At 43.0% G+C, this 144,179-nt stretch overlaps 6 protein-coding genes across 8 annotated transcripts; 5 read left to right on the forward strand and 1 right to left on the reverse strand.

Annotated features, from left to right (window-relative positions):
- Positions 1 to 6,479: 6,479 nt before the first annotated feature.
- On the reverse strand, positions 6,480 to 27,206 carry ppp1r14c (protein phosphatase 1, regulatory (inhibitor) subunit 14C). The gene is made up of 4 exons (XM_068577625.1): positions 26,857 to 27,206; positions 11,346 to 11,429; positions 10,313 to 10,345; positions 6,480 to 9,057 (listed from the first exon to the last, which is right to left on the reverse strand). The coding sequence occupies exons 1-4, from the start codon at positions 27,091 to 27,093 to the stop codon at positions 8,983 to 8,985; spliced, it is 429 nt and encodes a 142-aa protein (XP_068433726.1). The 5' UTR covers positions 27,094 to 27,206; the 3' UTR covers positions 6,480 to 8,982.
- Positions 27,207 to 28,653: 1,447 nt separating this feature from the next.
- iyd (iodotyrosine deiodinase) lies at positions 28,654 to 30,871 on the forward strand. Its single transcript, XM_068577624.1, has 5 exons — positions 28,654 to 28,906; positions 29,659 to 29,856; positions 29,936 to 30,095; positions 30,372 to 30,528; positions 30,689 to 30,871. The coding sequence occupies exons 1-5, from the start codon at positions 28,705 to 28,707 to the stop codon at positions 30,869 to 30,871; spliced, it is 900 nt and encodes a 299-aa protein (XP_068433725.1). The 5' UTR covers positions 28,654 to 28,704.
- A 1,032-nt stretch (positions 30,872 to 31,903) lies between these two features.
- sec63 (SEC63 homolog, protein translocation regulator) lies at positions 31,904 to 45,797 on the forward strand. Of its 2 annotated transcripts, none has more exons than XM_068577199.1 (20): positions 31,904 to 32,176; positions 33,104 to 33,203; positions 34,124 to 34,238; positions 34,484 to 34,596; positions 34,962 to 35,023; positions 35,681 to 35,739; positions 35,876 to 35,926; positions 36,022 to 36,130; positions 36,464 to 36,558; positions 36,715 to 36,847; positions 37,572 to 37,664; positions 37,892 to 38,037; positions 38,147 to 38,294; positions 39,080 to 39,162; positions 39,359 to 39,427; positions 39,566 to 39,742; positions 39,829 to 40,011; positions 40,188 to 40,388; positions 41,725 to 41,829; positions 43,396 to 45,797. In XM_068577199.1, the coding sequence occupies exons 1-20, from the start codon at positions 32,053 to 32,055 to the stop codon at positions 43,531 to 43,533; spliced, it is 2,304 nt and encodes a 767-aa protein (XP_068433300.1). In that variant the 5' UTR covers positions 31,904 to 32,052; the 3' UTR covers positions 43,534 to 45,797. The 2 variants fall into 2 exon arrangements, with proteins under 2 accessions (XP_068433300.1, XP_068433301.1); XM_068577200.1 differs by having other exon boundaries at positions 39,569 to 39,742.
- An 864-nt stretch (positions 45,798 to 46,661) lies between these two features.
- scml4 (Scm polycomb group protein like 4) lies at positions 46,662 to 59,662 on the forward strand. Of its 2 annotated transcripts, none has more exons than XM_068577102.1 (7): positions 46,662 to 46,743; positions 49,743 to 50,040; positions 53,953 to 54,155; positions 55,100 to 55,229; positions 57,179 to 57,391; positions 58,248 to 58,393; positions 58,681 to 59,662. In XM_068577102.1, the coding sequence occupies exons 2-7, from the start codon at positions 49,785 to 49,787 to the stop codon at positions 58,801 to 58,803; spliced, it is 1,071 nt and encodes a 356-aa protein (XP_068433203.1). In that variant the 5' UTR covers positions 46,662 to 46,743; positions 49,743 to 49,784; the 3' UTR covers positions 58,804 to 59,662. The 2 variants fall into 2 exon arrangements, with proteins under 2 accessions (XP_068433203.1, XP_068433204.1); XM_068577103.1 differs by lacking the exon at positions 46,662 to 46,743 and adding an exon at positions 47,874 to 47,934.
- A 1,225-nt stretch (positions 59,663 to 60,887) lies between these two features.
- On the forward strand, positions 60,888 to 61,711 carry LOC137785783 (mitoregulin). The gene is made up of 2 exons (XM_068577281.1): positions 60,888 to 61,141; positions 61,453 to 61,711. The coding sequence occupies exon 1, from the start codon at positions 60,968 to 60,970 to the stop codon at positions 61,136 to 61,138; it is 171 nt and encodes a 56-aa protein (XP_068433382.1). The 5' UTR covers positions 60,888 to 60,967; the 3' UTR covers positions 61,139 to 61,141; positions 61,453 to 61,711.
- A 75,548-nt stretch (positions 61,712 to 137,259) lies between these two features.
- lratd1 (LRAT domain containing 1) lies at positions 137,260 to 139,138 on the forward strand. Its single transcript, XM_068577282.1, has 2 exons — positions 137,260 to 137,415; positions 137,872 to 139,138. Exon 2 carries the CDS (start codon positions 137,909 to 137,911, stop codon positions 138,695 to 138,697), a length of 789 nt encoding a protein of 262 aa, XP_068433383.1. The 5' UTR covers positions 137,260 to 137,415; positions 137,872 to 137,908; the 3' UTR covers positions 138,698 to 139,138.
- Positions 139,139 to 144,179: the final 5,041 nt, after the last annotated feature.

The following is a 144,179-nucleotide window of genomic DNA, read 5'->3' on the forward strand; positions in this document are numbered from 1 at the left end:
TTGGAGCTACATGGTCATCAACATCACGCGACTTCTTAAACAATTTTATAGCAATAGTTTCAAGGTTTGAACTGGAAAACTGTTCAATGTATTGCTATTGTGATTCATGACCAGCAGAGGGAGCCCTCTTCCTAAATGAATAATGTTTGACTCATCAAAACGACACACATTCCCATTATAGGGATTCAATGGCGTTCTCATTAGGTTTCATTGATGCATAATTATTAAGATGTTTTAAGCACATGATTCAGCTAATCGCAGCGGTATTAAAATTGATATTACCTCACGCCCGAAATATGTATTCATGAATAGCTGCTTTGATTAATTTTTTTCCCGTTATGTCACATTACCACAGATTACCATCAATTCACCAAACATCAAAATCTGGCATCAATGAATAACACAGTTCATAGAAATGTACAAAAGGCCGTTTCACCTCACAGTCACCCTTTAACAAAGAAGCATTTCTATTAGACAAACCGAGATGTGAGAATAAAATCAACCAGACCACTGTTTCAACTAACCCAGTGATATTTGAGCAAGGATTCTCTGTTCCCTGCAGGATGTATGCTAATCTCCGCTCAGATCGCTGCTATTTGCCAGACCCCCCCGCCCCCCTCTCCTTGGACCCCCAATAAAATGGCTACTGATTGGTGCAGGGGCTACTGAAACCATGGCAACCAGCTGTTTGGCAATTCCTCTGATGGTGGAGGGAGGAGATTTCGGCCGAAAATAGGTGCTCGCAGACTCACTTCTTGGTTTTCGAGAGGGTCGTAAAAGGAAAGGGTGGAAACATGTTGATTGCAAACAGGGAACTTCAGCTTTTCAGCTCAGTCATATTTATTTATTAACTTGGGTTGAACCAGAGCTCTTTATTTGCCTACTGAGAGAAAACCCTCGAGACAAAACTACCCCCTTCTCCTCTTCAGTGTCAAGAGGGTTATTACGGAGTTCAGTGTGTGTGTGAGGTGGTTAAGCCTGAAGTGGCGTTCAAGGTCACGTGTGCATGATGACAGTCCCCCCCCCCCCCCCAAACTGTAATTGGTTCCCGAGGGACTGGGATCTTAAGATTCTCCCCACCCGGGTATCGATCCCCTCAATGAAAGGAACACACACACACACACACACACACACACAGAGTCTCCGCAGGGCATCGAGTATTTACTTGCTGATCCGAAGCGAGAGATTTTTTTTGTGTTTGCTTGACTTAAATGTGCACAAGATTCGAAGGGAATGGATGGTGGACGTTTCCACGTTGGGATGCTGATCCTGTGGAAACTTTTTCCACTGAAGGCCACAAACAGAAAAATATCCAACAGTCTGCCCCACTCACTAGATCACAAAATGAATCAAATGAAGTAAATTATGCTTGTATACATGCATAAATACCTAGAATGTGGAATTAAAAACAAAGGTCTGATTGAAAGAAAGTCTAACAGGTCCTTGGATTAATGCAAACTCCCCACACACTGAGATAATTCTTTACTAGTTGTACATCGCCCCATCGGTTATACTGACCAACTTCAACCCGGCATTTGTGTGCAAGGCGGATACCTTTACCCATTAGACCTGTCAGACCTCACACCGTGGCCTGGATTAGAGCAAACTCCCCGCACACAAAGTGTACAATACTCAATTGAGTTGCAGACTTCTCACTTGAATTCTCTCCTCGCATACCCAATTGCACTTGAGCAGTCCACCCTAAGTTACACCAATTTCGAACCTCAAATGTAACAGCTGATATGCAGTGTGTGTGTGTGTGTGTCTGTCTGTCAATCATCCATCTGGCTGCGACAATCTATCCATCTAGGATTAATGCGCCGGGCTCCTCGTGGAAGATCGACTAAGGCTGGCAGTGGGTTGCCGAGGAATAAGCAGATTGAGGAACCGATTTTTTTTTTTTTTTTTTTGAGGACAAGCGGCCCTCTCTGCTCCTCCACGATTTTATTTGGATTAATTTGTGTGTGCTTATGTGTTTGCGTGTGCGCCTGAAGGGAGCCACAGCGTGGGCCAGCAAACATCACAGCAGAGATCAGATGCACTTCTCGTTTTTAAGCAGGTTAACAAGCAGGATCGACAATCCAGGGACAAACCGCATCTTCTTATATTTCGAGGATTGCGGCGTTAATTAAAGCCCCTTTTTTTTAAATCCTTTCTGCAGCATTAACATGATTAAATAAGTACTAGAAAAATGTACTTTAAGGTTGTATTCAAGTCAAGCTGCTTCATCAGGACTGAGTTGTGTTTTGATTGGTGCGCCCACTTTAACACACAGAGCTTGAATGGGACATCATTCTTGTAAAATCAAGCTTCTGCATTGTATATCTTGCAAAGTATGTGTATTTAAAATGGTAATTATGAGGTGCTAAACAAGCGATGATGAGGTACACAATGCATAGGCTGCAAACATGAATTTCCAACCATCTTGCCGTGTTGACGGTGGTAACACACCGCCTACAACATTTAAATAAACAGATGTAGCGGTGATAACACATGAGCAACAGATATTGGATTATGGAAACATTATCATGACTCCCATGGTCTTTTTCTTCTCTTTTTTTTTTCATCCATTAGATTTTTTTTTTATTCATCAAATGATCTCATCTCATCATGGTGAATTCACACGTTCTCTGGCAATTGATAATGAATCACATCGCTGTGCGGGTTTAATTGTCGTCGAGTAACCCGCGTCGCTGCTGCCGTTTCACAACAAAGACAAAAGCGGATTAACTATTAATTGTTATTGCCGTTACAGTATACTTTTTCCCCTCCTGTGTTTTTATCTTATCACTTGTCCTCAAAAAACTCCACCTTCTTCTTCGTCTCTCTGTCATCACGTCTGCCGCCGCCCGGTCTCTTTATCCTCGTTTTACCTTTTGAGGCAAGCAGACAGTCGGGACCACATCTCCATAGCAACGCACAACTTTTTGTCATTGTTTCGACGATTAAGACCGTCTAGTAAAACCTCACTTTTCATTTTCGGGATCACGTGTATAAAACAAAAGGAAAGCGGCGAATGACAGGATTCAGGATGCTTTAACTTGTCTTTTTTTTTATCTTCTTCTCTTTTTCTTGATGAAATAATTGTTTACATACTGGATCAAATAAGACCATTTAATGCGCTGAGCATGTAGTCTGTGTTTTGTTAGTATAATATCCTCTTCAATTATCTCTTGTCTCTACATAATTCACGAGAAACAGATGGCATAATGGAGGATGATCTGAACTCCCCCCCCCTGCAGAGAGAAGGATCCCCCAACAGGACTCCCCCATGTTGTCTAAATAGACTTGCCCTGCCTTAAGCACACACACACACACACACGTGCATACGCACACGCACACACACACACACTCAGCTGCAAAGCGCATGCTGTGTCTATAGGTATGAGGCCATTAACATCGGCCCGATCTATAATCCCACTGCACATGCACAAAAAGGTCCAATCACATGAAGGAAAACAAACCTCAAAAACAAGCAGTTCATACACACACAGGGCAGCAGACATATGGATGTGAACCAAGTAAATAGTGCTATTAATTCTAAATCCCTGCCATTAATCCCTCTTGTGGTCGTAGTGTTATTGTCGGCAGCAGCGGTGCTTATAGCAGCAGTGTTTTATTGACTTCCAGGGGCATTTATTGTGTCGGGTGTGGTTCGGGTGCTACTTATCTATAAAGATTTACATTCACAACATCTAGACTATGTATGCACACAAGCTGAAAAGGGTCTCCCACCTGTTCTGGGAAAACTAAGGATGTTTATGTTTGTAAAAAATATAGTACATTCGTATTGGCATCAAATAATGTACTTTTTACTCGTTTCACTGGTTTACAACTAGTTTTGCAGTACTTATGAATTGATGCATCGGTATTAGCAGTGAATAATGTACATTCATACTAGTACTTTCATTCCCTTTCGTTCAAGCCATCATATTGGTGATGACTAACTGAGGTAAATGTAAAAGCTTTGAAATTCTGACTAAAACTGCTTCAGACAGCTGCACAAAAGCAATTCCCACTCATTCAGTCAAATGTGCTCTGTGTGTTCACCTCCAGCTGCATGTAGCAGCATTAGTAGTAGTCCAAGTGGTAGTGGTAGAAATTGGTCAACATTGGCAACAATTTCTGTGTGATCATGTGCAGAACTACCGCTTTTTATGCTTGAAGAGCAAGAGTTGTAACGTTCATGTCTGGGCTACTGGAAAATTGAATGAGCTCAGCGTAGTGAAATTAAAGAGATTTCCCACAAGATGCACAGCAGGTTTTGCCACACACACACACACACACACACACACACACACACACACACACACACACACACACACACACACGTATGCAAGCTGTGTAAGTGGAACACGTGCATGTGTGTTATATAGTATTTATAGAGTTGAGAAAGGAGGTTGTTCCCAGGGATTTGGTTGTACTTAAAATTGAAGTAGAATCAAATATTAAGGAGATGTCAGATTCACAATCCTGTTGGAAATTACTCAATTTGCTGGAACCTCGTTTGGCCCACTTTGCTATGCACTTTGTTTCTAGTAGTGGTCCCTTTGTCCTAGATCGCTTGCAGGTTACAATCGGGATGGAGAGGAGAAGGTTCTGGTGGAGCAGGCCTTGTAAATGGAAGAGTTTTCACCCTCTTCTCTTTCTCTCTGTCTGGGTAGTAAGTGCTGCTGTGTGGCTGAATTGCCTGTCATGTGAATGAATGAGCAGGCCTACAACGCCGTGACAAGTCGGCCCCGGCGTTTGTCTGATGGGTTCCACGGCGATGGAGACGAGACGGGATCCATCTTCCAGCAGAAGGGAACTGGAGGGGGTGGAGACTCTGCTGCTGTCAAGCCCATATCTCTCATCTCTCCCTTTACTGGCTTGGTCATATTCAGTGCATGTCTGTCTTTTTTTTTTTTTTTTCCTATTCTCAATCTGCCCCCTCCTCTCTCTTTCTGTCTCTCTGAAGTATTGGCATGATGGATCATTGAATCCACAAAGGGAGGGGAGAAGAAGAGAGTAAGGGGGGGTGGAGAGGAATATATAGGATCAAGAGAGAGAGAATGACAAAAATAAGGAGGGGGATGGGAATTTACAGTGGGGTTTGCCTGGCTATTTCACATTGGATGTGAGGTTTTTTTTCTATTGTATTCCTTGAAAATGTGCTGTGGCTTCCCCAGTGTAAACAGATAAGTGCTCATTTAAATTGCGCTTCCTCACTCTTGCCAATCACATATCATGTATTCATTCAATTTCCTTTCGGCTGACAAGCAACTGTCTCCATTCGCATCAGTTGTAATAATCTGAGACAGCGTGGACGGCAGCGGCTCGAGGACTGTGCCGGCGTGAGATCTGCTGGTGTGCAGCCAGCTGACTGAACTGGGCACACTGGCTGTCGAGTAGGAAGGCAGTGGTTAGGGAGCCGGGGGGGGGGGGATGCTCCCGTCCTTAACTATTCTCCTCGCATTCACCTTGCAGTCCCAATTATTCAAGGCAGCGTGCACGAGCGCTCCCTGCCAGCCAGCCCCAGCTGTGAAAAGTGGGTCATGGAATTTAAAGGCACACCGCAGCCTCGTTGCGCCGCACCGCCGGCGCGCTGGCCGCGCTCCCCTGTTCCTCCCGACACGCAAGTACGTGTGCGCAATTCTGTCTCCGGCATTGAAATCCACGAGGCTGTTCGGGGGAAATGTGTGTCAGTGAATCAGAAGACATCCACGTCCCCTGCGGGAATAAAAGCCGTGGCGCGTTCACCAAGTATGTCTCTCTCTCTCGCTCTTTCTGTCTGTCTCTTCTCTAAACTGGCCTATATTGCCCCACGTGACCATATGAGATTCATTTGTCCCCATTTGGTTATCATCCCTTTTTTCTTTTTCTTTCTTTCTCAGCACCCTCTTGAATTTCAGCATCAATGGGCACTTTCTACCTAGCAACAGTGTACAGTAAGCTGGTCCATATGGGGCTAGACATGCTGCAGAGAAAGGCTACTCATGCGCTCATTGAGCAATCATGTCATACGCCGATGGGCTCTTTACAGAATCAGACAGGGTTGTCCTACTAAACTACTGCCACATTGTGTGGCACTCAGAAGGAACACATTTGGCAACCATGAAGCTGGAATATGCCCCTCGTGCAGAAACGGAGACACACGAAAGCCCGTATGCCAAGGACCACACACTCGCACACAGCAGCTAGTTAGCTTAGGTTAGCACGGAGACTGGAAACAGAAACTTGTCATTTATTTGTTTTTGTACAAATGAAACAAACAAACTGTATTGTGGGGTAATTTATGAGATTTTGTTACCTTTTTAATTGGAGCCTGGCTGGCAGTTTCCAGTCATTATGCTACGCCAAAGTGCTACTGGCTGAAACTTGGCTGTACATTTATCGGACAGGCACGAGAGTGGTTTCAAACCATTGCGTTGAATAAAGCACACAGACGCACGTTCTTTACCCATTGAAGCAGATAAAATCACACAGGGAAGGCGTCTGTTTAAACAGTACAGAGTCCTTCTGCATTTTTATTATCAGCAAAAACAAACCACACACCACATTACATTTTAAAAACAAGAACGCTTATTGTGGATGTACAGAAAAACAAAAACTGCAGCTGCAAAACTGAATATTTTTAGTCTTAATAATAATAATAATAATAATAATAATAAAGGTATAAAAAGGAAAGTGTTTCATTTTGTGAAATAAAAAGCTTTGGGCCAACAAAATGTTCCCCTCAACATGCAACTTTAAAAATACATGCAAACATAAAGCTCTCTAGTATGGAAACTTTCAAAATACTCTCCACTTGAGATCCCATAAATTATGAATTATCAGCCTATTACCCCTGAACAGTTTCTTGACAGAGAAAATCCGGCGGAGTACCTCGACATGAACCCTGGATGCATCTCTTTTGTCTACAACGGCGCCCTCTTTAACTTTTCCTTCCAATTCACTGATCCAGGAAACGCATGATCTTTTTTTTTTCAACCATCGCTGGCTGAGTGTGCCCGGTCCAGACTGCGGGAAAGGAAATGCAAAGAGGACGCCACCTAAGACCGTATGCAGCCCATCAATAAATACAGACGCGCTTCTTCAGACACATTTCTCTGGCATCAATTTAACAGTGAAAATGTGTTTTCATACAACAAAAAACCTGGGAAGAACATCAAAAACAGCACCATTTAAAAAATTTCCTGGATTCTCTCCAACGTGACCGTCACGTCGTTTCAACCAAAAAGAGTTCTACAAAGTCAGACATGGTAGCTAAGTCAAAAAAGTATTTTTTGCTCGATTATAAGTTCATAATATCTATACTCTCTATCAGTGTTTTTTTTTTTTCCTCTCTCTCTGTTGTTAGCATGCAAGACGGGTGCTTTGCAAGTGTTATGTTAAAATGAGACACCGCCCTGCTTTTTGTCTTCGGCAGCTGACGGTGTCTCAGGTGGCAGATTTAAGTCTGCTCCATTCCGGTCGGTACACGATTGACTGCTTGGAAGTGAAACTGGGCGCAACCCCATAGCAGAGTCATGATTGTACCAGAGCGTACAGGTTTTTGAGTGTGTTGGTGCACATAGACAACAATAATTAAATAAATCCCCCTACTTAAACCCGGGCTTATGCAACTACAACACATCATCTGCAACCTGGAAAAGTTTCAAACATCTTAAAATTCTCCGCCCGTTTTCGAAGTTGTTTTTTGCTAATTTGACAAACAACCTCTGTGTGAATGCCGTGTCGCACTAATGCTGCCATGACGTATGACATTTAAGATGTAATACTCCCAGTTGTGGCGCACCTTCCCTTGCAGAACCTGACCGGTTTTAAGTGTCACGGTTTCAAGTTGTCCTCAGGTTCTGACTCAACCAGGTCTGGTTGAGCCTTTAAGGTTGTCAGTAGTTAAGGTTCAGTGCTGAGAGAAAAAAAAAAGGAACTGATCCTGAACGTCCCTTTTTGAAGGCCAGCAGAGTTAAGTGGACCAGAGTGTGTGAAGCAAACACAATGTATGGGCCTTGTGCTTAAACCTAAACAACCAACTGATATGTATTCTGATGAGGGAGAACAACGGACAACACCGCATCACATTATAAGTGAAAGGCTGCCAATCATACAGGTTTTGTAGTCTCGCACAGAGAACTGCAACACCCATCATGCCTTGCTGTGGTGAAAAGTATACTAGAACAGTGGGGTAAAAAGCTCAAATATTCACACTATTTTAGCCTCGCGTGCTAAAATGGCCCCACTCTTTCCAGAGTTTACGCGTCACAAAAAGGGCAAAGTGGATGTAATAACGCCTTGTGCTTCAAATAAAACTACAGAGCTCCCTTACATTTGCAAGCACTGACGGAGTGAGGATAAGCAGGGTGACTTTAAAGTAGGACAAAAAACTGTTGAAGACCACATTTCAATCACGTGAACAATAAATGGCAACATACAGTACATTTTTTTTAAAAGAAGGTAACGGCAAAACACCTCCAGTAAAAAAAAAAAAAAAGACAAACTCATGAAGCACTGTGTTTACATAGTGCTACAGCTAATTTCACACTTACTGCAGTACAAACATTTTTATTACCACCTTCCCTTTTTTGTTGGTGTTTTTCGTCATTATGGCTGTTTGGATTACAGCATCAGCTTGTAACATGGCTCTGAAATGTGGAATTAGGTGGTATGCATGTTGACGCACAGTTGCAGTTCGGGCACGTTTACAGGGCATCACATTTTATTGTGGCTGTTTGCTGTTTAACCATGTTGGCTCTGTTTAGCGCCTGTACTTTTTCAACAGTCAAATATAATAATACACCTTGTTACTCTACGTGATTGGGAAATGAATGACTAGTGCTATATGCGTGGAGTTTATGGTGCCTGTTTGCAGGTTTGCGACATGGTTACTAATGCTGTTTACATAAGTTACTCTGTGTGATGACAGTCCATGTTGAATGGGTTAAGTAGGTGGAGCTGAGATGACGGAGTTTATGGCTGATTTGATGGTCGACATCACAGCCATTATAGGCCCTTCTTAGTTGGCGCACTGAGTTTTCTCATTCCCCTTATCCTGCCCAGCAGCTCACGGACAAAGATCTGCAAAGAAGAGACAAAACAAATAGGTAGGAAGAGAGTTGCACACAGACGACACACATGCAAACACGCAGTCACAATGTTTATTTCTTTCAAGATGCAAGCTTGGGTTTGAGCTAGAGATCGCATTAAGGTCAACGATGTAAGTGTGGTGGTGAATCTGTTGGACTATCATATCCCTCATTATATCAGGGGTGACTCTGCTTATGACCCAGTTACTGATGCCTCCCCTTGCTCTCTCTCTTTCTCTCTGTCTCTCTCTTCTCCTCCCTCCACGACACTCCTGTCTGTCTTTCTGCCTCGAGCTGTCTTTTCATATGTTCCTCCGCATCCCTCTGTTCCCTTGTCTTTGTAATAGCTTCTATCCCTCACTTCATCTGCCGTTATTTTCTCAGTGTACCTTATTTTTCCAACAGGGCTCTCGTTCTTCCTTTCATCGTCCCTCCATCACTCCGTGCCTTTGTCACATTTCTCTCCATTACTTCTGTCTTTCACTGTTATTCCCCAACTGATGCATTCTCTGTGGTGTTGTTTTCAAAATGGCATCTGTGCTGCTCCGTTCTCAAGGGATTAGAGTGTGTGTGTGTGTTGTGTGTGTGTGTGTGTGACACGTATAATCAGCTGTCAACCTGGTTGAACACTCGTGTAGCTTTGGAAACCAATGACCTTGGAGTGGTTGTCACAGTCTGACCACACACACACACACACACACACACACACACACACACACACACACATGCAAATGACAGATAAGGAGATCGCCGTGTGTAGAGGTAATGTGATTGGTCTGCGGTACCTGTAGTCACCCAAATACTTAAATATATTATATATTCTACAAATACTTAAAACCACCTCACTCGAACCCAAACACTTAACATCTCTACACACACACACATTCACGTACTCCCACTAAACACAATGAAACCTAACTAATAAATACAAATGTTGTGTATATAATAATTAGCTAACAGTGTCAAACAGCGCCTTTTGTGTGTTAGCGTGTGACTTTTAGTCCTTTTAAACCCCTTCATGGTATATTTAGGTCAGGATGACATTGGCAACAGAAGATGAATGTGTGTAAGTGTCACAAGGCATCAATGAACCACACGCGCTCACGCGGCACACAATGCTTCAACATGCAGCGCTCGATACGCTGCAGGTCGACATGTGAGCGTCAATAACGTCTCTACGCACAGAAGCTGCTGGGTCGATGACGCTCAGTGTGTTATTGTCTGACAGACACGCTCAACATACTCACCTCTGTTGGTTTGTAGCAGTCTATTAATGATTCCTGTGAAATAAAAAAAAAGAAGAAGAAATTGAAGTCAGATTGGATGATTTCAAACTTTATCGTCACGGCTCCTGTATTTTGCATGGATTCACTCAGATAAACTGGAATAAGGTTTGTACAATTCCAAACGCTCTGTCATTTGTCAGTGAGCATGTTCGGCTTCGGTGTCAGCCTGCTATCATCAGTCGAGAGTGTCTTTGAATGCACCACCAATAACAGTCGTAACAAGAGAAATGCAGCATATAGTAGAAGAGGACGGCGATGTTTCTCAATCAATAGTCATTAATTCAACACTCAAAGCAGAACCTGGACCCTATTTTCTCATGTTTTTGTATTGAAGTGACTAATGGGGGCAACACTTTTGTTTCAATTGGTTATAGAGAAAAAAACATTGCAGATGACAACCGCTAAACAGGCGGTAATGTCATCACTGGAGAAACTCCTCACCGTCAATTAAAGTCCCTCGGAGGGCTTGTTTTTGATTGACAGCTTGTTATTATAATTGCCTGACAACATTATGCAAAGGACCGGAAAGAGAAATAAATCATTTGCATATTCCTTTTTCGCTTTGTTTAGGTGTCATATGAGTCGTTGCAGGAAGACAATGCTGGTTACACAGGACACACACGTTTTTTTTTGTTGTGTTGGAGAACAGAAAGCGTAGTGTAATCTATGTCATGTCAATGTATATTTAGCTGAATATGACTACGAGGGTGCGACGCCAGATTTCGGAAAAGAGACGCAACACACAGATCATCAGATCAAGTGGAAGGTAAAGGAAAAACACTGTGTTTGTGTTTAGTGGTCGTACATTGCTAGCGGCTGCAGCGTAATCCTTCACTGCTGGAGCAATTTCAAAAGTTGTCCTCATTTTTCACTCTGACACAAGTATAGGGACCCGGCAGAATGATGCCAAAGTGTTCTTTTTAAGGTGCATTCAGTTGATGTGCAGGTAGAACAAACGCAGACACACACACACACACAGTCTCGGCGGGTGTACCTGTAGTTTGCTGGCTCTGTCATCGTCACTGCTGACCTCCAGCAGGTCATCGATGTCTATCTCTACCTCGGGCATCTCTTCCTCCTGAAACACAAAAGCACTGTGGGTGAGTGAGCTGCGGAAACAGATCTGTTCGAGGCGACAAAAACCAACAAGAGAGAGGAGGCGAACGGGAAAATATAAATGGGGAAACTAACGAATCTTTGTGTCGGAATGATATTCATAAAACGCTGATGCAATGACTTGTCATGGTTTTACATCCAGACAAAAAAAACAAAAACAACCCCAATTACACCGACTCTCATTTCTAGTTCCTTCGTTTCACTTCTGCATTCAAAACGCTGTTTCTCCACTTCGGCACTCCAGGCTCTAGAACCGCGCCAACACATATTTGCCTACTCGCAGCAGACGTCATCTGGAAACGTCTTTGTGCGGCGTGCGCCGCGCTGCCGGGGCCGGGCCGTTTAGCGGCTCGGTGGTTAGAGGCTGTATTCTGCGCACCAACCACTTCAAAAGGTCCCGCTGTTCTTCGGGTTCATTTTATTTAACCGCCAGGCTTGTGCTAAAGAGGCACACAGGGAGGATCAAACCTTTCCTCCCAGCGCTTGATGCATCTTTAAGACTCTCCCTTCTGGGAATTGAAGCCAAAGAAACCATCTGCAAGTACAGCTTCTTTGTCCAAGTGGCCTTTACCAACTGCAACATCCTGCATGGTTGCGGCAAAATGGACTCTGCAATTTCTCCCCAGTACCACAATACCGCCGCAATTTCATGGCGTAGAACGCCATTTGAGTCATGTCGCAGACCTGCAATTATGGTTATGTACCTTTTTATTACCCACAACCAGAATCTTTACCAAACCTTAACCAAGTGCTTTAGTGGGCGAAACATAACTGTACCTAATAGTTTGTCATAACCAATATCACGAACAAGAACAAGCAGTAAGTTAAATGTTGCTCCTGAACACATTTAGGTCTCTTTTTTTAGGATTGTCCAGGATATTTAGCATCTCCTCCCAGTGCAATGTTCTCCAGACTAACTGTCATCATCTTCCATCGGTGCAGTCAGTTTTCATCTTCATGCTCCATTTGGTATGATTTTGTTGAATCATAATGGCTCTCACATATTGAAAACCTCGCATAAAACCATGGTCACCTTTTTCCAACCAACACATTCCCCAAAAAAAAGTAAATATCTGCCCTATGATAAGCCGAACGCATATTAATGTTGTGTTGCTGTTGGTGGGTGTGAACGTTTCTCACCTCCTGATAAGATGAAAAATGTATTCAATGCTTCTCCAAAATGGTTAGCCATAAGCGACACAAAACAAACACATGCTATTTTAGATTGAACATCCTTGTTGGGCAGCAAGCAAGAATGTGATACCGCCTTTAGTGCATGGTGGATGATCCCTGGTTCCCTCTGCACAGGACGCACGGTTTTAAATCGTGTGTGCATCTGAGAGTGTGTGTGTGTGTGTGTGTCTGTCTATGTGCTCTCAGAGGACTCCTTTATGCTTTCGCCTGGAGCGAGCGCTGGTATTCAGACACGGGAACAGAGAGGACGGAAGGACGATTTGATTACGCTCTCAGCATTAAAGCTCAGCCGCTGTGATTTCACTTTTTGCGTTGGTGGGATGATGTGCACAGAGAATAGAATAGAATCATCTCACAATTATGCCTTCTGAAATTACAGTACCCAACGCAAAACAAGTGGTAAGTGTTGTACATGATGTGCTCTATGTTTGACAGCATGACTACAAATGAATTAACTGTAACAACTGGAGTAGTGAAACTTAACTATAAGGATGACTATGAAACAACTAGGTATATGCTTCACGTACGCAACAAACATATATGCCTAATGTAAAAAAAAAAAAATCCACTTGGCATCAGTGAACTTAAACCTTATTTGCACATATCTCATTTGCATTTGTTTACTCTCTCACACACAAACATGCACACAAATACTCATACGTCCACTCGCACAGAAGGCTACCCCACCTTCATCCTCGCTTAAGAGGCATTTACACAACCCGCATTTTAAGCGTCTCTCTCGCTCTCTCTGCAGACGAGCGTCCCCTTTGACCTCCCGCTCTGACATCACTCTGCGTTCTTAGCGAGCGGTTCTCGCTCTGAACCCCCCCACCCCCTCGCTAAGGAAACAGAAAAGTAAGGCGGAGAAATGAGGGAATGTGGCAGAACATATTAAAACCTGTCATCTTCTAGTACAGCAGAGAGTGGATCCAGAGGACTGAGGTTATATGCAAATGTGAAAACATCAGGGGAGTTATTTCAAACGGAGAAGAGAGATTAAATGGATGGATTATGTTGCTATTTAAAAGTATCAAAATCAGGTTTGGTCTTTTTTTTTCTTCTTTCCTCTCTCTACTGTCCTACCAAGCCCATACCTCATGGCCACTTAATTATTCAACATCATATGAAATTATCATGGCATAGAATTTTGCAATTTGGAAGAAAGACCTCTTTTCTGCATTTGAAGACTCCTTCTTCATGCATTTTAGTGATTGAGTCTGTTATGCCACATAAATATGAAATAAAGAATGGATTACAGATAAACTAGAACGGTAGCTTTGCTGAGAAGCAGTCAATTGAAGTGTCTAAAATTCACATAATGTAACGTGTTTAAGATAACGGTACCTTTAAATCACCTAAGGATACGTTCACTACACTAGCTCAAACAAGAAAGCTAAAGAAAGAGCAAGCATGTTGTTTGTAGATACTGTCTTTGAGTTGTACGCTTTAGTGCAGCTTCTACATTGTTTTCGGTTTCATGTACAAAGCCCTCAACGCTTTCCCCTCAACGTCCATGCTTAGTTCCTGCTCTCTTGTACGCCAGTAGAGAACCATTTGGTGCGGCTCATTAGAACAACTGAAAAAGGAGTCAAGCAAAAGCCTTCTCGACATAGGCAGACAGAGATGAGCGAGTTTCATTCCCTCAGGACAGATGAAACTCCTCAGAGATCCAAACTAGAATTTCAAGAACGAATCATAACGGACGGCTCCTTCGAAGAGTCAGCTTGTTCACACCTGACGGCAGCTACACCTGCCACTTCGGATACGTGAGCAGGGCACTGAGATCACGGCCTCGGTCAGGAAGGCCATAAACAAGAAAGAAAAAAAACAGTTATATAGGCTGCAGAGAAAATTACTCGCCTAATAATAAAATGAATAAGTGAATCTATCATATAGCATGGTGGTTATAACTCGTGTGTGTGTGTGTGTGTGTGTGTGTGTGTGTGTGTGTGTGTGTGTGTGTGTGTGTGTGTGTGTGTGTGTGTGTGTGTGTGTGTGTGTGTGTGTGTGTGTGTGTGTGATTGAGGAAAAGAGAGAGTGTGAAAGAGAGAATTCCACTTGTCAGCAGGCAGTCTTTCACCCTCTGTCACTGTGATTGGTGATGACCAGGGCAATGGCCTGTGAGTGAGTGTGTGTGTGTGTGTGTGTGTGTGAGTGTGTGTGTGTGTGAGGCATGACTGCAGGCAATCACCAACGACGCGCTGCCATCAATCAGAGAAACTCTCACACCACAGGGCTTCTGTCAATGTGGAGTCAACGTGGTGCTTGTGAGCTTGTGGGAAAGCACCGCAGTGTGTTAAGTACGCTGCACGCAATGACACGAATGGAAACGCTCGCACGCTTAACATGCAGACAAACACGGAAGTTGTCGCTGTCCTGCTGGTGATTGAGAGTCTTGACATAGTCGAGGTCACACCCACTGCCCCCCGGGGAAAATGGTTTTCCATCTTGCCAGCAGTGGAAGGGTGACTAAGTGACAGCGCACAATGCCTGGAGACATGAAGGGACAGGCAACACACACATACGCACACTCACAGGAATAGTTCAACGTCGCGCCAAAACAATATCTGATGTTGCGCTGATTTTGTATGACAGTAGACAGAGGCACAAACCTCATCATAAATATATATATATATGTATTTCATGGGAGGTATACAGCTTGGTATTCCTACACCGGGTGCAGAGATGAAGAGACAACCTCAGTATCATCATCACGACAAACAAAACGATTATACTTTAAAAAAAAATAGGAGGATCACAGAGAAATGCAAACAAAATGCAAGAAAAATAGTTAGTTTGGCCATAATATATAAAAAAAATGTTATTTCTCTGACTAGTTTTTGCTTGATGTTAGTAGAAAAGTGTGATCTCTGTATGAAAAGCCAAAAGAGGGCACTGTCAACACTGTGTATAGTTTACAATGCGATAGTGTGAAATTGGGCACGGGATTAAGAATTTGTGCGTTTTGCATATCGAAGAAAGACACAGTGATGAAAACAGGAAAAGAAGCCGTGTGTGCATCTTGTGTGTCGACGATGGTGCGTGTGTGTGTGTGTGTGTGTGTGCGCGCAAGAGAGATAACAAGGAGCAAAGTGTTAGTTCTAATGAACGCAACTTTGAGTCGATTTTGTCTTCGAGCCAGCGAGCAAAAGAGAGCGAGACAGGCCCGCCAGTGTGTTTGTTTTTGTGTTTGCGCTGAGAAAGTGTGTGTGCTTGTGTGTCAGACTCTTTCCTTACTTATGAACATGAGAGGAGGTCATGAACAGATAGACGGTTATGTAACTTCTTTGACCTCAAGGATCAAGGGACAAGAGGTCAAGCTCATGCCATGATTTTCTTTGTATCACCGTGGCTTGGAGGCGTTGACTGTTGTCTCATTGAATGTTGTGTCACAGACTGCTCTGAGTGGCTGCTGCATACTTTTCCTTCTTGCAAGAATCAACGGTCGAAAGACAACTTTGATTCAGAGACTCTGTCCAACAGAGAAAATCTTCCATCATTGCCCGCAAAGAGGTGAATCGAAATGAATGCGAGCGGCCCGACCCCGTGACTCACCGCTAACTATTCAGACTCTCTTCAAACACTCTCATTGAACAAAGAGTCAAACTCCCTCTGACAGGGAATCATTTCACTGTGCCAAGTGATTCATGATCGTTTCTATTCATAGCCGTCTTACGTGAACTACACCTTGCGGCTGCATTGGACGGCGGAAAATACTTCCTGAATAGGTCATTGCTAAAGATAATAATAATTATGTGAGTGAGGGGCAATATAATTGTTTGTGTGCATGCACAGCGGTTTCACAATCTAGCAATACTGATTAGATAATGGCCGGGTGGCCAGCTGCTAACTTGCGATGGAAATACTTCACAGTAACTTTAGTTTTTACCGCAGAAATGAAGTCAGTTTGGTAGCCGAGTTGGCCACTTAAGGAATTCCCCAAAGAAGAAGCACACAACACAACAAGCTAACTGACAAGCAACATTATTTTTTCACTTCTAATTGTAGTTGATGAAGCTGTGTTTGGGATGTAATCAATGCAAAAACCATTATGACCAATTATAACCAACCACCTTCATGGCATATACTGGGGCTGAGCAATGTAGAGCAATCAAACAATCAAATATCACAATATTCATATTGGGATTGTCGGGTTGACCACTTGTGTTTTCACCAAATATTAACACAATGACATTTTTTCTAAACAGGATAATCATCGAGACAAACTTCAGACAAAACCAGGAAAATAAATGTATGCAACATTACGATAATATAATATCTCAAATCAAAGACAGTATTTAGTCTCATGTCAAAATATCAATAATATATTTGTATTCCACAGTATGATTATCTTGCTAGTGATGGTGGTCGGTCTGCTGTACGTCTCCCTGCAGGAATGGCATGTTTTGCTTTTTGAAAGTGTGAAGTTTGCATCATAAGGAGAGAGATTATACCGTCTATTATTTTCGCACTTTAGCGCCCAACGCGGCCCCGGCAGTTGCAGAGTGGGGTGCTACTGTAGCGAGAAGGACAATCATGGCAGCTACAGATGCTGAAAATGGAGGCTTAGCAGTCTATCGGTTGTTATTTTCTCTCAGGGCATTTTCAGTGTGTGTGTCTGTTTGTGTATGTGTGTGTGTCAGTGTGAGAGAGAATCAGACACAGACAGTGTGGTTATGTTCCACTGGTGCAAAGAGCACAGGAACGTTCAGTCTCGGCCTCTCTCAGGAATACACTCAGAATGTGTCTGACATAACTTGGATAATATTAAGAACACACACACACACACACACACACACACGCACACAAATCAAGGTCAATAAAATAATGACGCCCACGGCATCTTTAATCACCGCTCTGTATGCAAGAAAAAAGATTTCACTAGCCTTGAAATATAATAATATGATATTGTTAGAGACTGTGCAGAGATGAGATTAGGCCTGTGAGAGAGGGATACGAGTCCTCAAAAGGGAAGTGAAAAGAAATAGAGACATAGAAGAGTGATAACAATACCTAAGAAGAGGAATCAGGATGCTGCTGGATGGGGAGTGTGCAGATAAGTTGGTCACTGTGATGAAGAGGCAACAACACAGTAAAAATCTCACAGCTCAGCTTTTTCTCCCCCCCCTCTCGACGCCGCCTTCCTGTGTCACATCAAAGAGATGAGTTCATCTGAGGAGCCGGCGTGAGGTAATGGAGGGAGAGAAACTACTGCGTGTCGGAGAATGGAGGGCGATGGATGGGACAAGTGGAAAAAACAGCAACTTAGAGGTCTAGAAAATTGAGGACAAAGCCCCCCCATGTTGAACAAAGTAAAGGAACCCCAAGACTGTATTATAGTGTATACTATAAAGTATAGTGTGAGACGCCTACTTGGAACAGTAACGACAGAATGTGCATTGGTTGAAAGAAGTGTTTCGGCTGTGCAGCCTTTCCTCTCTTCCTCCCTCCCTCGTCTTCCAGCACCCCCCCCCCCCCCCCCTTACAGCGCGGATGATGTGACTTCACTGGATAAAGTTAGCTGCTGCAGCAAAAAAGCTCTTTCCCACGCTGATTCAGCTGTACTCTAGAGGACATTGTATATCAGAGAGGGGAACCGGTGAAAAAAGAAGAGAGCTGGGAGGGAGGAATTAATCCTCAAAGGAGAATCCCAGTGGAAAATAACAATGCTTCTGCATGCTGAATTTGGGAAGCCAATCGTGGTGTAAACGTCTTAATCCCTCATTGACTGCTCATTGTGGTTGCTTCTCCACAAAAGGGTTGGAGTCCTGATGTAATTTTCCTTCAGACCTTCCATCAACTCATAGGTGTTGGTGGCCTGCCATGTCTTCGTTTTGCACACCGTTCACTTTCTAGGGAGAGAGCCACTAACTCAGATGTATAGAGCCAGGACAGCAAGGGGTCAAAGGTCGTCCCACTAGATTACTATATAGATATCTACATAGGTGTCTGCCCCCACACACACATACACATTTCCAACTTCCTGCCGTGGTTTGCCAGCCATTTGCACCACAACTATATCCGTCACAGTAGGAACGTTGTCCCATATTTAAATAATGCCGAACACGGTGAATATCAAGCACTTTATTGCTGGAAAGACAACGTCATCCGCAAGCAGCAGAGATGCCACTAAACTGAGGACTCTCCCAAAAACCGCACGAGCAGCTTTAAATGCATAAACAGGAGATTTGAGGCCTCCACATCGACACCCACATCCACCCTTTTAACAGTTCTTTGTGCGGCAGCTGCTGACGCACGCATGCTCTGCTGCACAGGGTCGAAATCCCTTAAATTCCCTCACCATCCTTGAGTCAAAGTCCTGCTTTAAAAGCCCAGACAGAGTATTGTTGTGGATTCATGAAACTGCCAGCGTCCCGCCATGTGACTCTATGTGACCGTTTTGGGATTTGTGATTCACTTTACTGTGTTTACTCCTCGCCGAGGCCAAGGCCAATGACAGTCGGGACCAATTTGGACCTTTGCTCTCGGTGCCAAGCGAAGCTGCCAGCCAAACTGGACTTTAAGCTTCAATAGCACCGGGGTCATACCCTGTCCGCCAGTCAAATTTAATGGATTTATTCAAATTCAGAGGCATTTAGGAAACCTTCTGTTGTGAGGACGTAGAGTGGAATCAAGGATATAGACGTGATGAACCGACTTGAACTGGCTGTACTTACTTTGCACACATTTCAGATTTCTTCCTTCCTGATTGGAACCATTACCACTGCTGCCGAATCTGCGCAGTCATTCAGCACATGCAAAGGTAAGACATCCAAGTAAAACGCGCGGCAGCATGAACACACCCCGTTGGCTTTGCCAGTCAAAACAATAATCTTCCTCCGCTCCGTCTTTCCCTCGGTCTCCCTCTCGCCGACACGTGTGAATGACGCCAGTGTTTTTCTATCTTTTCGCCGTGCCAACCACAGAGAGTGAGTCAGTGTTTGTGCACAGCCAGTCTATAAATTGTGTCGGCCTGCCGACAATGAAACCAGTGATTTAACTGGATCGTCTTGCGATGGGAGGGGATGCCTTGGAAAGACAAGAAAGTCCGTGTGTGAGTGTGAACATTCAACATCTCTTACCTTTCGCGGTCTCAGCGGCTTTCCGTCTTTGCAACTCTGGCCGCACAATTTGCATCCGGCATGTCACCCGACTACGATCGCCAATTACACTCGCCACTTAAAGACCATTTTTTTGTATTGCCGCCTGACTGTGTCTTGGGACTCTGGCTATATTTGCGAGACGTATCATTCAAGTTAATAACCTGCAGACGTTTTGCTCCTTCCACATCATTTTACTTTTCACCCAATCCATCTTGATTTTCTCTTCTATGCAGCCGGCAGACGGATATGTGTCCCTGGGGCTTGTAGAAACATCTCAACCCACTATCACGGCATTGTAGTGTCACAGCTTAGCCGGTAAACACAGCATACAGGGTTAATAGAGTGGGAACCCATGAAGGACAAGGAGGAAATGGAACAAGAAAGGCGTAGGCTGACGGCAAGAATAAACTTGCTCATTTCAACGTTTTATCATAATGTGCGGCGCTCGATTCTGTGGGGAGGTTATCGCACTCTCGAAGTAGCAATTAAACCTTTTCCTACACTTAGAAGGCAAATGTGATTAATGGCGTCAACTACAGACATAAAATGGCTAATCCACACGCATGTGAGAGCCACCGGGATGACGGCAGAACAAAACACTCAAGGGAGAACCGCTGAGAGGAGGAGGAGGAGGAGGAAAAGGAGGAGGAGGAGGATGGAAAACAGGTGGGTGTCCCGGTGGGTCGGAAGTTGAAACCAGAGAGGAGGATAACGGCGGAAGCATGAAGCATGGGATGAAGCGTGTTTAGAGATAAAAAAAAGGGGAACAAACGCATCGTAACCTTTGTAATAGATAGTTGACAGCGTTCTGCTGTTTACAACAGCTGGTGGCTCTCGGCCCGCTAAAAGGTCGTCTTTGTCAACGCCTCTGATTTGTCTAGCAGCAGATGCATCGAGGTGCAGGTGCTACGTGAAATGTGTCAACAACGTGCTCCTCGGACACGGACGCTAAGCGAGCTGCTATTTTTGGGCTGTGTAGTTTAAATGTCTGCCCCCCCCCCCCCCCACCGCCCCCCTTACACACAGACAACCCAGATAACAAACTCAACAATGACCTTACGCGCCAGATCCGTAAACACATCAGGGTCATCCATTAAAACAAACATCCAATTGACTAAATCTCCCAGTGGGTGGATCCGTTGTAATTAAATGAATGAATATTTCTTCCCCTTTTTTTCTGTTTAATTACCACACTTTCTCATTGCCCCCCCCCCCCCCCCCTCCCTCCCACCGCTCCCTTTTCCTTCTGTATAGTTTTGACCCTCAGCTGATTAACTGTAACAAGGAGCCACCATTTAAAAGAAAAATAATGAGGTAATCAAGCTTAGCCTCGTGAGATTAAATCACATCCATCAAGTATCAGAGGTGATGGATGCACATTTTAATGGGCTAATGAAGGGGAAAGACACCCCATAAACCATCATAACAGTAGCCTGGATCATAAAGCAGCGTTTGTCTCCACCTATATGTGTACAATACAGTAGCTTTAACGGTAACGCAATGCCTTTGTATGTCAATATGTGTGCGTCTATCCCTGGGCGTGCTATTCCTGAACGTATCGAACGCTGCTAATGACTTGGCTTGAATTGCACTGTTTACGCCTCCTCCGCTGCCCCAATGAGGTTCACTTGATACACGGCCGTCCCCCCCTTCCCAGCAAGACTAACGTGAAAGGCGAGTAAAGTGTAATGTTATTGACGAGGTCACAGGAAAACCCGAGGGAGGGGGAGGAGGAAGAGGAGTTGGATAACGATGCAAGCAGATAGGGATGAAGATGTTTCGGGGGGGGAGGAAGCGGGTTCAACCTAGTGTTGATGTCAGCAACCAAACGCACATTCCTTTGTCCACAGATGCGCACAGACGCCTTAAGACAGCCCTCCTACACAACTCCCGCCTCGTCTCGAGGTGATGATCCAGAGAGAAAGGGAGCAGCAGACAGAAGACGGAGAAGATGCTTCATCTCTGAGTTCGTCTTGCTCCATTTGGTCCGAATATGCATTGACCTGTGTGTGTGTGTGTGTGTGTTACAATTGGATACAAGGGCTCGTGCTCATCCATTCATGGAAAAGCACCCTTGACCGATCTGCCAAAGAGCAGCAGAAAGCCCCCCCCCACCTCTTTCCGTCGATAGACTCCCATAACTCCCATAGACACAAACCCACGTGCACACACACACACACACACACACACACACACGCACAGAGCCAGAGGGGCAGAGCGCTGCATGTCGGCAGCGCCCGTGCTCGCACACATGAATACACTCCATTGAGTGGGGGCGCTATTGATGCAGAGCCGTGAAGAAGTAGGGCATTTCAGAGGCCCTCATTCTGCAGCATGCACCCCAACAGCACATGAAACTGCAGCGTCAGATGTACCGCTCTGTTATCCTCTCTTTCTCTTACACACACACACACACACACACGAACACACACACACACACACACGAACACACAGAATGAAGTCTTTTTCTCAAGCGCCTCCATTGATTGTGTGGAGCTTCTCTCACATCACTGTGGTGACAAATCTGTCTTTCAATCAACAAGACTTCAGATATGAACTCAACATCAGTGCTGAAACAAATTCATTATCATTTCAAATAGAAATGCCAGACAATCTTGAGTTTCAGGCTCTCCAATATGAGGGTTTGCTGCTTTTCCTTCTGATCATTTTGGACTGCTGGTTGGACAACATGACCCTCCCCGTCCTTAGGCTTCAAAAGATATATGTGTTGCTTATTTTTTTTTTATACATTCTAAGTACCAAAGATAATCTGTCTAAATGGAGATATATATCGATCCACTGCTCTTCTACATCAATGGTGGACAGGAGCCAAACAGCTATTTATTTCAACAAAAGTTAAATCACCAGTGAAGAAGTACGGACTGTAAAGGAGTTGGAGGGAGAAAACACTGCAGCAGCATGTTTAAAATGTACTGCAAGTGTGAGCGATGGCTTTGTCAGACCACAGCAGAACAGAACATGAGAAGGGGAGAGCGAGAGGCTGTTTTCCAAGGGCTTCGCTGCATTTAAGAGCTGCACTGGGAGCACTGGAAGCACTGGTCTGAGGCGCTTCTCTATCTCGCTCCTCTCTGTCTTTTGAACGGCAAAATGAACAGAGGCAACATATCCCAGAAGAGCAGAGGTGATCCATCTCTGACAGAACTCACCTTCTGTTATCCTCTCGCCCAGGGAGGAGGAGGAGGAGGAGGAAGAAGAGGAGGAGGAGGAGGAGGAGGGGGGGCTCATCGCAAATTAGAACCACAGTCGGAATGAATTATTTCAATAAAAGACACAGGAAGAGGAAGTAATTGAATTGTTAAGTAAATGTCACCCTCAGCAATATTTCAAGGTTGATGAAATAGTGTGACATTTTGTGAAGCTGCCTTTTTTTGTCGAGATTTCCATCTGAAGCTTGATACCACCGGCACGCCTGACGTGAGGAGGCTGTATAGGTCAAGCAGAGGTGAGCTTAGCTGAGCATAACCACTGGAAACCAGGGGTTGGCTCTGGCTCTGCACTTCGGGTCATTGTATGAGTTAAACACAACATAATCTGAGTATTAGAGATGCCGATAGGCCTAAATGTAATATTTGGTAAAGCAAGTCTATCCGCTGATGTAACCTGCTAAATATATCTGCAATTACCTCTTGGGGCTTGTAGGGTCTATTTATAGGGACCTACTTTATTTCACGTGGGATTATTGTTATCTAAAATATGTTTTGCGAGGCCTTGCTGGATTTATAATGGAGATTTGTATTTATTGAATAAGTCTGACGATAAGCTTTTGTTACTAAACAGTGTTTCCTAGCTATAATGATGTTCGTGATTGCCATAGATAGAGTTTGGTATTTATACCTTCCTTTTGCGAGGAATGAAGTGGGTGGTTGGTTGCAGCCAGTCCGTATTTAAAACGGCTTCTCAAAAAATTTGAGAATAATTACTTGTTCTTATGCGCATACAAATGTACTTTTGCAAGATAGACAGTGTGCGGGATTTTGTTACAAGGCAGCTAATATAGAGCAGCTGTCCCTTTGCCAGTATTTATGCTAAGCTAAGCTAAGTTTCTGTGGAGGGAATACAATTTTTAGTTACTTTGAGCTGATGAAGATGTCTTAAATCAGTCGGCTTTTCTTGGACTTGCCAGTATTCTGTGAGAGTTTAGGTCTTTACTTGTCTTGGGTTTTTCATTACCACACACGCACACGCACACACACACACGCACACACGTGATGCTCTCTCTCCTACCTATCAGGTTTTCTTATGAAACTGATACAGAGGCTGACCTTCACGCCAAACCAGCAGTCTCCCCATCTCTCTATCACACACACACACACACACACACACACACACCTACACACACACAGTCAACACACAAAAAAATACACACCCACATCTAATTTAAATCTGGGCATGGAGGTGTGAGCAGGCGTGAAGGGAGTGTGACTTCCTGTTTACTGACACGTGACCAAAACATCATGAGTATAGAGCCGAAGCCCAGCTGCTCAAACACCGCCGTCATGGATCTATTCATGGGCGAACAGATGAAAGCAAGCCTCAACAATGCACCACGGAGACAACGTGTCAAAATAATGATGCACTGGTTTCATTCCCTTCTGTCCTCTGAAACGCTGCCAGCTTCCATGTCTCTCTACCAGCAGTCAGCACTGTGCTTATTGCAGCAGCCAGCATGATATCAGACCGGCAATAATGCGCGAGAGCCAGGGGATTATCAGGTGATATTATCCCATTTGCTGTGTGAAAGACAGAATTTGAGGAGGTGTCATGCTGCTGGGAATATCTATACGGAAATCTAGATTGAAGTCTGGGCAAAAGAGACATGTGCAGGCAAGAGGGGAGTCTTCTTCAACAGTAACGCTACAATAGTGAAATAAAACGACTGATTTCCATCCAGAAATCCCAGTGCAGCAGTCTAACAAAACACGGATTATTTGTGGCAGTGTTTTTGACTATTTGAGATTCATGCATTTGCATTAAACATTCCCAGCCACTGGGAGAGGAAGGCAAATGCTGCTCAAAATGAGATGCACGCTGCACGCTGCCATCCAGCAATCATCGAACAACATCAAATAGTCGATGCAAGCGAGAGAAGCATCGCACGACTTGTAGATCAAGCGCACCTGCTGACGGGAGACTGAGACGGGAGGCCAAGAGCTCGTCCGGCTTTGAAATGTAAACCAGTGCACACTCTGACGGGCGATGCAGCTCTTTGCAACTTAAGTGAGAACCCCCAGCGGGGCAATGAAGAGAGGATGGAGCCTGCAAACAAGATTACAGCCGTGAAAAAAACAACAACCCAGCAGCTCCGGGTTATGGATAGCTGCAAAAAGAAGAAAAGACATCTTTGGTGATGTTTCAGAAGATGGAAGGAGTTTGGAGCTGCAGGGAACCGTAATGGCTCAGCAGACACGCCGACAGCCTATTTGCCTTCTGTATGGGGAGATTATTTGCATTGCAATACTCCGTCAGCAGGCAACTGAGACAGACAATCAGGCTTTGAAGTGATAGTCGGTGTCCTGCTGTGCGTTGTGCAGGTGTTTCCCGCCTGCGCATGCGCACGCGCTGCAATCAATCTTGGTAATAGTCGGGGATGCGTCGCATAAATGAACAACCGCATGCACCTTCTGCTTGGTAATTTAAATGTGTGGTGTCATCTGGCGCTTTCATGTGTGCAGGCACGTGCATGTGGATGCACGCTCACACCGCCTGGTTTCTTCTCTGATTGGCTGAGTCTGAGAGGCGACAGACTCGCTGTATGCCTGCGGTGTGTGTGTGTGTGTGTCCGTGTGTGTGCGTGTGCGTGCGTGTGCGTGCGTGTGTGTGCACACGCTCTTGTGCAGACCCTCTGTTGCGAGGAAGGGGGTCAGAGCCAGAAGAGGTGATTGGCTGGTGAGGAGAGTCACAGCATCAGCACATCCTTAACCCACTGCCCTTCTTTCCTCTCCTCCTCCTTCTCTCTCTCTCTCTCTCTCTCTCTCTCTCTCTCTCTCTCTCTCTCCCCCCACCCACCCTCCCCCACTGTGGGTCGAGCACTCTTGCACTTACACATCACCTATAGAATCCCTCGCACCCCCCCCCCCCCCCCCCCCCTCCCGCCTCCCCCCATCCTCCTCTCCACCCACAGCCCTCTCCAAAATCTCCCCCTCCCCTTTTTCTAAAATGTTAAAGAGAGCGCAGAATAATGGGGCTGTCAATATCGTCTGGCGACAGATCATCCCTGGAAAGGTGAAATGGGTTGAAAAGGTCAGAAATGTGCCTCAGAATAACGACAGGACTTAATTCCAGGCGTCGCTTCACACCAACGGTGGACCTGAAACACTGCCTCGCAACATGCCTCTTGCTCTCGAGGACTAAACCCGAATTAGAAGTCAATACCAGCGCCAGAGAATACAATGACTGCAGAGTGCAGTTTCTCAATCTACACATCGGACATCATTTTTGTAACATGAACACAATCCAAAAAAACATAAAAGGAGACGTGGTGCGTAAAAAGCGCAACCGTGCGGTTTCTCTCTCTCGCTCTCCGTTTCTCGATTCAGTTCAACCAGCAATCACTGTCGGTCTCCCCCTCAACGACAGAGACGATAAACGCATTGTGTCAACATCGGGGTGTAAAGAGCAACGTTTTTTAAAACCAGACAGCTCTTGTGTCGCTTTAACGCCCCTGCTATTCTCGGCAGGTATCAGTGTTGCAGAGGACAAAGAGCCATCAATAAACCCAAAGACAGCCTGTTTAATGGAGGGTGATAGGGTTCGCTGTAAAATATGTGGGGGTGGAGGGGTCATTTTTTTTTTCCCAACGCCTTTGCAAAGACAGTGCCTGGAGGGAAGCATCGAAAATCCCAGATGAGCATGCATAACTGCTCCATGATGATGTGATGTATATGCAGCACGCGTAAAGTCGGCCAAGTCATTGCAGTAAGTGAGTTCAAATGTGATATCCTGTTGTGTTTCCAAGCCATACATTCATCACCTTGACAAGTGTCCCCGTGTGCCATTCTGTGCGTCTCCCGCATCTGATGTGGAGCGCCGGCTCGCCTCGTGTGGTTTAATAAAGATGTACGAGCCACTCACCTCGCAGTCGTACAACTCGCTGAGCTGCTCGATGATCCACTCCTCCAGCACCAGTCTTTTCCGCAGCTCCTTCCTGTCGTACTTGACGGTCACTTTGCCCTGCTTCCTCTGGACCGGGTCGTCGCCGGTGGAGATGGGGCCGGACCCCACGCAGCCAACTCCGGGCGCACCTTGGAAGAAGACGCGGCTGCCGGCGGTTGGCAGCGGGGCGCTGGTCTCAGTGCTGGCGGCCGACATTGCGGGGTGTTTTCTTGGGGCTGATAAGAAATGTGTGTGAGTGAGTTGGAGGGGGAGGGGGGGAAACCGCTGTGTCGAGAGGAGAGACTGAGAGGTGCACAGCAGACAGGAGAATGGTGGGGAGCTTTTAAACAGCTGCTATTTAAAGCGCAGCGCCGGAGATAGCTGAGAAGGCGGAGCGTAAACGCTGCAAGAAATGAGCATCTGAGGCGCTTGTCTGGTGTTAAAAATAAGATTTTAGGAAGGTAAACCTCTTTTCTGTTGTTGAAAAAAAGTGTATGGGACCTTATGGGATTTTCACACAGCCGGCAAAATGAGCTTGAATGTAATGTAAATGAATGTCAGCCAGATCGGTTGTACAAGCATGATGAGAGTCAATGACATTGTGACCGGCCAAGAAGTCAACTTCACCTAGACTAGGTTGACTGGCTCAAATCCGAGGTATATAATAATTCAGGTTTATGGAGTCTGCTCTGGAGGAAATGGTGATTTTTGCCTTGCCTCTCCAGACGTATTTGCCACAACATAAATGGCAGGATTCGAGTTTCATCAAGGGACAAGCAGACAAGATATGACCACCCCTCGAATGCTAATTCGTTTTTTTTTTTAAAGTATAAAAATATGTTTCAAAGTGTGACAAAATCATTACGGTGGGGATTTTTTTTTTGGAGTGCCCTGGCCAAATTCCCTCAATGCTCGTGCAACGACCCGCGCGCGCTGGAGAGCGAGCAGATGCCCGCCAGAGCATCAGCAGAGGGTCTTTCCCCATTCCTGCCAAGCTCTTCTGCCCACTTGTGTTATCATTCATTGATTGAATTACTTCTTTTGTGTATTTATTGTATGTGTCTTTAAATTTAAATGTTGACCTGAAACTGGATCACCGGCATGTTTTCATATGAGACCATTCGGTGCCCAAAGATTTCCGCCTGCAGGGAGAGTTATTTGCGACACCTGCTGGATTTATCACACACATACTGTGTGGAAATCATCAACATATTCTGATCACATGGACACACAGTATTTATCAGACATAAAGACTTTTCTAAAGAGGTTATTTCCTTTCAAGCTAACAATTGAAACATCGACATCATTTGGCTCGATGTGGATTCCTTCTCTATAGACATAAGAGTCGGGTTATCATGAGGGTAAAGATTAGTCAGATATATAGTTTTATTACACGTTAAGAGTCTTTAGTGATTGGTTTTATTACAGTTTTATTATGAACGACATAACCTTTTGGATGTTCGATCTATTTAATGTATGCATATACTTCATGTGTGTTTTATATTTCACTATTTTCGTTTTCGGGGAGGATCTAAACTTTCTGCAGTATATCATCCTACCCATTTAATACAAATTTTTAAAAAATGGCACATGACCCCTTATCACAAACTGGTAACTTTATTCTTATTGGCCATACAGTCACCAGCATATGGACTTTAGACGCTGTCGTAGGTTTTCTTTAGAGAGCAGTAGCCGCCACAGTTGAACAGAGTTTCAAGTTTTACGGAGGCGGGTCCAGCTTTGGCTCAGCATAAAAACCTTTCACACAATATTAAAAAAAAAGGACACATTAATAAGGGGATCCAAACATCAGGTCTGCGCTCCGGCATGGCTCTCCTGTCGGTCCTCACGCCTGTCCTGGCGGTGGTCCTGTGCCTCGTGATCGGCTTCATGCTCGTGAGGTCACGGGACGCAGAGGCCACTTCCACGACCTCCTGTGGGAAAACTGAAGGGCCACCAAAAGCGGACTTTAGACCGTGGGTGGACCAGGAGCTCCAGGACGATACAGAAGACAAAGGAAAAGAGGACGGTAAGCTGGGACACACTTTTATTTCACAGGTAAACAAAGTGTATTTAGGCCACACCCATCTCGCGACGCGGTTTGGAACAAAGTGAAAACCCTTTGTCAACAAGTGGGCTTCATGTATGCTGATCAAGAAATGGCCTGCAGAGCATATAAGATAATGAGAGAGTGACATTTCCATTTGAAATCGTGCCATTTATAAACGACTGCACAAAATGAATATTTCTAAAACAAAATGTTGACTTTTTATGGTTGATAAACTTTGCATATTGTACCTTAAACTTTATTTCTTTCGGAAATTCGCCAGCTAAGTAATTAAAATGAGCTCCCTTACCAGCTGTAACGTGAAAGAGATACTTATGCATCAATACTTACACTCCAAGAATATAATTACACTATTCTAAAGTGGGTCATTCTGCATAATTACTGTTTTACATTTGGCATTTTTTTATTATTTTTGCTAATAGCTCATTCACGAAAGTAACAATTTTAATAGAGAATTTGTCTTTACAAAAGCAACATGTTTGAATATTCACTAGTGGACATTATCAACATTATATGCTCACATGATACATAGTACAATACATGTTTATGATTCATAATATGAATCATAAACGGTTTCTGATGAATTATCAATGAAGCTTTAACTTGAACTCTCCGAGAGTATTGATTCGATCAATGCTCTTATAAACATAACAAGGAATTTATTGAACAAAACTGCTCAATGGTCCTGCTTTTGTTCCTGTCATTATTTTTAGAGGATGCTGATTGGGTGGACAACAATGAGGAGGAAGACCTTCAGCACGTGCCCTTCTCAGCACCAGGTTACCCGGAGGAGACGATGCTGAAGAGATCCAAGGATTTTTACACTCTTATGAACCAGCGGAGGACTGTCCGGTTCATCAGTCCAGATCCGGTCCCACGAGAAGTCATCAATAACGTCATCCTCACTGCAGGCACGTGCAAATCTAAAATGGGCCGCTTTTAATTCGCTACGAACCAAAGTTTTAAAAGAAAAAACCTTCTGTTTGACAGGCACGGCCCCCAGTGGAGCCCACACTGAGCCCTGGACGTTTGTTGTGGTGTCGGAGCCAGAGACCAAGCACCAGATCAGACAGATTGTGGAAGAAGAGGAAGAGGTCAACTACCGTCAGAGGATGGGGGACAAGTGGGTCACTGATTTGGCCAAACTCAGGTGAGGACTTACTCCACTGACACATTTATAATAATATATTCATACGAGAACTCTAATCGTATACTGATAGAATTCAATCCCCATCCGCTTGTCATAAATCCTAGCCTGACTTACACATTGATTATCAGTCATCATGAACCAATAGAACTACATTTTCAAATTTTATTCTTATTCTCATTTGTTATACGGCTTAGGACCATGATGACATGGTGTGGAGTAATCACAAAATGACACACGTCGCCCCCTTTTTTTTCCACAACTTTCTCCATCACGCAGGACAAACTGGATCAAGGAGTACTTGGACGTTGCGCCGTATCTAATCCTCGTCTTCAAACAGATCCATGGGATTCGACCAGACGGCAAGAAAATAACACATTACTACAACGAAATCAGTGTCTCCATTTCGTGCGGCCTCCTGCTGGCTGCATTACAGGTACGGAATGACATCACCCTTTGCAATATAAATCAGCCAATTCACGTTTTTTTTGTCATAAATACCATCCAAACAAGTATATGTAACTATATGCATCTTCTCGAAGATGCATGCAATCACAGATAAATTAACATCTGTTCTCTCTCCATATTCTAATCAGAACGTGGGTCTTGTCACCGTCACATCGACGCCCCTGAACTGCGGCCCCAAACTGCGGCTCCTCCTCAAACGGCCAGCCAATGAGAAGCTGTTGATGTTACTTCCTGTTGGTTACCCTGCTGGTAACGCCACAGTGCCCGATTTGAAACGCAAGCCTCTGGATGATATTATGATGCACATATAAAAGAATCAGTATGTGTGGAAAATAGGTTTTTGCTTTGCCTGCAGCTAACAAAATCAGCAAAATATATACCCAATGTGATTAGAAATGTTTTAATTGTTTTGATTTTTAAATACAACAATCATATTTTACTGAAAATGTTGACTCATTATCTTAATCATTCAACCATTATGGTTAAAGAAACAGGTTTATAACTTTGTACATCAATATATAGGATGAGATGTCACTGCATAATATGGCCGCAGTACAAATGTTAATAATTCAAACACACACAAGGTCAACTGCGCTCTTAACAAACTGAGATCTAAATGCTTTCCACTGCTGCCAAAAATAAAGTACAATCTGCCTTCAGTTGTCTGTTCTGGGCTTTCTTGTGTAATTATATGTATATTTATAACTAAGCTGAAATGTAATGTCCTTGTGCATTACATGAAGAGTTTGAATTAGGTTTTTGTCCCATAGTAATGACCATAGTACTTTGAAAAACATTTAAAGAGCTATTTATATATATGTTTGTACTTGTATGTTTGTACCTGTAAAGCCGCATCAATTATTATGACTGAGAAATAATAAATATGCTCATAACGTTATTTGTATTATATGGGTGCCACTACATGTTTTCAGAGGGGGAACAGCTTTATCTTTGACATCTTTATTCTTTCAGCAGATATTCAATATTATTATTCTGCTAAACCAAGACCCAGAACCAAACAACCAAACGCTAAATTAACATTGCAATGGTGCCACCCTCAATTAAAAAAATAAAGGATTTTTGTGGGACCTCTCAGCTAAAATGCCATGTCCTTACACCCAAACATGATTGAACAAGATGTCCACAAGTAAGACATTTTCAGAACCCGCCCTTGTTATTCTCAATTAAGTCATCAAGTAGGTTTTATTAAACGACTACTTTAAATAGAGCTCAAAAAGCCATTGCACGGCTATTCAGACGTTATACCGTTAGGGGTCAGTAGCGCGACGAGAAAAAAAACGTTGAATAGCCCAGCGTAGACGTCGAAGAAGAAGGGCAACATTGCGCATGCGTACACCACGTACACCGATGATCGGAGCTGTCTTGGCTGGATGCTAGCTGGCTAGCTAACGGTCTGTCAAGTCGCACACATTGGGATAGAAGGGGGAAGCGCAGCGGTGGAGAAGAAGGGCGACTCGAGCGCCGCGACGAAATGGCCGGGCAACAGTTCCAGTACGACGACAGCGGCAATACCTTTTTCTATTTCCTCACGTCCTTCGTCGGACTCATTGTGGTCCCGGCTACATATTACCTCTGGCCCCGGGATCAGAATGCTGGTAAGGCCCGATGTCTGGCTCGGCGCTAACTCCGCGAGCTAACTCAAGAGCAGAGCTGGTGTAACGTGAAGTTTTATCCTGTAACGTTTAAAGAATCACTCGTTGTCACTCCTGTTAATCTTGGGAGTTTCCTGCGTGACGCGGGAGGCTGTGCGACTTAAGCCGACGTGACTTTAACTTCTATACGTGAGCTAGCAGACGTTACAAAGATGATGCCCACGTCTCTCTTACTGTTCAGAGTTCGACTAGAACTACAAGTGTTAAACCACAGTTAAACCACCAACTGTAACGTTTCACTTGACGTCACATAAACGTAATGTTCGCCTTCTTCGCCGGGTTAAAACATGAGTTTAAGTGCTCGCGAGTTAAGCCAGAGCTTAAAACGCCAAAACCCAGCGTCACTCTCTCCAGCATTCTCGGGCTTGTGGCTTTATTGACCTTACCCTGATGCGGTCTTATCGCAGCAGCGTTACAGCTATCTGTTTGTCAACAATCGAGCCTATCTAACGCGGGTTATGTAACAAATGCAAGCAAACTTTCCTCCGCTGCTCTGCTGGGAATAGTTGAATGACAAGTCGCCATGAATTTGAGTTTGAAGATGTTGTTGACAGTTCAGGGCCATTTGATTATGAGAGGACATATTGCATTATAAATCAGTTAACACCCCAGCGTTAACTGGTAATAAATTAATACAGATTCATGAATTCATATTTCTGAACGCATTTCAAGCAGAATGAAGAACACGCACGCCTCTCCTTGCTTGGCTAACATATTCACGATAATGATATATTCTCAGGGAAAATGTCACCCGCCCCCGATTTATTGATTCTTAACTTCAAACACCTGTACAATGTGACCGGTATGATGGTGCCAGTGTGTCAGTAATCTCTCTCTTTCTCTCTCTCTCCATCCCCATCCTCTTTTCAGAACAACTGCGTCTGAAGAGCCTGAGGAGGGTACATGGCAGGTGTCTGTGGTACCGGCTCAGGCTGACAAAGTCACAACAGAGCATCATCCCAACACTAAAGTGAGTCCCAATACTTGGGTTTGAAGTTTTCTTTGTGAAAATACAAATGATTTGTTGGCCAGAGACAACTTGGGTGGGTTATTCTTTTGAGTCATTCACCATTGGTAGATATTTATGGCACTGCTATCTGTCATATGAGTCATTTAAATGTTTGACATATAAATGAGTAAACCTGTCACAGTGTAAAGTAACGTGTGCTGTCAATGTAAACACTGCGGTGCACTGTTTAACATTTCTCTATGATCACAAACCTGCTTTCTCTGTTTGTTTATTTGTTTCGTGTGTGTGCGTTAATGGAAAGATGGGTTTTCAAGTGAGGTTCAGCGTCTGACTCGTTTTCTGTGACCGAAGCTGTTTGAAGCGTCCAGCCTGTGTATCAGTATGTGAGGGGTGATCTTAGTATCTGTCCCCCCCTCCCCTTTCACAACTGTCGTTTAATAATAATAATAATAATAATAATAATAATAATAATAACTACTAATAATGGTTATTATAGGAATCCATCATGTATTTTTTTTCTTCTGTTCGAGCCATAGAGATGATTCAGGCCAGTGAGCGGTTGTCATGGCAACAGATGCTGCAGAGTAGGCCATAGGTTTTGCGATTGTCATGGAAACAAGTTCAACTTCAATGCATAAGCAAACAACAACAACAATGTCGGGAACATGTCTTTCTCTTCTGCTTGTACACAGTGGAAACTGTAATCTGGTAAATGACCTAATGGTTGTGGCTTTACATCCCAAAAGCTAGATGAGATTGCAGATTGCTTTTGCGTCCCGTCTAAACTCCAAACAGTTCTTAGAATTGCGAACCACGGCGTGGCAGTGTCTCTGCAAAAAAATGAGACAGGTCTGATGTTTTCTCTGGGGAGCACAGACGTGTGTGACATACTTTTCCTGTTTGTGTGTTGCCGTTTTCAGGAAAGCAGCCTTGTTGTCCGGCTGGGCTGTCTTCCTGCTGCTCGCCTACAAGGTGTCCAAGCTGGACAGAGAGTACCAGGAGTATAATCCATATGAAGTCCTCAACTTGGACACGGTAAACAAACACACACACACACACATACAGAACATAAAGTCTGCGTTATACTACAAAGCCTCTAAAGTCCCCAAAGACGCGTTTTATCTTGTGTGCAGAAGATATTACACTCATAACTTCTGAAGATGAAACACAAGATAAAAATATCATCTTCCATCTCTTTTGAAATTCCGCTGTGTTTTTTTTTCTGTTGCTCACACTATATGTGGTCTGGAAATGAATTGTAAGTATAATTCTGTCCACAGGGTGCATCGCTGTCAGAAATCAAGAAGAAATACCATGTGCTGTCACTCAAGTACCATCCTGACAAAGGTGGCGATCCGTCCACGTTCATGAGAATTGCCAAAGCTTATGCTGCGTAAGTTTCCTTCAGGCCTCGACTTTGTAAGCCGGACAGCAAGCCCACACCTGCATTTTGTTTTTATTCAATCCGGCAGTCAAATTGGGATTAAGATGTCTTCTCCAAGGGAGAAAATACACATTCACAAGAGTACAATCGGCAAAATACAAACTAAACAGTACACTAGTACACAATAAACAGGTATTATAAACAATTACAAGAGTCATAGTTATATACTGTAGGTACGAGATTTCAATTAGAGAAGAGATGTGAGGTCATTTGAAAGAGTTTAATAAATTCATATTTGCATCATATCATTACTAATCATTTGTATGTCCAAAATAAATGTTGAGATAATTTTGACTTTCAAATTGTTTTCACAGTCTGACCAATGAACAATCGCGACTAAACTGGATAACATACGGCAACCCGGATGGTCCAGGAGGTGAGTGAAGCTCCTTTAAATCCCACACACACTTGCACTGGTGTGTGTTGCCACACCTTCTGTGCTCGATTCCAGCGAGTCAGCATCCTGTGGTCATGAATGTGTTAAACAATGGACGATGAGCTGAAACACGGCAACCCATTTATTTCAGTGAGAGCTGAGCCCACAGTAAAAATGTTTCCCACTTCTAATATGGCTTATGCATTCTCACTCTGCTGCAATTATTGAATGAAATATTCATATTGCGCAGTTTTTTCTTACTTAAATGAAGAATGTTTTGATATAATTCCCGGTAGTTCAATACATTGATAGTCTATATGTGTGAATTAAGTACTTGACAGATGGAAATACATGAGTATTGTATAATTTAGTGAAGAACTTGAGTGCAAAATTAACACGACAGTTTCAAGTGAAATTATAGAGAAAAACAAATAGATATTTCCATATACACACAGTTTGTTCATCACATTGAGTGGTACCGCATTCTTAGAATGATATTCTCTCAAAATATTTCACAACAGAGTTTCTATGAAACTTGAAGAAGCATCTGCTCATTATGATCCATTTAGAAGACACAACTGTGTGTTACAATATCTCTGCTTTCCTGCAGGAGGAGATTTTGCCATTTTTGCCTCTTATGTTTGTCTCTATTTCTAGCAACGAGCTTTGGTATTGCCTTGCCGGCCTGGATTGTTGACCAGAAGAACTCCATGCTGGTATATGTTTATTGATTATGTCAATGTAATTTTAACTGATGAACCAAACTTGATTAGCTTGAAATGTTCTGTATTATACGAGGAGAGAGTCGATGTCATCAATAACCTAAAGAGTGGATTATATGTTCTTCTGCAGGTGCTGTTGGTATACGGACTCGCCTTTATGGTCATCCTTCCTGTCGTTGTGGTAAGTCATGTGATAATAGAGTGTATAAAAAAAGTTGCCCTCTCTTCTTCTTTAGTTTCTTTATTGCTCACCTTTCTTTGTACTCCATATCGTAGGGCACATGGTGGTACCGCTCCATCCGATACAGCGGAGACCAGATTCTCATCAACACCACGCAGCTCTTCATGCATTTCATGTACAAGACGCCCAACATGAACATGAAGCGTGAGTCTTTCACAAGTTACACTTTCTTTTTAAGAACTGTTTTGAATTATGAGAATACGCACACGTTATCACTGTTTTTACATCTGCTCATAATATAACATTTTATTATTAAATAACTGTTTGGGCAGATTCAAAACCTTCATGCCAAATATGAGTAAATTTGACCGGTAAAAAAAAAATAATCTAAAATACACGAGACTGACTGGCTGGTCAATAGTCATTGGCGGTCAGCTGACTGCAAGCACATTTTGGGTTATGAGTCAATGTCCTGTCATCTCCTCTCTTTCTTTTTTTTTTTTTTTAACTCTAATTTTCACTAATTCTTCCTTCCAGGGTTGGCGATGGTGTTGACAGCAGCGTTTGAGTTTGACCCTCGCAGCAATAAAGACGCCACCATACGACCAACAGACAACATCGAAGTGCCACAGGTAATACAAAACATCAGTGCTGATGTATACGTGATGTCTGTGAACAACTTCATCGGGCCTGCAAAGATTTGCATCTGAGTGAGCAATTTAATGGGAAACACCATAAGATGAGCAGAGTCTGTGTGCCAGAAACAACCTCTCCTGTCTGTCTTGCAGTTGATCCGTGAGTTGGGGAATATCAACGTGAAGAAGAAGGAGCCTCCATTCTGCTATCCTTACAGTTTGAAGGCCAGGGTCTTGGTGCTTGCACACCTGGCACGCATGGACGTATCGGAGGAGCTGGAGGAAGGTAATTGAAATTCATAACGTTGGTTGGGTAGAAATATCAAGAAAAATATGTTTTACTATGCGATGAAGTATTGAAATTATTGTTCTAAAAGCGAATCTTAAGAGGGCCATGTCCGTCAAAACACTGCTGTGTCTCACATGGGCACAACACAATGAATTATCACAATCTGATTATTCAAAAAAATAATCAACAGATGAATCTATTCTTAAAATAATCGTTAGTTGCAGCCCTAGTGAGTTCCCAAGCAGCACCAAGTGGTTCAGGAACTGGTTATTGGACCAAAAATGGGCAATAAAAACAATTGCACAAGCTGTTTGGAGTTGGGAAGTCCCATGATTTCCTCATGAATACACAACCCTACAACCCTGGTTGTATGTTTACACTCCTACACCGAGGTAATGTTACACGCTCAAAAAGTTTGGAGGAGTTTTAGTGTTTTTTCCAGCTGTTTGTGAACCGTAAAGAACACGGTTCGAGCAAGCTGAGACGTTTTTTAGAGCTGCAGAAGTTAATATAGGTACTACGCAAGATGTAAACACATCTGAGACTGTTGCATGTTATCCGGACAATGGAAAGATTTCAATACATTTTTGAATTTGGGGACGATAAGCATTATCTGCATAATAACGCTATCTTAAAAAAATAAAATAATAATTTTATATATATATATATTCCCAAAACTTATAATGATACAATGAATGAAATATGTATGTTTCGGTTCCAGATCAGAGGTTTGTGGTGCGGAAGAGTCCAGCTCTCCTGCAGGAGATGATCAACGTGGGCTGTCAGCTTACTATGATGGCCAACAGCAGAGGAGGTACACACACACACACACACACACACACACACACACACACACACACACACACACACACACACACACACACACACACACACACACACACACACACACGTACACACGTACACACACGTACACACGTAAATCCAAATTTAATTGGAGCAGAAGTTATCACTTTGAATAATATTCTCACAACTCTCAACCCACATAACAACTTCTTTGATGAATTTGCCCATTGCCTCCAGGTTTCCATGCTCCTCGACTGGTAACCATAGAGAACTGCATGAAGCTGACTCAAATGATCGTGCAGGGTCTGCAGGAGTCAAAGTCACCACTGTTGCAGCTGCCCCACTTTGAGGAGGAGCACCTCCGCTACTGCATCTCGAAGAAGGTAACTACAGAGTGACAGCACCTGCAGAGAGAGAAAGAGAGAGCGAAAAGATGAAGAACAGTTTCGGCCGTGCAACGGATCAATGTATAATTTGCCGTCTCTTCTCTAGTATAAAGTTCGGAGCCTCCAGGACTTGGTGAGCCTCAAGGACTCCGACAGACGCAGCATGCTGCGTTTCTTGGGGGAAGAGAAGTACGACGAGGTCTTGGCTGTGCTGGGCAGCTTCCCTCACATCACCATGGACACCAAACTGCAGGGTGAGTCCTAACATTCCCACGTCCAAACAGTCTTTGTTTGTCCATCAGCCAACACGTGTGCGGCCGTAACCACCGTAGTCATTTACACCAGCGGTTCCCGACCTTTTTTTGCGCCACAATCCGGTTTCGTCCAGCCTTCACGACGTGGCCGATCAATATGACGTAATGAAATGATACAACCGGCATGAAAACAATTATAAAGTGCATACAAATACAACTCAGCACTACACCGAACTAGTGGGAGCCCTGAGCTTGTTCCTCTGCTACGACACCCGACTGCGTGTTCTCTATATTGTGTCTACTGACTCTACTCTGTGACTTAAAACCTGCTTCACACAGACAGGATGTTGGAAATGAAAGCAGGGCTTTCAGCAGAGTTGAAACGTGTTTTTAAGTTTTGTTTTTGGGGTAAAGTATCACATTACCCATGACTCAGACCCACAGACGGATGTATCCGGTTATTTTTTCAAAATAAAACATCTTTCTGACTTTTCTTTTTCCTTAAATTTCTTTCATGTATTCTTTCTGTGGTTGGGGACCGCTGTTTTTACACGATGACTGAAGACGTCACTTTAGTATTATAGAAAGATATTTAACATTAGGAGTAACGGCTCAAAGAATTGGTGAAATGGTTTTGGGCCGCACGCAAAATGTATGTGTAATCCAGTTTCTCTGGAAATGAGTCAGACAAACTCTTACATGCCGTTTGAAATAGTGTGATGTGGTCCAGCTGACCGTGACCAAAGGTTTTGGTGGTTGAAAGATGTTTTTATTTTTCTTTGCAGTCCTCGATGATGAAGACAGCAATAACATCACAGCAGGGTCCATTGTTACAGTAACTGTGACCTTAACCAGAAAACGGATGGCGGTAAGGACTTGTTTGCATTTGGTTAAACGCTGACATTATCTTATCAACCAGTTACTAGAAACCAACATCTGTGACTAATGGATTTTTTTTTGTCGCTTTTGGAGATGCATTTCCGAGGACGGCCACCAGAGTGCACTGTTGGCTGCATGCATTGTTGAACAGCATGAATGAACTTTCCTGTGAACTCTGTGTGCAGGAGGTGTTTGAAAAAGAACAGGACTCATCACCGTGTTTAACAGAGGAGGCTGCCACGACAGAGGAAGCAGTAAGGATAATACACACACACACACACACACACAGTGCACGTCATCTCTGACCCATTTAGACAACACCTTCCCTCTGTTTGCTGTCAGCTTGAAGAAATTGTGAAGTGTGTACCTAACCTAATTTTCTATGTGTCGAGCAGGGAGACTCGAGTAAAACCAAAACAAAAGTATGGCAGAACAAGAATAAAGCTGCGAAAAAGACAACCAAGTCAAAGAAGAAAAAATTAACCAAGAAGAAGGCCACTCCTGCTGCTCCTGCTCTCGCACCGGCACCTGCTAAAACCAAGCAGGCCAACGGCAACGTGGCGGGCACTGTACGTGTCCAATCGCCGCTGAATAATCTGTATTCATTTCCATATGATTTTTTTTTCATCATATAATCCTGCTGTTGATGTCACAGGAAGTCGTAGCAGCACCAGCTGCAGTAGCAGCAGTAGTGAAGGAGGAAGAGGAGGAGGTTTCAGACAAGGGCAGCGAGTCGGACGAGGGCGAGGCCAACAAGGACTCTCCCAGCGAGAGAGACGAAGACAGCGACAAACAGAGCGACACGGAGGTGGACGAGATCGCCGGCGACGATGAAGAGGTCAGAGAAGTTTAAAGGCGGAAGCGCAAAAATGCAGCGCTCGGTCCACTTATTCCCCCGACCACAAAGATGACCCTAACATCTTAGTTCAAGCCAATAAATGTAAAGGAAATCAAACGCTGTTCGTCCATGTACCGAAATCTAATCCTCCACTCTTTTCGCACCCGCCCCGTCAGGAGTGGGAGGCGTTGCAGCAAAGCATCCAGCGGCGAGAGCGGGCTCTGCTGGAGACCAAGTCGAAGGTGACGCACCCCGTCTACAGCATCTACTTCCCCGAGGAGAAGCACGAGTGGTGGTGGCTGTACATCGCCGACCGCCGAGATCAGACCCTCGTCTCCATGCCCTACCACGTCTGCACGTTAAAAGACACGGAAGAGGTGGGTTTACCTTTTTGAGTTTACATAACGAGTATATAAAATGGCACATCATATTTTCTCAGTGACCTTTTCCTTGTTGTATTCTGTGGACGATCATATTAAACGGATAAAAAGCACAAAAGCCTCACACTTGAGAAGCTAGAACCAGCCATCAATTGGCAGTTGTTCTTGATAAATCACTAAAACCATTAATTGATTATTGAAATATACCACTATATCATTATGGTTATGTATCTATCATACTAAAATGCATCAAGGCTGTATTGTGGCTTATGCTTTAATCCGTCTGGAGTAGACAGGTCTTAATAAGTTAGTGTGTGTGTGTTCATGTTTTTTTGTTTCCAGTGCACCACACGTCCTGTTGCTAGGCAACCCTTTGCACTTTTGTCGTTATTTTCCTCGGAGGAGGGTCTGCAGACATGTGTGCGTGTTTGTTTTGCCCCCTCTGATCCCGGCGTTCTCCTGCCAAACAATGATCACTGACAGCGAGGCCAAAGCCTAATGGGGCCCGTGTAAGTCTGCACCACCAGGAATGTAGTGGCTCGAGGGGACACGCCCACACTCAGCGGCTCCCTGTCTAGCCATCAATTAGTCTGTCACTTCAACAGTTCCTGCTGTTGTTTGTGGTGTGTGGCTGCTTTGACGCTGGCTGTTGTGACGGGCATGTTTTCGTTGGTGGCAAGGGCAGGAGATCGTCCAAAAAAAAAAAAAAAATCCCAGGGCAGAAAACTGACGCTGTATTCACGGCTCATTTGCTGCTCACCCGCTGAATAATAATAAGCCTCATTGTGCTGATAATGAGATGTTTGCCATATGTAATTGCACGGCATAGCAATCACAGCCTGAGGGACTGCTGGTCTGATATTTACAGTTGGACCCCATCATCATGTCATATCCATTTTATTCATTCAGCCGAATATCACAAATTACTCGTTTGCCTCGAGGTTGTTTTAATTGCGTTCAGCGTAGGACATTCTCCCTGAGACGGTTCATTTGTGCTCGCCCACCGCACCTCCACAAGTGTGCGTCATCACCATTAATTGTCTTTCTAATAGGTTTACCATCTTCCGTGCTGTTTAAGTGTTTCGTCCGTTTCAGGTTTGCTTCCAGCAGAGTAAACCATAGTCGCCCTGTTTCTTTATGTGGTGGCTGTTTTAGTCCCGACATCAACAGTAACCATCGAACCACAATGTAGCATCGCCGCACACTTTACTGTAACACTATACTTAGTGCTTTGAGCAACCATACCCCTCCAGTCACACAGTGGTGTGACTGCACTTAGAGAGAGTTCCTGTGATTAGATCTGACAGCTGTTTGTGTGTGTGTTGTTCCCCAGGTGGAGCTGAAGTTTCCGGCCCCCTCCAAGACGGGCAACTACCAATATTCTATCATCCTGCGCTCTGATTCCTACCTGGGACTGGACCAGATTAGGCCACTCAAGGTGACAAGAAAGCTGTTTCTGTGTGTGTGTGCGTGTGTGTGTGTGTGCGTGTGCGTGTGTGGCGCTTGTCTGCTGAGACAATAGACCCCCACACACTCAGTGGCCACAGCCAAAATGTACCAGCAGCTTGCTGAACAATGGTGTTAATTGCTTCCAAGGTGTTGGGAATAAGGGGATTTGTTACAAGCCAAACAGAGCATGAATTGTACTGTTAATTATTCATTAATTCCAACACCAAATAGACATTTAAAAAGAGCATCCTTGTGGCGTGAGCAGTCCAGAAATTGACGAGTTTCAGTGACTGTGAGGAATGTATCTTAACCCATAAGAACCTGGACCCATTTCTCCTTCAAGGAAAATTAAGGGGGACATGATACAGACTAAATAGACCACATAGAACACATTTCTGACATTGTTTTAATGCTACATATGTCACATTGGGCGTTAATGCTAAAAAAAACAAATATTAGTTATTGATAAATATAAAGTGATGTATTTGATTAATATGATTTGGATTGAACAATATAAAATATGTTAGCTAATTATGATAGAATCAGCCAAATTCACTGAACAAATCATAATTTTTAGGTTAAATTCCCAGTGTGACATCACAATGATTTTTGTCTGTGCGTTATAATTCTTAAACATGTAAATCTTACCTTTTTTAAAAATGAAAAAAACAAGCTTTTATAATGTAGACCTGTCACAACCTGGAGCAGACATCTTGGAAAGGTTGTTATGGTAACACAAAAATCAAATAACCTGTCACATGACCCACCAAAATGCTCAGTCGGTGTCACTTAGGGACTTCAAGGATAAAGCTGTATATGGAACTTTCCAGAACATTTAAATGACGCCTGACACCTGTTTGACCCTGGGGCTTAATGTGTTAAAAGGATTTATCTTTTAATGCAATGTGTCAGGTTGGCCGCTGTTAACTCAGCAATGTGTGTTTTATTCATTAAGTGACTCTCCACGGTCTCTGCTGCGGATCCAGTTTGCGGTTAAAAATTTGATTTGACTGTCAATATAATAACGGGTAAACATTACCGCGCAAGATGTTTTTCATGGTGCATTCATACGCACATGCATGGCAGCAAAAGAGAGGATTCAAGAGGAATGTAGCGCTTTTTAGACAATTTGAGTGCCTCTGATTTGCACGTTATACATTTTATACTAAGCGTGTCATGCAGTGCGTGACTTGACTCGGTCTCGTCACACAGTTCTGAAAATCCTTCATTTCTTGGTTACACCGAAGATCATGCATAGAAGCATTTACAAGCTGCACGGTGTGCTTCCTGTCACTAGAGTTTGATTTTCCCAGGTAGCGCTGACAATTTAGGTCCAATGAATGAGTTCCGTCTGTATGATTGTATGACGTCATGTTTACACCTTTTGGTTTGTTTGTAAAAAGTCAGCATGAACGTGAACCTGACCAGAACTAAAAAAAGGGCAGCAATGTATCAATGATCATGTACGATTTTGCTTTCTGTAGCGCGTACCGACTCGAGAGTTGGGTGTGCCGCTGTAAATGCGCTAAACCTGTGAATCTCGTTGCCGTTCTAGCTGGAGGTCCACGAGGCCAAGGCCATGCTGGACAACCACCCACAGTGGGACATCCCCGACACGGAGGAGGAGGACGAGGAGCAGGAGGACAGCGACGGCATTGAGGAGAGTGAGGACGACGAAGAGGACAACGACTGATAGCGAATTCACACACAACACTCAGCCCCGCCCCCTACCCCGATGGACTGGCCATCCACCCACTCCTGACCCCGCAACAGCACCCATACACACGCGCGCACACACACACACACACACACACACACAGAATCCCCGGGGGACAGGTTATACACACAGAGCCCTCCTTCTTCTCTTCCATTTTATCTTTACATGGACTGTGACCCCGCCCCTCCACGTTCCCCCCCCCCCTTTTTCTACAGAGACTTGTTCATTACCTTTCCGTTGCTGGCGGAAGAGAATTCTGTGAATACTTACCCAGGCCCGTGTGTGTGTGTGGAGTGTGCACGAGAGCGTGTGAGCGGATGGTGTGCGTTTGTGTCCTTGTATGTGTTTGTAAAGGTATGAAAGATTGACACACTGTGGACTGGAGGACCTATTATCTGGGCTCTTTTCTTCTTTTATTGAGGGGGTGGGTATGGGGTGGGGAGATGGGAAATGTACAACAGCTAATTCCGTTTGCAAAATTAACAGAAACCCATGACTTCCGTATGGACTCGTCATGACATCGCTCTCGCTCCTAATTTTTTTAAAATCACTCGACACCGATGTTTTCCACACCAATGATACTTTCTGTTGTACAATTAAAAACTGCAGAAGTGTGAGCGTTGGCCCTATTTGTCGGGGATCACATCAACCACTTGGACGTTTTGCTCCTCTTGGTGCACGGGAGCACAGTTGAGTCTCTTCAGGGTTTTTTATTATTTTATTTTCTTTCCCGCTGTCAAACCAGCAAGTCACTTGTATGTACTTGTTTGTACTCACTGTATGTTTCAGGGGATGTCTGCAGATAGACGCTGATCGCCACTCAGTTCCATTAATTATGCTTGTTCTGCCCCTGTGAGGCGCGTCGGACTGTTGGGTAAACGCAGAGGACTCCTGAAATGATTTGGCCTCGTGTATAATGGGGGAAATGGCATAACTCGCAGTGTTACGATTTTTTTTAAATTATCGAGTACTCTTCTTGTCCATATACTACATACAAGTTGTGAGTTTCAGTCTTTTTAAGGGGGCTCAGATACTGATATATACATAAATATATCTAAGTGACAGTTCAGAGAAGCGACTTCCTTTCTCTTCAACCTTTTTCTTTTTTCCTTTTACAATTGTAGCACATTCCAGTGTATACTCATTGTCCGAAAAGGCCTTATGAATACAACTGAAATACCACAACACACAAATCCTTCGGTGCTATGCACCACTGGTTCTTGGGAGAGCAGAGAAAGCTTTTTTTTTCTTTTTTTCTGTGTGTTTTGTACCAGTATTTTTCATTTATTTTGATTCAGAGTTAGTCTCTTTATAGTAATCTACCGCTCCGTCTTGGAATGCATATCGCAGATCGTTCCAGGACAAAACGGTTCATAAGTACAGTTTCGTGGGAAAGTCGGTCTTTGAAAGGGGATTGGCAATCGCACGTGACATGTGATTGGCCCCGTGTCAAAGGGTTTTGCAGCGCACAGCACTCTTGATCTGAAAAGTGTCTCTAATAAAAACCAACCTGTTGAAAGTAACTTTCGGGTAAGACTAAGCATATCCTGTAGAACAAGCTTCATTTTGTAAGTATAACTGCCATTTCAGATGGAAAGGTTTTCCTCCCACCACATCAAGGATTTTTTTTTTCATTTTCTGTCTTGAGATTTCTGTTTTGATTTCTGGCTATCCAAAAGAATCCAATTTTATTCAAACTGTGTTTATTTTGTTATAACAAATGTAACACATTGTCTGGTTTTGTTCCAATCTATATTTTTTTAATTTCTTTTTTTTTTAATCGGCTAGATTCCAGTACAAGAAAAGAAAATCCGAGCTTCCTTGTGCAGCTCTGGGGTTTTTATTCAGTTTAGGGGTATGAATTCTTGTGGGCACGCTCTCCCAACACCACATAGGTTACTCACAAAGACATGTGCTCACTACACCCTCCATCGTTCAAAGCAGGTAGTTATGTACTCTGAGTATTTATCGCTCTGCAATAGAATGTAGCATCAGTGATTTTCGCTGTGTGGATGAAATAAACAACAAAAAAAAGCTGCAGTGAGGTTAAATACGACACCATCTCTCCCATGGCAGACCTTTGTCCGGGCGACTGGCCAGCAGGCCTCCTCCGGTTGGACGAACTACCCAATGACTTATCGATCTGCCACTTTTGTTTACAAAGGAACTGTCATTGTAAATGGAAAAAATATATATTATTTGTATTTAAAATCATTTCAAATAAAAAAACTTTTAAATGAGATGGTGTCATCATTGTCCCCTATAGCGCTCATCCAGAGAGCATGCCTGTCATGTTTTCTTTTTTTGGTAATTTAAATAAGGGCGTGTAAGTGGTTGCTGCATTATTATCCTGTGCCCCTGTCTTAGAGGAATGCTGTTAAACTCTAGTCTGACCATATTTATTATTATGGATTGTGCTCAGGTGGTGCATATATAATACAGTGTGCTGGTGTCAGTATTAAGGCCACGCAGACTCGTTTCCTCTTCATGTGAACAGGTGCGGGAATTCTCTCTCGGTACGTTTTTGCAAATTTGAGGTCAGTTTCTCGAGATAACGTCACCATTTGACTAATATCCTCCCAAGATATATCAATACCGTTTAAGCAAGAGGCTGAATCAAACGCAAAAAAAAATAAATGAAAGGAAATTATAATAGTTAGCATATGTGTAAAATACAAAAAAAATAAATCCCAATTTATTTCAACAACAAAAAAAAAAGACTTCTACACAAACACTCAAAGTGTTCCTGGGTTATCCCAAAAAAGGGGCTGAACCTCTCCAGTTTGAACGCTCCTGTAGTATTTACCGCCTCTGCTGCCTGTCTGAACCGGGGCAGGTGCACGAGGAGCAGCCTGAAAGCGCGCGCGCGGGGGGGGGGGAACCACTCGGTTTGCACGTCTCTCCCCTCTCAACTCGCGCCCGTTGCGGACGTGAAATCAAAATCCTCCTGTCGGCGTCGGGAAGGTCAAGCCGCGGCTCCAGACTCCAGACCGGTCCGCGGTGCTCACGGTGCCCGCCGCGCCGCCGCAGGGGCGGGACCCCGCGCCGAGAGCCCCCGTCCTCTTCCCCCCCCCCTCACCTCCTTCCCCCTCCTCGCGGTGTTCCCCGTCGCTTCCGCTGCTCCACGCGCCGTCTGCTGTGGAGGAATATGGATTCCCGCCGTTGAATCGACCCGTCGAGAGATAGGTAAAGAACCACGGACTCGTCTCCCCCCCCCCCCCCCCCCGCCAAAAAAGAAAAAAAAAAAAAAAAACTAACTTGAAGGCATCTCTTACCCTGACGTCACTGTACGGTTATTGCTCATGCAACATGATCGCAGACTATTAATCTGAGACTATATTGGAGAAGTCTAACCTACAACAAGGTCACATTAAACTCACCTGCAGTCCCTGAAGTCTGCGATGGTCTAATTATAGAGATGCCATATGCTGCCTGCTAATGACATGATGCTACTTCACACACACTTGTTCCTGGAGGACCTAACAGCATTTTCTATTAGAAATGGTAAAATACTAACCTCATTTCATATGCACTTCAGTGCCTCAGTATATTGTTAGGGATCCTTTTTTTTGGCCACATGTATTACTTTCTCATTGACACACCCATGGAGTTAATTGCAGTGCTGCATTCCTTTGATAAATCATCTGTACCTTGAAGCAGGTTAAGCACACAGGGGTCTGTTCACATTGTGTAGACACAATTCGCTTGAGGCCACAATGTAAAACATGCAGGGGTGGAGGTGTGCGTGACTTTGCAAAGGGTAAAGTTGCAACAGCTCTTTTGTCTTCTCAGTGGGAACATCTGGTTCTATGTGTTTTTAGGGGGTTGAAGCCAGGTCAGTGTATCTAAAATTGAAAGTTTAATACATGGTTGGACATTTGCAGAAGGATTGCGTTTGCATATTTAAAAAAACGCAGTACAGTGTAAGTGGGATTTTTTTTTATTTTTGTGATCCATTGTTTTCACATTTCTTAAGATGAAAATACGATGTTGAGGCAGCGGAGCCAAAAAAGCCCTGAGATTAAAAGTTATATCTCAGAGGAAGTTTGTAATCCATTTTCTTTTTCAGCTCTACCACATCCACTGTGCTGTGTTTTTGGTTCCAGATTGTGCTCCACATAAATCTAACTAAATCTTCTGACTTAATTGCTTATTTCCAATGCACTTCTGGAGACTGTTATGAAAACATAACTGCAGAGAATAGCCAACAGATGTTGCTGTTGTGGCACAGTTTGTTTTGAGCCTCGATCCTCTTTTCAAGGCGGTGTTTGAGAGCGCTTTTTAATAAAGAAAAGACGGCCAGCATTCAATTGCAGAGGGGAATATTCAGCGGGGGCCACGTTATTGCTGCTTTCACACTGACTGCATGAATCTAAGGTAAAAGGCTTCAACACCTAACACACACACACACACACGCACACACACACGCATATAGCGTTGTGCAGCAGAAGGTCGGCGTTCACAATGAGGCAGCAGATATTCTGCTTTTTGACCCTCAGATTGCCCGAAGACCACAGCAGTGGTTCTGGTGGGCAGGAGGGGGCATTTCGTCTGACGGCAATTTTGTTCAGTGCAACCGTTTAAAATATGAATAAAATCCAGAAATTCTTAACTTAACAATGAATGAGGACTGTACACTATGATCATATCAGGACTTAATTAGCAAAAGAGTCACATGCAAGATTTTTGATTCCAGATTTGAGAACGCTGATGACTTGTTGATTCCACATTCTGATTCAAATCAGCTTCTCATCAGCTAGTAGACAAATAAACATATACCTGGAAATTATTACTATTAAAAGGTACAACTCAAAGAGTCATAGGCGTTTACTCTGTTTCCCTCTCACAGACGCATTCCCCCAGTGTGTGTGTGTGTGTGTGTGTGTGTGTGTGTGTGTGTTCAGTGTTGCACTCTGTTTCGTCAAACCTAACTATTATCAGTTCGGTTGTTTCACTATGCTACAGATAACAGCTCTGTGTGTGTGTGTGTGTGTGTGTGTGTGTGTCTGTGCGTGCGCGTGCGTGTGAAGAACCATCATCTTTCATCTTTTTTAGTATGACTGTTTGATGTTTCTGATTTATTTTTGGTAAATGTGAAATATCGGGGTTGAGGGCAGAGGTTTTTCATCTCCAAGCAGATTGAAGCTGACAGTTTAGTCCTAAACAATGTTTTATCTGTTCTCTTGTTTTCCCACTGCACGTTGTTGTCTCATATTTCTCCTTTGATTTTGATTAATTTAAACTTACAATGGAGGAAGTGTGTTCTGGTGTAGGGGCTTTGTTTTAAAAAGGCACTGTTAAAACATGTTGTCCTTTTTCCCCACCAGTTCTTCTCGTGTTATTCAACTCATCTTATATATATACTGTGCTCTTTATATCCCTGTTTTTTTGTGCTGAGATAGATTGCTTTAGAAGTCATGTTGTCTGATGGTGCAAACCCAAAATCTAACCTCTAAGTCGGCAAGAAAAGGCTATAAAGTTGCACACATTAAATGCGCTTCGCCTGATAGTGGTAAATAAAGCCCTGTGGGTATCTCTCCAACTTTAATTACTGCAGGAATACCAGCCCCCCAAAGAAAAATAAGATCTGCTTGCAGAACAGGCCACCGGGTGATAATGTGAACCTCCCCTTCAGCTCTCAAACGTCTCCCAGCGCTCCTCTTCCTGCTCTTTTCCTGCCTTTGTTCCATCTAATACAGAGGAGACTGAAAACCTACTTAGTTAACGTTAATCAGTAAATCCAGCGCCCTGGAGGCCAAATTGCATCCACTTTACAGCACAATAGACACATTGTCCCCAATACTTTTGTCATTATCAAAGTCATATTCTCCCATTAGCCAGTTCATTTCTTTGACCTCTGGACTCACACAGCGGTATAATTACACCTCTCCGCCTCCCCACAATTTATTTTACTCTCCTTTAATGCTCTCGTCTCTCTCCCTTCCCATCTCCATCTTCCCTCCCGGCTGCCGACTGTTCACTGTCCCATTGTTGTGGATTGAAAGAAGTGCAGAGGGAAAGTGGATCTGAAATGAATTCATTGAGAAATGAAATATTGAAGCACGTTTTTATGAGGGAAGGGTGACTCGTGGAATTCCGATTGATTCACGATTAATTGGGAATACACAGCCGGCAACATTTGATGCATATTGTTGTTTTTTGATTGTTGTCTTGTCTTTCCCCAGTGGGATGTAGCTCACCTTGCGCTGGCGGCGGGCGGCGAGGGCATGAGACTGCGCGGCGGGCGAGATTTCAACCCTGACTCCTCCTACCTGGAACTGGCCCCTCCTCCTCCTCATCCTGCTGGCTGGCTGCCCGGCGTCCTCAGCAAGGGCGTGCGCCTTCGCCTGCGCCTGGACGGGCGTGATGACCGTGGGCGGGGCTGCTGGCAGCTGGTGGACTTGGAGGCGGAGTCAGAGGCGGAGTCAGAGCCATCGGCGCGGACGCTGAGGACTCGGGCTCGCGACGGCGCCTGCGCTCTGAGTAAGAGTCGCTTTTCTTAAAGTCAATAAAGAGGTGGATAGGCCGGACTGCTGGTCGTGGTGTAAGACGTATAAAATATTTAAAATACTACGTTGAATATATCGTAGCGAGACGTATGTAAGAGTTATTAGTCAAATACAATCATTATGGTAGCCGAATGTCATATTTTTTTTATTTTATGGCTGGGTCGTTATACTGATGCAAGTGTGTTGAATGTAATTAGAGTTTTATGTAAAACAATGCCTCATATTTGTACCCTGGTTTTTGTATGTTTTATATGAACGACAAATCGGTAACTGCAGCTGTCTGGAAAGTGAAGAGTACAGAAATACTTTCTGTTAATGGAGGTATTCAATTGTGGAAAGTGGAAAAACCTCAAAAATGTTAATTAATGGGACATAGAGCCACTCCAGAAATCAAACGTGTGCAGTCTATTTGGAATATTCCTGCATGCGATTTATCAAATCCTCTCATTTCCCCCCTCTGGACCCAGAGCTGATGAAAAGTGCAATACTCTCCACCTTCCCTTTCTTTTGCAGAGTGTTATGTTATGAAGGAGCTCAGTGGAGATAAGGAGGGGCATCGTGTGTGTGTGTGTGTGTGTGTGTGTGTGTGGGTGGGTGGGTGTGTGTGTGTGTGTGTGCGCGCACACTCATGTGTGTTTGGGCACCTTATTTAATACACACATTGTTGTTTATGCGTTTATTTATTCCCACTTTATCACATGACTTTGGTGCAGGATCCGATTTCACTGTCTGTTACCATGGCGACGCCCTGCCTGAGCTGTAAATAAATTCAAGGGGTTTGTTACATTGATTACACACACACACACACCACACACACACACTAATGTATTCTAGACAACCAGCCGAGGGTTGGCTAGTTTGTAGTTAAAATGCAATTATTCTATGCATGCATTTTGGTGTGTGTGTGTGTGTGTGTGTGTGTGTGCGTGTGTGTGTGTGTGTGTGTGTGGGAGACAGTGTTCAGACTGTTTGTTTGCATGTGTGTAGGTGTGCAGGTTAGTGATGCATTAGCATAATTCACTTCATTGCAGTTTTCCCTTCTGCATAAGTGAAAGCAGATACAAATCTCCATCCCCTGAAGCTGCTGATTACGTTATGCTAATCATTGCTGATCATTGCTGCATTACCGCGGCCATAACAGTGGGCTCCGGCAGCTTTCAAATGCCTCCCTCTGACAGTCTGCGTACCCAAAATGGAGACAATATCCCTCCGTCGGAAAATTAAATTGGGCGTAGGGGTTCACCGATCTCCTAATTGCTTAATTAGCCGTAAACAAATGAGGCTGCGGTCCCGAACGCATTGTGTTGGGCTGCAGCGGTGCAAGTCCTGCACACACACACACACACAAAAGATGATGCTCATATTACTCAGCCAGTGTTAATGGGCTTCCCCTCCTCATAAGCAATTCTTTTAAAGTAAAAGATGATTATCTGTTCTCTCTCAGTCTGTCTGTAATGTGATGCGCTGTAATGAGACAGGACTGATTGAGGAGGGACATCAGGATTAATCTTCCTGCGTAATTACTTATATGATTTATGGGTCCCTTCCCACACACACGCACACACACGCACACACACGCACACACACACACACACACACAGGGGCCTCCTACCACCATTGTTCCAGCCTCATTGTCCTGGCCTTGCTGTTTATTTCATCCCCTTTTTTTTTTTTATTATCATGTCTGTTCTTCAGGTAATGAAATGCTGCAATTTGTCCATCCCGTCACATTCCTTAATTTCCACATTAACGCAGCGTGCAATCGGGCCCCTCTACTGGAGACCCCCGACACGTCTTTTCACACGCCAGCAGCGTGGACCCCGCTCGGGCGTTCGATTCTCCCCGTAAAAGGTTAACCTGATTTTCATTGAGCATTACAACCCACCAGCATTGCTTCTTTGACCGCAACTAATCGATATGTTGTGTTGAAGTGTGAGGGGGGACAGAGTTGTACTCAAAGACTTGTAGACTGTAAGAGGGAATAAGCCCTCTGGAGCCTGCTTTTTCTTTTAATACCTGCACCTCGGTGGGTAAATCCTGCTCAACCTTGCCTCTGGCTGGTCGTTTTTCTTTCCATGTGTAGATTGTTTATTATAGATAAAAACAAAAACGCCATACAGGCGCTGACACAAAGGCAGAGGAAGTCTATAAATAAAAAAAGGAAGGCTGTGAGCTTTGAGAGCAATATGATCTTTTTTTTATCACAAACAAAAGCAGCAGAGGAATCCTGAAGGGCTTCTGCTGCAGCCGTTTGATGTTTACCGAGCAATTCTTCTCTTCACCTGGAAGTCAGACATCACAAAAGTTTGAGGGATGAAAAGATTGAATTCATTAGGATTTTTTTTTTTTTTTTTTTTAATTTGGACACAACGATATTGCTTCCTGTGCAGACATTTTTGATTTCTTCAGAAATAATTTCAGGACAGATTACAGTTTGTAACACGAGCGCTCGTAGCACAAAACACCGCACAGCGTGACTCCCTTGTCGCCCGCTCTGAGCTTTTTTTTTTTTGAAGATAGAAAAGAAAAACCCTGAGCTGTGGCAACTGTAATTACATTACAGACACACACACTCACACACACACACACACACACACACACACACACACACACACACACACACATGGTTTTGAGCTCAGCACGTCTGCCGGCTGCCGCGGGATGTTAGAGGCGTGTTGCTATGACGACTGAAAGGGGACACAGAGGAAGGGGGTTTGCGTAGAAGGGAAAGAGACGGAGGGGGTTGTTTCGGGGGAAGGTTGTTGGGGATTGAGAGAGAGAGAGAGAGAGAGAGAGAGAGAGAGAGAGAGAGAGAGAGAGAGAGTTGCCGGTGTCTTGACAGTGTGGAGCAGTAACAGTGGAGGCAGGCTGTCGGAGAGCCATCAGGGGATTATTCAGAGACCTGCTGCTGGAGCGGAGCGTCGCGCAGACAGTGATTACCAGACGGCTGAGTGCATGGTAGGAAAAAAAACCCTCAGAATGATCGTTTTTGTGCTCATTTCTTTTGAAGATGTGTCTGGTTTGGTCCGAGCGGCATCACGCGTGTTCACACGCTGTCTCTGTTCCCGTGTTTCCCTCGATTTGCAGTGACACATTCTTTGTCACACCAGGAAAAGGGGATTTTTTTTAACATTTTTATTCTCCAACAGTTGCCACTCTCACTGCACGGATGAGTATTATTGTGAAAGCGCTCAAAAATAAGATAATTGGTGTGGCAGCTAATTTGTAGAACCCCAACCTCTGTAAAAAAAAAAAAGAAAAGAGAAAAAGCTCAATCAGCACGAAGCAACTTAGCTTCAGATGCAAAGGCCGTTTCAGGGAAGCGGCCGTGTTGCATGAATAAAATGAAATGATGGGGAAAAGGGATGTATTGTAAAAGTCAGAGTCATGTGGTACTGAGACAAACACTTAAACACTGCTGTGTGTGTGTGTGTGTGTGTGTGTGTGTGAGTGTGTGTGAGTGAGTGTGCACTTTGATTGATTGTTTGATCATGTGGGTGTTGGAGGTTTATGTGCTTTGCTTTTACTTCCTCAGTGTGTGTGTGTGCATGTGTGTGTGTGTGTGTGCATGCGCGTGTGTGTCTTTGTCTCTGTGCACTAATGATATTTATTGCAATTGTTGCAGTTGGAGAGGGGGAGGGGTGTGATGGAGTACAAAGCTCTATGTGGCTTTGTTTCCACTATTTCTTATAGTTCCTCTGTGTGTGTGTGTGTGTGTGTGTGTGTGTGTGTGTGTGTGTGTGAGTCTGCGCGCGTGTGCGTGTTTCACACGTACATCGAAGTTTCCGCTCCAGTTTGGAGCTGAGGCAGTGGTGCTCGCAGTTTTAAGCCGCCACTTCCTGTTTCTCTGAAAAATCACATTGAATAATCTTTCCGTCGCTCTCAGGTCTGATGAGTACCTCGTCTGCCGGCTCAGAGATGCAGACTCCCGCTCTCGGCCCCCAGTTCACAGCGGGGCCCCAGGGTAAGGTACCCGGCCGGAAGAGAGGACGGCCTCCCATCCGCAAACTGGAGTTCCAGAGTCACTACGTTGAGCCGCTGTCGCCTCTCAAGGTCCCGAAGAAGAGAGGCAGGAAGCCTGGCTTTAAGGTCAGTCAGTCATTTTCATTGAGTGAGAGGTAAACACACACCGTGGGGTATTTGAAAGCGATGTATTCTTTTAAAATAGCGAGCAGTCCCCTTCTTCTGTGCTTTTCTTTAACTGGTGCTTTGCTGTTTTGTTTTTTTTGTCATGACGCCAACGAAGAGATGAGTGGAAGGCCGTGCAAACTGTCACACACGTGCTCGGAGAACAGGAGAAAAACAAATGAGGGAACCGCTCATCAAAACATTGCTCCATAGTGCCACTAGTGGTCAAAAACTCAACTAAGTACCCTTTTAAATATTGCTGCCATTGGCCTGTATCACGTTTAGTATTAGTATAGCTTTTAGCAGCGTTATTATTAATGGTAGCTTAGCAGTATTTCTCTACATTTGTTTTTTTCTTCACATTATTGGAGATAGACCATGCAAAGGGAAAGGGTTCTAAGCCCCAAATTGATAGATTAAGATATATTAATTAATACAATATTTGGAGTTGGAATTGGCATCAGCATCAACATCATTATTATAGTAATGACGTTGCTATTATTAATGATGTAGTGCTGATTCTCTTGTGGTAGTACTAGGAATAATGGAATAGGTTTTAGTTGTACCCGTGCTTTCTTCATCTTGTGTCACCAATGGGTGAACATTTACACCCTTCTAAAACTTAAGTGGATCAATAAATAGAAAATTAATGACCAAATTATTATATTCATATGAAGTTTTGTGGCACCTTTCAAATTATTTTCAGCCTCAGCTACATGTGCTACCGACTGTGCTGCTACTTAATGGCTAAACGTTGCTTCTTCTTTTTTTGCCTAAATAGCAGTCAGGATGTCTGTGACTCCAACAATGCTGGTTTCTGATGTGTAATGAGAATTAAATAAGGAGACCTCATTGATATGTTTGCATATGTGTATGTGTGTGTTTGTTTGTGTATGTGTGTGTAGCTGAAGCCCAGGATGGTGATGTCCCCACTAGCTAACTCTCCCCCCAGCAGCACACCAGGACCCGAGATGGGCTCAATCCCACATGATGCTGCTATTGTGCCCCACTCCGCCACCCCACAGGTCATAACAGGTAACGCCACACACACACACACACACACACACACACACACACACACACACACACACACACACACACACACACACACACACATCTTAACCTTTACACACCTTTCCATCCAGTAACGGGCTCATCAACGATGATGGGTCTGTACAGAGTGAAATACAAATCAGGGTATTCAATGTTCAGAATTAGAGAATCAAGGTTGTTGTTTTTTTTTTTCATTTACAAGGTCTAATGATTTCTTTAAAAAGCCTTGAGAGCTGGAGCCATTCAGTATGAGGGAGCGGATCCTACAATTTTTTACACTTATTATACACTCACAGCTTCACTTTGGGGTGTGACTTTGTGGTTTGAAATGCTCCCTCCCATCCTCCTGTTTCTTATCTTTTCTATCCGTTGGCTACCGAGTGACTTAAATTCAGTTGTGAAACACACATTTGTCAGTGTGGTGCCGTTCTTCTTTGTTCTCTAAAATACTAAAATACACAGATGACTTGTTCTCTGTGTGGAGATATGCTTTTAGATGTAAAACATTACACTCTTGTGCTTGTCTGCATGTTCAATCAAAAACAGCCCGAGTGTCTGTGGGTTTACAGAGTGTGTTTACATGCCTTTAAAATGAGTAAGACACACACACACAAAAAACACAAACATGTTGTTTCTCATTCCTTTTCAATCTTCTTGTCTAGCTTTCCCTTTTTTTTTCTTAGGCTCTGGAGAAAATATTTTTTTAAGTCTTCCACAAAAGAAAAATATATTTCATTCAGCCATTCTTTCTGTCTCTCTTTCATTTTGTTCCCCCTCACACACCCTTTTTCTCTCCTCTGTCTGTCCTGCTCTGAATAAGCACATATTTAACGATTGCCTTTAGTGTATTTGAGGTGGGAATGGGAATCTCATGTGTCAAGGACCAGCGGTTTGCTCTTTGTTCTTGCAAATCGTGAAAAGTGTTTGATGTCAGACTGTAGACATTCAAAAGGGAAGCGCACACACACACACACACACACATAGATATACACACACTTTACAAACCAGTGTGCTCCCTGTGGTGCCACCCAGACAGATATGTAAATCATTTATCTAGTGAAATGGAGAAGTCTTTCAAAAATAGTCCCTTTACTGTGGTGTATTGTATGTTTTAGCATATCATCTCAGAAGCGCTTCCTTTCAAATATAGATACTTTTCCCACATTATATGATATTTTTCGGTTAATGTATGAAAAAAATCATGCTTTTGTCATCTTTTATATCAATTGACATTTATTTAAGAATATTTTGAGGTTGTAAAGATGTAAGAAACCTGATGTACAAGGACAAAGATAGTGTTTATATGAAATAAATTGACAATTGAATACATCTGTATCTCCAGTATTAAGATATTAAGCTTGTACTGCCGAATATGAGGGCAGTTCTGCAATGTGTGTGTGTGATTCTGTGTGTGTGTGTGTGCCAAAATATATGCCTCCAAACTCACATGCGCAGATCTTATCACATAATTGATTTTTCAGAATACAATAAAATGCGTTTGACCTTTTTGTGTGAGCACAAAGTAGAGGCAATTCAGAATCATCTCAGAGGACTATTTCCATCTTCTAAATCTGTCACCAGGTGAATCTATAACCGCTCAGTCCCGACAAAACCAGCAGGCATCTACATTATTGACGAGCTGAAAAGCGTTTGGCTCAAAAAGGGACCACATTCAGAGGAGTTACCGACTACCTTTCAGCAGTTTCACATCCGTACAGGCTGAATGACGCTTTCCCACTATGTTCCTTTTACTTAGCATTTAAAGGACAGGAAAAATGTAACCGTTAAATATTTTAAATAAGGCTGCAGATGGTATATTGATCTGGTAGAAAAAGTATAATCCTTGACGTGATATAAAACGCAAAAAACGACACTTCCCCAAAAAATGGGCTTGGCTTTAACGATGCCACTTCCTGTCGTTCCTCTTCCAGCCGAGACGTCAATGCCCGATGACTTCCTATGTGACCCGCCAGTGGACTCAAAGCGCTACGCCGTAGACCCCAGCGACTCTGCCTTCAACCTCATGACGTCACAATACCCGCCAAAGCACTCCTATGGTTACCGGGGCAGCAGCTGCTCGACCCCGATGGGCTTGTGCAGACAAGCATCGAGCCCAGGAAGCTTCCAGGATGTGAACAGGAACGGTGAGGCTTTGTTTTGCCAGTTTTATACATCTTTTAAAACTGCTTTGTACTAAGTTCTTTACCGGTCCTGGAACCTCATTGTCAAAATGCACAGGTGTTATCACTTAATTGCCTAATTGGTCCTCCTTTTAATATAATGTGCTTGATTGGCATAGCTCATGAAAGCCCCCCCCTCCCTTTTCTGTTTAAACTTAAGTTGGAGCCAATCAGCCAGGTTAATTAAAAACACCTGCGAGGGTGTGCGTAACCTTTAATCCCAAACCTCTGAATATACCTGCACTCTTGACCTCTTTCTTGACCGTGAGCAAAGTTGAATTTTGAAGCAACTTGATCACTATGGGAGGGAACTCTACCCAAAACATTAGCATATACCAGCCTAGTCTTATACATTGTATATACAATACTAAGTTATTTTATGAAATATTTTATGGCCTACTACATTTTGATCTTTGCTCTTTTGGGACATACAATAGTGTGGCATTTTTATGGTTTACTATACTAAAGCTTTTTAAATGACTTTTTCATGGCATACTATGATATGACATGTAATGGACTACAGGGACAAGTGGGCTGGTAGGGGCATTGTGTTGCCTTGAGACAAAGACGGACGAGCTGCTCTCTGTTTATTGTCCCCATGTTAAGCTAAACTAACCATCAATTGATCTCCTCGTCCAACTCATCAAGAAAGCGAACAAATGCATTTTCCAAAATGTCTCTCAGTGATACCAATTGAATGCTGCAGAATTAAAGTTTTGTCGTGTAACATTGGAATGTCAGTGTATTTTTTATTTGCTTAATTGGATCCCCACTGCATTTAAGCCTCTTCACACCACCTGTTTCCCTGTGCTACCTATAGCTTACAGTCCAATGCCAGACTCTGGAGATTGCAAGCGTCCTGCTGGTAAGAACCCGTCCAGCTGGAATGTTGAGGAGGTTGTTTGGTTCATCAAAGACGCTGATCCCCAAGCCCTGGGACCCCACGCTGATTCATTCAGGAAGCACGTGAGTCCAGGCTACTAGATATTGTCGCTATCGGCTAACGCTAAATGCATTGTGATAGAACTTGATATCCCAGTATGCGCCGAGGTGTTAGGCAGAAAACCTCTAAAGATAGGGGACACCTTTTTTATAAATCTGTTATGAGACAACGGTATCCCTATTATCCATCACCCTGTGGACATGAATATTGATCAGCAGACGTGGAAGCTAAAAGCTTTCGTTATCGTGGCTACAAGGCTATGAAACAAACATGAGTGCGACAACGGTTCTGTGATTTTTTTTTGTTTCAGGAAATAGACGGAGACGCTCTGCTCTTGCTGAAAAGTGAGATGATGATGAAGTACCTGGGACTGAAGCTGGGACCTGCACTTAAACTCTGTTACCACATCGACAGGCTCAAGCAGAACCGGTAGTGATTTGCTGCAGACGAGCCAAACCCCGGATCACCTTTCACCAAAACTGTATCACCGCTGATGCTCTGAAACGTTTTCAGCCATCAGCACTACATCATGAATGCCTTTGGATCCTGTTTTTGTTGACAAATTGGACATGTTGACTGTACATATTAAGACTATTTGCAGCTGAAACCGTTATGTCATTTTCAGCATTGTTTACTGGGTACCTAAATGGCTTTAGATTGTAAATAGTTTAACTCCACAAAGATGTGCAGCTACTGTATATTGGAACGTGACTTGTCACTCTTCACTCTTAATCATGGACACTGTAACAAGACCTTCAGAGACGGGGAGTTTAACAAACATGTTTGGCGCTTTACCTACATATCATATTTCAACTTAAAGAACCACACCATGCTGCTGCCATTTTGAAATAGTTTTCTTAGTTTTCTTGTAAATTGATGATAATGTTGACCCTCTTAAACTAGTATTGAAACCATTTGACTTCTGTTGAAATACTAAAAAAATGAAAAACTGCATTAAAGTCAAGGGATGTATGAAACAAGTGTAACAAATGAGTTTGCTAACATCCCTTTTTGCTCACAACTTGTCTTTTTGTGCCACAAACCACAGCACAACAGAGGTGCATATAATCATGCAGTGCTGTTAGTGACAGGAAGTAAAGGAAATGGCGATATACATGTTTTTATTCTTTAGCATGTTCTCGTGATTTGTACATCCTGTCACACTCGTGCTTTGAGAAAAAAGCAACTTGTAGCAAACGCAGACAGTACAACTTGGTGCTCACTGAAATCGATACTGCCACTACAAACAAAACACTCAACGATTTAATCCCTCGTTACGCATATATATATATATATATATATATATATATATATATATATATATATATATATATATATATATATATATATATATATATATATATATATATAAATGCAGCCGAGTCATGTTAAGTGCTGTCAAATTATGATGCAGTGCTTAATCTCTAAACTGTAAACTTGAGCATTAATATTAACATTTTCGGCAGCCACCAAATACTGTTTTGTCATATTGAGTTATACAAACAACTTGTATACAAATTAATGATCAGTCACATGCAGTATAGGACAAACTTGTACAACCTTTGGTTTAATATGTTTTTTTTTAATAACTGTACAGTCGCCTACTTATTACTCACTTCAATCATCTGTGTTCTATGTGTTTTGCTTAAATTATTTAATATCTGTCTGCAACACTTATGTGAATGTGTATTTCATAAATTTCTTGAGCCCGAGGGAGCTTTAAGCATTAAACTTTCACGTCTTATTTTCCAATCTGACAACTTGATTAAAGTTATTTGCAGGAAATGAGGCTACTGTGTTGCACTAGGAGCCGTTTCCCCAAACAAAAAAATTCCAAATGTTTTCCTTTTTTTTTTTTAAAGCAAAGTCTAATGACTTTCCTTTTCGCTTCAATATATTGTTTTTAAAAGAACCCTTTTCCAGAAAAAAATAAACTTTGTTGTTCAATGAAAATAAGTGTAACTCATTATTGTTGTTCTTTGTATTATTAGTGTGTGTGTATATATATATATATATATATATATATATATATATATATATATATATATATATATGTATATATATATATATATGTATATATATATATATGTATATATATATATGTATATATATATATATATATGTATATATATATATGTATATATATATGTATATATATATATATGTATATATATATGTATATGTATATATATATGTATATGTATATGTATATATATATGTATATATGTATATGTATATGTATATATATATGTATATATATATATATATATATATATATATATGTATATATATATATGTATATGTATATATGTATATATATATATATATATATATATATATATATATATATATATGTTTTATTAATCCATTCAGTGAAAAATATATATAAATCAACTGTATTTAACCTGATTTTTAACTGTATACAGTACTGGACAAATACGCGAGAGGACTTCCGGACTTTTATTTTGAAGAGTGCGAGATTACCGTGGTTGTTCTATCGCGTGAGTTGCGCCGAGTCACTTCCTGTACGAGCGTAGCACGATTTTCATGCCGCTCCGTCTTACACAAATGTGTGCGTTCGCCAGCCAGAGGTGAACATGGCTGAAATCTCGGAGAGGACACTACAAGTCGCCGTCGTGGTCTCCTTCGCGGCCGGCTTCGCTGCGGGCTGGCAGGCCAACAGGATGAGGAGACGCTTCCTGGACTGGAGGAAGAAGCGGCTTCAAGATAAACTGTCGGAAACTCAGAAGAAGCTGGATTTGTCTTGAATGGTACAGTGGTAACACGTCTTGCTGCGTCGTAGTAATGTGTCATTTTGTCGTGTGATCACTTGACCCGTCTGCTTCCAAATTGGGAGCTCAACACATTCTGGAAAATTGTCCCCAGAACATTTCAACTTAGTTGCTGTTTCTTTCCTCCATGTGGAGGCCCGATTAGGCAAGACAATATAACTCATAAGGGTTTACAAACTTTGTGATGCCGATGCTTCAGCGCTTTAATATCATACATCTATATAATATGTACCTTGCGTTATTTCCGCAGAGGGCTGTCATTTATCATTGTTTTATTCTGTGTTTGCCAGGTTTGGGGCTGTCTGGTCTATTTGAATGCTGGAGCTGCTGGATGTGCTGCACCTCTCTTCCCTGTGGAGAAGTGACCTCAACAGGATCTACTTCCGCACCACCTGCTTGTCCCAACACTTTTAAAATCAAGACTGGACTTGATCTATTCTGTGGTCTATCGGTGGGAAGACGTGGATCTTCAGCTTCTGTGGTTTCCCCGTTCCAGCGTGTCACATCTCAATCAAATAAATTATTGTGTTTTTTTTCTCGTTTCTCTAACTATGTTGCTTTTGTTCAACTTTTAAAGCAGATATTTCACGTTTTAGTTCTCCAATTTTCTCGGGGTGAATTATTGGATTTTTCCCTCAAACACATCGCCACATAATCATTGACACACATTAGATTGGACACGTGCAGTTTAATACATTCCAGCTTAAGTCATGTTAATTCCTAAATGCCTTGACACTCAAAATTGCAGTTTTGCACCACAACCGTTTGTCCTGAGTTGTGGCTCCATCTGCTGAATGAAAGTGTGAATCACGGCTCGGACGTGTCAGCAGTTAGAGCTTTATTAAGATTGAATCAACAGGGTTTGCATCATTTATCAGATTTAATTAAACACAAAATAAACTTAAACTAATTATTAATGCTGACTAATAAAATACAATATTATGACTTATGATTTTTTTTTGGCTATGCTATGACATTTTCAGCTTTAATGGGATACTACACTATCAACGACACATCACTTTTTTCTTGCTGTACATACTGTTTCTATCACATTTATCACACCATCGCATTTACTTTTTCATTACAATTGAAAAGCATTATATATTAATATTTTTGTTTCGCTTCAATATTGCCCACTTTTACCCCACAATTTCTATGATGTTCTATACTATGATTGTTGTCTTATACAGAATACTTTTGCACATGATAGTTTGACATTTGCACATTTTTCTTTAGCATACTATACTGAGACGTTTTAATGACTTTAGCGGTCATATGCTGTGAGTTTTATAATTTTTTCTGGAATACTCCATTATAATAGATTTTCGAATGTCATCCAATTTTATGGATTTCTCGTGACTTTTTGTCTCATACTGTGAGTTTCTTTCTTTTCTAGAATAATTTTTATAAGAATTATTAATAATTATAAATATACTCTACAATTACTATTATGACATTCATGGCATATTATCTAAAGACCTTTTAATGACAGTCGTTTTGACACACGCTACTGTGAATTTATTAATGGCATGTTGTGACGTTCATGTCACAGCCCACAACTGTGTGCAGAACCAAACATGATTGACAACCTGTCAATCAAAACACGGCACAGACACACACTTCGTGGAGCGGAGGGGTCGCCCAACATACTATGATTTTTTGTAATGACTTTTTCATGGCATACTATACAGTACCATGATTTCTTTTGATTACTGTACATTTGACATACTATACTATGACCGTGGTGTGCTCAAGGGAGACAATTTTAAAAAAATCCTGTACAAATGACGCATTATAACCCAAGTATAGATTTATACATTAACAAAACAATTTCCCCCCAAATCCTTTTTTCAAATTTGATTTGCTTGGCTTTTTTTTGAGCTTTTAACTTCATCAAACTGCTGACGAAGACGTGCGATACAGTTGCTGATTATTTTGTTAAACGGCTGTTTCCAATGTCGAGGATGAGCTTCCGCTTTCAAAATGATGATTCTGTAATTGTGTAAGGTATTGCATGTAGTTACACTGTGGATGTTTAGTCACATTCATATTAATGACTTGAGCTTTACAAGTACAGAGCTTGTCGATGGGTGGTGCTAGTGCACTTTGATACTTTAAGCACACAAAACAAGTATTTGCCTCCAGCATTCTAGTCACTGGCTGTGAAATTAAATCCTGTGAGCAGATCTGTCTTTTTTTTTTTTTTTTTCATCGTCACCAGTCTAGCCGGCCTTTTACCACCTTTCAACAGGCTTTCGACAAGGCCTTAAGAAGTCCCTTTTCCTGATGCACTCCATCAGTGGCCCGTCGAGAAAGACGGTATGAGGCTACTGGAGAGGGATTATGTGAAGTTAAGATGACAGAGAAATACAAAAGAAATCTTTACTGCGCTCCATCTCTCCCAAGGAAATGTAATTTGCATGTCTTATAGAGGAGAGAAACCAGCCAGATGGTGGTGTAGCTGTCAGTGCTCATAATCTACAGAAACAAATCGATTAATTTGTGGACACTTTAGGAGATGATCCCTACTTTGAGTGGTTACAACAACAGGAAGAAATTATTGGTAACCTTTTGGCATTTTTGGGCATTATTAGCGTGTAAAAACTAGCATAATTGCACATCTCACCCTGTGAATAAAGGATTTATTTAAAGGAAAGCAGAGTTGCCGAAGAGGGAACCAAGCAAGATGGTTTGATGAGTTTTATCTAGTTGGTCGAGTTGGAACGCAGTGCGTCTTACAATGAGTTAGAAAGACAATCCAATTAGTCGTGGTGTGATGAAAGAGAGCAACATGAATTCAGAAGATGTGCGGTTGCATTTTTCTGTTCAGGTGTAAGAATATTTCCTCTTTTTGTTTTGTTCAAGATTTCTTTTGTTTATTTATGAGACTAAAAGAACTAGGAGAGCTTGTGTGACATCGCAAACTCACCACGCTCAATGGATTACGTCCATGAAAACAAGGGAGAAAATAATGTCATGATGTTTCTTCAGCATCAACCTTTATCTAATAAAGCTATAAAATACACCTATTTTCAGTCGGGCCTTTACATGCACAATACATAATTCTTTCCCTTCTCTAATATTACTGTCACAACAAAATTAAGCCCAGTAACCTCTCGCAGGAGTCACTTAATTGGAACGTTATTATTTCAGTGCAACAGTGCACGTTGTACAGCAATATGCGTTTGTTTTGTTCTCTGCTAACAAGCACGCTCACACACACACACACACACTTTACACTCTAATCACCCTCGATTCCTCATCTCGCCTTCTCCTCTCGCATCTCTTAGTCACAGCAACGGGAGATGTGAGCGGAGGAGGCAAGGAAGTGACGCGAGGAAAGAGGAGTCGAGGCAACGGGCTTTTTACAAAAAGGAAACGTTGCCTCAGGGCCGTCATTTTGAAAGCGACGTCAATGAAATAGCTTCGAGACGTCGTCCGGCCATTGTGATACCACTGCATCTTAGCGTCTGTCAGATGAGCATCACAGTGTTCATGGCAACTTCCATATTTATCGTGAATTCAACGGCCTTCATATACGGTCACTGTTTGCCCTTGTAAACATGTCATGGGTGCAGCAGAGGAATTGGCTTTACACAGTTAAAAACAAGTGATATTGAAGCAATATGTCATTAATGAATGCAGTTTGAGCCGACACGCAAAACGATGAAGGGCAGAACGTTTGATTATCTTGAATAATTACAACCTATGAACACAAAACATTCACATTAGTGGAATCCTGCCATTGATTCAGGCGACTCCAGATGTGCCATTGCCTCTGTCGTATGTCACGGGTGCTGACAAGACGTCCACATAGGAAACACTGGAGTGTCCTTGCTTATAAGCTCCTCCTTGAGATGCATCGTAGGAAGTGGAACGTCCTTCAAGACGTTTCACACACACACACACACACACACACAAGGATGAGTATTCAGCTTTTCTGTTATTAATTATCTCTCATTAGAAAACATTTAATCTATTGAACACACCATGTATATATGATATGGACCTTCTCTGTGTAAACTTCATCTTTTGACAATAAACTGAAAATAGAAAAACTTACCTGATGACATAATACAAGTTACAGTCCGGCTAAAAGCATCTTTTAAAAGGCTAATACAGAGCGCTAATCAGCAATGTACACTTTAGAACAGATATTAAAAAGCACAGTGTACATAAATTGATCAAATACTCAATTGATTGTCTCTACAGTCTATAATCTCGTCACATAATACATGGATTATAGTTTGAAAAAAATGCCTGAGAACATTGTTTTCTGTCTCAATGACTTTCTTTTTTAAAATTCACTTTAAATGGCACAGCCAAGTTTATATGAAAAAACAACAACAACAAAAAGATTGAAGACAGACAGCTTAGCGGGAATTAAAAAGTGTGGGAGTGTGTTGACAAATGGAGGAGAAAATGAGTGTCATGAGAGGCGAAGTGTGTAGCCATTTGTGTGTTGGATGGCATTCCAGAGAGGGGGGTTATTGTCCCTCAATGTCGAATGCTGGGGCTAAATTGTGATGAATAGCTTGCTGGAGTGTGGTGTGTGTGTGTGTGTGTGTGTTTGTGCCTGTTTATTTTGTAGCGAGCTGTGTGCGATCGTGTGCAAAAGCACGGCGCGTGTAGCCGAGAAGTATTTTCAAAGAGAGACGTCGACGAGAGGAGATAATGTGTTCGAGAGGCGAAGGAGGAGACAGCAACAGGGAAGGAGTGACGGAGAGTTCACATTGACGGCTGTGATTGATCCGATTTCCCCTAATTGGCACGTAGACCTCAGAGCCTATATGTCCTTTGCCTGCATTGAGTGAGCTCACTGAGTGTCATGTTTAATAAGCTTCCTGATTGGCTTTCTGGTTGTTTGATTGTGCCCTCTGGCGAGAGCGTCGGCAAAACAGGGAGAGGAGGAGGAGGCGAGAAGAGAAGCGAGTACACAGGAGACGAGGAGACTACATTTTACAGAGTGTAGAAGACAGGGAGGGAGCTGATAATTCATTAATATGCCAGATACACGTTACACGACTGAGAGTCCACGGCAGGCCCGCCGATCAGGCCAGACCGGCTCGCCTCTACGGAGGGAAAACTAATTCACGCCACCGTGGAGAGAGTCTGGCTTTGTCATTTTAGAAACAAGTTTAAAGCTCACAAACGATAATGACGGACCGGACGCCGACGGCAAAGCAGCAAAAAAGGAGTTGAGACATTTTTATGTGTTTATAGATGACGAGGACCATGTCTGAGATAAATACTGAGACTGTGAATTGGCATTATGTGCAGTGAGGATTCCCATTGGACCATAAAACACCAGCATTAACAGTTCGTAACACCGTCACTAACGTTGGGTATATTTTACCCGATCAAAAATACTGCATCAAAATGTGCTCTTTTTTTTCTCAAGTGCTCTTTTATTTTTCTCAAACTTTCTTTTGTATCCCCCTCCGTCAACAATCAATGATAATAATACTTCCGCATTAACATCAATTTTTTTAGCTTCATTCCAAATTTGATTTGAGTCTCTTTTCGACTGTCGACACTTTATGCAGAGGTGTGATTAATATGATCCATAAATTGTTTGGTTCAGCTGGTTTCCCGCCTACCGGATGATTCACAGCAGACTTTGCTAAAACGAGTAGGTTTTTTTGCTCTCCTGTAAACCTGCTGTTTTGATAGTGTGTTCCGCGGCGTAATGGGTTGAGTGCGGCGCTGCTAGCACTGCAGGTTGAAAGCTTAATTTCCCACTGGGAACTAAATGGATGCGCCCAAGATGCTCTGGATAAAAAGCACCAAGTGAATGACAGATGTGGCATTAAGCTATATTCGGTATTGGCACAGGCTGCCTGACCCGCTTATATCCTCTCATCTCTCTGTTTTTTACTTTTGAGTACACATGAACAATCTGGACGGACTCGAGGGAGTGTTTGTTGTCGATGCTCTTCAGTTATGGGGTAAAAACACTTTGAGGGCCAGATGCTTCCACTCTTCCTTAAACCTCATCGCCACCTGTAAAAAGAATCACCCACATTGCTCTGAAGCCAAACCAATACGTTATGTTCAACATAAAGTGTGTTGTATTGTTGAAAAATGCCTTAAAAACAGCGATCCATCAGTAATACCGTCTTAACAAATTGGCCTAATGTCCAAGATGTTGAACATGCAAACCTTAAACTGAATTTCAGACCACTCGTTCTTAAAGGGACAGTGTGTGGGGGACACTATAATAACAACTGGACATGTACCACCCCCGTATTATAATTTGTTTATCATTTTGTATTGATTATTAATGGTTTTGTTTGTTCACCTGGCGTGTGTTTGTTTGTCTGCAAGGCAGGTTTAAATCTGAGAGGTTAGTGTTTGGTTATGAGGATTAAAGTTCAGGCAGGCACTCGTCAGCTCAGGGGTCCCTTGGGAAGAAAGAGAGGGAAAAGTTACGCTGGCGGCATTCAGTAGTGGACGAGTACAGCCTGCAGCACGCACTGTGTGGCTGATAAGAGTATCTTTCTAACTTTCAATGCTGTCAGTAAAGTAATTCTGAAGACCCATTTACACCTGGATGTCCTGGGTCCAAGTGTGCAGAAAGTGTGTGAGATTTAGTGACATCTAGTGGTGAGGTTACAGATTGCAAGCAACAGAGTGACACTCCGTTCATCCCTCTCTTTCCAAGCGTACATGAGGTGTCAGAGAAACATTGAAGAGGACCCTCTCTCTCTCTCTCTCTCTCTCTCTCTCTCTCTCTCTCTCTCTCTCTCTCTATATATATATATATATATATATATATATATATATATATATATATATATATATATATTAAAGACAATGAATTAGTTTTAGCATTATACACTGTAAATATAGATTTGCATACTATGTTCCATGTCTGCCAATTCACCACACTACTTAGGTGTTTTGAATCACAGCTATTGTACAGTGACTAGTGATACAGGAACAGTAACATGATACAACTGGTTAGGAAAAACAAATGTTGAATACATCTAAAGTGTGAGCAAAAAAACCCCCACCTATTTTTAGGCCATTTCCTCAAAAATTGCATATCTCATATCTCTGCAACCATTAGGGCTACTTGAATACTTTCTGTGTTATGATAAAAGGCTACACATGTGAGATTTTGTTCAGAAGTGTAACTATAAGTCTATAAGTTACTGGTTGAGAGTAAATGAAGATAACACGCAGCAAAAATGAAAAGGTTTCCGGTCCACCTCGAAAAAAAGGCTTTGACATTTCTTTGAAATGATGCAGCTGTAACTCTAATCCAAATCATAACACAATATGTGAACAATCTCTCTGCAAAGGTTGACTTTGGTAAAGTGACACAGAACAAAGTTAGAGAGTTCAGTACAGAGAAAATTCAGACGAATCTTCCAAAATTTGCATTGGGGCACATTTGCGCACACCTGTGACATTTTAATTTTCTCATGTACCAAACCTTATAATACAGCAGTTTTGGGGCTTTTTTTTTTTATTCATAAAACAAGCTATGATTTACAGTTGTATATATCGCTCAGTCTCCCCTCCCTTAGGGGAGGATTAGTTTTTAAAATGTTAGCGCTGCAACATGTTCTTATTACACCCATCTATGACATCCCACAGACGGTAATAATACCCTTGATTCATACCTGATCTTGCCATACTGTCCGGAGCACACACAGTACTGTTGAAAATGTAATGGTTATCATTATGTTAAGAACATTGTGAAGGATGAACAACAAAAATATAATGATATCCACTTTTTTTTTTTCTTTTACTGAGTGTTAGGTGAGAAGATTGATACCCTTCTCGTATCTATATAGGCTTAACAGGAAGCTACCGCCTACAGCTGGCTAGCTTAGTATAGCTCAACGACTGGAAACAGGGAAACAGCTCTCCTGGATCCGTCCAAACGTAACACCTTCCACCTGATAAACCCAGCTAAAGGCCACACATGAACATTGCACATGGAGTGTGTTTGATGCGCGCAGGACGTCAGGCTGCGGTTTCAACTGCCGGGTATGTGTTAGAAAATAACTGGACTGAGCGCAGTGATTTCCTGCAGTCTTGTCATCACTGTGAGGCTTTTTGTGGTCCTTGTGGTTGTAACTCTCAACCCGGAGCAGCGTTAGAAGCAATTAAGTACATTGTGTTACTGTTTTCTTTACATACGATTCTTTCTGTTACGCCCTGGTAAATACTTTTTTAAAATCACACTGATTGTACGTTTGCTAAATTCCAAGGCTTATTCTTCCGCGCCGCATGAAATAGTTCTGATAAACCGCGAGACTGGAACAAAAGCAAAAGGAGATGAATCAGCAGCTGCAGCAGAGGAACAGTTGTTGGCGTGTCGGCGGCCACAGGAGGGCCGAGCTCCAGAGAGCTCCACGTCCAGAGAGGCGGCACTGATCTCATCTTGTAAATATTTGTGTCAGGAGGGGTAAGGGGGGTATGCCTGCAACTGAGGTAAACAGTACAACAAACGTACAGTGAATGATGAAACAATGCGATACATGTGAGGACATTCACCTCATGGATGGGTGTGGTTATGATGAGCATGATTGTACCTCAGAATAATCATTTTTAAAAAAAGGTTGCATTTACGTTCGTTACGGATTTACTGAACCACCTGTGAAGGTAGATTTGTGTCTTTTTTACCCGAGCAAATTTTTGGTTTGTAAGTAAATTATATCCAAATCTTTGCTCTCAATTCAAAAAATTGCCTTAAAAAAAAAACGCTCTCAAAAAAAGAAATATGCTCTCAACTAAAAAAAATCCTCTAAAAACTAAAATTGGCTCTCGAAAAAAGAAATTTGCTCTCAACAACAACAAAAAATTTCGCTCTCAAAAAAAAAAAAAAAAATTTTTTTTTAGAGCAATTTTTTGAGAGCACATTTTTATTTTATTTTTGGTTGAGAGAACTTTTTTTTGGGAACTTTTTTTTTTTTTTTAGAGCAGAGATTTGGAGATAATTTACATACTATGGTAAATAACACACAAATCTACCTTCATAACCACCCAACAAGCCCGTGAACTGATTAAAAAGAAAAACATTCCCAAACTAAAAAGTGCATGATAAATATTGGAAATAGCGAGTCCTCCATGTGACTGCCGCCTCCATTGAGCAACTTTTAACTTCAGTGAGGCGCTCGAGGACTTTCTGCTGATTTTTGACAGCCGAGCCTCCTTCAGCTCAAAGTGTTTGAGACGTTTGAGGAGCACAGTGGGACAGAGTGGAAAATAATTATGGCGCTGTGGACTGGTTGGAGTGGGACGGAGAGGACGAGTGGACTGGCTGCACGGTATGATTATGCTTTGAGAATGAACAAGTGGAGAAGTTGAATCCGCATTGGATGGAGAACAAACACCTTGAAGTTTCTCTCTGGATAAGTAAAATGTACATTTTTGTAAAAATGTCTTTCATATGTGTGCGTTTGCAAGATTTAGCTTTTAATTCTCGTGAGGCTACGATTGTATATTTCTAGGTTTATGATCAACTACTTTGACTCGAGTTCAATATTCTAATACTCTTTTCGTCCCTCGAACCAGTACATACCGTCAAATCAAATCACAAGTGTTTAGTTTGTCTTTAAAATATGAGCATAATAGTTACTTTATAACACCACATTTTGCTGCAGAACTAGTCCCTGCTTTGGCAATGTCAGGCCACCTCCTGTTTCATGAATTTATGGAATAGAGTCTGTGAAATTATGACACTGTCCTCTTTGTAACGACATGCAAATCTGACATGAGGACCGGCTGACAATTGCAGTGACTGTCGTTATTTAAGCGCAGCTGGCCAGAACAGAAACAATCTGAGTGAGTGTACTTTGGGTTTCAGGCAGAGGAAAATCCATCACATTTAATGGACTCAGCATCCATTGTATGTCACGCATTTTTGCAAAACTGTCAACTACTTCTTTTTTTTTTGAGAAAGTTGCACTCTTGACACAGCCAATAACCTCGGTGGGATTGCTGCAGGCCCGAAAAATTAACCTTTTTATCTGATAAAGTGTGCAAGTCTGTGCGAAAGCTCATGCTTGTGTGTTTCCTCATAAACATGTCTCACACACACACACACACACACACACACACACACACACACACACACACACACTTTCTGCAAGGGCAATATATGCACACTCAAAGTCAGTGTGCTGGTGGAAACTGCTTATTCCGGCTGATGGAGTGTATAATTCCAACATTGGAATAATAATGATGCCATTGTAATTCAGATGGATAGAGAAGAAATTAGATTCTGGGGCTTTTTGCATATTGTCATTATTGAGTTCTGCACCATTCTCCTCGTGAAAGCAAAATGAATTGAGAGATGGGATGAGTTCACATGTCTAACTTACTGAAGCGACACACGTGTCTCACCCTGCGGCAATTTCCGAATCTGAAGTGAATCCAAACTGTAAAGTCTTAATTATAGCCCAAAATAAAAACGGGAACACACATTGGCAAACAGTCACACGTGCAAACACACTCACAATACAGTAAGTATGTACATAGAGACACACAGAGCCACGCTGTTGGTATGCAGCCTGAAAGTAAATGGCTGCAATCACATTAAACACCCCGGCAATTACAGCAGGAACAAACAGCATTTCTCGGCGGCATTTCTCATAATGCCACTTCATGGAGCGCCCTAATTGTGCTCTGTTTGCTGCAGAAAATAATCTATGCCACTTCTCGCTTTGCTTCACACAAGCAACCAACACGGCTAATCAAAGAACCACATTTCCCTTTCTATCCTGCACGCAGAGCTGTCAACTGCCTTTGAATGAAGACTGAGCATCTGACTGTCATCTGAGGCCTTCAAGGAGATGAAGATGTTCCTTCCTCTCTTCAACTCGTCTTTCACTCCAGGCTGGGGGATTGCCCGTGGCGAGGGGTTAACTGAAAGAGAATTTCCCAACGCGGATCAATAAAGTATTGTGTTATTGTCATCGTTACTTAAGGGACCCCGTTGCCATTGTATTTTTTTTATCGCGTAAGAAGAGGGAAGGAGACCTAGAAGAAAATGTTCCTGTCAATATGTGATCTCAGGGGCAGAAAGGCTTCTCGCGATTTAAGTCTTTAGAAAACATGAAATCATTCTCAAGCCACATACAACAGTGATGTGCGGTGAGGCAATGACTTTTCAGAATCAGATTTACAAATATTTGAACCCAATAGAGTAGTTTGAATCACCATTCAAGCTCTCTCTTGGACTACTGGTTGTTTTTCATATCATAGCATTCTTGACACACACATTAGGTTTATATTTGATTCCATCAAGTTATAGCGGCCCGGAGAAAGAGCGCATTTCCTCTGCACCCTTGTGCGCTTTTAATTTGCAATCGCAATTCCACAATTCATACTTATTCAATGTACAAATAGGCAATATAGCCTCCCTGCAGTGTGTGCATGGTCCTACCTTTTACTTTAAAAAGTGTAGAAGAAGAGCAACGGCAGAAAAAGGATAAACCCGCGGGCTCTCGCTCGCTCCCTTCCTTGAGGAAGAGGTTACCGTTTGCCTCCACCTCTGTGCTTTTTCACAGTAAGATTATACGTTTTTCACATATGTGATATACACAAGAAATGAATAAAGTGTCTACAGATAGTACAGTGGTGACAAACAATGAGAATGTAAAAGCCCCCCTCAACTCAGTTTTTGAGGGATTGTGCAATCTGAGCGGAGGGCACAGCTCATTTTAGATCTATGATTGTGATTTTGTTTAATTAGGCACCAGTTTTCATAGATTTTTCAGATTAATTAATGAGCCCAGATTAGCTGGATATCAGTGGCAATCGGCAGACACCCAAACAACTGCACGTCCTTATCAGTCCGTGCAGTTGTCCCGATGAATAATCAGTGTTTCGAGCACTGAAATTCATTTTTTAGAACCTTTGGGAACATTAGTTGTAATCCCGCCTCCAGCTGGACCATCACGATGGTGAGCTGTGGCGCTGACAGCATTAAGCGCATGTCTCCGTAAACACTTAAAATCACTTACAAATGGTGAGATACCCTGTGCGACCTACTGCGGTTCGGTTGTCTCCCACACAGAGCTGAGTGCAACACATTGTGCGACCCAACACTGGTTGTTGTACCCAATAATTGATTTAGTGTGTTAACTATTGTGTGTTGAGGACTGGCAATCCCCTAGCTGTGACCTGAACAAACACATCTCCCATGTACATCCACCTCGGACGGCAAATGTTGCGTTTTAAAAGCCCAGCGTGTGTCTTTTGCAATGCGTTTGCAACCTCCATCATGCTTTCTATAAAGTCTGTTGGACCATGTCGCCAATTCTGGTAATCTGATACGTGCCGTTAGTCACCTGTACATAAGATGCTGCACTTAAAAGAAAGGTCCAAGTACATGGAGAATAAACCTGAGAGTTATGTAATTGTCTGTATTTGTGCATCAAACTAAATAGATATAATAAACTTGGGAGTTTACCACCGCTCTCTGCTCTTTTAATTTGAGTTATTATGCATGCCCTCTATGTCCCCTGGTCTTGTTTGGTCCTGCCACTTGTTTTTAGCACTGTTCAGTTGAGTTGCTGGGCCATATAGAAGAGGAAAATAGAATTAATTAGCCTCTGGGTAAATAAATGGATTGTGGCATTTAGCTCCCTCTTTCTTTCTGTCCGTTTCACCGCCGCACTGACAGTTTAATCAGTTGTTCATTTAAAGATTTAATCAACCTTTAAAAAAAAGAAAAAGGTACTTTTCCACCCCAAAGTGCTCCACTAAGCCTTCTGATTGTCCAGATCATAATAAAAAAAGAACTCTCAGCTCTGCTTATCGGGAAATTAGGCAAAAATGACTTTGAACTTGGATATATTGGAGCAAATGATGAATAATGTATTTCTATTGAAATCCTTACAAAACTATTTTTGAGTCCCTTGTGCGGTTACCTGGCCAACGTTCAGGCATCGGCAGGGTTTCCTTAATTCAGGCAAATTATTTAGCTAAAACAATCTCAACTTGGTCCTGCGGGGCAACCATTTTGGAGAGATAAAAGGTTGATCATTATCAGGCCCTGCATATTTATCCTCATATTTGAACGAGTTGCAGTCCATTGAAATGTGTAATCTCACTGAAACATGACCGTGTTGGCAGAGGGATGAACACACTGTGCACCCACATTGGCCTTTGTAATAGATGCACAAAGCAGAACTCTTAACGGTGTTTTGCAAAAAAGTCTGAAAAATTGCCACCACAGCTGCGCTGCTGGATGAGGGACACTGAAGCCAAAAAAGTTAATAATATGTCCCCGCAGTGGCAAAAAAGCAAAGCTAGAACTCACTCATTTCAACTGTAGCCAGCCTTTTTGCCCTCTTTCATCTTCTGTCCCTCTTTACTTTACCCTTGATCTTACCTTTCTGACTCATTTCCTCCGATCCTGCTCCGCTGCAGCACTTACACCTGTAGACAAAGACGGAAGAAGCTGTAAGGCTTTTAGTTAAAAAAAAAAAAAAAAAAGTGCACACGCACACAGAGGCGCATGCATGAGTCTACTGTACACAAGCAGTCTATATCGTCTGCAGAACATCTGCCATCCAATGTGGAATCAAAGGCCGCTTGTTACTTGGATTGCATTAGCTTCCTGATGTTTCGGCTTTGATATGGCGCAGCGATACTTAAGTGAATGGCCTGAAAGTCAAAACACGCCTCGGCCCTTTCATGTCCCAACAATACAAACGTCTTTCTGCCTGCCCGGATAATCAAATGAAGACAGACGATCCGCCAGAACGTCTGCGAACGTAGTCTCTCACGAAACCCTCCCTAAAGTCAACGCTGTGTTGCTGCGTTTAACGCTGCGGGCTGTTACAGTTACAGCCCTGACTTTAGTTGAGTTTAGGCACGCTTATCAATACTGAGCAACCAACATTTTGTTTATCTCCTCACTACAGCAGCTTAAAGGTGTAAGTGTGAGATAAGTGCAGCTGGATTTTTTTTTTTTTACTTCAGGGAACATTGCGTCACGTCTCTTCATGTTGGGCTCATCAGTAATCTGTTGCAGTTCTCACACAGTCACCATTAACTAAATGAATTAGGTGGTTATGTATTTTATATGAAATGAGAAACTGATACCACTTTAATTGTTCTGAAGGGTAGCGTGCGCCGATTATATTGCAATAAGTCTTTTGTAATTTCTATCCTCGTGGATAATATACAGACGTACAGTTTGTGTGCATCTGTAGTGTAATTAAATTCATGTTTCTCGTGTCTGAGCAAAGGGAATTGCTCAGTGTTCCACAGAGGCTGAATCACTTGAAGCAACTCAAAATATCTTCGGATATTTCGATGATTGAACTCCGTTTTAATGTCCTCAATTTTGGTAAGTGTGCTATAACTTTAATGGGACAAACTTGAGAGCCTCTAATTCACACACTCCTGATCTCCATCATATATTTCCTTGCACATATAGAATAGTCAAGCGGATTGATTTATGAGATGCAATCAATATGAAAGTCAGTTGACTTATTTTTTGGGGGGTTTAAGGGCTCCCATAAACGTTTTATTGAAACTGCATCGAGTTAAATTTTTAGCCACGGCAACATTTCTGTCGTGACAAGACAGTTTGAAAACATCTTGGGTGTGATTCAAGCTTTTATTGTGGGCTTACTAAAAGGTGATGGTGCATAAGAGTTTCTGTTTTAAAGCCAGAGCAGGAGATTCTACCAAATTAAAATTGTAAAAATCATGTGGGACGTTGAGCAGAAAACATGGAAGATATAGGTCGATTGCCGTTATCCAAAAGGTTAAACAAATAAGCCGACCTTCCTCTCCAAAGCTCACTACCAAACACTTTGCGTCTTGTTTGTTACATTTGTAAAAAAAATAAAAAATATGGACAGAATATAACGCGAGCCTTAGAGATGCTGGTTGGTGAATTATGACTTTAGGATAGCTGCATAGCTTCATATTTACCAGACAGTTGGATTTATCATCTTATTAACTATCTAAACATGCCTGTATTAACTAACTCTTCCTTTAGTTTCCATAAGACATGGATTTGTTCATTTTACTTCCCTTACATTTTCTGAGCTTTTTTTCTTTTCAACAAGTATGATTGTGGTATTTGCGACGTAATCTATTTAATCCAAGATGGGCTTGTTTTTGTCTTTCCTCACGTAGCTTGTTGATATTGATTTGTGCTCTGAGAGAGTTGAGGCTTATTGCTCGGTGGAGGAAGAGGCGCCGTTTTGGATATCACACACAGAGCTGAAATGCGAGCAGATCAAATACCAGTGCCCACCGGGACTTCGCTCTGTGGAGTTATGCATCGTAATTACGAGGCTGTGTCCCTTGTAATATAGCCTTCTATTCGCCGTCACATTCAGGGCGTTTGTTCTGTCACAGACGACACATTTGTTTATTCTCCCTACGTATTTATTTGCATTGAGATTCATCCCAGCATAATATACATTCGGTGAAAGTCTGGAAAACTAGTCCATCACAAGAGTAGTGATTTGGTCAACGTGAACTCAGCACTGTATACAAAACAAATGCAGCTTCCGCATTAATTTAAATAAATACTGCGCAGGCAGAGAGTAAGTAGTAGAGGGCTCCTGCAAATAAAATAAAAACAGGGGCGTCCACAACGCCACAAGGCAGTTATCTGCCACGCATGCAAGCAACACATTCCTCGTAGAACATTTTATATATATTTTATACTGTAATTTTTAGTCTTTTGATCACCCTTAATACTTGAGGGAAATACACTGATTTGCTTTCTCGCCAAAAGTTTGGCCCCCTAGGGCCATTGTTCCCCATAATCTGTCCCCATAGGCCCCTTTTTTTGTCATAGTTGTGGGCCTTTATAGTGGTTTAGTGTCTCTTTGTGGTACGTTTGCGTCTCTTTTTAAATTGTATTGTGTTTCTTTGTGGTTGTTTTGCCCATTTTCATAATCATGGTTAGGTTTTTTTCTTTTTGTCTCTTTGAATGATCTTGTAGGTGAAGGCCAGGGGCCCGTTCAGTTACCCACAAATGGGATCACATGTCATTTTCTTCACATGAATCATTTTATTTAATATTGGGTTTGGGTTCCCAGAGGTAGTGGGCGTACGATGAAGCTGCAGTGTGTGTGTGTGTGTGTGTGAGGGAAGTGTACAGTATTGGATGGAAACTTGCATTGACAGGATACGTTTATAATCCACAGAGGATCGTGGACACATTTCTTCCACCCCCGAGGCCCGCTAACAGCTTTATCATACCGTGCCACTTTTATATGATCAACACTGAAAAGCAACAACCCTCCTGGTGTGCATTCATATATTATGGCCATTTGGGCTCTTGTGAGATTAAGGATGGAGGAAATGTGCAGTTCATCAGCGTGCAGAGACACAGACTCTCTCTCTTTGTTTGTGTCAGTCAGTTTCAAAATGAGCAGCCTCAGTCAGTTCTGCATTTAAACATATTAAACTGCAAAATGGTTCTTCTCAAACGATTTTCATTCCCTGTTCCATCATTATTGCAGACACTTCCACACAATCTGTTTTACCGTTTGGATATTTGTTACTATTATAGAGTATTTTGTTCCTAAAATATCCAATATTTCCTAAGACTTGTTTCAACTTTCCACAAACAATCTGTTCTGATCAAGCAGAACTAAATATTCATCAACGTACAGCTGACTATTCTTGATCCCTGGAGACGGGAGCGGGGCGTCTGCAACATCAAGCGGTGGAGCTGCACCCGGGAAAAAAAAAGACAGACGAAATAAAAAATGAGGAATGCGCCGCAGAAATGAAGGTTTAATTTCCCCAGGATGCACTTTGTTTGCCTAATTAATTTGCTTTGGATCAGGCACTTTGCTCAAATGCAGTTAGATAGTTGAGAGAGAGAGAGAGAGAGAGAGAGAGAGAGAGAGAGAGAGAGAGAGAGACTAGTGTTGGCTTTTATGTTTTTGAATATTCTGGCGTGTGCGTCTGTCTGGGTGCGACTCCACTGACAATAGAAACACAAGAATTCATTGATAAATATAAACATTGGTCCAGACTATAATTTGTTTTATTAAGTGAGGGCTCCTGAAAGATTTATACTGTTTGATTCTTTGTGACAATTGTTTGTTTGATTGAAATAGGTTCAGGGTATGATTTTCTTTTAAAGACTTTAACAATGGTCGTTCAAATCAAATTAAACCAAAAAGAAATGTAAACGGAACGCAACTGTTTTTCCCAAAGGACACAGTGGAAGTTTTAATTAGGCCGTAGATATCCAAATTATTAGTCATCAACACAGAAAGTTGTTTAAACATTAATTGTGGCTTATTCAAATCTAAATGGTTGTTAATGTTAAATCGAATAGAAACCATTGTGTCTTTGTGTGTGTGAGTGTGTAACATAGTATAATTGTAATAGAGCCAGGAAGTTTGAATGGACTTTTTGTTTGATATGTGCCAACATTATTCTTACAGATAAAAAAGTTCTGTGCTCTCAGATTAATACAGGATTGATAGTTTTCTAGTTTTGTGAGGAACTACATTTATGTTACTGATTTACTATTTCAATAATACATTACATGCATCCTAAATTATTATCACAACACTATTACGACACAAAATGCAACCTTTATTATGAAGCCGGAGAATTCTAGCTGGTAAAATCCAGAAGACAGAGTATCTCTCTAGGCATTCACGAGACAGAAGTTGAGTGTACTGGTTAAATATAAATAACTAAACAGCAGCCCTCACCAAAAATGACCAGAATCTGAAGTCCACATGGCCGTTATCAGGACAATACACCTGAATAAATCAAGTCTATTTATGAAAATAATTGAACATACTCTATATGCTAGCAACATTTTTACAAGCATCAATTATACAATCTGTAATGGTTAACTATCAGGAATTAAAATGGGAAATATTTTGCTAGTTTAGGACGTAAGGAAGGCGGAGCGCCGTGTCAGAACTGACGTCAAACGTTTGATCCTCAATTAGTCGCTGATGTGACACACCTGTGCAGGAGGGAGGCGGCAGCACCTTCAAACAAACAGTGGGGAACATTGCTGAGATCATCGTTTCTGTTAACGTCAGAAATAATTTGTCACTTTTTTTGGATTATGCCAACATTATTTTATTTTTTGATAACAGCTTGCTCAGGTTCCAAATGTCCCTCACGCGCCATCATTGTGACATTTAATAGGCTCTTAATTGGCTGCTGAAAGATATCAGAGGGTTCTTTGCTTTACATCCATTTTTAAATGCATTCCCTTTATTTAGTTTGTTTGATGCACCTCGTGCAGCTACACTTCAATGTGTTACCATTTATCTGCAAAAATATGTGAAAAATGACTCAGTTTTGATGCTCACTTCAATGAGTCTTTTTCACAGACGTCACACAGTAAGAACAGCACAGCTGTTACTAATAACATTAACGAGGGCTGTGTTCTCTTCAAGTGTCCCATAAGCAGAAGCGCAGTGGGACTGAAATCAAACTGGGACATTGAGTGGCCTTTTACTTTTTTTTTGGGGGCTGTAATTATAACAGTGTTTGTGGTATAAAGAAAATCTTCCGATCGCTAAACACCTGAAAGGCAGAATGTCTTGCTGACGCCTGCCTCCTCAGTTTGTAACAAAACCAACGAGACAAGCCGAAGTGAGTTGGAACGCGAGTCCGTCTCGTTCACAAAGGAAAAAAAATCCGATTTCAACATAGTTGACGAAAAAACAAGGATTAGTCCAAATTGGGAGGGGTCCTTTGTGTTCTCGCTCACTGTCTTACCGGCGGCGTTTGACTCTGTGCCATCTGCGACTGCAAGGACCGATTCACGGCCAACGTCCTTACTGCACCTACTAGCATCAGAAATTAAAAAAATTAAAAAAAAACCTCTGATACTTTCAAATGGCCAGTCCACCCTCCCGGTAAGCCATGACAGTGTGACATTGGCCCAACATACACATACCAGGACACAAAAAACGTCATCTTTAAAAAAAAAGGGGGCTACATTTTACATATACATTGCAAAGTGTTTGCAGTCAACCGTGTTTGTAATCCACGCAATAAAACATCAAAATCACTGCCATGTAGCTTCAACAACACCTCGTGCTAAATCCTATTTATCCACCTCTCCTCGCTTTTCTTCCTGCCTGCCGCCCTTCTCAGCGAATTGCGCTGGCTATTGATTCTCCCGCAGGGCGTGATTAGCCCTAACCTGTGTCATAGTGCCAAGTCAGGGCAGTGATAATGCCTTCACTCAATACACAACAACTCATGTGCCCCCCGGAGCAAGCGCTAGCTGCTCGGCGCGTGCTAGCATGCTAATTTGCTGGGACTTGTGATAAATGCATGCTGTCAGTCCTGCTGAACAAAGTCAGCCTCTCAGCAGTGCAGAAGCAAGGCCGATCCGATAAGCTACATCAAACAAATAGGTGGGAGTGGGATTGTCGATGCAGCACTGTAACAGTAGATGCAGATCCACGTACACACTCATATCGAGCAAACCAGCTGCAAACGATGCAACACCAACATCACACTCCTACTTTCACAATCCTTAACAGCCAGCGCACAGCCAACATACGTCTGACACCTCATTAGTCTTCATGTACCCCCATGAGAGTCCCGCTCACTCAGGCCCACAATTTCAGCTCTGGGGCCAGGCTCCCCTAAATTGTATGAACCCAGGCTCGGCTGAACCTGAACAGAAGCCTAAAGTCACCGTTTTTATGTCAAAATCTCCTCCCTCTGACCTTTTTACTCACACACACACCATGAACAAAAGCGGAGGTGTAGACCTGTCCCAATCTAAAAAAGTGTATTCATTGTAATACTGCAGTAAAGACACCGTCTACTCCGCTGCTGCATGGACCAATCAGTCAGCCTGTAAATATTAAGACGTAAACAGTGGTCGCGTAACACCAGGCGTTAGTTAGCCAGCACTCGCGCATACACTGACAAGCTGTTTGAACCGCTGCGCATTAATAAAAACACTCTTAAAACAATCAGATTGCAACCAGAGAGCAGGCGCTTCATGAATCAAAACTGACTGACCACTTTGCCTCGATGTGAGAGGAGCACGGTGACAAAAAGGCAAGTTGACAAATAATTGCCAAATCTTCGCCACTCGCCGACAAATCCAGAATAAAAGATGACAAATGGGCAACCGTTTAAAATCCCCTGTTTTACATGTATTAGGCCGCTCCCGTGAATGATAATCCCACTCAGTCAGCCTATCGAGGTGGGGGGAGGAGACTGCTTCTTCTACGCGAGATAAAGTTAGTCCACGACCAAGTATTCACATAGTTATGTATATATTTTGCGGTTTTAAGTTGAGATTTCTGCTGTCACTCAAAAACAATGGAAGTGAATGGAATGCATACAATATAAACATGTCTTTTTGTGACCCATGGCCTAAGTTTTACTGTAGGACAGATCCAGGTGACAAACAGTCCCTGCACTTTCTAATAGCTCAAAAAAAACAAAAAAAAGGGAGCAATAAAGGCAGTAACATTTTCTAAAAATTTTCGCTTTGATGCAGAAATAAATACCTTCAAAAACTGATTGCTCACGTTGGAAAGAGGCGCAACGGGGTTGTCAGTCAATTTTTCAATCAGCATTTCAGTCCACTGTATATATTTAACGGACTGTATACATATTCATTGAAACCATGTTGTTTGAACACAAAATATGCAGAAAGGCCGAGACTCTGGCATGAATACGTCAAAATCCATTCCCGTCAGATGCTTAAGTCAAGTTATGTGCCTGCTGCTTCACTTACGTGGAACAGTCTCCTTGACTACCTATGAATCAACGAATGACGAATTAAAAAAAAGGTAAGAAGAAGAAAAAATGAATAAATGAATGCAGATCTTTCCTTACAGGGCACGAGGGATCACCGGCTGGTTTGACGAGTGTGAATATGATTTGAATAACAGTGTCTGGTCTATGCAGTTATAGATCTTGAGGTTCTGGACTGAAGGGTTACAGCGCTCTCTAACACCATCATCAAAATAAAAAAAAAATGAGGATGAGGATTTTCATCGCTCCAGTACAAATGGAGAATCTAACAGAAACGGGCACTTTCTGGTGTATTTTTCCTTTTAAGTTAGTCTAAACCCTGAGGTGATCGCTGCAAGCCCCAAGCAAAACACGGAGTTCCCTTATTTATTGAACGTGGACAAATGTGTTACATGCGGTGCATTGAAGTCGCGGTGTAATGGGCAAACGCATGCGTGTGGGTTTCCACAGAAAGACAACACAAAGAGGATCCGTTGGCAGCGCTCGCACTCGGCGTCAAAACAATACTGCGAGAAAAAAAAAGGGAAAAGAGAGAGCGGAGCTTTTGAGAGGAATTTGTGATCCTCTTGCTCTTACAAATCACCAAAAATACCCACGCAAACACACACACACACACACACACACACACACAGACAACAGCGTGTACGAGGGCTTTATTCGCTGGAGCTGAACGCCGTGCGTAGACACAAAGATGTTGACTCGCAGGCAAAAAAAAAAACAAACACACCTATTTCACAACACACAAACACATGTACACGTCAGGCTGCCACACACACACACACACACACACACACACACACACACACACACACACACACACACACACACACACACACACACAGTGATCCTCTCTTGGAATGCATCTGAGATGAGACAAAGAGGAAGAGGGGCTGGAGGAGGGGAATAAAAGCAGATTTTCAAGGCCTGTTCCAGCACCAGTCAGCAACTTCATTCTCCAGCCACAGTGATGCTCTGAAGCAGTGTGTGTGTGACTGACAGACACACACACACACACTTTTTTTTCTAGATGTAAAGACACATTTAATCTTGGCTCCATGCGTCGGTTGGAAAGGACCGTTTCCCAGCCTCTAAATGACGCAGCGAGGACATAGAGACATGTCTAGAGAGGCATCTGCAGGATAATGGTGCAGAGAAATAAAACCAAGTGATTTCATTCCAAGCCTTTTTTTTCTTCTGATGCTTAGTCATTATTCAAATGTACAAGCTGAGGGTGAATATACAATGTGGGCACAGATTGGTTGAAATATCTCCCACAACAATTGCATCTCTTGATCCTTGACGAACAAGTTTGTTGATCATTTCGGATGTTGACCTTTCCCACTTCACTCGCAGCAGATAATAACAATGTATTTTTAATTCACTGCATTGCAGATTGTCGCCCAGCTGAAACAAACGGATGTTAATAAAGAACTTCTCTAAAGCATTTCATTAATTCAGAAAGTTGACATGAGCAGCTCTGCATTTTTCTACACAGGAAAAAAAAAGTCAAATGCTGCTCATTTGTCTTACAGATACAACGAAATGATGAATAAGAAATGAAAAAAAAAAAGTGCTTTCATTTTTTTCCTCAGTGTTTTCATCTGTGAGGCCGAGCGTACGCTTTCATCTGATCTTTGCAGCTCTCAGAGATACAGGGATCAGGCTGTTTAATTTAGTTTTTTTGTGAGTGTGTGTCTGAGCTTCACTTCCGTTTCCAGTGCTGGGATTACCAGTCCCTTCTGGGATGAAAGATTGAATTATTTTCTTTGAAATGAGTTTCCATAGAACTTTCTTAAAAGGTTACAGACATACTTCAGGAGACATTCATGAAAAAATAATTGATGTTTATAGTATAGTATTGCCATTATGGAATATTTATGGAGCCTACTTTAAAATGTCAAATTCAAAAGTGCTCTGGCGCAATGTAAATTGTGATTCAAACTGCAATATTTAGAAGACGGCATTGAAGATATTTGCTAAAGGGGTGGTCAACACAAAGAGCAAAACCCCGCCAAGTCTCTAGATTGTGTTAAATCAGTTATGTGCTGAATAACACATATTTTAAAAGACCTCACATCTGTCATGTTGTATCTACAGTGAGTGCGCTTCTAAAGAAAAGAAGCAAAAACTTCTGACAGCGTGTACGTCCGCGTAGATCTCAAGATACTGTAATGCTTGTTAGAAGACACAATAACCTACTTAAGCGTAATCCGAATGGGTTGGCAGTAGCAGCATTACTTTGTTTTTGAGCTCAATTTAACCTGCAGCTCATGGAGATTTAATCTCGTTATGGCAGCTGAGGCCAGCTGTCAAGAATTATTCGTGGATATGATTTTTAATGCAGGCTCACACTGAAAGTTTGTATGAGGAAAAAACAAAAGATTTTAATCCTCATGAGAAATTTTCCGAGCTCGGGAATCGACTCAAGGGGATCCCCTCGGGAAAATAAAGATGTTATAAAGAAATGACTGGACAGTGCTTTCAGAGAAACAGCTCAATACATGCGATCTAAAGGATATTCATTTCAATCACCAGTATATATACATTTTAATCTTTGTTGTCCCGTCACTTTGTCTCATGTTCCTGCTAGAAAAGTCTGCTCTTTTGATTTAAAGCATGTGATTTTACAAGGCAAACATTTAAAGAACTAGTAAGTGTTGAAAGGCTGTGATATGCGCAAACAAGATGATTTGGTGAAAGGCTTGTTTTTAATTCACACACTAATTACGTTGATGGATATCTGCACTGAGTTCAATGACTCACCTAATATTATAAAACGCCTGTCTCAAGCATAGTGCCAAAGATAATATTAATCCGTCTTGAAATGACCCAGACACAGTCTCCAGCCAGCGGCTGCTTGAGGCTGAAAGCTACCGCTCACAATAGCGGCGTGTTGACGCTTTACACGTAGAATGTTGCATGTTCACCGTCATACAGCGCTGCTCTACTTCATTCGAAGTGCTCGTTGAATGATTGAACACCTTGGGGAAAATACAACCTTCCCCCCACACCTTTCCAACAGAATTGAGGGCGAGGGGGATCCGTGTCCCAGGATCTCTACAACCAGCCAAAGCAAACAATCCCACATTCATGAAGCCAATGAGTGCTGCTCCGGTGAAGAAAAAAAACGTAAACTGAAATTCTCTTTTTAAAATCCTTTACTCCAACTACTAACCAGTTCAGAAAGGACACACCCTACTGAGAGTCAGTGGGTTTTAAGAGACTAGCGGCAGGTACAGAGTATTAACTCCAAAAGGGAGAAGTGAACATTAACACAGATTAGGATTCCTTCTCTCCATCGTCACCAAAGTAAATATTTTACGAGCCACATGTTCTCTGAACAGATCTGGCAACTTATTTAAATTGTAAAAATTGTTGGAATGCCAATTATCTCTGTTAGAGAGTGTAAATATCCACTGTTTGATGCAAATGTAACTCAATCTGCTTCATCCATCTACGTTCAGAAGACTTCCAAAAAGGAGGTCGGGGATGGTGGAGAGAGACAAATACACCATGACCACTAAGAAGACAGGATATACGCCATTTCAAACCATTGATTTGTAACTCACCAGGTGCAACTTGATGAATGCCTTGCATGGGAGACGAGCGTCAGGCCTATCCCCATTGTTAAACCATTTGTCATGTCTCTACCCTCTCGATGCCGGCTGGCTTTCCACCAGTCGGACCAGCTACCAACACCTCCGACGTGACCAGACAACCCATTACACAAACCACCTATTTTTTTTCTGGCATATCCTGGCCCTTATTTTAGCACGTTAAAACGATAACATTAGCACGTTTGCTCTAATAGAGAGGACTTCTTTCTGTAGTTTGGCTACGAAACAATTTGGACTGAAACTCTGCCAAGTGTGCCATTACATAGTCCAGAGTAAATATAGCTGGAATCTTCTCCCACTGCCTCTCTATCTCTCCGTGTCCCTTCTCTCCAACTGATTTGGCCTGTATAGTTGTTACAGGCCCGCGTGAGTGAATAGACTCTCGCCTCGTCAATAAAGCAATCATTAGAAGCAGATTGAGTTTGTGCTTGTGTACCGACAGCTCATTGGATGGTGTGGATGGAGGAGGAGGAGGAGGAGGAGAGGAGCGAGGTAGAGAGGGGCGCTGATGGCGAGATTTGATATTTTGATGCATGTCGGTGGAATCTGCCCTCAACCAATTTAAAATGATGGGGAACACTCATTTTTTTTCTCAATCTACACAAAGAAGCTGAAGTATCTTATCATAAAGCACTCACATGCTCATATGATCACAGCAACAGAAACATATATTTTCCTTTCCGCCAGTAGCCTCAACTCCGCCCATCCTTCTTTCCATCTCAGGGGGCAAGACTTGATCAGATCGCCGCTGTGATTTTGCTGTTTGAAATGCAATCAGTCCCTATTCTCTGTGCTTTTCTCTCTGAAACCCTCCCTCTTTGGCCCTCCCACAGGGAGCCAGCATCACCCCATCCACTGGGGCCCAAAGTTCTAGGGCAGCCGAGCAGACGGAGAGCAAAGAAAACAGGGGAGTCGAGAGGAGTTTGCCATTTGTGTGGTTGCCGTTACACATACAACCTGTTTAGGAAGACATAGCATATTGCCTGCGTCATGTGGGGTGAATATCGAACTTAAAAGGCAATTGCTTTGAACATTTTGATTATTGCTCTTTTATTTATTCATTTTTATTGATCTAAAACAAGTCTAATTCAAAGTTGGTTATTGCAAAAAATATATATACACTGAAATGGATCTACTTTTTTGTACAAAAAAAAGTCCACCTGGGTTGCGAAAACACCCACATTCCCAAACAATAAACATACATGACCCGAGTTACTGACCCCACTAACATGACTAAAAACACATACTAATTGCGCTTGTTCACAGAATAAATATTAAGGCTTGGCCTCACAAATCAATAAGTGCAGAGTGGCAACACAAAGCTGCAGGGTTGACCGATACATAAATGTGGATGTATCAATACAAGCGACACCTTTCCTGTTATTTCATCTAGTGTTTATATAATAATATTGATCACAGTACAGCTTTAAAGCTCCTTTAAGCCTTTGTGGAGAAAAGTTTAATCATGCAGGGCGCCAACATATATCACACATCGCATTTAAACCAACCACCATGAATGCACAACGTCGAAGGATGATGAAGCTTTCATACAAATGTTCGACACCAGCAGAGTAGAGCAAAGCCGTCGTTCCGCAGGCTCACAGGCCGAGAGTATTTAACCGCGTTCAGGTCACATAGAAACTCTTGACTTATTCTTCAGAGTGGGTGAAACAGCCTTACGAGGAAAGTTGTAATAGTTCTAATGTATTATTCATGGACATACATCATAACAAGTTCAGGGAAATGTTTCATAGCTGTATTTCTTACAAATGATCTTCCCTCTTTATGTGCATCTGCCATGTTAAATCACAAGAAATGAACACTCGTAACTGTGACTGGTAAATCCTGGTTGACTTTTATTATGTCTCTCAGGTAGACCTCCGAGCTCATCTTTGGGCCTCCTTTTCTGCTCCTTTTAATGCAAACATAAGCATACAGGGCAGCAAGCGTACTCTAAATATGGTGTGGAGTGCATCTCTGTCACTCTAATATAACATCTCAGTCAATGATATGTATCCAATAACAGTGGTCGGTCATTTCTCCCCATCGCCTCTTTTTCATGTTTCATTTAACGTGAATCCAATTCCCGCCCTCGCGTGTACAGCTATCTTGCTCACATGAGTAATGCGTCCCATCAAACCAAGTGATACGTCTTTGTGGACGCAATGTGCTTTAGGGAGAACACGTCCCTCACGCCGCATTGATCCCGAGAGGAGACAGACGTTTGACATGTTCGTTTATTACCTTTACGATTCGTGCCATTCGTTCTGCAGTGTGAGCAGGGAATCTGGGCACATCTGTTTGTTTTGGAATTCGCACAACTAGCCGATGGGCATGTTGCTTTATCTCTTATCGTTGGGACTGCAGGGGACTCGGGCGCATGAACACGTTTTTTTTTTTTGTGTGTGTGTGTGTGTGTGCGTCGTGAATACTGTGGACAGTGCAGTTCGGATTGGGAGCGACCCACACAGACACCAAAAAGATGAACTAGAGCGAGAAATAGACAGACGTGATGAATTTCATTCCTGCATTATCTTCCCCCCCCCCGGGAATTTCTTTTATTTTTATAATCATGCAACAATCCCTCGCACCAGAGTACGCACAGCGGCGACACAGAAGCCCATTCAGAATGATGTACAATCTTAAACAGTGTGGTTGTGGTGGAGGACGACAACGCCGATACAAATCTACAAGACCGGGTGGCGAGCAGCGCCGTTCGCTTACTACCTAATCTGAAAATGCAGGCTGGAAGAGTGCATTTGTCAACCGTTGTATCAAGTAGGCGCATTCCTTCACCAATATTTCATTGAGATATGACCATGACACCAACAGCGGGCTCAGTTAATACATTGTGGCACACCAAACCCCCCCCCCCCTCCTCCCTTCGCCAGTAATCGAATACTGTACAATGCCCTATACTTTGAATTAAAGCTTCTTCACACAAAACTCAATGATTTCTAATGTCACTGCTGGTCTTGACAGGCTGATTGGATGGCTGACCCTGTGATTGGATAAAAAAAAAGCCCACTCTGCAGTTTAAAAACTATTTGTATCAGCAAGTATGAAGCTCAATTTGGAGCTGTCAGCTGTCAGTAATTTATAGATGTGTAATTCTTAAAAAGGGTAAAAATGGTATGGTGTTTGGCAGCAAGAGCTTCAATATGTCTTGATGGCATTGTATGAACAGCCTTCTTTCACAATCGTTCTCTAATCGTAAGGTGTTTAAGTGGGCTAACCGTCTCAAACCTTAACGATATCTTAATTGACATGCACAGAAATCATAGCAAGTGCTTTTTTTGCTTTGGCATTGGACATAAAAAGGACATTTTCATTGAATGTAATTTTGGGGTATGGCGTTCTTTTCTGGCAAAATGGTTGTGATGTTAAACTTACACTTCTATGCTACACTTCTTTTATATTTTTATATATTTGATGCCATCTGTATATTTGATTCAGCTGTATATTTTTATTTCATCAGTAAATTTGATATTCTTCTTTTACTGCTAATTTGTTTTCTTAAATCTTTAATCTGTTTATTACCGTTCTGTTTATATTACTTGTGAGCAGTGCTACTGTAATCCTGTATTTTCCCCACTGAGGGACTAATAAAGGATTCTTATGCTAGCTACTGAAGCTACGCTAAATGTACACAATGAATAAAGACTTAGCCTGCTTCAAAAGTAGTCCTGTGTTGCGCCGACATTTAATGGTCTTCTGTCTGGATCGTCAGGTGATTTGTAGTCTTCAGCCTCCATCTTTATCTTTTTAATGTGTGTTTTGCTGCTGAGTCAGTTTGACCTCCTGGATACATCCTTCAAATGCATATTGTAGACCCTTCTGTCTACTTCTCTCTGAAATTGCTTTGTCCTCCCACCTCCCGAAAAAAAGGAAATGAAAGGGCCACTTCAGTGATTTAGTAGTGTACAGCCGTGAAGTTGGCCGATCCCAACAAAAAAAAAAGTACTGTAGCCACGTGTTTGCGTTTCCGTCTCTTGCGGTGTTCCCTGAAGTGTGTGCTCACTGTTTTTTGTGTGTGTCGCTTCATCGCAGCCATACCCTCCTTACACACCTGCTCTGAATCAGCCTCGTTAGTCCTTCCCTGTTTCCAGTATTTCCCCCTGCCAATCAGCTCCCTGCCTGTTCTCTGGCCTAATCACCTCATTACCCTCACCTGGGCTCCTCCGCCCATCTCTCCACCTGCACGCCATCCCGTCGTCAGATAACTTTGAGTTCAAATAATCATTTACAACTTCGTATTTGGTGCATCCTTGGTTTGGTTTTGCAATTATCAGTTCGGCCTTGCCTGCACAGACCTTGAATAAGACATCATTTCTTCAAATTCCGGCCTACAGTCTCTTGCGTTAGGAAATAATCGACATAGTGGCAAAAATGTCCAGCATTAGAACACGTAACATACAGTAATCAATTGCTGTTAGCTCAGTATTGCCCAGAATTTTCTTTTTACGTCCTGTCTACGGTGTCCTTTCATGCCACTGTGAGCTTCAGAAGATACACAGTCTGCTGCACCTCTGACCACAACAACACATTTGGCTTTCGTACTCACTATTTCTTTTTAGATTATCTGCTTCTTTTTTTTTTTACCAAAATCTACCTCCGTCTGCCCTTTGCCCTGCCGACATGAAGTTTACATATGTGCAGCATCAAAAGGCACGTTTCCATTGATTTAACATTAACACCAGCCTATAGTTGACCTATATTTCAAATGCATGCAAAGGCAGCAATCTGTCTAAAACAAATAGTAACATCAATTCAAGACGGTTGCATTATATATATTTTTTTCTGACATTTGTGCACCGGTCAACTGTCTGACATCTGTTCTTTTCAGCGTGTTGGCTGGTGAATAGCGTTGCTGCAAGACTTTAGGTCGCTTCCCCCATCTGGAAAAATACCAGAGTCCGACACATCTCAACTGATGGCACCATTGCACTCAGTTTATGTAACAAGGCATCAGCAGTTCTCTGGCCTCCTTCCATGGCCTTTATGTCCGTTTAGTTGGCAGGGATGCCCTTCGCTGTGAAGTTGTACTTTATTCAAATGACTGTCTTATTTTCTTATACATTCACTGAAGAATATCTTCTCCCAGCTCCCCAGACATCACAAAACACCCTAACCTGCTGTCAGAAACCAAAGAATATTTTAGCACATCACAGACTGTCGGTGTAATTAATATAATTTGGTTTTACTACACAATCCATTACTTTCTCAGGACATGCACTGACCTTTCTTAGACAGAGACATCTTGCTGTTTTCTCTACCTTCTGATCTAATTTTCTTCATGGCCATCTTTCTTATCCTCAACAGATTTGTCCAACTCCATCAAGTTTGCTGCATGCAGAGCCTTGGGCCTCACCACTCTCTATTGCATCTGTCCTGCAATATGCCCGTGACTTAGACCCTTAAGATTGTGTGAGCTTGTAAGTAACTATAGGATTGCAAGATTTGTTTTCTCATCTCCGGAAAAAAAGCCCAACCTTCCTTGTCATTTCCCCCACGAAAAGCTCTGGTCTTTACTCAGTGTGACATTCATTGCAGCCAAAAACAAGATCATCCAATTTCTCCAAGATGTGACAGTCACATTGTTTGCATAGACGCCGTTTGGTTGGAAGCACAGCTGTCCCTGCAGGCGTTCTCCACCTTCAATACCATCAAATCAGTATGATGGCCTCATGATTACCTCGAGTGCAATAGAGAAAGCATGAGGGGGTATTGTGCGCCCTACTGTGATGCTACTACACTCTGTTGTATGGCATTTCATTATGCTAAACACCTCCCCCTACTACTTTTTTATGATGTTTGGAACTTGAAAAGCCTCAACCAAATGAGATTTGGAGTCACACTGAATGCATTAGCCGGGTCTAAAAGCACATTTACTCTGGCTGCGCTGATTGACTTTGGAGCAAAAATTATAAGGCTGTATTCAAAGCAACAGAAACGACCTGATAGCTTTTTGTGTCAGTGAACATGTGATACTCCTTTTGGCTAAAAATATTCCTCTAAATATTTAAAAGTGAGCCAAAAGTAAAAATCAAAAGCAGAGATAATGTACGCTATATTTCCACATGACTTACCATATTGTTTGCCCACTTATAAATCTAAGGAGTGATTTTGGTGGTCTGAAACACAAACATGTTAATTTACAGAACATGTAGAGGGGGGTTGTGTTTAAAGGCACTTTCGCTCTACTTTTGGCTACTGGTTTTAAATACTAAGTATATTCCTTTAAAAAAATCTGGTAACTTCATCCACATAAAGTTGGGGTGTATTAAGCAGAATTATGAAATGTGACACTGAAAAAAACATCGTTGCAGTATGACATGATGATTTCTTTAAGGATTATTCTTTAAAACATCTTCATAATTCCCAAAAGGAGATGCAGAAAGAGGCACACCATGTAGAAAAGTGGCTTCAGCTCAGTATCAGCATTTCCATTTGACAAGCAAATATTACTATCTTGAAAATACCATCATCTCTGAGTGTGCGTGCGTGCGTGCATTTACTGCAATCTGTGCACAAAGCAGCAGGTGATTTCCAACAAATAACACGAGTTGAAGGGAGAGGGCGGTGGGCCGGTGCCCCCGCTGGCCCTCCATGTGCTCTGCATCCAGAGGCCCTCGACACCAGCACGCGCACACGCACGCCTTGTTTTAGCTGGCCGGCGCAAGTTGTGTATGAACAATTACTAAAGCTGGCAGACGGAGCGGGGGTAGATTGGATCCATACCAGCTGCCAGACTGACAGTTACCCCCAACAGAGTGATCACCAAACACTCTTCAGTGCTGAACGAGGGAGCGCTTTATTCTCTGGCCTTCTATCAATCACACGCTGCACGGTTTCGCCATGCCACTGTTTTCCCTTGTCCTTGGACACGTCTTGCTGAACTCAAAGAACAGGCACACAGAAATGCTTATTAACCAGTTTGCATGGCCACATGTCATAATGTCTAGGCACTGGAAGACTGCATGTTCAATGGAATGGTCAACATTCGACCACAAATGCTCAACGATTTGTTTGTTTTTTCCAAGCCGACTGTCAGCTTGACGTACCAAAGTGCCCCTTCCCCCTTCACACTCTCTCAGTTGCTGGGGTCGATAGGCCAAGTCTCACCCTATTAATAACACAGGTGATGGAGATAAAGACACTGGTTATTCTCACCCTCTCACCTCTCTCTCTCTCTCAGGGCCGGGAGAGCAGAGTCTCGAAGAGACAGAGTTCACAGAAACTCAGAAATGAACAATAACATCAGATACACTGTGTTTTCTCAACTCATGTGTGCTGGACCGGTTAATGAGACTTCACCAAATGGTACTGAAACTAAAGTCAGACACACTGACTGAGGAGCTCTGACTTACAGAATATAATCATTTTGTAAAGAGGCGCATGCATTACAGGATGAGGTTACATCACTGTGCTTTTTTTTTTTATCATCTCCAGTCTTCCCCGTGCTCTTCTCTCACTGCTCCATCCGAACCACAGGATGAAGCAAGCCTGCCCTCTGGCTCCATCTATGTATTTTTAGCTCAAATTTGATTTAATTTCGGTTCCACTCAACACAAAACCGGACGTCCTTTTTGTACCTTTTTGAGTACACTGCACCACACGTTGAGAGGTTTTGAGCTTGACGGTCCACCACTCGATCTAACCTCCGCCGCAGGGAGGATGTTGAATTCACGGGAAGTTGTACGTCTGTGTGTTTGTGTGTATGTGTGTGTTTTAGTTTAATCCTACCAGTGCTTCCCTCAGCTTTTCTCATGGACCACGGACAGAGCAGGAATATGTGATGAGCTTACAATTCGGAAACCAGAGGAAACATTCATTTGTAATCTAACGAAAGTATTGGTGTGGAACCTCTCCTGACTGACAATATTGCACCGAAAAGTGATTTTGTTCTGCAGGTCTGAGATTAGATATGATGGGCACTGTATAAAACTGGAATCCAGGATTTTTCTGCGCACTGATACCTCTATTTGAAGTGTGTGTGTGTGTGTGTGTGTGTGTGTGTGTGTGTGTGTGTGTGAAGGATAGAGAGAGCGACCAATGGTGAGAGATGGAGGAAGAGAGATGCTGCACTGGTGCGTGGCAAGCGGGTTATTACAATAATGAGGATGGATGTGTTTATCATGAGTTGTGGATCCCATTCCAATCCTTCCCTCCTTCTCCTCCTCCTCCCTCTTTCCCGCTCTTGCTCACTTGAGTAGCTCCGTCTGCGTCCTACATCTGGCGGACCGGGACCTCATCTCAATGCCGCAGCCTCGCTGCTACAGCTTGTGACGATAGGAAGGTGTGTGTGTGTATGTATGTATGTATGTATGTATGTATGTGTCACCCGCCTCCGCCTCCATTACCCGAAGCCACCCCTCCACCTTTGTAGCTAAGGCCGGGTGTAGCGAAGAGGGGAGGGGTAATGGGGTGTGGAATTTGGGAGAAAAAGAGCCCCTCCACGATTCAGCGCCTCCTCCGACAGGGCCTCCAGCGATAACTCTCCATCGCCGCTCCCTCTCCGTTCTCAGGCTTCCTTCTATTTTCCTGTTCTTTTTTTTTTTTTTTGCCTCCTCCAGTCTAAGAGGCAGAGGTGAGAGAAATCCAATTTGCAGGGCACCTTCGCTCACGAATCGGGCACATCCATCCATCTGTGCATCCACTTTGGAGTCCCAAACCACTGGCTTTCCTCCACAGGTCAATGCATCCATAGAGGATTGGGTCATTTGAGTGACAATGACAGACCCGGACATTGCCCGTGTAAATGGAAGTTGTTAAAAGGTGCGAGACTTTAATCCAGAGTTTAATGAAATGTTCCCTTTTGAGGGGAGAATGGAGAAAGAAGAAATGGGGAACCAGTTTTGTAAAAAAAAAAGTTCCGTGTTCTGAAATACTTTTTTCGGACAAAAGTATCGTGCGATCAAAAGAGTCAATCCAGCTGGCATCCGATGCAGAAATACTCTTAATGATGGCGTGGATGTTTGGAAAAAGGGGCCGTTGAACTGAATTGAACGGAGCGCGGCTGGTCGGAGCCGACCGCTCTGTGAAAGAAGGAGATAACTGAATGGCGAGGGATACGCTGATCCGCAACGACACATACTATATCACTTCAAAGCTCCTAATTAAATCATGAAATCTGGCTGAATGGAATGACACTAAATCAAAGCGATCATCAGGTCAACAGATCAATACTGTGCAAATCCTCCTTGCAAATGCCCTGTCTGTCACTGCACACACACACACACACACACACACACACACACACAGCCTGCTTTGTCTCTTTTTCACGTGCAAACTTCTTCAACACTTTATAACTGCACGCTACGAAGCATTAGTTTAGTATCAGTAAACGCTTCATTCATCATTTATAGAGCATTGTTCCACATTTTTATAAATAATGGATTCACCATTTGTAAGATAAGTATAATATAATGCTTCAGTGTACAGTTATACTGCTGCCTCTAACATGACCAAATAACACTTTATGGTAGCACTTTAGAATGACTTCATGCTAAACACTAAATTCATCATTTATTAAGCTTTATTCCAACATGAACACTCATCAGTAACTTATTAGGATGCAATTCGGAAACCCATTGATAGAGCATGAAAACCCAAGAATAAAATATGTATAATTGTTTATGAATTGCATAATGAGTTACTAGTGAGAGTTGATGTTGGAACAATGCTTTATGAATGATGAATTAAGTTTAATCGTACTTAACTAATGCTAGTTATTATAAAGTGTTAGTCGAACTCCTTCTGTCTCGCCCACGTTTTTTTAGGGGTGTTCCATGAGCAAAAGTTGTGCATGGTACCGGGTTCCTGGTTGTTTTTAAGTCCCACAGCTGATCGTGTCATAAAAGGTGTTTCCATAATCTATGAATTAAGCGGAAACATTTACCCTCAACAAAGTCAAAACCTAGCAAAACGTCAAAATGTGCATACAAATAAGTGACGGAGACCCAGCGACTTGGATAACATCTGCAGTGTCGAACGAAAGGAGCCGAAACCAAAAGTGAATTTGGTCTAGCCGAACCATGTAGCGGAAATTAGCCATTAGCGGATCAATCGCACACAAATAAAAGGGAAAGGCATGGTTTCTAATGAGTAATTGATTTTCCGTTTTGTCAGTTTTTCTCTGACCTTCTTGTCCGCCTCCTATACACAAATGACATCCGATAGCCGCGTGCTGCATTGTTGCCCGCACTAAACCTCCGACACCTTGTAATCAGGGTGACTGATACCTCCCAGTGTCAGAGAAGTTCACGATCAAATTGTCTTCATCTCGACTCTCTCTGGCTTTCTGTTCCGTTTTTATGACTCAACGTGATCGTTATCGGTGGGCGGGAGTCATTGGAGTGAGCGTATGTTTTTGTTTTCTGTGTTATTTTCCTGAGTTGGCCTCGTCTTTCCTGGAAATGCACTCAAGTGCTTATCGGGGCCCTTTGTGATTGGCTTTGGGCATTAAAGTAAATTGCTGGTGTTTTTTGATGAGTCGAGGACGGACATGCCCTTCAAAATACTTCAGACGCAAGCGCAAGTCTGTGTTTGTGGCCAGTACGAATATACACGTTTATTAACTTGGACTTCTTTGCAGTCCTCTTTATGAAACATTGGGATACTAAATTTCAACAATGAACTTGAAAATGTTCTTTTGCCTTTTGAATGGTAACATCTTGCCATCAAGATTAAGCTCATTTGATGCTGATATCACTTTTTTTAAAGTATTATATATATATATATATATATATATATATATATATATATATATATATATATATATTCCCCCTTTCTTCGCCAATGTTATAAATACTGATTATTATTACCTGCTTTAAACAATGACAATCTAAGAAGCTCTCCAGTGTTAGTTTTTAGTAAATTATGTAACAATACTAAAACTCTACACACACACACACACACACACACACACACACACACACACACACACACACACACACACACACACACACACAAACACACACACACACACACACACACACCTCATGCTTTCCTAAATAAACCTGCCAGAATAATATTAGTTAGCATGACGGGCGTAAAAAAACACAATTAAACCTGATAACTTTTTTTAAACACACATTTTTAGAATACAATACGCCTCGACTGTTGCTCTTGTCACACAACGTGCATTTGTGTATGACAACCATATGATTATATGAAGATGAAAGTGGAATTTGGATGTGCAGGTGTCCTTCCTCGAGGCACTGTGAAAGAAATACATAACAGTACGTGTTTAAACAAGCATTTAAGAGGTTTCCCCAGTTGCACGTTTAAAAGTGCGCCATTTTGTGTATGTTAACAACATTCAAAATTGCATGTGAAGTTGCATTCAAATTCACATCTGAAGAAACAAGACCAAGAGCCTCAACCTGACCTATGGAACGGGTTCATGAAGGGCTCAAAAAAAAAAAAGTCAGCAGGCTGCGCCCTCTAGGGAGCAGGAATGTCATGACAAAACATGTAAGTATGTCAATCCGGCCAGAGGGGCGGACTGACCAGCAGACCCTGGAAGCCACATGCCACTGGCAACAACAACAAAAAAAGGTCTGGCTCATTATAAAGCCCTGTCACACGGACCAGTTTAAGAGCCCTTATGACTGGGCAGCACAGGGTGAACTGGGGGTGTTGAGAAGCCCCGGTGACTCCTGCAAAAAAAAGCACGTGAACACCACAAGTGAGATATTTGGTGAGCCTGCCGTGCCATGCAGTTATCAAGAGCTGCCCCTCAGTCCGACCGGTCTGCTCCCGTCGTGGCATGATGCACCGTGACATCTTCCCCCTCTGACGGTTTGAGTTATCCTGATACTTGAGTGTCATGGCCGACAGAGAAGGTTGGCCTCTTTGGGGGCCACGACGAGTGACGCGAGATAAATCGCCTGCGAGTCAGCGTTGCGCATGCGGGAGAGTCGGGCACGTGATGTAGCTCATCATGCGAAGTTTGTTTCATGAGTTTACGCTTTATTTTGGTTTGAGATGAACATGAAGATCAATGGCAACCTCACGAGAAAAAAAAAAAATAGTTTATAGCTTATCTAAAAATGTGATGTTGCTGTGATGTCAGCATCTTAAAAGGAGTCTGTCAGCTGTGTGCCAGCGGTCATTTAATGGATTTGAAGCGCAATGAAGGGTGACAAGATCTTTGCAGGTGAAGGATAAGAGCAGCACAAGTATGAAGTCACACAAATTAGGTATTGACCTGAATTTGAGACCTGAGCGCCGAAGGACTTGACTTCAAAACGGAACTTAACCCAAAACACGTGAGCCTCATCTTTCAAGACTTAGACTTGAAGACTTCCCCCGAAGGTATTTAGACCTCCACTAAATGATTAGGGACGAGATCTGAAGGACTTCAGGCTTGACTTAGGCTTGCTCTGTAGTGAGTGAGTGAGACCTGACCGGAAAGACTTGAGACCTGACTTGAGATTTGACTGGAAAAGGACTTGAGATTGAAATATTTGCGGGCACAGTAGAGACCTGACTGCATGTGCGACGCTCCAATGGACTGGAGACTTGAGTCTAAAGATGTGAGCTTTGACTTGGACCTGAAGAATGAGACTTGATGTCGCTCCCAAAAATCTTAAACTAAAAATAAACATTTTTGAGGCACTTTCCCATCGACTGACTGAGTCATAATTGCCAGCTATCACTGGAGCTAATGGTAACAGTTTCACAACTGACCCCTTTGTGGGAGAGTGGAAATGAAGCCAGAATTGGAGAGTGAGGGAGAAAACGGTTTTATTTCAGCCTGAGTGAGGGCTAACAGAAAATTGTTTCTGAGCTGCTCTAATAGAATGAAGAATAGAGAAATATTGATCATGCCGGTTGCTGAAATCTCCACTCTGCCTTCCTCACACTCTCATCTCCCCCTGCATCCCTTTCTATCCCATCCAACCATCATCTTCATCATTGTGTGTGAGTGTGTGTGAGACTTTTTTCATCTCCAACTGATAACAGTAACTGTGTAGGGCGGGCAAAGCAGGGAGATTTAATTTCATTCTGGATCAGTTGAGGCAGAAGTCTGATAAAAAGAAAAAAGCATTCTCCTTTGGTCGATGGTGCAGTATTTTTGTAAGGGAAATTGATTTATACATTTTTAACCAGACAGTGATAAAAAAAACATGTATCAGATTTTGGAGGGTGAGGACGTCCACTGATGCGCCCCGTCATTACCCGTCGTGTGTGTGTGTGTGTGTGTGTGTGTTGGTAATGGAGAGTAATAGCCCCGCCCTGTGGAGAACTGCCCTGGCTGTCGCTGGATGATGACAGATGAGGGATTGTGTCCCCTGATGATGATGATGATGACACTAATGCATTCACAGTCCGTTTCCCGCGCACTGATCTCTGCATGACGGAACGAAGGAGAAAGGACGCGTGTGTGTGTGTGTGTGTGTGTGTGTGTGTGTGTGTGTGTGTGTGTGTGTGTGTGTCTGTGGCTGCAATTGAAAACAGAGGGGAAGAAGTGCAAGGCGAGCGGGAGAGGTCAATAACAGCCCGACAGAATATTAATGCCCGCCTCCAGACACGCTCTTCCTCCTCCTCCAACTTATCCATCTTTATTTACATTCCACAGCTGAGCTTTCTCAACCCAACTCTCTCTCTCTCTCTCTCTCTTACACACACTTTTTCCTCAGTAGGGAGGGATTAGTGGTCATTAGCTGGGGACTCTGATATAATGAGGCTCATCTTCTCCCACATGAAGGACAGTTTAATAGAGAGTGAGAGCTGCTTCCTCTGCCCAGGGTTGAGCACATTAACCCCGACTTTGCATTCAGCCTTGTGAACACGCCAGAGGTGAGTGGACGTTGGCATACAAACGCACGTTCTCCCATTGTAAATCGTGCTCACGGCACCTCTGGAGGGCACGCGGATGGAAAGAAGCGTGTCCAGAAGCGAAACGCGAGATCCCCAGGTGCAAACGGACGTTACCGCACGCGCACGTTTGACATTGCTTCCTTCATATCGGAAGCGATTTCCATTAAATGCATGTATTAGAGGTTTTTTTTTTACAAAACGCACACACAGACACACATGCACCCCTTAAGCCTCCCACATGAAATTTGTTTCTTGTTTTTTTTTTCCTTTCCCCGCCGCGTCTCCCTTCGGTTGATTCTTCTGCTGTCTGAGCCAGAGCTGTAGGTGTGTGTCAGAAGTCTTTTCAGCGGCGCCCATGCTTCCAGCAGAGAGCCGTATCTCCTGTTCGAGCTACCTCTCTGAACACGACAGATAAGGCCTCCTCAATGCCACCGCTTCTTCCATAAGCCAGCACATACACACACACACATACTGTATGGATATATATACACACACACACACACACGCAGGCCCGCGCAACACCCACGTGCATATTTGCAAACGCAAGAGGAAGCGCTGACGACACGCACAGCTGGATTCGTATAAACTGTGGACTGTATTAACAGGTGCCGAAAACATGTACACAGCCACAGGTTATGACTCACACAACGCTAATTTAAGGGAATATGTGCGGAAACATTCACTCCCGCTGCTGTATCCCAAGCATTTATCGTCGTATTCCGCTGAAAACCCCCGTGTAGGCTCGTTCGGTCTGAACCCCCCCCCCCCCCACGGGTGGGTGTGAGAGGACCAGGAATACCAGATGGCAAATATGTGTTTGTGTGTGTGCAAATGTTTCTGACTTTGAAATGTAAATGCCGTGAGTGGATGCGTTGCCAGGTACCTTGAGCGCATGGCGGGGGAAGTGTGCCCGATGTGTGTGTGTGTGTGTGTGTGTGTTGAGCCACTTAAGTGGGTCTCCGCACAGGCAGATGAACGGCTGCAGTTGGTTAAGACACAGGCGACTTTTAGATTTAAAGAGCATTATATAACAGCCGCGGGCGGAGCGGCGTCGTTTCTTTCCCGAAGCGACGGATGCCGGATCCTACGCGGCAGGTCACGGCTCGCCCGGAATCCAAAGATCGAGTTTGGCGTCAGAGTTTTCGACAAGCCGCCAGAAGTATTTTTTTTGGTCGATGCCTCACGGGGGCCACGGCTTCAGCTCCATGTGAGCCGAGGGGATTGAAGCATCCAGCCCCGCATTACTGGGGGGGATTGAACCATCCAACCCATATCAGTGCAGGGGACTGGAACATCTGAGATAGAGAGATACAAGACGAAAACAATTATTTTTCCCGCCAAAACAACTTTTAGAAACGTATCCTAATTTGATTTGCCAAATGTGTTTTTTGGGATAAATGTTTTTGCTGCCTGGGTTAAGTGTTATTTACATTTTAACATCGGAGACTCTGGTTTGGTTTGTGTTACTAAAGTTCAGGACATATCCAGACCTTTTCAAATATTTGAAAGTATTTTCAATGAGTGTACTTTTCCATTTAACCTTAACATCGCCCAAAACGCACTGACTGAATGTTTTGCAAATACATTCAGTCTGAACATTTAGCATTCGGTATAGATGTATAAAACCTGCTTGCGCTCGCATAACTAACCTGCTCTTGTGTTGGGCAGCTGGAGGGAAAAGGCAAAGTAAAATATTACATCACATTCCCATGCACACACATGTTTCCATGTGATCCAATACTACAAAGCGTCCTTAACAACCATGTACACCAGAAGAAACACACATAGGGGAAAATGACGACTCTTTACAGTACCTACAGGCGGTAAAAACGAGCTTCAAACTATGAATATGCACGACGCCTCATTTCAAATCCCTCATTTAAGGGATACACAAGTCAGAGAGGGATACAAGTGTTCATGTTTCATGTCGCAGTCAAGCAGGATTTGTTCATTTACATACAGCATGCCCTTAGATGAATAATGGAATGTAGCAGATGCCCTGAAGGAAATTAATGTTTAATGTTTACTGTATCTTATTAATTTCCCCTTTTGCTGAATACACTTCACTTGCCTGGGCCATGCTGAGTGAATCAATTTGAAAGAAAAAACAAAAAAAAAACATCTTTATCTTTTCCTCCCCATCTCATAACTAATGTAAAATACAGTTTTCACAATAGACACGTCCGCTGTGCATCAGTGTTGGGAAACAACTGTGTGAGCTGGGAAGAAAGTAGATTGTTCTCCTTAGTTTGTCTTTCTTCAGGGATTAGTCTTCACCGTGATGTTGCTTGTTAGCCCGCTGCGTGTGCTGGATAGCTCCCTTAGATGTGCCTGTTGCTTGGATCAATATTGCCGAATGGGGTGGTTGCGCTCCGTCAAATATCCATCAGCGCAGGCACACAATCACACGCGGACACACACCAACGGCATCCTCTCGAAGAGCTGCACGAACACAAATACGATCGGCACATTATATCCACTACCAAATAGTATTTCTTCTGATATTTCACATTTGCGGGCTGACCTCCGCTGATGTTCAAATACCTACGTACGGCACACTGTAAATATACTCAAACGATTTCTGGGCTTGTGATGAAAGTTGCATTTTGATAGCATTTCAGAGGAAATGCTCTGCTGTCTGCTGACAAATGTGTTGTCTGCCATCTGGACGACCAGGTAAAAGACGGTCTGTGGGTAAGATGGTGAAGGAAATCCACTTGAAAACTGTAGTAACAAGATTTGCAGTCTATAGCAATGATGCAGGGGATAATATTCCTCCCAGGGACTCTTGCTGGCCATCTTATCTTTTTTTTTCCTGTAGTTTAGAATTAGTTTCACAGCGTAATAAAACTCAATTTTACTGCAACGGTTACAGAGCTTTACAAGTCATTAAGTCTCAAATTCAGCCTTAAAATCTGCTCTTTTTTCCCACCGGGGTGAGAGAGTTCCTCGTAGCTGTAACGCTTACAGGAAATAACTTGAATCAAGGCAGAGAAAAGGCAATTCACTTTTCAAGAATCACGATGGAAATCATTTCAAATGGATTAATTGGCGGCGTGCTTAATTGGAATTAACTCAAAATAGGCAAAGGAAAAAAAAAATGTCATGAGTAATTTCTAGATTAAAGCCGGGATTGTCAATTATGGAGAAACTAGTAAGAGTACGTTAGGTTTTGAAAGCATAATCCCATTCAACCCCCCTCCAAAGCCACGCCCCTAAAACACAGGAACAACAAGGTACAGTAAAACAGGAAGGTAGGCCATCCTATGAGTGGACAGTTTATAACAGGCCTGTAGCAGCCAAAGATACTTTAACATTTGTAATTTTGCCAGAGCATTTCATTGATTGATTTCAGTCGGTATGTAAAGAGAATTCAACACACATAGGATGAAAGCGTCTGAAATAAATTGCCTCCTCTAGCTTTAAATTACTTGCTGATATACACATGTTTATATAGTGTATGAAACACATTATTTATATATATATATTCTATTCAAACTAGCAGGCAGAGAAGCAGTGGAATTAACTTCATCACAGACAAAGCATCATACAAGTCCCGCAACCTCTGACAACACATGGATTTCTAAGAGCGCTAACAGGCCAGTGAGAGGTCCTTCTGTCTTCACTCGCTGCTGTAAAGAAAAAAAAGACTTGCTCAGAGCAGATTTGATGTAAAGTGAGATGAAACTGCTGGGGAAAGGTCCTTTGGATGTACTCTCATCTCTCTGTTTGGGGGTCACTGAATATGATCCGTGTATTGGTATTGATTTTGCGATCACTCTGAAAATATCCTTACGGCTCGCTCACTGGAACTTCCCTGTAGAGCCAAAATGGAGAAGGGAGTGAACTTACCTCACCCCTATTGTTGTTCCTCTACGGTTTTTAAACGTATACTCTAAATGGCTTTGACCTAATAAACGAAAATAGAATTGAAATTCAAACCCTGTCGTCTTTAGTTCTTCCTCCGCTCCTAAATAGGTTACCTCTCAGGCATTCAGACACAGGGGAACCCTGACTTCCCCATGAGTGTTTCCTCCTCGCAACTTCACCGCATACGCAATGAGAGGAGGACCAGTGTCTGTGAGGGAAAAGAAAAGAGGGGGGGGGGGGGGCTGGAAGAGGTATTGTCTAGAAGTAGGTCAAAATGGCCGGAGCATGCAACTATTTTGGCTGGAGACAAGCAGAAGGTAATGGACAGAGGGACGGAGCGAATTGGAGGTTTGTTGTGGACGACGGAGGAGGGAGACGAGTGAGAAATGGGACAGTTATGGTACAGCTGTGGCCACTGGTGATGTAAGAGACAGAGAGAGAGAGAGAGAGAGAGAGAGAGATCTATAAAAAGAAGTAAGGGAGTCATTCATTTCACAAAAAGGACAGAAAAGAGACGACCACTCAAAGGATTGGATGTATTTCAATGCATTTCCTACTTTTTAATTCTCAATTCAGCAGAAAATCTTCCGCTGATATAAGCCATTTCCCCTCCGTCGTGTGCTCTCTTGTCTCTTCGGAGTAACTGTTGACGTCGACAGAGGTCCCTCAAACTAAGTCCATACTCTAAAGCCGTCCGGCTGCTGTGGCTGGAGATAAGAGCCGAGACAGACCATTCTGAATAATAATACGACGGGACACTCACTCACTTCTTTCTTTTGTGTGTGTGTGTGTGTGTCTGTGGATTGCATACCAGTGTATAAAGCCTGCATGCATCGCTATAGAAAGTGACACATAAAGAATAAATTCACTAATGTGCCGTTTGCTTGAGGCAACCCGACCATTTGGTTCAGTCCTGTGTTTACTGACCCATCCATCCAGGCCATTGTTGCAGAGACGTCCATTAGTTGTTGGCAGTACCACCAAAGAGACATTTCCTCTGTAAACTAAAATCAGATTTCAAGTTATTGTTTGAGAGGTAAAACTTTCTTCTTTTTCACACAAAAAACAAAGGATTGATAAAAAAAAGGATTGTGTTTTTTCTTCTTTGCTGCCCCATTAATCATCACACAACCATCCAGATTTACCTTGTGACCCTTTGGGTGAAGCTAGCTGCACCTGGACCAGCTGCAACAACAAAGTGCCATTACACAAGTGTTGCATCAGTGTAAACAGAGTAATATACAAGAATAATAATATGTCACTCATAGAAGCCATTTTTCATGGCAAGGAGAAATTATACTTTTCAGTACATGGCTGGTATTTCTATGCTTTTACATTAAAGCAATTAGAATCTACATTAGTGGTTCTCAACCTTCTTTTCAGTGATGTACCCGCTGTGAAATGGCTTTTTCATTACCCCTAACCAGCGTACAGCATTTTTTAGTTGAAAAAAAAACATGCAATACAAAGCGCTGTGTCATCAGTGTATGATTTAATATAGAATATATAAAATTCAGTTCATGAACGTACACTTATTTCATTGAATATTTATTAAATAACAATTTTTAAAGGATTTTTTTTTTTACAAATCTCATGTACCCCCTGGAGTGCCTTCATGTATCACTAGGGGTACACGCACACCACAGTATATTATACCGTGGACGACTGTAGCTCAGTAGTGAACAGTGTTGTTCTTCAATCAGAGGACCGGTGGTTCGATCCCCGGCTATCTCATGCCAATATTTCCTTGTGCAAGACATTTAAATGTGTGATTGAATGTTGTGCCATCAGTGTATGAAGCGGTGTGAATGGGAAAATAATGACATTATGTGTGTATTATAACAATCTGTGTAATGGAGTATTTCTATATTGTTGCATTAGTATTTGTCTGTGTAAAGTACGCCAACAACACAGAAAAAAAAAGCGCTGCACTTTAACATATACAACCAACTAAACTTCCCCTTGGATGCAGTAATCAAATCTGACCTCGATATTAACTTTCCCTGCAGAAAGTCTAACGTAGCGCCTTTACCTGAGTAAACCGAGCGGTCGTACAAACTCCAAAGTCCTCGACTGTGATTCAGATTGCCTCAAGGAGTCGCCATTATGGGCTGAGGGGACATTTGTGTGGGCTGAAATAGCTGTGCTCCTTCACTCCCCGGGTCTGAGCGGGCAGACACACACACACACACTTTACTCAAATCCTGATTAGTGGAGTGTTCTCCAGGCACAATAGCATGGTGGGATAATACACGCTGTCCACAAGGCTTATTCGAAATTAGAATTATTTCAAATTAGACCCAAAGCCTTTCCCGCGTACGAGCGAGATTGCAGGCTGCCCTCTTTGACTGGTAATTTTGCCTTATTCTTTCTACAGGCGCGCAGTGGCGCCACTATGAGGAGTGATTGTTTTCTCAGCAGATGCAATCACTTTGCATGTGCGCTCGTTTATCATCTGCAATCATCCTAATCAAGTCACGGCAAAGTGGCCTGGGACTTTGCCTTGGCGCTGAGAGTCACCCTGATTGCTCGGAGTGCGGTTTCGTGGGATGTACAGGGTTATTTACCACGTGACACATGACTCATATGTATAGGCAAGCCACGGTAATAGACACGCATGCGTCTACCGCTCTCTCCCACACACATTCACACCGACGTGCAGCCGCTGTCGCCCCTGTTTTTCATTCCAACTCGGATATTGCACTGCTTTACAGCTTAACTCCTTCTATAAGCGCAGTACGTGGTGCCATTACCTCCACAGCTGCTTAACCAAAAAACCTGCACACACACACACACACACACACACAGTCAATCTCATACTCTAATATGGCCTTGTCTGTATTGGAGGCGCGTAAAAAGGTGCAATCTCAGCAAATCCTGCTATAAGGACAAGAGCTTGGTGAGAATATCCCTCTGTTTATCGATCTCATTGCCAGGCTGTCTGCTTGTCTGTCGTGTATCTTGTCGCCTTCTCCCTCCCTCTCCCTCTCTCTCTCTCTCTCTCTCTCTTCTCCATCACCTCTCTTCTTGATGTTACGCAAGGCCGTAGAAGAGTGTTTACCGAGTTTCAGATGCATCGCATTTTTTGTGCGCATGGTGTGCATGCATCCTCATGAAGCGGTCCCCGGTGCGTTACGCGTTCAGGTTAGAGAGAGGACATGTGAATATCAGATTAGTCGCACACGGCTACACACACACACACACACACACACACACACACACAGTCACTCGCGCAAACACAACCGCAGCCAAACACAGACGTACAGATATAGCTCAGACTTTGCTGGCCCAAGGCAGGGACGTGTCATTTCTTATTTGTTTGAGTGACTAGAGGGTGTGAGGAGGACGAAAACAAGTTGCAAGCGGGAGGCAAGGAAAGGGAACAGAAGAGAAGAAGATTGACAGGCACTAGTTGTCTTCTGGCTATAAGAAACAGAAGGGAGGGGGGGTTAAGAGGAGAGATGGAAACAAGAGGCTGCGTTGTAGCCAATTAAGGCTTGAATATGAAAATAGAAAAGCGCTGGTCATAGCGCTAAGGAAGATGTTATTAAATCATAGCCAGTGGTAAGGGAGAGCATAAAAAACATTAGTGCGCACATTCAAAGCACCGCCCAAGGCTTATTGGCTAGAGTTATATTTTAAAAGTAACTAATATGAAAAATTCATCAGGGCTCTTTCATCGTTGGGGGGGGCGTGGAGTGGAAGTGGGGGGGGGGATCTCTTGCTATCTTTTTTTGAAGAAGGGATCCAAAAGCGTAGCTCTAGGTGACCCAACTGACAAGTAGCTCCAAATATAATGGGCTAGCTTTAATGCTAAATGTAATACCTGTGACCTGTCTGAACGGGCATACCGATTTTGAGAGTGTTATCCGTAGAGGATAATATTTCAGGATGTTTCAGTTAGAAATACGTGGATTCTGCCAGGATTCATGCAGCGACATTTTTAAAGTGTGCATCACAGGAAGGAACAAGGCTGAATATACTCATAGAAGTTGTGATGGCAGCCTGTATTTCATTTGTTTTGTACAACAAACAAAGACAAACCAAAGCACATATGAGGACATATTCATTTTTTTTTAAATTGCAGTTAAATATGCCTACAGAAAAGGAACAAAAACAGGTATGCCAGCAGGTAGACCGTCCAATCATTTCATCTGGGGTAAATAAAATGATTAGACGGTCTTATTACAGTCCTGGGACAGCCACAGTTACCAGTTTATATTATTTGTCAGAGCATTTGAGTACAGTCAGGATGTAATGAGGCTTTCAACAAATATAAAAAAAGAAAAAGATTTTGAAGAACATTACCAACCCTTTGCTTTTCCGCGGTTTTCATTCTCCGTGGCAGTGTCATAACCCGGCTCTTAGCACATGACAAATACGACGAAGACAACAGTTGAGGAGAACGTAAGATATTCCGACTGCATAATGAAAGCGTTATTCTTATGGAGTGTGGCAGTCAGTAACATCAGTCGTGTCAAAGTGTGTGTGACGAAGTGTATGAGTTACAAAGCAGCAACGGCCTGGGATCACCCCGCATCCAACTAGCAACGCTAGCGCAGGGCTTTAATGCCGCCCCTCCTTTCCCGGACCAGGTGCTCTGCATCAGGTGATCTGCTCTCTGGGGACAAAGGGACAAAAGCACACCTGCGGTGATTAGGGACATGGACCGTCACACAGAGTCAGACATTCCCGCGCTGAAATCAAATTGCCTTCACACGCACAGGGATTAGCAGCTAACAAGGCGTGATTGTAGCGCAATGTTACCATTTGTTACAGTGTTAACTGTGGAGGTCAAAAGGTAAATCCTCAGAAGAGTCAAATGTTCTGCTTAAATGCGCCACGTGACTCTGATTATCTATCTTATTGTGCAGTATTTGAGCAATGCGCTGGATTGTAATGATCAAAGAAATGGGCTATCACTCAATCACATTGAAAAATACAAGCTTAACAACATTTAATGGGGAATATAAATTGGGTCAAAGTGTTGAGAGAGACGTAGAGATAGCGTCTTTCGGTTGACCGTGAGTAATTTGGTGAGTATTATTCAATTATTGAATACATAAGCAGTTCATAATTTATTGATTGTTTTATGAAGGGAAGGGCTATGAAATGAAAATCATGGCTTTGAAAAATCAAATGACCTACATTTGTATTTACCGCATGTGGGGTTTCAACTTGCTAAATGCCTTTTTAACTTACTACTTTGACTTAAAAAATACTCCATATGAATATGAAATAGACTCCCACAGCTTTCAGGCTTTGAGGCTAACTTGGCAAAAGCTAAGTCCTTATTTGGTTATCATAATGTCGGCAAATAGAATATTTCTCCATGTCTTCTTGTTGAAGACGTACACACAAAGGCATTGTGAGTCAATAGGTGTCAAAGTTGCCCCTCAGAGTCAAAAGAGCAGACGTGGGATCCATGAGAGCTAACCATTAGGGGGACAAAAGAACAAAGCACAGAAGGGAATAATAGCTTTCTATTGTGCTACAAAGAGGGGGGGAAAAAGAAAGAAAAAGAAGTCTCTACGCTTTCTCTCTCATCTGGGAGTCTTAGCACCGCCGAGGCTGATGATCCAAAGAGCCGCTCCAGTGTGCCGGGATAAGCTGTGCCACTCGGATCCGTCACCATAACACCGGAGAGGACGGGTGGAGGCTGCAGAGGAGTTTGGGAGTGAGATCGGAAGAGAGAGGCCAAAGGGGAAACAGAGCAATAAAGAAAGGCCTAACATTCATCAAAAATCAAATCTTGCCTGACCGCTAGACCCACACACACACACACACACACACACACACACACACACACACACACACACACACACACACACACACACACACACCTCTTCATGCTCACTGATTACCTGTTGGTGATTTACTCCCAGCATGTTTTCGAGGTGTTTTTCGTGATGGTATGGAAATGGAAAATCTCTCACATGCGCATTAGTGTTTCCCAATATTCTCCTTTTTCATACATTCAAAGGGAGTTCCTTTTTCTCTTCTCATTCCTTCTATGTATCTTGCCCATGGCATGCTAACTGAATTATCCAAGCACTGCTGCAAGGCACGCTTTGGTGTTTTAAAGTATGATATAAAAAGTGCACAGCCTAGTGAAATGTAATATTAAACCTAAATGTAAAATGTTATGGGATTCCCAGTCACATTGGTCTTCTACATCTTCACTCCTTCCATTTCTCTCCATTGTTCACCTCACTCAGGATGTACAAGCACTTGTCTGCATAGATAATGGACGTCGTGCTAATGACACGCAATTGGGGAAAAAGATAACTGCTCATATCGTGTCACCGGAGGGTCGTGCTGTCACTTTAATAAAGGTTTGAGGTGAAAATGGCATCTTGCTCCAGCGAGGCCATTGATGACTGAAACAGGGGAGGCTTAAAAGGGAATCCTCCATCACAGAGAGGGACGGCTGTTTTAGTTTTTTTTACTGTCTGGTGTAACGTTGGATGTTCCCCCCGGACGGCGGCTTGAATAAACCATGGAAAGGTGCGTGTGAAGAACCATCCATCTCCCTCTGACACCGTCTAAAGACACGCTCACTTCCAAAACCCCGGCCGCTAAGGCATCCAAAAGACTCGCGTGAGCCCTGAACCGGTTTTCACCTCTCACTGACCTCAAAATGTACAGCGACAGATTAACCTTCAAATAATGTGGACGTATTATCGTTTCAGAGCTTGAGAGGTTCATATTAATATTGTAGTGTTATACACGAGCATTAACAGCCAATTTTAAATTATGTTTTAATTTAAATTGCAGAGTGAAACTAGATAATGTCAGCGTAACTATAAAGCGCAATTTATATAGTCTTCCAACGCATAATTGCTTTAAAATATGAAATATAGAATATATTAGTGAAATGATTCGCAGGCTAGTTGCACATGACTCCAACAACCGGTCTAAATTGTGTTTGTATCAAAGAGAAAATTCTAAATGAGTAAACATTTGTATATTTTCCAAGTTTTCCTAAACCCGCTGTAAAAGCCACTTAACAGATTTGTTTGTCTGAATGGTTCTTACATACGGCCCATTGTTAGGGCACACTTGGATGGGTATGTGATGATATGCTGATATGGTAAGCAGGTAGCCAGTGTCATGAGTCAAAAGACTCCAACACACAAGACACCAGAAGAAAATTTGGATTTTTTTTTATCTTTTATCCAGTTAGATTGAATGAAATTGACCATCAAATACAGTTTAAAACACTCAAAAACATATTTTTTTTAAAGTTTTGTTGGCTTCCAAAGTAGTCAAATTAAAATGTATGAGACCTAAAAGGATTTAAAATCAGCCAAATGAAGACGAACCTGGCAAATTCTATTCACCCAACTCAAAATCCTGCCTCTTGGGCAGTGCCCCCTCTGTGTCTGATACCGTCACACTGGGCATCCTGGAAGCGTCTGCACCCACATCAACGTTACACGCTGAGCGTCCACCCAGAAGAAGGGGGCCGGGAGGGGCGGGAGGGGGGTTGGATGGGTCAAACAAACACAGGCCCTTCATCCAGAAGACCGCTGTGTATGTCCTGTGTTCCCGCCACCATACCGAATGCCAATTAAGCACTTTTTTTTTTTTTTTTTTAAAGTTACAAACACATATTTCAACCCCACCCCAACCCAACCCCTGCTCTGATGTCTGTATTCATCTGTTACACCCAGTAAATCTGTCCCCGCTCTCACCGCTCAAATGAAATATCACCCTGAGAAAGCTTTGGGAAAACTCTTCCCAGAGGAGGCTGATAGACTGCGTCTCTCTTTCATTTATCCTCTCATCTCTCCTATGACTGTCTCATTAAGCAATCGCACCACGTCGAAGTATAACAACGCTAATAGGAGCTGATGATCAATCCTAATTGGTCTCTTCAGAGCGCCTGTCCGCTGTTTGAGAATGTGACCGTTAGCTGGTGCCTCTGCACCCTAATGAACTATTCATCTAGTATCCAGCGCACCCAAAAGGTCAGCCCCCTCGGACACCCCCCCCCCCCCCAGCTCCCTACAAACACACACACACACAAACACACACCAGGAGTCAATTGATACACACTCGCACACATTAAGACATCAGCATAAGGGCATTGACATGCGTAGGAATTCCATGTTTCCTCGAGGAACGTGCATTCTTTTGAAAAAGAAACGCTTGCATGCGCAAGCAAATTGGTATGCCTCACATTTCCCCACATCTGCACACGAGCCCGCTTAATGGTGCTGAAGTCAAATATCATATGGAGGACGGGGTTAGCTGTATTAATGATGACGGTGAGAGATGTTCTGCGTGCACTCTGAGCTGATAAGCGATGAGAGAAAGATTGGCTGCTCACACATCGTCTGGCTGACCGCGCAAACCAACATTTTGATGTCTTACGGGCATCTGTTGAGTGATCAACTAACCAACTGTTTAGCTGAATGAAAAAAAATGCACCGGTTACTGTGGGCGGGAAATGCTAATGTCGGCTTCCTTAATGTTGTTCAGCCATATGCACGGATGTGCACGGCGTGATGGCTTTGAGATGTTATGTACGCATTGTGCAGTCACACACACACACACGCACACGCACACGCGCACACACACACACACACACACACACACACACACACACACACACCATAAAAGGGAACACTGAGCAGGGCACAGTGAGCATTCAGTGTGGCCAACCACGAGAAAAATAACATCAAAGATGGAACCTGCTGATTTAGAAAAGGGAACACAGTCGTGTGTATGTGTCTAGACGTGTGTGTGTGTGTGTGTGTGTGTGTGTGTCAGCTGCTTCCCACAGGCTGAGGGTGAAGCTGCTTGTTCACGCTGACTGTAAGTCTGTAGTTCCATTTACGCTTGGATGGGTAGAATAAGGATTTGGTTTAAGGGAAAGCTGTTCGCAGATCTGTGGCCATGAAGGGAGAAATCCTCTGACTTAAACTCCCTCAAAGCTCACACCCACACACACACACACACACACAGTTAATGTAATGCTTCAGTAGGATGAGCATCAGGCGCTGAGGGCATGACCAGCAAACAGGCTGCAGGTCCTTTTACCGCAGATGAGGGAGGGGACGAGAGAGAAAGAATATAATTTGACACAGAGAGAAGGGAAGTGAGGGCATCCTTGTGACACCATTTCTCATCCCTCTCGGTTCCTCTGTCCTTCCTGTCTTTCTAATCCTCATTTTAATTTCCATCATCCCGGATGGAGCAGCCACCCCTCTCACCTCTTCCTCGCCTTCTTCCTGCTCTCCCCCAACCCCTTCTCATCTCTCGCAATCTCTATCCACATCTCTGAATTTTACTCATCTTCCCATCACTAGGTAAGGCAAGAAACCAAGCACTTGTATGAATCCTTATACCTGCCACAGCGATCAATACAGGTAGCGCTTGGTGCAAACACACAGGCTCGTATGGCAATTGAGGGGAAGGTAAAGCAGGCTTTAAAGTATATGCATACTCAAGGGCACACACATAAGCACCACCATATACATCCTCAGGCCAGACTCTTTTTTTTCCCTTTCTTCTGGCCTCCGTTCATCGTAACATATACAACGCCGAGCGAGCATCCCCCTTGTTCCACTCTCTTTCCATTTATTAACAGTACACACGGTGTGCTGTTGAGTGCTTTGTTCTCTGTGATGGGCTTCTCAGGAGGGAATAAATCAAATACAAATAAAGTAGATGCAATTCATAAAAGAGACATCTTTTCTTTTCTTTTTTTCTCCCCACGTTGTGTGCAAGGCTTCATGCGGATGTCGGTGTTCGCGCTTGAATAAAACAAAGATTTCCTGAAGCTCTCAATCTTTCCAGGAGAGAGAGAGCGAGAGAGGCTTTACAGCGCGCGCACGCACACACACACACACACACACACACACACACACACACACACACACAAAAGACAATACATACACAAATATTAAATCCTGAAACACAATAAAAAAAATGAATGCTTTGTAGTAATAAAAGTGTCAAATGACAGACAGCGAGACAAAAGCCTGCAATAATGTGGTTATATACAGTGCTGTCTTCTTTTTTGTGGAATTTCTTTGATGGTTATTATTCTATTTTTTATTTTTGTCTTTCTACATTCTTTGCTTTGCTGCACCTACCTCCTCACTGTACTGTACATATGTAGACACATACATTTTAAGCGATTCAACAATGACTCCATTACTGAAAATAACAAGCTGCAGAAAAGAAAGGGCATTTAAATGTAAGAAACGATTAAAAAACAAATCTTGGCTACATCTATATATAGATAAGTGAGGGTTGCACTTTGTTTCCATGTTGCATGCATAGTATTGGTAGAGTTTGTAGTATCCAATCTCAGGTAAAGCTACTGTATATTTGCATTTTATTTTTGTATAATTAAAATGCTTGACTTTTTTTTTTTACCGCAAGAACTTTTCAGTAAAACACTTGGAAATGTTTGAGCCTGAATGAAGTCCAAAAGTCAACAACGTCTCATCCAAAATTAAATAGTGCTTTTGCAAAAACTGTTATTTTGGAGAGTCACAGTCTGGCTCGGTGTTCAGATGCACTCAGACTTTTCGGTAAAACTGAAGACAGAGTTGTCTTTAACAGACTATCTGGCATAACAATCATTTATTAGTTCATCAGTTTTTTGTTTCCACTTCGGTCTGAACTCACACAGATTTTTGGCATTTCAAGATGAACTTTAGAAAGTCTGGATAGCAAAAAAAACCAAACATTTTTGCAAATATGTTTTGGAACCAAATTTGGAGTTGTTTTGAAATGTGTTTCCAATCAGATTTCTACAGATGCGTCCGAGTCCGGACACTCAAACGTTAGATGTTCAAAAACAACTGGATACAGCTTTGGAGGCCGCGTCCTGTTCCGCCATATCAAAGCTGATCATCCATAGAGCATCCGCACTAACGTCTCCTTTAGCCCCGCCTCCTCACTCAATCTACCCTCCTTCCGGGGCTCATTAACTTGACGCATTCACCATCCCCGGTGTAGCGATACGTAGTTACCGACACTGAATAGAAACCATAAATCGGATGGTGCCTGGACACACAAATCCGATCTGATCACTTGCAGACAGTCTGTCTCAAAGATCAGGGTTGAGAAGCTGATCGGATTTGACTGCAGTCTGAACGTAGCCAAAGTCTCAGAGATCAAGAGGATTTAGTTCCCTGTTTTTCGGGGAGTCTGTTTGCTCTCTTCTCCTTCCTGTGTTCCCATGCTGTCTTTCCCTCCTTTCCCCATCGACACACCTGCTCTGAATCAGCCTCGTTAGTCCTTCCCTGTTTCCAGTATTTCCCCCTGCCAATCAGATCCCTTCCTGTTGTCCGGCCTAATCACCTCGTTACCCTCACACCTGGGCTCCTCCGCCCATCTCTTTACCTGCACTTCATTCCCTTGTCAGATTAGTTTGTATTCAAGTCCTGGTTTTCGGTTATTTGTTGCATCCTTGGTTTTGCTGTGTTATTTTCCGTCTTGCCCCGCCTGCACAAACCTTGAATGAAACGTTTCCCCCTACTTCCGCTTACCTACAGTCTCCTGCCTAGTGCTAAATGTATTTAAATTTGAGGGATACTGCCGGACATGGCTAGCTAAAAGACGTTTTTAGTGACAAAAAACTGTTTGAGAGATTCTTCCAGGAACCCCAACATTTTGCCGTTGACGCTTTGGGGTCCTCAAGTGTCAATTTCAAGTATTTACTTGTGTTCATGGCGTTTGTTTAATTTTGGCTTTGCTTTTGGAGAAAGATTATGCAAAATTACAACGTCAACAAATTATGACAGGATCGTACAGTTTATAACTGAAAGCAGTGCTCTTTTTAATGCAACTTTGCTGTTGTCAGTGTTAACACACACAATTAAATGTCCATTTATACCTTTTACTGAAGCTGTTAAAATACAATGATGGTGCTGTATACTGATATTGTAGATCAGTATATAAAAACATGACAAGAAAGGAAGAAGCAGGCTTATTTGCAGCTATAAGGACCCTTATGGAGCATGGATTATTGTATGGAGGAAATGGAGCGTGGAGGGATCTGTTCATGCATTTAAATGGTGCAAAATGATCCTCGCTCTTGCAACATTATTCAAATTTTAAAATTTACATGAGATGAATTAGTTTGGAGGTTATTTCCTGAAGCAATTTGAGTTCTGCATATACACCCCCGTCTAGTGCCACTTTGAAATCCCATCTTTAGACCTTCCCCTTATTTAATTTAGACTTTTAAAGTTATCTACTTATTTGTTTGTAAGTTCAAATTTGACAACACAAAGGACACATATTCGTGCTTCCAATTAGCCATAAGAAGAGGTATCTCCCAGCATTTGATTCTTCTTCATTTGAACATGAAAAACTGAAAGTATTGCCACAGAGGGTCAACGTTTCTGCATCTGTAATCTGTTCAAGTTGATAAGAAAAAAGTTCTGTCAGAGTCATTGAAAATAAACACATCTCCGGTGAAACAAATTGGTGCACATGGCCTCAGAAGAAAAACATACATTTCACACATGAACCTTCTGATGGCCTCATTGCAGCTGAATCGGTTTCACTGAAGAATCTTTGCACCACACAATGCGACGCTTAGGAATTTGATAATTTACACAATTTAGATAATTTGGTCATTGTGTGGTAAAATGCATTTGCTACAGTATGGAAAAGATTCAAGTGTAACCCTGTTATTTATTTATATTTACATATGCTTTTAATAACTACTTTTTGTAACTTGTCACTGCATGTATAAATCATTATTTGTACTACATGTACACGCTTTATACCACTCATTATCACACAATGATCCCTAAGGATGTCCAGCATTTCCCTGCATTGTGGCTACTTTAATTATTGTTCATTTCCATGCTCATTTCATGGATCTTGTTATTTTCCATTATGTTGTTTTGTGCTGTCAATTACATGCTGTTATCCAGTGCAGTTATGTAATTGCTTGTCATCTTGAATTTCTCTTTCGACAAGATGTTGTCATGGGCCTCCCGAGCTTTAGCCACCCCCGCACACTTATTGCATCACACGTACAGATTATTGATCTCTCCCATCTGTTTTTATCATATTTTAATCACAGGGGGATTTTCTTTGTCACCCAGGCGAGAACAAATGCAAGCCTGCTTTGCTTTGACGTGGAAACGTGTGGCATTGACAGCTAAAATAGCGTCCATATTCCCTTTGTCGCACTGTGTGTAATGCTCCTGCGATTCCTACCTGTCGTGGTTCTCTTTTTCCCCGGGCCTTATTGAACTCTTAATATTTGTCAGATGTGGGAAAGGATGAGTGCACTTCAGCTGTTTTTAAAGCATTTCTCAAAACATGAAGATCTGTGTGCCACTCGACCCCTTCGTTCTCGTCCCATACTGCCTCTCTCTCTCGCTCTCACTCTCTCTCACTCTGTGCTCTGCTGTTTGTGGGCCTTGATGTGTAAATAACACATAACGGGGCCTCATAATTGCTGCTAATGGCTGCAGTATCTACCGCCCTATAAAACGCTGCGTGTGTGTGAGCGCACTGCGACTGACGCAAATAAAAGCTTTACCTAAAGAAGCTCAAGTTAAAAGACCTCCCATGCACTGATTATGCGTGGGTACCTGATGTGTGTGTGTGTGTCTGTTTACATGTGTGTCTATGTGTGTGTGCGCGACTTCGCACAAAATCTAAAGGAATATCAGACCTTGATCCTAAAGCTTTCAGGAAGCCTTGAAAACCCGAAAATAAGATTCTATTTACATGAGAAAATGGGAAGATCAGCTATCTGTGCAGCGTTTCTGTTTGTGAGCGCACACATTCACAGACGCACACAGAAATGCACACGCGTGAGGATAAACACCCAGAGAGAGCGCCACAGAATGAAGTGATAATCCTCTGGCGAGGGACAATGTACAGACAGTTCAATAGATTTGAGTCAATTATTTGATATAATGAAAAATATTTATACAGCTGATGATACTCTGTACAGTTGAGGGCAAAAAAAATCCAATAACTACTGTATAGGCCAGAGGTTTTCATTCTGTTGTGTAGGTAAGTGTGTGTGTGTGTGTGTGTGTGTGTGTGTGTGCGCGCGCCACTGAATGTGACTATAATTGGGTTTTGATTGAAAGCCCTCTAACTCAAACCAAATGGTTTTGCAGTTTAAAAAAAGATCAGGTGTGTGCTGCGGAAAAGCACGGATCATGAACCAACAGAGACGCGAGATGTAGAAATAATAAATGTGGTTGAAGATGAAAAATATATATTTACACTTTCCGTTAAAGTCTTATTCATGAAATTTACAGCAGGTTAAAAACTAAAAAGCATGGTCAAAAAGGATTCAGGCATCAGCTGATGGAGGATGTAATGAAAACAGAGGGAAAGAAAGTAAGAAAGAGATGAGCCGAGACGTAAGATTAATTAAGTACGTGGCCAAAATTGCCTGTATCATTAGCTGACATATGACTAATGTGAAAACAGTATTGACTCAGGACCACATTAAACATACTGACATAGGGGGAGGGATGAAACTGTGTTAATTTATTATTATTATTGTCGATTTTTTGATTTTGGCTGCATTTCTGAGTAAAAGATCGAAACCAACTCTTGTGGTATGTGCCCTCCCCTACCAGCTAATAAATACTCTTATTAGCAAATGTATTATTATTATATGCTTCTGCTGTGTCCTGAAACATAAAAGTTGCAACATATCATATGATCATGATAGAGCTGTTTGATCTATTTGGGGGAGTTCATTCATTTGCTTAACGTTTGGTCATTAGTGAACGTATGCGACGGGAACCTCCAAACATAACTGTCAAATGCTTTTGCTTAGATTGGTGAAGAGATTCACTAAAAATGTATTCAATTGGGACATTTCGCATGGTCATCCTTGGGCTTTGTTATAAGATGAAATCCCTATTCAATTTGAACTATTTGTCATTCCTTTTCCAGATTTGGTTTCTCATTTTCAGGAGAATGCTTCTCAAAAAAAATAATCTTTGGCTAACTTTGAAGTATAATTTACACAAAAAGACAAAATATCTTTTGTGTGCAGTAATTTCTACTGCACCATCTACGAGGACATACTTTTTAGTCAAATTACCTCCATTTATGTCGATTTCCTTTGGTGAGAGGACTTCAGGAAAGGAACCTCTTTTGTAGCAGATTTAATTTGCCCATCTGGAAGAGACGGCAGATTATTCAATTTAAGGCCGAGCAGTACTTTTGTAATGAAATTAAGCATTTTACCACAGCGGCTGTATTTTTGGTGTCTCGTAAACCCTTTGAGGGGTTGGGACGATTATGTGTATGCCGCAAAAATAAAAGAATATCAACCATTAGCCCGAACTAACATCCTTAGTGCTTTGAAAGAAACCAAATGTAAGCTACGCTTGCAGCTCTATATGTACTTCAAACGGCAACAACTTTTTCACAGGTACAAAGTTTACCATAATAACCATTCTTACATTTGATAATCAGCCCTAAACACAAAGTACATCTGAGTCTGATATCATTGGTTTTGCTGGTAATTGCTCATAAACCGCTTTGTTTTTGTTTGTTTTTAGGGGGGAGGATGGCCCACAGAAGAAGTCATCACATTCAGTAGGATATTGATTCAATGTATTGAATGTATTGTGGTCAAGCTAAACCAACAAGTGGATGTATAATAGGGTATTTCAATTGGTATTATTATCTATAGACTAGAAGTAAAGTCTAGAGATCAGAAGTCATTGGATATATCCTCTGGGTATGTGCCAAATGTCATCCATCCAATAGTTACTGAGATATTTTAGTCTAGACCAATTTGGGGGACCAACCAACTTTGCACTCCCAGCAGTCACTGACTGCCAAAGAGTGACAGGATGTAAAAATGTAAACCTAAGAATACAACACGCAAATCAAACGATCAAGAAACCTTTAGCTGTACACACAGTAAAGACTGATAGCTACTTGAAATGACGTTTTATCATTACACTGATTGTTGTTCCCGTGCTCATTCTGCCTGGTTACCTCCTTCTTCTGTCTGACCCCCAGCGTCAGTACCTGTTGGGAGGTAATTTGCTGACTCCTGCAGAGGAAGGTTCATTTGTTTTCATCAACAATGAGCACGAGTGGGCGATGTGTTAATGGCTGCACTGTGCTCGCATTGGAGATACAACTATCAAGTGTAGGAAAATAATTCCAAAATGTCCAGGACAAAATGCATAGGGGCATACTGGTCGATACATGAAGTATGCGTAAGCACCCTTGGGGATGTTTCAGATGCATTCGACGATGTAGGTTCTTTGTGTGCATTTAACCTCCACTACAACCCTGAGTCGGATGTTTTAGGAGAAGAAAAAGCAGAATCATGATCTGAATTTAATTATTCAGCCCAGGGCATGTAAGCACAGCCTGTACAATTACCAACCAGAGAAGTCCCTCACCTACTCACGGTCTTTCTCAGACCAGACAACCTGTTTTCAGTCTGAAACCAATACACAGATGCACCATTAAGCAGCTGTACACACCGGGCTTTCTAACAACTCCAATGTGAAACATCGTGCGTCATTATTAGACATCAGAGCAACTGATGAAGTGGAATCGGCGGGAAAGTCTGTGTAACAGGGTTCGGGTGCGGAGGAGGATGGATGGGTCAAACAAACGCGGGACTTAAACCAAAGAGACCACTGTTTGTTTACTGTGTGCAACAAAGTCCATGTTGACTTTGTTTAAATGAAGCTCAAGCGTAAATTCAGGAGGATTGACACGCTTTCCACTCTGGTTCATTCATAAGCTCGGCCTCTAAGTGTCACAGCGATTACTCCATCAGCTGAGGCTTGGTCAGGACCTCTTTGTCATCATTTAGTTTTAGGTAACTAAACTACATTCTTAGGTTTAGGAAAAGATAGTTTATAACAAGAATGTTTCTGATTGAGAACGGGTATGTAACTCTATATAGCGCAAACTAGGAACTAATAAGAGATGTTCCCCAGATTTATTCACTTCATTTCACATGGGCTATTGTGAAAATGTGTCAAAGGGAACAGCATGGAGCTAAACACAAAGTGTCCTGAAAAAAAAGAGTCGCAGCCACTATAAAACCCTTTGAAGTATTTACTTCATGTTAACAGAATATTTAACCGGGAAACATTGGACCACTCGAGATACACTTCACATGTAACGAGCAAAAACTGGCACGTCATGGAGTCCAAAACTGACGCTAGAGGGGTACCGAGAGTTAGCCGTAACTCGAAGCTGTGGTATATTATCAATATTGATAGGTTTGCTGTGCTGCGTGTAAGCAACAGCTGCTCTGTACACGAGGGTAGTCTGTAATTTGCCTGTTTTGAACGGCAGCATCTTAAGTCCTCTCGCCACACGCATGGGCGACCTGCGAATTAAAAGAGAAGAAGAAACAGCTACTTGTAATAGGACGTAATTACTGCCAACCACCTGACAAAGCAGGGCCTCGCTTCTGGGGAGGTCAAACATATTTAAATGCAAATGGGTTGACATTGCCAACGAGTATAACTTTCAGGTTTAATTTCGCCTCTCGCCTTGGCTGCCTGACAAGAGACGACCTGTCTGTGTAGGGAGAGATTAGGACTGTCCCTCATCTCCGCCTCTCTGTCATGCTCGGCTCAAGTGGACACACACAATGCATTAGCCATGCTTTCCTGAGCACGTGTGTTCTCAAAAACCAAACATGCACTCTCTTTTTTTATATATATATTATCAACCTTTATTAAAGGATTCATCCCAAGCGACATATTGACAGCATTGCAAGTTAGCGATGAGAGTAACAGACAATGAACGTCTTTCATGTCGAGACATTGCTAGGGTATTAAACATTCGATTAAACTTGGTGACCAGACTGTAAATCGTGCATTTGTTGCATTTGTAACTCAGAAGAAGTCAAAGTCCACAGCTGCACTTAAGCGCAGCAATACTTTCAGCTAAATGCTAATGCCAGGGTGGCTGCATGTGCAGCGACAAAGCTAACATGTTGACGGTATAACGTTTACAATGTACGTCATCTTAGTTTCGGGTGTTAGCATGCTAACATTTTTGAATTGCTATACAAAGTGCAGGCGAGACTGAAAATGCGATAAGTTTCCAGGTATTTGGACTAATTAAAGAAATTGAAATGTTGAGCTGATGATGGCGCTACAGTTTAGGCATCTCCAGTGATCACAACTCATCCCGAGGGGAACAAGAATTGATGTACCAGAATTCATGGCAGTCCATCCAGGAGCCATGCAGACACTTCACGCACAACTACAAATGTCAACCTGTTGGCGGCACGAGAGGAAAATACATCATTGTTAATAAATCACAAAAACACATAAGATAATCAAAGGAAACCCATGAATGCAACCATTACAATAAAACTCGACACGTACAAACAGATGTATGCAGCAAACAAGGCATCTGCTCTGAGAATACTGCTGCACACACACACACACACACACACACACACACACGTTGAAACAGTCTGCATCACAACCACCGCACAAGACAAAATCTCCTGGGATATTTAAAAGAAGCAAAGATCCTTCCAGAGCTGAACTTTCTGTCAGTGTGGAGCATCAGTAATGAAATTGCATATGCATACAGTAGCATAAGCCACAGACTGGCTGAACCGACAGCACAACAGCAAAATGCATGACAGGCGCCACACGGCAAGTAAATATCACAGGGAAGGGAAAATAGGATGCTGAGGTGTGTGTGTGTGTGTTGGGGTGGGGGTGGGGGAATAGGAAAAAGTCGCTGTACAGAAATTCAAACAGACGCGTCTGATCTCACACAGGTAAAGCAAACTAAACAAGCAGCCACAAAGCAAAGGTATTAAAGATGGCAGATGCAGCCAGGCTCACACAATCCCTTACATGCACACACTAACCTGTACACATATTCATGAGGTATATGCAGTACAACACTGTCAAGGATCCATCTTTGACTTGCATAAAAACATAAATTCAACAATCCAGCACTACTGGAATGGGAATACCAAACAAGCTTTCATTGCACGTGATATTCGGCGTGTGAAGTGGAGCCTACTGGCCGTTGGGGCCAAACAACACATTCTCACACGAATGCAGCTTGGTCAGTGGTATGAGTTTTGGACTATGACGCTCCACGTAGCCCTCTAGCATTGGCTTTGCGAATATCAATGACAGCTTGTCGATATAGGCTTGTTTCATGCATAGGTTTCTTTGCAAAATGAACTTGCATCTTCACAGGGATCCAAAAAACACCCACTTAGGTCGTGAGGTCTGCTGTACTCTTTGTTTGACCCGTTCCACTCACACACCCTTTTATATCACGTAATTTGCTCTGGCTATGATGCTGCAGGGGGAGTGCCTCGCATAAACGGTCTTAATGAGGGTCGGTTTCACACGCTGAGGAGCACTGACACTGATTTGGCACGCCGGTCTGAAGTTTACCGTTCAGCCAGGTCATTAGAAGAAAGACAACGTAAGAAAAACAAATCCAATACTTAAGAAACTCCCGAAACAATGGTTAAAATAAAATATGTCCCTTCAATATGGCAACAAATTGAAAGTGCAAGTTAGAGCATGTATCGATTCAACATCCACACACACACACACACACACACACACACACACAGACGCAGACACACACACACACACACACACAAAATAAGGTGTTTTCTACTTTAGTATAAAATAACAAGACAAATTACATGAAAAAAAAACTGTGCCCATTTCCCACGGTTTGCTAAAACAAAGTTTGCTATCAGTTACTTGTGTAGTCTTTGACCTCTGGTACAGGAAGTAGGCACAAGGAAGAAAGTAGCTTGAAGCCAGGGGGTGGTGTCATGGAGTACTTTGTACTGTATGTGAAATTATACAGCAGAGGGAACATTCAGGGCTGACGTGTTTCCTTTGTTTCCTTTCAAGCTGAATCGTTCCCATAATTTCAGCTCCAACTATTGTATTTTCATACTGCATTCATGCACTAAGAGTGCTCTCAGACTACTTCCAACTCAACCTTCAATGGAAGTGGGTTTTCTGTTAGCCAGACCTACAGCAATAGTGTTACCAATGTCGACAAATATCATTGTTAGTGAGGACCAAAACAATTATACATTGCCATTTGCAAAACCTTGAAATTGTTATATATTGGTTTTGAAAGGGGCAGACTGGCTTTATTATTAAAGATGCCCCCAAATACTTAAATTGTATTATGTATATTACTGTTCTTTTAAACTGTTCTTTTCTTCACAACGTCCTGCAGCCGTCGGAGTGAATGAGGAGAGACAACAATAAGTTGTATTTTAAAATGTTATTACCGCAGCAAAACAAATGTACGCAGATATTTTGGGTTAACCTTTGGCTGAGCAGATACTGTTCAGGACTCACATGAAAAGAGTAATTCCGAATGCCTGCTGTTTGTGTGTACCAGGGTGGCCAATGTTTTCACAATGAATGTGCATAACACCATCAACGCAAACTATAGAGATATTTCGGAGAAGAAAAAAAAGAAGCTGCTGTCTTTCAGAACACTCATGGCTTTATTGTCTGGTTAAGCCGGCATTCACCTTTTGTGCTTATTTGGTGGCATTCACTGATTGAATTCTTATTCTGCCAAGTTCTTCCTCTGCTCCTTTCACACACTTAACAAAGGCTCCTCCATACAGTGAGAGGAAGAGAGGGGACGAGGGATCGGAGGGGGTAGAAAGAAGGAAGGAAGGAAAAAATAAAAGTATCGTGAAATTGAAGGATACATGACATTGCCGGGAATTTAAAAAAACAAACAATGTATATTCAGAGAGAGCACGGGCGTGGTGAGAAATGGACATGAGACGCTGGTGGAGAAAGGAAGATACTGCAAGACTGAAGCTCTCAAAGATGCAGAGAACGGCAGGCCTCTTTAAGATTCAAAGCACATGCTATATCCTGAGATTACTGGCTAGAAATGTCAGAAAGGGGAGAGAAAGCATTGACAACCAAGAAGCCGGCATAACGAGAAAAGGAAAGGAGATGTGTGAAGTAGTGCTTGTAAAGAGTGAGGATGCAACAAGAGGAAGGTGGAGGGGAAAGAGAGCGAGAGAGAGTCGGTGAGGAGAGAGGCCGAGAGAGAGATGGAGTGGGCTGTACTCAGGTGGGAGGAGGGGAGCAGAGGAGAACAAGAGGAGAAGCAAGGGGTGTCCAAGGGCATGAAGTAAAGGACAAGAATATGATGAAATCACACAAGACTTCATCTGGAGGAAAAATATTACAGTCACATACGCTCACGAGAACAGATACCTGTACAGCTCGAGGACGATTTGGGAAATCAGAGGAGGCTCCGAGCGATGTGCCTCCTCACACTTTGTGTGTGGTTCACCTTTAGCCTTCAGCATTATAACCCAGGGGAGAGTGGGGAGCACACACACACACACACACACATATATATATATATATATATATATTCAATGTCTGACCTCCATCTGACTGAGCAGCCATTTCTAGCCCCGGCTCCAGGGTCGCTTCTCTGCCCTACATTTCTCTACTCGTGATGTGCCGCCACAATCCTTTTTGAATAATTTCTGGCATTTCGTAAATTGAAGGTTGTTGAAGTCGGCGTTCATATTTTCCGACTTTAAATGTGGACTTTCTGCCTGTGCGTAGAAGGTCCTTTTAGGAGACTGTCAAGCTTCTTTCTTTTTAATTAGCGAAAGAAAACAGCGAGAAACAAAAGAGCAGCTGCACGAGCTACATTGACGGCTCCTCCGAGCTCACAGGCAGCACAGACTGGAGGTCTCTCAATGCATTGAGCGGGGTTTCTTTTTACATTATTTTGATTCCCGAACTCCATAGAAGACACTCGTTTGCATTGCAGTTATCGTTTCATGTGCGTGGAAAACATAAAGCGAAAGACAAAATGTGAAAAAATGATGAAGCAACTTACAAAGATCATCTAAACAAAACGTGGATTAACTCATATCATTATAACCAACACAAATAAAACAACAAAACGCACACAAAAACACATTATTCTTGTGTGTTTGAGGGCTATTTGGTGCATGGTTACTTCTGAATAAACAGTTTGAGTTACGAGGCTCGAGGAGCGCGAGAGGGATCATGAGATATAGAGCCTCCGGGAGGTGAACCGAGGGGAGAGCTCCTCGAGGAGAGCTGCGGTCTGTGTTGTTTGTTTGTTTGTTCTGCGATTCTGCGGGTGAGCGGCAGAAGAAAGAACCAAAGACAAAGTAAAGAGTCATTATCTGAGGATGAGCTTAAGTGTTCTGAGTTTGTGCCTGAGCCAAACCAGAACTAACAAAACCCTCTCACGGAGAACAATGGGCAATCCAAACCTCTTAAGCAGCATTAAAGGGCACTGAAGCGCTGCCACAGTCGGAAGAGTCCCCCCCCCTCTGCTGCTGGACGACATGAGCAAACCCCCGGCTCCATCACCCTGACACACTTCCTAATTCCTGTGGGATTTAAAGATAAGAACATGAGTCCGCCATGTGTTTAAGCCTCTCTGTACAAATGGTGAACAACAATAGCCACATTTGTGACAAGAAAGCGAGCAGTTCTTTCAGGCAGTTTTCAAAGAATCAAGGAAGCGGAAACAAGGAAAGGATTTAAACACCTTTTGAACGAATGCATAGTCCACATGGAGCAAACATCTCAGTAAAAGTTTAGCACATAAGGACAAGGTGGTGGAGGAAGCACTGACATGAGCACACCAGCAGAGAAGGATGTCTCAGTTACACCTGCATTCAAAGCGGCAAAATCAATTCATGTCAATGGAATCGCTGCAATCAGTCCGTTCACTCATGGAGGGAAGAAAGAGTAAACGCTCTTTTTCCTCCCTACTGTTCAATTTAGATGAGGTGGAATTTCAGTCCAATGAAGGAAGCTAACTAGCTTATTAGCTGCGATGCGTCATCAACTTTTATTTGACCTGATGTGTCAGAGAGAAAAAAAACACAAAAGAGAAATGGTTTGCAATCTGTCCCGTTAGCAACATAGCTAGCGACCTTGCTAACTGATTTTGCCAACAAGATTCCAAGAGGGAGGGATGGCAAAACTTTCCTCGTGGCATTTGCTGGTTGTTTGTGCCGTAATGGGGAGAATGGTTAGAGGGAAGGTTTTTTAATGGCCGCGCTGTTCCCCTGTATGAATATGACGGGACATTAATAGTCACCTCCTGAAGGTAAAGCATGAATGAAGCAGCTGATGCCGATCAGCTGATGCTAACAACCTTATCGCTCGTCCCACACAAGGCTCCGATTTCATTTCCTTTTGCCGATTGGATCCAAGTTTTCAAATTAGACAGTGTTGTTTGACTCCAGGTTTCCTCCCACACGCGTTGTGATCACAATCACAGTTGAAGAAGAGCAGCTAATGCTAGCCGGTCACTGTGCCCAAACCTTGTACACAGCTCATACCGAACAATTAAATTCAAATCCCAAATATAATCGTGCTTGAGGGGCGCCTCGGTAGCCGAGTGGTGACAAAATGCCAACCTTCCTCTTTTTATGCGTGTGTGTCTGTAATATATATATATATGTATGTATAATTCTTGGATGAAAAATGTAATTGCATACATTAACATTGAACACAAGAGTGGAACGACTGTGCAAAATGAAGACTGAAGGCAACATCCTAAATTTATCCTAAATTTACTTCCTGTGTAGCTGTGAAAGAGGGCTCACGTCAGTGTTTGCCTCCTGACACATTACCGAGTCACTATGGGGCTCGACGGAGACGATTGCATCGTAACAATCGCAACTTTTCCACAGTGAAATATCGGTAATTCGCCACAACACAATTCTGACTTTCATTCAATCTTTGTGTGCAAGCATGCATGAGTATGAACTGGATGTGCGCGTATGTGCACAGTCTCATGGCCCTGCAATCCATAACAAGAATGTTCTACCTTGCCCCTGATTTGAACCCCCTACATCAAGGCTTATTGTTTCCCACACACACACACAAACACACTAATCAGGGTTAGGCAGTCATTGTACGAGGTAAAGGTCTGCAAGGCTGTTTGATAGCAGATTAGGCTGTCGTGTCAGACAAGGGACCAGGCCACATAGCAGGCAGTCACATGCTGAACACACACACACACACACACACACACACACACACACACACACACACACACACACACACACACACACACACACAAATCCATGGGCACACTCTGAAAGAAACTCAACACAAGCCTTTTTTAAGCCAGACCTCCGAGGTCAAACCTGTTGCAAGCTGGTAACAACTCTGATAATTAACAGAAAACACAGTGGAGTCCTACAAAATTAAAGTTTTAGGGATCAAGTTCTGGAAACTGACTTTTGTTTTCTTCTTTCTTTTTTTTGTCCAGAGGCATACAACTGCAGCACTGCTCGCAAGGGGCTAGAATTTGGGTGGAAAATACGTTATCAGTAAGCTTGGGAGCGGCTGGCATCAGTCATGACCAATCTTATCATCGCTGCCTTTACTCCTCTGCAAAAGCTGTGCACTCTGCATTTCCTGATGAGAACAGTCTTCAGCACAGCTGCCACAAAAGCTTCTCCCAAGGGGATTCGATGTCCTTGTGCAGGAGGTGCAGAATCGGCACAAGTAAATACACGCCACCTTAAATTAAATGAACTTGGCAGGCGATAAGGCTTTTGCTTACCCTGGTGCGGTGGTCCAAGGAGAAATGTGGCATTGCGGGGAACACTTCATTAAAAAAAAAGCGACACACAAGCAGTGGTATAGACAGCTGACCGTGAGATTGGGACGACCACAAGCCATGCACACGGTGCCGAAACAGGATGACTGACACGTCCTCCATGAGACGGTTGTGTGTGCCCTTTAAGGACATCTTATCTTGAGCACGTTTTTTGATAAATCCACGATAACGGCATAATCCACAGACTTCTTCTATAAACCATCGGCCATGTGCTGTGCGCCGCAGATATGTTCCAAGCAGGTGAGAAGCGCAAGGAGCGTAAATGCTTGACATCAAAATTGCACTGTGGGGCCTGTAAACAGCTGATCCCCCCCCCCCCCCCGACACCACCAGCCTCGTCCTAATGGTTCAATCCAGGGCAAGTCAATAAAAATAAATTTAAAAAGTGTGTGCTGAAAACACAGCTTGTTTGTGCATTCAATCAAGATACCTCGCTAAAATCCTGGCTGCAAGCCATCGCAAAATGAGACACCAGTATTATCCATCTTTTGGCAATGAAAGCCCAATTTGTGAATTAAATTCATGAATGTTAATCCTCTGTTGCTCTCAAAGACTTCTTTGACTCATACTTTTGACACTTTGGGGCCATTTACACATTAACAATTCATTTGAAAAAAGTAGTAGCTCCTGATGAAACCGGTAAAATGTTGAACACTTTCACGTCTACTGTGGTTCCTTTTTCATAACATGCAATAAGTGTTGACATATCTTGTTTATTTTTTTTTACTTCTGTGCAATTTTGTTTTCCTAGTTCTAGCGGAGGGGAGAGTGTACCATTGTTGAAGAAATGTAAGAAGGACTGAGGAAAAAAGTTAGAGAAATAAGAGTCTAAAGAAATATCAAACAAACGCCCACTGAATCTTACAGTGTGATTATTTTTTAATTTAAAATGCGAAAAAAAATTCGGCCCTTTAGCAGTGATTGGTTCTTACTTATTTGCTGTTATCATGGGACTGAACTAAGAACATCACATGGACTTGGCTCTGCATTATTGCTATCAGAGCCAACGTATTGCTGTGCAATCATACCGGATTAAAAACATTTACAACTATATAAATCACTGACCAGAGCAACAAGAACTCCCTATCATGAATATACACGATCATAATCAAATGTGTTTTTGTGACCGTTTGGAGTGCAGGTACCAGGTGAAGGACACAGCCAGAGGAAGCAGTATTTAGCAACAGGGGAACAGACAACACAACTCCAAACAAACAATGCAACAAAGAGGAACTGACAAGAAACAAAGGAACTGGGCCGCGACAAGTCGCTAATGGAGAAAGAGAGGGAGCATGCGAGCAGTTCTGACTGCGAGGCCGACAAGGGTCAAATGAAACTAACTCGGGGCGAGGCACACAATCAACACCGGAGGGAAAACACACAAAGGCAGGAAGCGAAGTGATCTCCAATGAGAGACGAGGTGAGTAACAAAACATGAAGCGCCGTCCACGAATGAATGACGTGTGACATGGAGCACGGCGGATCAGTGACACTTTGAAGTTAAACAACGTTTCACGCGTTCCGGTTTGACCTTTTTTCTCTCCCGCGCACGGATCCTCAGACGACCCCTCGGATATAATTAACGAGATAGAAAGAGGAAGCAGGAGCATGAACATAATTAGAGAAACAATATGTTCAATTTTGAGAATCACACCAGGAACGTGTCTATCATCCGCCATCTGGCGCGGTCCCCTCAGTCAACACTTTTCGCTCAGCCAGATATTCAGTTAACGGTTTGAATCAAACAAGTTTATTGACAGAGTTAACATAAATTAGGCGGGAACACATGTTAACGCGATAATGTTGCTTGGAAGACGAGGAGGATGAATGCATTTTCGGTTAAAACCGCAGAGGAGAATAATCACAGTTAAGGCTACTGATGTCAGAGTGTTACATTTACAAATTTCTTCTTCTTTTTTTTTGCAATTTTAGTTCAATTTTCCACACTCTGGCTCTGCTGAGGTGTTGGACTTCAGTGTTGTGCTCATCGGCCATTTGGTACTGGAAGTCCAGTGATCACCTTCAAGGTTTCTTACAAAGAGATTATATCGATTGAATGGGAACGATGTTTTTACTTATTAGGTTATGTAACTTACTTTTATTGTGCATCACATCCAGCTGTCTTTTTCAACGTTTATTAAATTCCTTGTCTCTCCTATGATACGCAAACAACAATAAACATGCATTTGGTTAGATTTTCCAGACAATCATCCTTAAAGACGTCCCTTCACTTGCATCAGGGCCATGCTGATCATACAGTGTGTCTGAGCTTTTGCAAGTATATTAAATATATCTAGAGAGCATCATGTATGTCTGGGGAAACAACAATTCTTCCTCCTATTCAATTTAGTCCAGACAGAGACAGGACCCGAAAGAAATAGAGAAGCCAGTCTCTGCGTTTTGATGGCTGTGAACATATCACTGTGCGAGAAAGAAGTCAAGACAATGACCTCTGTCTGACCTTTTTTTATGCTACTTCCTTTCTGTCATACAAGCACAAAGACGCATACGCACACACTGACACACATGGTCTGGTGGTGTTGCTGATGTTGGCACATTTGCTCTCTAGGACAAGAGCTGCTTCATTGGCACTGATTACCGTTTTATCCTTCCCCTGCAAACACCAGCCAACATCACCCTGCATACCAATGGACCACACGGTCCAGAGACAGATAAAGAGGAAGAAGGGAAAGGGAAGCTGAGAGACTAGGAAGTAAGCCGGCCTGGGCAATGTGGCAGTTTTTTTCTATTTACAAAATTCTTTGGCCTTATTCTTCAATTTTACGGATTAAAAACAACTTTTAAACTTGTTTATTCACGCTATATTCTGTCTTTATGTTTCTATGATGTTGAGGCGCGTTCTTGAGGGGCTTGGTACGGACAGTCGAGACACAGCAGGATACACATATATCTTGTTGAATATCTGAAGGCATCAAAGAAGTCTTAATTAGCTTTTTTAAACGTTTCAAACAAGTGCAATGGATTTTCTGCACAAAATGTTCCCATGTCCATATAAACATATTATAACACGTTGAAAATGTCCTCATTCTTAAACTCCCTTGAATAAAAGGAATACATGTTTTCCTTCAGAGGTTAGAAATGTTCCATGTAATCCTGTTAGGATGAAACCTGCCATGACCAGGTAAAATGTAATTAATTTAAGAGAAAATTAAAGGGAAATTCAGCTCATTATTATTATTATTTTCCTCATATTTGATTCATTAAAAAATGAAAAACACAAAAAACAGAACATGTTGGTGCCCACCATGTGCGTAAGTTACTCCTAACCACTGATGCTATTGGCTAAAAGCCAAACGCCACTTCCATATGCAACATGCGCACAAATACTTTTGGCATAAGTTGTTAAAGACATTTAAGAGGCGGAAAGAGGGAGTGGGCCACATTAAAGATTAAAGGCTACACTTACAGCGCTTAATAAACTATGTTTGGCTTTGATTTATGTCACTGCACAGTTCATTGAGCAACACGCTTCCGCCGACTCAGCATTTTGGACATTATGATTTTGTTAACTATGTTGCATCACACTGAGCGATAACTCTGTTCTGTCCGCTCAGTATCGAAAGATATAGAATTCAGTATGGCGGCCTTTTCCAGCACACACAAACACAAAAGTCTTAGAAAGGTACAGGTCTTTTCAGAGTTCGGAGCAGAGCAAATGTAGCAGCAATAAGTTGGAGAAGGAGAGGAGTTGAATTTGCAGAAGTTAACATTCACGGCCACATCGATGGGCTTCAGATGTGTCAGATGAGGGCGCCCTGAATGAGCCGCAGTCTGAGGAGAGCTGATAAGACCCGCCGGAAGACCTGCTTTTCAGTGAGACAGATGGAGTTGGAACAAAACACATGACACATGCACACGCACACACACACACACGCACACACAAGATGGAAGTAAAGTGTCAGACAAAATAGGCATTGGGTGACATTTTCTCATACGACTGTTGTACATGTCTGGCACAGTTGATGAAAAGATCTCAAATATAGCAAGTACTTTATTTATTGAAGAGAAACCAGATTTGCTCGGCTTTGAATAATATCAAAGTCTCAGCATCGATAACACCCAATCGAATCTGAACAAAATAACAAAACTTGAATTGTACCTCGCAATTCAAACGCATCGACAAGCAATTAGAACAATCACAAATACTTTCATCTCTGTATTTCGTTGTGCAAAGGCAAACAGTAGAACAGATGAAGTTGTTTCGCATCACAAAGGAAGGACCGTCTGTATTAGGAGACACATGGAGGGAGACTTTTGGAACTGGTGCTACACAGAAAGACTTTTGCCAATTCAATCCTTCATATTGGCAAAGGGAGTGTTTTGTGAGCAAACTATGGCAATTGCTTCCCTTGTTGAATTGCGTAACGTCGAGGGACAGCTTGATGCCATATGTGACTGCCTGGATGTGAACCAGGGTCTTTAAGCCAGCAAAAGACTCAACTGTTTAGACATTACAGAGCATCTTTATTAAAGGTACACTGTTCCAAAACGGCAAATGAAGGCAAGCATGCCTGGTTTCTTCATGCAACCATGAATAATATCACTTGTAGCGACATCCACCAACAATAGATGTCTCTCTCTCTCTTGTGTGTAAGAACAGATGACGTTCTGACATGATGGCAGACATCATTTATGGCATCATTAATATGACGGGACAAGCCTAATTGATTTTCACTAAGATTATTTGGCCACTTATTTGATTATTTATGCAGCACAGCACTTTGGGCCCGCTATTCAATATCTTTTGAAAATCTAAACGAGGGTTGTTGACAGAGAGAGTGGCGCCACTCAGCCTTGCTGTCGCGGGGACGACGAGACAAAAAGGTGCTGCCACTTTGAATTCAATCCAGTAAACAAACTATCATGGCGCACGCGGCCGAGATAACACGAGCTACAGGCCGACGCCACACGTGAAGATTATAAGATAGCAAAAGCTATCGTGCGAGCTCCCAGAGTTTCAGCAGTTTGGTGGACTTTTGCGTATTCTTGCACTCATATCGGTTCATAATTTGCTTTTTAGATAGGCTACCGTAAAAGGCGGATGACAAGCCGCTACGACCTTCGGTTGGTGTCCCCGCTGTAGCAAGCTAGTGCTGCTGCTAGCTCCCCGCTGCTGCTGCTACTGCCCGTCGTACCCGCTGCCCGAGTGTGTCGTCGAGCCAGGCCTGGTCCGCTACCTTTGGTGGTTGTCAGGGAGCTAGCAAAGGGCTAGAGGGAACTAGCAGCAGCGCTAGCTTGCGACAGCGGGGAGCTAGTGGGGACACCCGCCAAAGGTACTAGCGGCTTGTAACACGATTTTTACGGTGTATATATATATATGATGACTGTTCAGTTGGATTATGTGGTCCCGGTAGAGGTGAAATGCTGCCTCCTACTTATTTGGAGGAAGTGCCTCTGCATTTACACATTGCACCTTTAAACGATAAGTATAGCTCTGAGAGTCTCATGCGCTTAAAAATGTGAAGCAAACAGTCCATTGCTCCACAGACGTTGAACCAGGATCAAGTCCCCATGGTGATCAAGCATCCAGCCTGCTGAGGTGCTCTTGCATTAAAGCACTTAACCAGGCGTGAATGTGTATATTGAGCAATTCATTTTTGTCAGCACAACTGTGGTTGAAAAAAAAAAAAAAGTCCAAAAAAATAAAAAAAACATTCCACATAATTTCCGTTCATTTGAATTGTGCCACTGCAGATTTTTGTACTGTAATGGCGTATTATGTGGTTTAACCAAGCAGACACTCTGAGCTTCATTGCTTCTCCTTCCCACTACGATAAAGACCATGCTCAGTTCTAGAAATAACACCCCAAACCAAAGTCTTCACCGTGATTACAGATATGACGATGACGTAGATGGCTGCATCTGCAGAGCCCGAGCACCTACGAGCACAGTGACAAACAAAATACATGCTGGAGGGTATAATTGCTCGAACACGTTGTTTGCCGACACACGAGATATTGAATATTTCTTCATTTAACACCCATTCCCCAAAACAACAATTAGATATGTTGTTTTGCAAATGTGTTCATTTAAAAGCTTAATGAATATTCCCTCTGTTATTTACATCGCTTTCTAACTACATGCACATGTGGCACAAGTGTGAATAATTGTCATCCAGCATTTACCCCAAGTGTCATCATTATGTACCGTGACACACAGACTGCAGAGGTAATTGTGGAATAATTGTTGATGTCACAGCAACCTTCAGAGACCCATGACTTAGCTTTTCTGCTTCCTGTTGTGTGTGTGTCTCTTCACTAAATAGATCACACAACTGTGTCCTACACTAGGCAACAGCTCTCCTGCAACCATGGCACCAATCTTACCAATTTAATGTAAAAGGCCAGGAGTTCTGTGTCCTCCATTACTTCCTCTTGGATGCGTGCATGCACATATGTGGGTGCTATACACACACACACACACACACACACACGCGCGCACACACACACACCCAGTGGCCAGGAAGCGTTCAGATTAAACAGCAGGATAAGATGTAAATAAGAAACACAGACAGATGGCCAGATACACACACCCCCACACGCTTACTTATAAGTGATGATTGAGCTGGTTTTCTCAGAGTTCATACATCGTTTTTTAACCTTCTGGGCCATATATATATATATATATATATATATATATATATATATATATATATATATTCCCATGAAAAAATATTCAGTTTCTTCCTCTGGAAGAAGATTTTCGCGGTGGATCGTCTCCAGACTTTTCACTCCGCCACGAAATTGTCAGAGCAGGAACACAGAGTGCCCTGCTTCTAAAGAGAAGGAATACATTGCAGAAGATGTGATTGGTGCACCACCTCACTGCTCAACCACCACGAATACCACACCTTGTTGCACTCAAACCATCAGTTGTACGTCTTACAACAGGGAATTGTGCTGTACACCGACAGCAATTTTACCTGACACTTGCTCTGTACTCCATACCTACATTCTGACCCCCCCACTCCTCATGGAAAGGCTCAAGCAAAAAGACTATCTTACCCACAGGCATCAATAGAGTATCACAGAAAAGAAAAAAAAGAAATCGCTTACAGGACATTGTGTTTTGTGCTACCTTGGTTTTGAGACACTCGTTTAATGATTTAGTGATTTGGAGAAAAGAATGCTGGAATACCACCAGCACACAAAGTGATATGAAGGTAATACAGGTCTTTAAAATGTTGAGATGACATGTTGTCCATTTCTACGTGCTGATATCAGCTTTCACACACAAAAAAAACATACCCATCTTGTGCCTCAGAGGTTTATGACCTCACGGAGTGCTGTTTCTTCTCACAAGACGAACCCGTTATGGTGCGTGTAGATATTTTTCCGTCCAACTGTCTATGAATGTACATTGTCAGCAAGCGTGTGATTGCATGCAGGGCTGCAGTGCAGCACACATCAGGGTGTTGTATAAAATGTCAGCTCGCACAAGAGGCAGAGGGGGAAAGAGTGTTTACATTTGTGGCTGGCATTTGTGCGGGTTTTGTTTGTGAGTCAGTCAGTCAGTGACGCAGACGGACCCAAAGATGTTGAGCATATACATGTAGCGGACAGCTAAACGTGTGCGTGTCAGTCCGTTTCATCTGCACGGTATGGAGCTGCGGCGTATATGATTTAGTTCGTAATTAGGGAATAGAGACGTATCCAATTATTGGGGTTGTGAAATATCACCCTGTCTCAGTAGTTATTCCAATACTGCCGTATTATTACACCAGCTGCATATATGATGAGCCGTGAGTGTGTGTGAAAGAGAGAAAGAGAAAGAAAAGGGCGAAATAAAGAGAGAGAAAATGCAATATGTGTGTGTGTGTTAGGGGGAAAGGCGGCGTCTACAAAGGAAACTCATTTCTGCTTATTGTAGATTATAGGTGGCAGGACCACATACCCGCAGGTGCTGCAGCCAGAACCATTGCTGACAGTCTCATGACACCTCGTGTGTGTGTGTGTATGTGTGTGGGAGCCAGTGTACTACTTTTCTCTTCCTGTCTGACTTCAAGCACATGAACACACACACACAAACACGTAAAAAAGTGAGTACTGCATCACAAATGTATACAATTCTTGCAGGGCTGTACACAAAATAAAACACATATAGATACACATACTCTCACGAGGAGGTGTAGAGGGACAAACCCACGGCTCTACATAGATGTGTGTGTGTGTGGGGTGGGGGGAGAGTGGGTGTAATTGGGCACAATCATACCTCACCAAGTAAAAAAGCCACCATCTGCTCTGCCTGTCACCAGTGGAAACAAAGAACAGGGGCCGTTCCGTGTCAACTACTGGAGGGCTGCTATATCTGGGACAGGAAAAAAGGTAGAGATACTCCGAGGAGCTTGCCGTCAAAAAATGAGACGTTTCCAACGTGGAGGTAGACAGAACATTCACTTCATAGAGGGGTTGACATCAACCACGAGCTGGCTATCTGCCGTGGGCAGTGAGGAAAAGACACGTGACAGCTGAGTGTGGAAGACATAAGTGTCCTCAAGTGTATCTTTCAAGCACAATATGCAGAGGTACAAAATATTATGCATGCATACGACGTGAGGGAGAAATTCAATATGCATCTTAATCTCAGTCATGCTTGTTCCAAGACACAGCATCAATGCAAAGTAGAATATTATAGAGTGAGTATTAAACTCCCTGTAGACTCCTTTGTGTTGTTCCTAGTACACTAACACACACACACACACCTGACTCCAGCCCCTCCCTTTAACGTCTCCACCACACACACACACACACACACACACACACACACACACACACACACACACACACACACACACACACACACACACACACACACACAAGAGATTAAGTGATGCAGTAGTGAAACTAGTGAAGCATGTGGAAATCATTTACAAGTCACACATGGGAACTGGAGGGCAGACCCTGCTCTGGTATTCTGAAAGGTGGGAACACATTTGTCATGTCGTACAGCCACAGTGCGCATGCGATAAGCGCGCACGTTGGAGTATTTTGGAGATAGTCGAAAGGTTTATAGCACATCAGAGAGCAATAAAAACTCGAGCGCCTCTCATATGCCCGCCTTGAGATATGCAGGCTGTTATCACTGCTGACTGTTGCCTTGAAAACTCCCCTGCACGGACTCCGCTGATCATGTGGAGAATTCCACAGCTCTCTGACAACAAAAACCATGCCACGGTAACAGCCGCCTATCGCCGCCAGCGGTCCTGCGCGCGCTCCCGATTGGCTGCTGGGATCGACTGGCACACGCCTCCACGGCTCCCATTGGCTGGGTGGTAATGGACCCGTGACTTCGCTCCAGTAAAACCCCGTGGGGGCGGAGCGCGCCGGCCGAGGAGGAGCTCTCCTTTGTACTTAAATGGATCTGGTGCTGGAAGGAGTGAAGTACTAGCAGGCACGACTGCCGGAGCGCGCGGTGCGCGGTGCGAAGAGTGAGAGAGAAAAGTGTGTGAAGAAAGAGGGAAGGAGAAGAGCGAGAAGGAGAGCGGGGGACCGTGCAGCCCTCTGTACTAATGGACCATAAGGATATTTAACCATTTGCCCGGGGAGCGCACAGGTATCCTCTTTTTTCCCCCTCCAGCTTGTCCTCATGTTGCGCCGTGCGTAAAGACCCAGGGTTTGCCTCCAGCGGTCTCCCTGCTCACTCTTGAGCAGCTACACACCTCATACTATTTTTTTCCTCCCCTTTTTTTCTCACCTCGTTTCTTCTGCATGGGCTCGTTTACATTCTACTGGAATTAATGATTGACTAATGGGTGTGAGGGGAGCAGTGGATCATTGATTGTGTTAGTGTTCTCTTTCGGCTCAATAACACGAGAAAGCTCTTGCCCCTCAATACAGGGGACTGCTGAGAAGTCTTGAGTGCTTTCTTAGCCTCCTCTTATCTACTGAGCAGGGGGATTTGAATACAGCCATGCGCCTGTGCTGTGTCTTGGTTGATGAAAGCTTTATTTTACGCGCTTGACAGCCCCTCTCTCACTTTCTCCATCTTTCTCCCCCGTCTCCTCCATAGACACCGCAGTCCATGCCTCTGCCTTGCCAGGTCATTGATGGGAAATCAACTGGATCGGATCACCCACCTCAACTACAGCGAGCTGCCCACGGGGGATCCGTCCGGGCTGGAGAAGGACGAGCTTCGGGTCGGCGTCGCCTACTTCTTCTCTGACGAAGAGGAGGAGGTGGACGACCGCACTCCGTCCGACTGCGGCTTCACCAAGGAACACAGCCCGGCCGAGGAGGGACCCTTCTCGGTCAGCGAGGTGGAGTACTCAGCCTTCTGCTCCCAGGAATGCATCTTCTCCAAGCTGCGGGAGAACGAGGACTTGAATGTGTACTCGGCCAAAACTTTGCTGACTATGTGCAAACCGGGGGACCTGCTGGAGCTCGTGGCCACGGCGCAAGCCCCCCACTGGGCCATCTACGAGCAGGACGACCAGGTCATTCACCTGCACAAGGGCGAGATCCGCAAGGACAGCCTGCTTGAGATCAGCAACGGCCGCCACGGGAGGATAGTCAACAATCGGTACCGGTACCGGCCGCTTCCTCCTGACCTAGTGATGCAGAACGCAGCGGGACACCTGGGCCTGAGCAGCGAGGAGATATGCTGGACCAACGCGGAAAGTTTCGCAGCTTGGTGCCGCTTTGGGAAACGGGAGTTCAAAGCCGGGGGAGAGGTGCACTCGGCGGAGCAGCAGTATTTCCTCAAAGTGCATCTGTCCGGCAGCGGGGTGCACACGCTGGTCTTTCGCAGCTTGGAGGACATGATCCGGGAGAGGAGGCGAGTGGACGCCAGTGGAATTCTCAAAGAGCTGTCTTTGGTTAACGGGGGCAAGGAGTGATCAGGGATTCCGTTTGATATCCTCCCCCCCCCAACCCCCTCAACCCCATCTCCCCTCCCCCTCCCCTGCTGCGCACGGACGCACAGTTTTGCGCACAAGCAAACGTACTGGCACACACGCACACAAGCACACAGACCCGCGCGCGCACACGCACACACACACACACACACACACACACACACACACACACACACACACACACACACACACACACACATGCAAAAAAAAAAGGACCTGTTGGCTTTTGGACTGTCTGTGTTGGCCACGGTGGCACCCCGCGCGCGCTGCGTCTGGACCGCAGGCGCGCAGTGGAATTTCCATCAGATTGCAGAGTGTTGAGAACTGAGAGACAGCAGCGGCCATGTAAACAGACAACGCCCCTTCTGATAAGAATTCGTGCGTGAGTGGGACACACGATTTCCTGCTAACCCCCCCCCCCCCCTCCCGAACAGCAAAAATCACCTTTACAGACCTGACATAGCGCACACGGCTCGGTATGGTTTTCTGTTTAATTTCTCGGGATAATGGGATTGGCCCCCTCTCGGTGTAGGGCGCGTGCTGCGGCAGACCAGACGGTGAGAGATGTAGAAGAGGGGGGAGGGAAGGGGGCGGGGGGGGGAGATGAAAGATAGGATCTGGGATGGCTCTCTAAAAGTCTCCCTTCTATTTTTTTACTGTTAGCTTTAAAACCGGGACTGGCCATAACACAGATCCACTAAATCATAGACCTCTGACGTCCCAGATGGCTACGCAGTTGCCTAAACAAAGCAGTTGGCTTGTTCAAGCTCCCTTTTTGCCATAACAAGAGTATTGTCATTCTCACAATGCTGCCATCCTGCTCCACAGCACTGGATGTATGTGTAAATTGTATTCATATATTGATTTCAATTTGAGTCCCTTATTTTTGTATTTACGTTTAGTGGATTTAACCCTGATCTCTTTTGTTGTTTCAAATAAATGGAGATTGAAATATGAAAATAAGCACTTGGTCTGGCAGGTGTTGTTTGGTCACATATAATTACTGACACACAAACGCATGATCTTTCACACACATGCACACAGAGGGATGTATGAATTATTTATACTCTAGTGCCTCCTGACCTGCCGCGAGCCAAATGGGCTTCATATATCTCCACAGTATTGGGAGGCAGTGGAATGGTCATCTGCATCCAACCCATAAAGGCTTTATGAAAAATCCATAAAGGATCCGGGAGCTATACCGTATATACATATAAATATATATTGGCAGCCGTGCCGTGTCAATGGGAACATACAGTACTTGGCCACAGGCTATTTTTTTCCTTGTGTTGGTTTGTTCCTGCTGGTATTTATACATTCATGTTGATCTCCAGATCATATTCTTCCAACCCCATTACCACACTACACGTGTCCTGCCATCATACGTCTCACCTGCACTGTGGACCAGATGTCCGCGTATCAAGAGGGAACACATTGTGTTGCTTTGGCACCTGTGTCTGCAGTGGCTTTATCTCTGGATTGATGTTGTGACTCCTCTGCTCTGAGAGTCAGGCGGTGCCTTCCCTTCCTCCTGTGATCTGCTGTACTATCAGTGAAGGTGGGATTAATCACCTCGGTCTAACTTCTCGTGTCCCTTTACTCTTTCTTAATTGAGTCTGAAAGGACCAGAGGGTGGATTTATGGGAAGGTTCTGCTGTAACGTCTTTGTTCTGCCTGGCAGCCTGCTGCACCTGTGATTGGTCGTTGAATATAGACATGAGCTTCAGAGGTTTTCACAATATAATGTTGCAGCTCTAAAGCTCGTCTGTTTCAATCCTGCATCCTCACCTAAAGGATTCTCCTGATTTTAGTCACAACGTGGTCATAAATAACAGGGCTGCAGCTGGAATGGAAGACAAAGAGTGTGTGTGTGTGTGTGTGTGTGTGTGTGTGTGTGTGTGTGAGGGGGGGAGGGAGGGGGGAGTATATGGAAACCAGCACGCATGCAGTGTGTGTCTTTGTCTCAGTGTGGGTCTGGTTTGGTTTGGTGCAGGTGATGGTTGTTGCACAGTTTCCTCCCAGGCGGCAGATGTTGCAATCTCAGCCCTCAGACATGTTTCATATCAAAACACAGACTAATAAGCTTGTGAATCTTGTAAATTTGCCTTGAGGAGATATTCTCAAGCTTATTGACCCAAATACTTAATTCTATCAGCTTTGCTGTGATTATATTGCCACACTTCTTCTCTTGTTAGCTCCCTTCTCCTCTCTCGTTCTTCTGTTCGCTGGTGTTTCCAGCCTTGCTCTGCATCGCTTTATACGCTCCTCACTTCCGTTTCTTATTGTTTCACCAAGGCCAAAAAAATCTGCATTTTCCCATTTCCACTCCTTTCACTGTGACCACAGCGACGCCAGAGCGACGCCACAGCGACGCCACAGCGACGTCCAATTCTGATTCCACTTTGAATTTGAGGAATTGGCAAAAACAGAAATCATGTTTGCAGAAGTACAAACGCAGGTGTTTCAGATTTGAAATCGCCACTTACGTAAGAAGTATTCTCGCTCACCAACATCTATTTGGGTTGGATTTACATAAACGTAAAAATACCATTGTTTTATCTCCTTGTTGTCTTCTGCTTTACCCTCCAATGATTATTCCGTCTGCTCTGTACATTACTAAAAGGCTCGTAGAGCTGAGGTTGCCTCAGGTGGGTGATTTTGTGTTTGTGTGAGCCTGTGTGTCTGTGCAAGTGAGCTGGAATCTGTGTGTGTGTGTGTGTGTGTGTGTGTGTGTTTGCGTGCGTCAGACATCCCCCTCGTGAGTTTAAAAACCAGGGTACTGGGTCAGCTAGCGTTAGACTTTGTATGTGTGTCTGTGGTCTGTGACTAATAGGCCCCGGAAAAAGTGTGTGTGCATGTGCAAGTGTGTGCATGTGCGTGTGTGTGTGCGCGCGCACCCTCCTAGGCAGATAATTCGCACCACATTGTTAACTGGAGGAGAAGCTTCTGCCATTTGACATGACATTGAATAGTGTGGGTGTGTGTGTGTATCAGTTTTAGCTCTATTTACTGTCGGCTACCAGTGTGTGTGTGTGTGTGTGTGTGTGTGTGTGTGTGTGTGTGTGTGTGTTTCAAAGTGTGAGGCCAAAGTACCAAAGCTGTGTCATAAATATATAACATAAAAAGTGTGGACAATATGCTGTGTGCATGTATATTCATGAAGGTCTGCATCCTTGTATCCGTCAGCGACAGTGTGAAAGTACACGCTGTTACTAGGGCAACTCCAGCCACTATCAAACTGTATACCCATTGAGGTGTGTGTGTGTGTGTGTGTGTGTGTGTGTGTGTGTGCGTGCATGTGGGTGGGTGTGCACGCGCCTGTGCAAACCCTCCACAGCTTAAAGCTAATTGTCACCCTGAACAACTACTCATGTAAGACAAACATATGACAACCAAATCTCTCTCACACACACACTCACACACTCACACACACACACACACACTCATTGGGGACCAGCTATTGTTCCTTTGTGCAGTGGTATGGATATATTCCATGCACACTTGCGTTTGTCTTCAGTGTGTCTTTGCATCTGGACAAACCCGATCCCCGCTGACCCGCTGCTAGCTAAACGCGCGGTCTCAGAGGAGACGTTGTGGCGAGGAGGCGACAAGAGAGAATATCCTGTCTGCGCGTTGCCTTTAAGAGGATCTCCCTCTAATCTAGACACGGGCCCGTGCTCTCGGTGGGCTTCGATGTCTTGTCTTACTATTCCGGCGCTCGTCAGACCGGTCGCTTTATTCAACAGCGACGACGACGACAACGGCTGCACAGCTGGAGATGCAAATGAGGCAGTGGCAAATGGGTTACACGCTGTTAAATCGTTGCTAACAGTGGTTTCCTCTAAACATCTGTTGTGAAAATGTGTGCGTACGTCACGAGCAATATTTCCATGTTTGAACCATGACCTACATCCTGACATTTAAAACTAATTTCGCGCCGCAGTACGTTTTTAATTGGAATTGCGCGACAAACTGGGATATCGTGGCCTTCAAAGCAGTGTCTTTGTGCAAGACTGACTCGACCTGTAATAGGTTGGTATGAACACAAAGGGTCACTCGGACTGTGAGCTGGTATCTGGGCCCTGACATCTGAACATACAAGTCCGGCATCAGTATGCTATCAGGGAGATAACTCAAAGTTAAAGTCTTAAAGGATAAGTCTGGAGATAGTCCATATTTTTTATAACCCCAAACCCTCTAACAGGTGTTGCAATGCACCTTAGTTTGTCGACAACAAAAAATATTGCAAAGACATAATTGAGTCCCCCCGGCTGACATGTTGGATTATCCTGATGAGCATGAGCACAGTAGTTTATTTAGACTCAATACCACAAACGCCGTCCAAGTGCTGTAAATACTCACTGGAGCACCGAACCCGCAGCTGCAATTAGTCCTCGACAAATGCGCTATTGATTCCTGTTTGAGTAACGTTTGCTAAAAACTACAGTGCCCAGCTCTTTTAGGAAACTATTTAGTCGACTTTTTAAATTAAAGTTTATATTTTGCAAGCTGTTTTCAATGCTGCGCAACTTTTAGAGGTCTCGTGGGCTGAGAGCCACAGACGGGGAAAGTTGGGAGGTATTGAGAGACAGGCCTCAACACTTGGTCTGTATCGGCCTTTTTAAAGGACTTTGTTGACAATGATAGAAATATAGGAATTCACCAGCTCAGAGGGTGGTACCAAACACTGCAAATACCCGACACTGTCAGTAACTTACTTTACTTACTTATTTATTGTATATATGTAGTACTATCATCGGGTAAGATGCAGCCACCTGTACCTTATGACGGTCTACCGTGCCATGTAACAAGTATAGATAATAAGTGTGATAACACTATGTCTAAAGCAGATAAGGAATCTGGACCTCGAAAGCAACTTAAACCAATTCATAACCCCTGGGGGTGGAGGAGACTGAGCGATTGTTATATAAAACTGTAAATCATGCTGTATTTGGATGTATTGAACACTAAGTAGTAATAGAAGTGAAATATATGGTTTGGTACATGAGAAAATTCAAATGTCACACATGTGCACAAATGTGCCCCAATGCACATATTGAAGACCTCACCTGAATTTTCCAGGTTCTAAACTCTCTCTAACTTTGTTCTGCTTCACTTTATCAAAGCAGAGAGAATGCTCACATATTGTGTTATGATTTAGGTTAGAGTTTGACCTTACAGCTGCATCATTTCAAAGAAATAATCATCCTGAAAGTGGTTGCAAAGATACACTCTTTTTACGCAATTTTTTGACAATTGTTTCAGACAACTTTTGAGCAGAGGCCTAAAAGTAGGTTGGTTAAGTAATAACAGTATCATATTTTGACCCGACAAGTCACAAACGTGTGTGTGTGTGTGTGTGTTTTGGAAGTATCCTTTTAATCTTTTTGGGGAAATTGGTCCCGGCCTTTGACTTTGACCCATCCTTACCCGTCCTGCCGTGAGGCGCCCGGGGAGCAACTGG

This window comes from Clinocottus analis, unplaced genomic scaffold (genome assembly GCF_023055335.1).
Source record: "Clinocottus analis isolate CAN_PGR_092001 unplaced genomic scaffold, fCliAna1.0.p SCAF_15, whole genome shotgun sequence".
Taxonomy (NCBI): Eukaryota; Metazoa; Chordata; class Actinopteri; order Perciformes; family Cottidae; genus Clinocottus; species Clinocottus analis.

Excerpts from the sequence above, each read along its gene's own strand:
- ppp1r14c (XM_068577625.1), bottom strand. The coding sequence starts at position 27,093 with ATGTCGGCCGCCAGCACTGAGACCAGCGCCCCGCTGCCAACCGCCGGC. Across the intron at positions 11,430-26,856 it reads GCGAGTTGTACGACTGCGAG|GAGGAAGAGATGCCCGAGGT; the intron begins GTGAGTGGCTCG and ends TTTGTGTTTCAG. Across the intron at positions 10,346-11,345 it reads ACAGAGCCAGCAAACTACAG|GAATCATTAATAGACTGCTA; the intron begins GTACACCCGCCG and ends TTTATTTCACAG.
- iyd (XM_068577624.1), top strand. The coding sequence starts at position 28,705 with ATGGCTCTCCTGTCGGTCCTCACGCCTGTCCTGGCGGTGGTCCTGTGC. Across the intron at positions 28,907-29,658 it reads AGACAAAGGAAAAGAGGACG|AGGATGCTGATTGGGTGGAC; the intron begins GTAAGCTGGGAC and ends CATTATTTTTAG. Across the intron at positions 30,529-30,688 it reads TCCTGCTGGCTGCATTACAG|AACGTGGGTCTTGTCACCGT; the intron begins GTACGGAATGAC and ends TATTCTAATCAG.
- sec63 (XM_068577199.1), top strand. The coding sequence starts at position 32,053 with ATGGCCGGGCAACAGTTCCAGTACGACGACAGCGGCAATACCTTTTTC. Across the intron at positions 35,740-35,875 it reads ACCAGAAGAACTCCATGCTG|GTGCTGTTGGTATACGGACT; the intron begins GTATATGTTTAT and ends GTTCTTCTGCAG. Across the intron at positions 39,163-39,358 it reads TAACCAGAAAACGGATGGCG|GAGGTGTTTGAAAAAGAACA; the intron begins GTAAGGACTTGT and ends CTCTGTGTGCAG.
- scml4 (XM_068577102.1), top strand. The coding sequence starts at position 49,785 with ATGAGACTGCGCGGCGGGCGAGATTTCAACCCTGACTCCTCCTACCTG. Across the intron at positions 50,041-53,952 it reads CGACGGCGCCTGCGCTCTGA|GTCTGATGAGTACCTCGTCT; the intron begins GTAAGAGTCGCT and ends CGTCGCTCTCAG. Across the intron at positions 58,394-58,680 it reads CTGATTCATTCAGGAAGCAC|GAAATAGACGGAGACGCTCT; the intron begins GTGAGTCCAGGC and ends TTTTTGTTTCAG.
- LOC137785783 (XM_068577281.1), top strand. The coding sequence starts at position 60,968 with ATGGCTGAAATCTCGGAGAGGACACTACAAGTCGCCGTCGTGGTCTCC.
- lratd1 (XM_068577282.1), top strand. The coding sequence starts at position 137,909 with ATGGGAAATCAACTGGATCGGATCACCCACCTCAACTACAGCGAGCTG.